At 44.7% G+C, this 144,179-nt stretch overlaps 1 protein-coding gene across 7 annotated transcripts; it reads left to right on the forward strand.

Moving 5' to 3' along the window:
• Positions 1–35,787: 35,787 nt before the first annotated feature.
• On the forward strand, positions 35,788–99,344 carry opa1 (OPA1 mitochondrial dynamin like GTPase). 7 transcript variants are annotated; one of them, XM_045205316.1, is made up of 30 exons: positions 35,788–35,979; positions 36,683–37,010; positions 37,976–38,072; positions 38,611–38,727; positions 40,580–40,627; positions 43,145–43,233; positions 45,096–45,326; positions 48,033–48,086; positions 49,415–49,525; positions 49,699–49,785; positions 50,737–50,850; positions 51,359–51,439; positions 51,603–51,677; positions 51,788–51,859; positions 52,009–52,108; positions 52,315–52,445; positions 52,764–52,836; positions 53,021–53,093; positions 53,265–53,380; positions 60,321–60,385; positions 62,108–62,184; positions 64,086–64,251; positions 66,101–66,253; positions 66,426–66,534; positions 68,587–68,807; positions 69,129–69,245; positions 70,333–70,426; positions 75,514–75,624; positions 95,822–95,894; positions 97,528–99,344. In XM_045205316.1, exons 1-29 carry the CDS (start codon positions 35,951–35,953, stop codon positions 95,884–95,886), a joined length of 3,204 nt encoding a protein of 1,067 aa, XP_045061251.1. In that variant the 5' UTR covers positions 35,788–35,950; the 3' UTR covers positions 95,887–95,894; positions 97,528–99,344. The 7 variants fall into 7 exon arrangements, with proteins under 7 accessions (XP_045061251.1, XP_045061253.1, XP_045061252.1 ...); XM_045205318.1 differs by having other exon boundaries at positions 49,415–49,519; XM_045205317.1 differs by having other exon boundaries at positions 43,148–43,233.
• Positions 99,345–144,179: the final 44,835 nt, after the last annotated feature.

Here is a 144,179-nt window from a genome sequence, read left to right on the forward strand (position 1 = left end):
TTGTCCTCCAAACACGACGAGTTGAGTTTTTACCAAAAAGTTCTATTTTGGTTTCATCTGACCATATGACATTCTCCCAATCCTCTTCTGGATCATCCAAATGCACTCTAGCAAACTTCTGACGGGCCTGGACATGTACTGGCTTAAGCAGGGGGGACACGTCTGGCACTGCAGGATTTGAGTCCCTGGCGGCGTAGTGTGTTACTGATGGTAGGCTTTGTTACTTTGGTCCCAGCTCTCTGCAGGTCATTCACTAGGTCCCCCCGTGTGGTTCTGGGATTTTTGCTCACCGTTCTTGTGATCATTTTGACCCCACGGGGTGAGATCTTGTGTGGAGCCCCAGATCGAGGGAGATTATCAGTGGTCTTGTATGTCTTCCATTTCCTAATAATTGCTCCCACAGTTGATTTCTTCAAACCAAGCTGCTTACCTATTGCAGATTCAGTCTTCCCAGCCTGGTGCAGGTCTACAATTTTGTTTCTGGTGTCCTTTGACAGCTCTTTGGTCTTGGCCATAGTGGAGTTTGGAGTGTGACTGTTTGAGGTTGTGGACAGGTGTCTTTTATACTGATAACAAGTTCAAACAGGTGCCATTAATACAGGTAACGAGTGGAGGACAGAGGAGCCTCTTAAAGAAGAAGTTACAGGTCTGAGAGAGCCAGAAATCTTGCTTGTTTGTAGGTGACCAAATACTTATTTTCCACCATAATTTGCAAATAAATTCATTAAAAATCCTACAATGTGATTTTCTGGATTTTTTTTTCTCAATTTGTCTGTCATAGTTGACGTGTACCTATGATGTAAATTACAGGCCTCTCTCATCTTTTTAAGTGGGAGAACTTGCACAATTGGTGGCTGACTAAATACTTTTTTCCCCACTGTATATTTCACCGTAAAATGGCTGATTTGGCAAGTATACAAAACTGTCCAAAACGATCTTTCAACAGATATGGCTTTGTAATATTTGGTGGCATAGACAGCTTCTCAAGAAAGGTAACCAATTGATCTCCCATTGTATTTGAAGTTGGTAATGTTTGTCTGACTCAATCTGGATAATCCAATGCTGTCTATTCAAAATGGTTTTGAATTGTACAACAGCCCAGCTGTTTTTGTATACATGTGTTATTGTTATGTATTACACAATCAGTTTTATAATGATATCCTATAGATCATGTACCTCAGTGCAGCAACCAACAACAAAGCATCAACTGCCCTTGGTTTCTTCCTGGAGTCTGTAGAGAAGCATGGCTTTCCATTAAGGTAACAGCATCATTCCCTCAGTAGTGCTGTGTGGAATCAGGCATTTGTTTGTATATGGACACCATTGGTTACTTTGTATATGGTCTCGAATCAGACCATATGCCAGGTCTGCCTGAGGCCTTGTCTATCAAGATGAAAATATATTTATGTTAAACAAGTTTCATACAGAGTGATTGAATTACACTTTGAATTATGATGAACAGTTGTCTTGATTATAATTCTAGTGTCTGTGTCTGTCTGTATGTCAACATCTAGGGTGAGAGCAGACCAAGGCGTGGAGAATGTGGACATCGCAAGATGCATGTTTCATGTCCTTGGTTGTGGCAGGGGAAGCTTTATCTCTGGTAAAAGTGTCCACAATCAACAGTCATTTCCACCACTATTTGTGTGTGTGCTGAATACATAGATTATGACCACATATCATTCAAATTTGACTGGTACTATACTTTCTAGAGTATAATTAGGCAGGTGGCCTACACCTAAATTATAATCCCTCCCCTGAGTAGAGAAGACAAGCTGTGCTGTTTCATGCATAACTGGTATTTATTCAAACAATGAGTGCCTTCTAGACCACGTTTCCATTCACAGGTTTTAGGCAAGTGAAGTCATACCGTTAAAAAAAAAAATAATGACAGCTGAGATGGAAACAGGAAGTTTCGGTACAATTAGATAAATGCCGACAGTTGTATCTGCAAGTTGTTGGCTATAGCGCACGTGCCAAGACCAGTGGGCACATTTGCTATTTAACGCAACAGTGACAAAACTATCAGTAGAGTTGAATGCGATGGATTTTGTGTACACTACGTCATCACGCACTGATTTTGTATCTTCAACAAGTCCGTTTGGTGGAAACACCTCTGATGGAAATATTTGCATATTTTCTTAATGCAGACTTCAGAATATTCATATGAAAATCTGTCGCCAATTGGATGGAAACCTAGCTATATAATCCAATGTCAAGTCAATCTCTTACATGCATTGAAGAAAACTATCTTTAGAAACAGTTAAATTCAACAGGAGATGTGAAGTAGAAATGCAAAGTGCCTTATAATACTTTGACCAATTACATCTCCTTATACTCAGAAAGGTTAAAATAATAGTAATGAGTTGTGTAGGACAGAGTACTGGGTATGATGTTGAATGTTTCATTATGTTGCTTCAAATGTTCTATCTCGCTTTCAGGGTTGAACGGTTATGGCAGGACGTGTGGATGAACATGTCACATCTTTTACAATGTCCTACACAGTTTGGAAGATGAGGGCTCCCTTGACACGTCAAACAGCCTTCACCTATTCTGTGCGCACTATGTATTCCTCCCATGCCTCCAAGCAGAGCTAGACACTTTTACCAATGGATGGGATAACCATTCCCTGCACACCGAGCAAAATCTGACCCCCAACTAGCTATGGGAAATGGGACAAGCACAGAGTCCTGTCACCTTTTCTGGCAATATGGAGGTATAAATGTAAAGGAGCCACTATGAAAATGTAATTAGTCTTATCTGAAAAAAGGTGGTTGTTTGTAAATTAACATGAATTTCTATGTTTAGTATTTAAACAACTTGGAGGGGGACGATGCCTTCCTCCCGGAGGAGCATGGCCAGGTAATTGTGGTCCCACCAGTGCAGTGGCCACTGACAGAGCAGGATATGACACTGCTCAGAGCAGCCATCGACCCAACCTCACTATCTCAAGACTATGGACAAGATATTTATGCATCTGTTTTGAACTATGTGTAGCTACTTACTGAATTATCCTTATGGCTGAATGATCCTTATACCTCTGCTTGATACTGTCGCAAGGAATATCTGTCTAGGCCAGTAATTTTTAATTGCTGCAATGTTATGAAATGTGGTTGCAGCAAAATTAGACCAATTTGATGATTTTGATTGGTTACTAATGTTATGGAAAATGAGATACAAAGATTAAGGCAGACTATTTAATTGTATAATAGAACAATCTTTAATCAAACAGCTGCAGGGGGGATCTATCTCTGATTTCACAGGGAAAAACTTGAAGAGTAAATGGTTACACGTCCCTTATATAGTGGGAGGTGATAATACAATTATATTGTTTACACAACAGTTATTTTATACAGGCAACAGTTCCAGAACACAATGGCCTTGTGTTAGGGTGCAGACATAACAGGAGTCTATGAAAGGCATAACATCACAGTCTAACACAGAACATATCCCTTCAAGTTACAACAGCTCACCCCAAATTCTGCCACCACACTATGGACAACTGAATCAATGTTTATTTACATGACTAAAATGTAGTCTAAAATGGAAGTGTTTGAATACAAAAGAGCTGCAGTCATCATTCATTAAATGTGAAAACTTTTCACTTTCCTTCTCAATTAATTTTTTTACTATATGGGAAAAGGTTATCCTTTTGACAGAAAATAAACCTTCAAATAGAAAAGATTGACACAGAATGTCATGTGATACAATATGTAATGTAGAAACAAAACAAAAGTGATGCAATTAAGCACGTGGAGTAATGAGTAGGATTCTGTCTTGTATCATTATGTTTTTAAAATCTTCATAAGACGTCAGGTGTGCTGTGGGGAATGTGATTGTGTTTGAGCAAGCAAGCACTAACTCTAGGGTGTGCGCTGGCATTCGAACTCGACACTCATGGTCAAATTTGAAGACAATTTTAAAGGATGCTGTTCAGACAGCAGTAGTGACCTGTACCCATGATCCGTCAGCCATTGCATAACTTTAGGGACAGTGGGAACTGTTAGTCTGGATGGCTCCACTTCTTGGCCATCTTCTTCCTCTCCTACTTGTTTACCGTGCACTGCTGCTTCCTTTTCCTCCATTTCTCCTGAAACATACAGTTACTGGTGTGTTTGTGATAGTGACAATGTGAGAATGTGAAAAACAATGCTGTGTTCATAGTATGTTCTATGGCTTTTGAATGCAAAGTCAAAAGTAACAAAGTAATTGTTATAGTCCTGTTATTATTATTATTATATTATATTATTATATTATTATAATTGGACTATATTACTGAGTGAGTAATCCAATAGATTTGACCATTATAAACAGGTAATCAGCAACTGAACACATCGTTATTTTCCCAATAATTTCAACAACAAACAAATACAAGGCTGAGGCTCACCTGCAGTTTCCACATCTTGAACAAAGTCCTGAAAGTAGTTTATTATCTGACTCTCTATGTCAGCCCTGGATGGAGGTTCCTCTCCCGCTCATTTCAGGAGCGATGAGGCTGACTACGTAGTCAGCATCAGGCTGAAAAAGGATACATTAAATCTTACTGTGTCGTACAACATAACTAGTAATAAAACAAATTCACTAACTGTGCAATCTTACCCAGGGACAAATAGACTCTTGCAGAGATTTGGCTGCTTCTGAAGGACGTCCAGGAAGCCGTACAATTTATTTAGGAAGTATACACTGAAAATAAAAGGTTTCCAGGCCTTTGTAGTCTTGCCTGTTCTGGAAGAAGGGTGTATTCTTTTTTTTTTTCCAGAGGCAGCCTGCCTCCGGAAGAGGTTTGGAAAGTAAAAGGGAGAAAATTCACATTGATAAGTCTACGTTTCAGTTTATTTCATCTCAAAATTGTAATGAGAAACAGTGTAGGTTAGTGGGAAAGAGGTATACAAGAGTTTGAAGTGTGCATCACTATGTACCAGAGAGAGCATATCTATTAATCATGTCTGCAAATGTGTCAAATACTAAAATAAGAACTACCAACTTTGGATGCATAACAGTTTCAAAGTGTGTGTGTGTGTGTGTGTGTGTGTGTGTGTGTGTGTGTGTGTGTGTGTGTGTGTGTGTGAGTGAGTGAGTGAGTGAGTGAGTGAGTGAGTGAGTGAGTGAGTGAGTGAGTGAGTGACGTGAGTGAGTGACGTGAGTGAGTGAGTGAGTGAATGAATGAGTGAGTGAGAGAGTGAGCGAGCGAGAGAGAGAGAGTGAGAGAGATATGATAATGAGAAAAGTAACATAATTGACTTAATTGATGATTGACTTAATTGATAAAACAGTGGGTAGACCCTATGATGGGTTGGGTATAGACAGCAAAATGACATTTCCTGTATTCTGGGACCATTAATATGCACCTGTCCATCTCTTGGTTACTGGAGGAATGCAGCGGTCTCTGGGTCTGTCACTGCACCTCTGTCTGCTGATGATGCCCCTGACCATGCAATTGATACACCTGAGCTTGCTGATGCGGTGGCACTGGACTCTGACCCTGATTAATAGTCTGGGTCAGCACAGAGATGAGGTCGAAACAACCTCTGAATACTCTCTCTGCTGAACACAAAGTGAACATTACCTGGATATAGGGACAAGGGAAAAGCATTAACCGACTTGACCAAATTTGAATGTCTCTAGTTTAAATAGCCAGCTAGTCCAGAACATTTTGCTAAGAGTAATTCAGATACAATCAGATATGTATGACTAGTTTGAACGTATGCTTTCCGTAGACCAAGTAGTTGTCCATAAAGTGTGAAATGTGATTTCAATCTCATGATGTAAGAGTGTTGTCGAGTCATGGTGGATACATGTAACGTTACCTAGCTAGCTAACTGGAGACATTCGTGATGGGACTAAAATCACCAATGGCCTATTTCGACTTGGTCTAATAAAAAACCGTCTGGCAGTGGCTATCTACAGGCTGGCAGCGACTAGTTACAGGCATGTAGTGTCTTGCGATTCATTCAATTTGGCTAGCTGTCAAGGTGACGTGTATGCGGGAAGCGAAGTCAAGCGCAGGACACCGAACTACTGGCAGAACGTACTTTACTTAACACAGTTAAGAAAGTACAAAACAAACCTCCAAACAGGGAGGAACAAATAACGCATACAACCAGCACTGCCGACCTAACGGAAAACAATCACACACAATAACCAATGAGAGACAGGGGTTTATAAAGGGAATACAATATAACATAATGGGAAACAGGTGCAAACAATCAGGACAAACTAGACACACACAGAAACATAGATCGGTGGCAGCTAGTACTCCGGGGACGACGAACACCGAAGCCTGCCTGAGCAAGGAGGAGGGGCAGCCTCGGCTGATTCCGTGACACTAGCTAGTCAGACAACTTAAGCCAGCCGACTAAACTGTTGTTAAGTAACGTACTTCAAAATTGTCACGGGTCAATTTCACTGAACAAAAATATAAATGCAACATGTAAAGTGTTGGTCCCATGTTTCATGAGCTGAAATAAAAGATCCCAGAAATTTTCCAGATGCACAAAAAGCTTGTGCACAAATTGGTTTACATCCCTGTTAGTGAGCATTTCTCCTTTGCCAAGATTATCCACCCACCTGGCAGGTGTGGCATACCAAGAAACTGATTAAACATCATGGTCATTACACAGGTGCACCTTGTGATGGGGACAATAAAAGGGCACTAAAATGTATAGTTTTGTCACACAACATAATGCCACAGATGTCTCATGTTTTGAGAGCGCGTGCATATGGCATGTTGACTGCAGGAATGTCCACCAGAGCTGTTGAATGTTCATTTCTCTACCATAAGCCGCCTCTAACGTCATTTTAGAGAATTTGGCAGTATGTCCAACCGTCCTCACAACCGCAGACAACGTGTATGGCATTGTGTGGGTGAGCGGTTTGCTGATGTCAACGTTGTGAACAGAGTGACCCATGGTGGTGATGGGGTTATGGTATGGGCAGGCATAAGCTACAGACAACGAACGCAATTGCATTTTATCTATGGCAATTTGAATGCACAAAATACTGTGACGAGATCCTGAGGCCCATTTTTTTTAAGGTATCTGTGACCAACAGATGTATATCTGTATTCCCAGTCATGTGAAATCCAAAGATTAGGGCCTAATTAATTTATTTAACTTGACTGATTTACTCTTGAACTGTAACTCAGTAGAATCAATGACATTGTTGCATGTTGTGTTGATATTTTTGTTCAGTGTATTAAGTGTATCTTTATACAATACATTTCATGGTATCAGGCAAGATTGGGTCTAGGCTTCAGGTATTGTTATGGGAATAGCTAGCTATTTAGGGTTGACACTGTTTTACACGCTGTCACTCACTCACTCACTTACTCTGGGCAAACATAATGATGGATTCTGTTAAAATGTAAAATGTTTCAAGTTAAACTGTAGTTTGTTTGTTTCCTGTTTAGTGAATGATTACTGTGAGTATTAATGGAGTGTAGGCAATTAAACTGTGTTTATGCTAATTTGGAAAGGATGACCTAATCAGATAAGAGGACATTTCCTCGGATCAGGGAGTAGGGTCAGGCCCAGGACAATGAAGATGGACGGGGTGTGATTCTGACATCTAGCTAACCAAAGAGAGGACCATGGACATTCCACAGGGGAGATAAGGGAAACTCATTGGGGTCATAAAATGTATAGCTGGGGAGGTGACACCTACAAGAGGGTGGTGACCAAAAGGAGGGAAGAGTATAAGATGTGTTGTGAACTTTCTAAATGTATGCACTCAGCTGACGGCATCCTTGGTAATAAACACTTGAAACTTCTCTTGAGCTTATTGCAATGAGGTTGCAATAGCATTTGTCTTTTTAACAATGGGGACAAACCTTTCACTACAGCTGGCAATGGCTAGCTGTAACATTACAGGCACTGTTGATCAGTCAGCAGATATTTGAATTATAAGAATGACAAGACAGCAGGAGTAAGAGTTTATGCTGGAGCTGGAATTTATTCTACAATGCTGTCAGTCGAGTCTGGTAAATTGATGCTAGGGTGCACAACTGAGATTCTGTTTACATGTGCGTTTGGAGTTCAACCTTTACTATATGCGGTTCATAACTAGCTTACTGTTTCTTAACAAAACAATTTGTTTTCTCGGCTATGGTTTGTGTGGTCTTGGTTGTTCTTCGAGGAAATGTAACGTAGCTAACTGCAGTGTTTGTTCTGTCTGAAATCTGGCTACCTTATCTTACCGTAGCTTGGTCTGTGCAATGCAAATGAACGTGAGTAGTGTGGCAGTTTCCCAAAGTTTGGTGGTTTAAACTTAACTAACTAGTTATGTTTTGTGTAAGAAAGTATGATCTATTGTTGTGCATGAACTGGCCATACACGTTAGCTAACGTTACAATCTTATGTTGGCTACGGTTACTTAGCTAGCTAAAGTTAATTGGCTAACTTAGTTTATTTGTGCATAGTTGTTTGTGCTCCGATTACACGTAAGTGTCTAGATCAGCATTTTACACAACGACTTCAGCCTTATGTGAAAAACCTTACTTGGAAAAATATAGCTACCTAACTAGCTTGCTTTTCTCGCTTGTTGGTTAGCTACCTAGCCAACGTTAGCTCTCATCTGACTTGTATAACGTTAGCTAGCTACCTAGCTAATCAAATCAAAACCACATTCATTGGCTAGCTACCTTGCCTGTTCGTTAGCTAGCTAGCTTTCAGCTGACTGTTGTTAGCTAGCTACAGAGGCTAGATGCTGGACTTTGTACAAGCAAGCTAAATTGAGCTATGTAACGTTAGCTACCTAGCTAATCAAAATATCTGTTTGAATTTATTGATTCACCTCAGCTTCAATACCACCATATAGCTAACTATATACAGTAGCCTAGGTTTGTTCGCATACACTTCTTATGACTGGCAGTGGCAGCATGGTGCGAGCAGCTGTGTTGTTGCCGAGCAACCAATGCGGTGTTAGAACTGAGTTTCGGCTAAAAAAGATGTTAGCATTGTCAGAAATGCTACAAAAATGTAGCACATCAATTGGTTCTTAACGGACATAAATGAGCACCTACAAACTTAGTCAATCCCACATTTTTTAAGTCCAATGGTCACTTTATGGAGGCTATTGTCACTTTTTAACCCGACGTCTAGAATTTGAGCTACATCACTGTACATGGAGTATAAAACCTCAGCCATGTAGCAGTGTTCACTGGACTTGGTGACTGCGAAATGCAGCCTAAGCTCCTCCCACTGGTCCAAAATGCGTGAAACCACGGGTTCAATGGAGAGCCAACATGTGGCACACACCTTGGTTATCTGTAAAGGTTTCTCCCCACAGTTGATGGTCTCATATATGGCCTTGTAGGCCTCCCTGCGCTTTGGAGACACTGAAAACCAGTTGTAAGTCTCTCGTACCAAGTACTCCACACTACGGGGGATGGTGTCATTGGAAGTATGACTTACAGCAAGCTGCAGAGAGTGGCACACACATCGAATAAGAACCAGATATTTGAGGCCATACTCCTCCTTCAGCACTTTATGGACCCCATTGTTAATCCTCGTCATAACAGAGGCATTGTCAGTCCCTATCCCCAGGAGTTTCTCTTTTTTAAGACAACACTTCTCGAGGAAAGCCACAACAGCACGGGCTATAGATTTGGCATCTCCTCCCTACAACTCAACAAGCCCCAGAAATGTTGATACAATTGTCTGCTTGGTGTCACTAAAGTACCGTATCACAACCCCCAGGTACTTAGAAACACTTACATCCATGGACTCATCGAGGAGGAGGCTGAAATGCTGGTCACCCACATCTGTGACCAACTTTTTCAGAAAGTATGGTGCTAGAACACCAATAATCATTTCTGTGCACTTTGTCCTGTGCATTTTGAAGTGGGTAGCAGCAGTGGAGTCTGAGAAAGCAGCTCTACATGCTTCTCCAATGTGATCACATGCCAGCATGGAACAGTGTTCAGCGATAGCTAATGCCATGTCCCCTGTAGCTCAGTTGGTAGAGCATGGCGCTTGCAACGCCAGGGTTGTGGGTTCGTTTCCCATGGGGGGCCAATATGAAAAATGTATGCACTCACTAACTGTAAGTCGCTCTGGATAAGAGTGTCTGCTAAATGACTAAAATGTAAATTTAATGGTGGCCGGACAGTTCATGACGAGAGGCGGGGAGTGTGTTGTGTACCTCCAATCAAGTTGATTTGTGAATCTTCATTGAGATTGGTGTCATATTGGCTTAGATATGACGGTAGGGAGATTTTAATTTAACATTGAGCTTCAATCAAGCTATCGCCCCCACAATAATAATTAACAACTCTTTAAAAAATAAAGTACAAAGACTTAACTTTTGATTGTCTTTATTAAGACATAATCTATATCACATTTCAGCCAACCCGAGACGCCTGCACACTCAACCACTACCAGTCTAGTCAATAGCTCAACTCTCTCCCCAACACAATTTCCTTCTCAACTTTAAAAATATATAAAATCCAAAGGGAAAGGTTTGGAAACACCTACACATACATTAACACACAGAAACAGCACATCCTCCATATAATTAATCTGATATGGCCTAATAGGACTGTAGAACTATTTTTACTTGCACATAATATAGCTGGGTCGCTCCGTCCTGTCACTATGGGTCCACCGCCCTGCAGCGCCCCAACCCAGCACACCTCACTCAGCTTTAGGATCTTAGTGAAACATTTATTATTGGTTTCAGGTGTGTTAGGCCAAGGCCAGAGTGACAACCCACAGGACGTCAGATCCACAGGGAAGGACTGAGCAGCCAAGCAGCTGTATTCCATATAAGGCATCCAGACCTTATAACAGTTGCCCAGCATACCTTTAATCTAGAAATAAATAAAATAAGTGATAAATAACTTGACATTTCTGACATCCATTGTAACATTGTGGGAGGATAACCAACCTTCCAATTAATAGCAATGCATTTCTTAGCCGCTATAAATACTAGGTAACACCATTTCTTCTTATTACACTGTCCAGCATCAACATTTTCAAGCAAACAACAGGGAGAAGGGATAATCTGTAGACATGCTGAGATAAAAGCAAATACTCTTTGCCAGAATTCAGACAGCCTTCAACTCTAGCAGAGGAATGACATTTCTGAGTGCATGTTATTCAGTTTCACTGGCATATAGTACGATCTGTGGGTGGTCTTAAACTGCAGTAATTTATGCATGAGATTATATGAACATGACTGGGCATTCAAACATATTTTTATCCATTCATCATCATGAATAGCTTCTCCCAGGTCTTCCTCACATTTTTGTTTTACATGTTTTGTGTCATCGGGAAAAGCCTCTATCAACCCTTGAAACAGTTTGGAAATCAACTTTGGAGGTTTGTCAGACTGCCTTAAAATAGTTTCAATCTTTGAAGCTTCGGGCTTGTCCAGTGTTTGCTACACAAAGAGAATAAAGTGTTGTATCTTCAAAAATTCACCTCAGCTCCATCACAGACTGGTCTTCCCTGGCAGCCTGACCCTACTGAGACCGCTGTCACCATCTGATCCTGCTAAAATGAGGCATGACAAAGAATCACCTTGGTGTACATTTATACAACTTACAGGAGCAATTAGGGTTCAGTGCCTTGCTCAAGGGCACATCGACAGATTTTTCACCTAGTCAGCTCAGGGATTAGAACCAGCAACCTTTCAGTTACTGGCACAACGCTCTTAACCACTAAGCTATCCAATGATAAAATTAATGGTTCAATAATTGAAATGGCCATTATTCCCAGATCCAAGACTGTAGCTTTAACCTGCTGTTGTGTAGCTACTGTACTTTGTATCCATTCACTGATATTGTTATAATATACTGCAAAATTCACCTGAGCTTCGTGGACTGGTCTTCCCTGGCTGTCTGACCCTGCTGGGACACCTGTCACCATCTGATCCTGCTAAGACATGAGCATTGTATTGTGTACTGACTGTGCACCATGACAGTGAAGCCTGAGCTTTTTATTACTGTGTCAGTGTGAAAAGTAGGGAATTAGCTAGGGAAAGTGACAGATCAACCACGTGACATTGCTATACTGACTCATAAAATCTCACATTATGCTGAAAAAAACGTTTGGCCACTTGTTTAATCGTTTGACTCAGGTCTAGTGTGATTGAGGCAAAAATAATAGCTAACATTAGCCAACTTTTGGCTAGCTCTCTCTCTAACGGTACATCACACTGGCAAAAACTAGCCAAGTTCATTTACTTCCGTTGAAACGGGACAAAACAAAGGCCACAAAACATTTCCATACACACAACAGCTGTTAGATAGCAATATGAGGTGGCTATTATTATAGCACTATCTGACAGATAGCTAGAGGCTAGAGCTGAACTGGCTGTGGTAGCTACTACTAGCTAGCAAATTTATTCACCTTGAATGAGAGGAGATGAAACATTACTAACGTTACATGTCAGTTACACTACTAGTTTAGCACTGGGAATAAACACTCGTTTTTTTTGTTAAGTCAAACAGCAGTTACCTTGGCAGCTACATCAGTCAACTAAAGAGTAGCCAGTTTCTGCTCTTCTTGCTTTTACAACTCAGAGAAAGAACGCAATACATACACACTGACAGCAGCTGCCTCTGTTCAACTCTCCCATGCCGGTCCTAACGCCTCGATTATACCGACAGTGTAATTGCGTTTTGGTACACCAGAAGTACATTAATTTCCAATGGAACGCTGTATTTGCCTTGCAGCATTGCGTTACTCTGGCAGTTGCAGTGCGTTCTGTATGGTGCATACGTTGGATTTATCGAACGTATGCATCAAATTGTATGCGTAGATGGCTTGACAGAAATGGTAGCAGAAGGTGAATGTTGAACTTTTGTTTGAAACCCCCACTTCTCCTTATATGGTTCCTTTCGAAACGCCCACTCCTTTCGATACACCCACTTTTCCTGAGAGATGCACTGCACTGAGAGATGACATCGCAGCTGGACCCAGACAGTTTAACCGCTGAACAGCCTACCCAACCGCTCTGAGGCAACTGCATGGTCCTAAAGGACACCAATGCTGGTTTTTGTATCACAGTGCAATGATAAAACTGGGGGGGGGGACAAAAATGCAATTTCAGAATGTGAGGGGGTCATGACCCCCTGTCCCCAGTGAAAGTTGCACCACTGGCAGTATCCAATCAAGAGCTGCCTAATTCATATTACACAGTGTCATCTTTGGGAGTTCTAAAACTAATACCTTCGCTTTAGGGATTGCAAGTGGGTTAAATGGAAATGTTGCATTTGTGTACGACACCGTACACATACAGTACAGAATGTGTTCGATACAAGTCAGTTTAATGGATATGTATAAAGAATCATGCATAGGTGCATAGTTTATGGAATTGTATGTGTGGGCGTTGTTCTAATGAATTCTAACCCAGTGCTTGTTTTGATCATTCTATCATGACTCCCGAGTGGCGCAGTGGTCTAAGGCACTGCATCGCAGTGCTAGCTGTGCCACTAGAGATCCTGGTTCAAATCCAGGCTCTGTCATAGCCGGCCGTGACCGGGAGACCCATGGGGCGGTGCACAATTCGTCCAGGGTAGGTAGGGAATGGCCGGCAGGGATGTATCTCAGTTGGTAGAGCATGGTGTTTGCAACGGCAGGGTTGTGGGTTCGTTTCCCACGGGGGGGTAGTATGATTTTTAATTTTTTTTTATAATGTATGCACTCACTAACTGTAAGTCGCTCTGGATAAGAGCGTCTGCTAAATGATGTAAATGTAATGATCTGGCAGATAGCAAGGTCACCTCCCAAATAATAAATCAAGGGATCACATTTTACAATCTTAAATTACACCAATAAACCTAATCTATGGTGCAGAAACAAAAACAAGCCATTGAAAGGTAACAATATCAACCTTTATGATCAACTTAGGTATTTTGTATTGTTTCCTTGTGGCCATGTGAGTTAACAGTATAAAAAATAAATACAAGTGCTCCTCTTTCTCCAGCTGAACAGAACCTGCAGTACTTAATTATGAATTAATTAGTTATTAATTACATTTTTTTATTTTTTTTTATTTAATTATGCTTCACTTAAACAGGTAAGTCCTCTTCTCACCCCAACACTGTGTTTCTGTTTTGATCTCTTTTCAGTGAGTTCTTTCCGATTGCTTCTAATATCATTGTCAACTGATTGTTACGTATTATAATCAAAAGTTCGTCATCACCATGGCGATGTTGACCATTTCCCTGCTTCGCTATACTGTGGTAAAGCAGGTAAGACACACAGCAAACTTCACACTTTACAATATTGACACTTTTCACCTGTCAATCTTATGGTATCTGAATTTTTGTTGTTGCTGAGGCCCAACCATCACTGTAACATTGCCTGTTCTGTTCTGTTTTCAGAGCCCCTACTAGAGGAAAACATTGAACAAATCCCTGCTCTTGGTAAGTGTCTATACTGTCTTGTCCACCTTTTAGCATGTTTTGTCCATTCTGCTCATTCAACACCTTTCCTTTTACAGTGCCCTTTCTGGAGACTTATATTGAACAGGTTCCTGCTATGGGTTAGTTGATTATTTATCAGTGAATACAGCTAGTAGAGGTTCCACTCAAATTGTGTTTCCCCATCTCAAATAGTGTCCCTCCTCACTGTGTTTTCCTCTGTTTTTATAGAGGATCTGAATGATGAGGGAAACACCTTTGAACAGAACCCACCTCTTGGTAAGACTGTACCAGGTAGACTCCCCTCAGTAGTAGATGCTTTCTGTTGTCAGAAAAAGAAGTGTGTGGGTAGTCGTGTGTAAACAAGACACTGCGTTAACATTGCTATGACAGGTCTGTCTGAACACCCTGTGTCTGTCCTCCTCCCAGTGACTGAGCGGACAGAGGAGGACATAGAGGAGGATGTGGAGGACGTAGAGGAGGATGTAGAGGACGTAGAGGAGGGGGCAGAGAGCACGCAGCGATGCCCCACAGGCTGGTCCAAATACGGATCAAGCTGCATCACTGAAAAGACTTGGGCTGAGCCTGCAGTAGAGGTATGATTGTTTATGGGTCAGGATTCCTGTACATTGGAACCAACAACAGGACACAGGTTAAAGGGATAATTCCCTATTTTTATGTTTCAGCTTATTTTCGACTTACCTAGGGTGGAAAAACACAGTCACTAGCCCATTCAAGCTTAACATCCTTATCATTTGTCGCCCTCCAGGTTCCCTTGGAGAGTTCATCAATGAGCTTGACGCCTTGATAAGTTCCTTTCCTGAGGATGGCTCACCCCTCACAGTTCTGGGTGACTTTAACCTCCCTACGTCTACCTTTGACTCATTTCTCTCTGCCTCCTTCTTTCCACTCCTCTCCTCTTTTGACCTCACCCTCTCACCGTCCCCCCCTACTCACAAGGCAGGCAATACGCTTGACCTCATCTTTACTAGATGCTGTTCTTCTACTAATCTCACTCCAACTCCCCTCCAAGTCTCCGACCACTACTTTGTATCCTTTTCTCTCTCGCTCTCCTCCAACACTACTCACTCTGCCCCTACTCAGATGGTAATGCGCCGTCGCAACCTTCGCTTTCTCTCTCCCGCTACTCTCTCCTCTTCCATCCTATCATCTCTTCCCTCTGCTCAATCCTTCTCCCTCCAATCTCCTGATTCTGCCTCCTCAACCCTCCTCTCCTCCCTTTCTGCATCCTTTGACTCTCTATGTCCCCTATCCTCCTGGCCGGCTCGGTCCTCCCCTCCTGCTCCGTGGCTTGACAACTCATTGCGAGCTCACAGAACAAGGCTCTGGGCAGCCGAGCGGAAATGGAGGAAAACTAGACTCCCTGTGGACCTGGCATCTTTTCACTCCCTCCTCTCTACATTTCCTTCCTCTGTTTCTGCTGCTAAAGCCACTTTCTACCACTCTAAATTCCAAGCATCTGCCTCTAACCCTAGGAAGCTCTTTGCCACCTTCTCCTCCCTGCTGAATCCTCCTCCCCCTCCCCCCCATCCTCCCTCTCTGTGGATGACTTCGTCAACCATTTTGAAAAGAAGGTTGACGACATCTGATCCTCGTTTGTTAAGTCAAATGACACCGCTGGTCCTGCTCACACTGCCCTACCCTATGCTTTGACTTCTTTCTCCCCTCTCTCTCCAGATGAAATCTTGCGACTTGTGACGGCCGGCCGCCCAACAACCTGCCCGCTTGACCCTTTCCCCTCCTCTCTTCTCTAGACCATTTCCGGAGACCTTCTCCCTTACCTCACCTCGCTCATCAACTCATCCTTGTCCCTTCCGTCTTCAAGAGAGCGAGAGTTGCACCCCTTCTCAAAAAACCTACACTCGATCCCTCCGATGTCAACAACTACAGACCAGTATCCCTTCTTTCTTTTCTCTCCAAAACTCTTGAGCGTGCCGCCTTTAACCAACTCTCTTGCTATCTCTCTCAGAATGACCTTCTTGATCCAAACCAGTCAGGTTTCAAGACTGGTCATTCAACTGAGACTGCTCTTCTCTGTGTCACGGAGGCTCTCCGCACTGCTAAAGCTAACTCTCTCTCCTCTGCTCTCGTCCTTCTAGACCTATCTGCTGCATTTGATACTGTGAACCATCAGATCCTCCTCTCCACCCTCTCCGAGTTGGGCATCTCCGGCGCGGCTCACTCTTGGATTGCGTCCTACCTGACAGGTCGCTCCTACCAGGTGGCGTGGCGAGAATCTGTCTCCGCACCACGTGCTCTCACCACTGGTGTCCCCCAGGGCTCAGTTCTTCTCCTTTCCCCCTTCTGATAACCAGGTGGCGAATCGCATCTCTGCATGTCTGGCAGACATATCAGTGTGGATGACGGATCACCACCTCAAGCTGAACCTTGGCAAGACGGAGCTGCTCTTCCTCCCGGGGAAGGACTGCCCGTTCCATGATCTCGCCATCACGGTTGACAACTCCGTTGTGTCCTCCTCCCAGAGTGCGAAGAGCCTTAGCGTGACCCTGGACAACACCCTGTCGTTCTCCGCTAACATCAAGGCGGTGACCCGATCTGTAGGTTCATGCTCTACAACATTCGCAGAGTATGACCCTGCCTTACACAGGAAGCGGCACAGGTCCTAATCCAGGCACTTGTCATCTCCCGTCTGGATTACTGCAACTTGCTGTTGGCTGGGCTCCCTGCCTGTGCCATTAAACCCCTACAACTCATCCAGAACACCGCAGCCCGTCTGGTGTTCAACCTTCCCAAGTTCTCTCACGTCACCCCGCTCCTCCGCACACTCCACTGGCTTCCAGTTGAAGCTCGCATCTGCTACAAGACCATGGTGATGCCTACGGAGCTGTGAGGGGAACGGCACCTCCGTACCTTCAGGCTCTGATCAGTCCCTACACCCAAACGAGGGCATTGCATTCATCCACCTCTGGCCTGCTGGCCCCCCTACCTCTGCGGAAGCACAGTTCCCGCTCAGCCCAGTCAAAACTGTTCGCTACTCTGGCACCCCAATGGTGGAACGAGCTCCCTCACGACGCCAGGACAGCGGAGTCACTCACCACCTTCCGGAGACACTTGAAACCCCACCTCTTTAAGGAATACCTGGGATAGGATAAAGTAATCCTTCTACCCCCCCCCCCCCTTACCCCACCCCAAAAAAATCTAAAATAATAATATATATATATATATATATATATATATATATATATATATATATATATATATATATATATATATATACAAAATAAAATATATATATATAACATTTTGTAAAGTGGTTGTCCCACTGGCTATCATAAGGTAAATGCACCAATTTGTAAGTCGCTCTGGATAAGAGCGTCTGCTAAATGACGAAAATGTAAATGTAAATGTTATTTAGCAACAGCCAGAATCTTCTGGCTAGTACTGATGGGATGTTCGGCTATTTTCACTGGCTCAGAACGTTTTGACTGGTTCAGTCAAAAGAACAAATCTTTAGACTAATTTAGTTAATTTGAGTCAGTAATGCCCAGAGCACGCAGGATCCCCTACTGGCGAACGATGAACTGAAAACTCTAAAGATTCATGACTCTACAAGCCTCTCGTTCACATGTTTTTCACCATAGGGGACTTATTGGAGCTGTCATTTATGACTGAGACTTGTGAAGGTGTGCTTTAAACAATGTACATTTGTGATTGATAGGCGTACAAATAAGATTATTTCTTGACACATTTCAAACGAGGCCTAGTTGTGGCCACAACCGGACTAGATTGTGAACGACTCTTAGCAATATTGAGTCAATATTGGGTCAATATTTTTCACGAACTGCAGCTCCCCAAACAAATCGTTTTCAAGTTCGAGTTTGCTGAGCAGAGGCGGTGTATGTTTTAGTTCTATAAAGCTGTGTCCATCATAACATTCCATAATCATATTTATCATATTATTTCAAGACATGGCATATGAGGGTGCAATGAGATACCCGATTGGTTGGATGATAATTTTCTCGTCAATCATCTTGAAAAAACGTATACTTAACTGGAAATCAACCAATCCTCCATCATTAACACAATGGAAAGGTCAAATGCTTTATTATCTAAATGTTGAAAGTGTGTGGGTGATGGAGAGAAACAAAAGTGTGCAGTTTATGGCCATGTGGTGGAGAATGATGCGGGCGCTGGAGAAGGGGGGGTGAGCAGTTGGGTCTGTGCAGTGATGATGTGGATGTTTGTGAGCGTCCCTGTGTTGTTGTTTGTATGTGTATGTTTTTTATTGTAAAAAATAAAATAAACATTCTTACAAAAAAGCATTCAATAATCAATTAATTGAATTAATTCTTGCACCATTCGATCAATTATCAGTTCTAAACATGTATTTTTCTTCTTTATGCCTCCTGCGCAGTGACGACCCGTCATTCAGGGCATCCCATAATGACAAAGTGAAATCAGGTTTTTAGAAATGTTTGCAAATGTATTAAAAATACAAAAACAGAAATACCTTATTTACATAAGTATTCAGACCCTTTGCTATGAGACCCGAAATTGAGCTCAGGTGCATCCTGTTTCCATTGATCATCCTTGAGATGTTTCTACAACTTGATTGGAGTCCACCTGTGTTAAATGGAATTGATTGGACATGATTTGGAAAGGCACACACCTGTTTATGTAAGGTCCCACAGTTGACAGTGCATGTCAGAGCAATAACCAAGCCATGAGGTCGAAGGAATTGTCCGTAGAGCTCAGAGACAGGATTGTGTCGAGGCACAGATCTGGGGAAGGGTACCAAAACATTTAAGCAGCATTGATGGTCCCGAAGAACACAGTGGTCTCCATCATTCTTAAATGGAAGACGTTTGGAACCAACAAGACTCTTCCTAGAGCTGGCCGCCCAGCCAAACTGAGCAATCGTGGAAGAAGGGCCTTGGTCAGGGAGGTGACCAAGAACCCAAATGTCACTCTGACAGGTATCTTCCAGAAGGAAAACCATCTCTGCAGCACTCCACCAATCAGGCCTTTATAGTAGAGTGGCCAGACAGAAGCCACTCCTCAGTAAAAGGCACATGACAGCCCGGTTGGAGTATGCCAAAAGGCACCTAAAGGACTCAGACCATGAGAAACAAGATTCTCTGGTCTGATGAAACCAAGATTGAACTCTTTGGCCTGAATGCTAAGCGTCACGTCTGGAGGAAACCTGGCACCATCCCTACCGTGAAGCATGGTGGTGGCAGCATCATGATGTGGGGATGTTTTTCAGTGGCAGGGACTGGGAGACTAGTCAGGATCGAGGGAAAGATGAACGGAGCATAGTACAGAGAGATTCTTGTTGAAAACCTGCTCCAGAGAGCTCAGGACCTCAGACTGGGGCAAAGATTCACCTTCCAACAGGACAACAACCCTAAGCACACAGCCAAGACAATGCAGGAGTGGCTGCGTGACAAGTCTTTGAATGTCCTTGAGTGGCCCAGCCAGAGGCCGTACTTGAACCCGATCGAACATCTCTGGAGAGACCTGAAAATAGCTGTGCAGCAACGATCCCCATCCAACCTGACAGAGCTTGAGAGGATCTGCAGAGAAGAATGGAATAAACTCCCCATATACAGGTGTGCCAAGCTTGTAGCGTCATACACTAGAAGAATCAAGGCTGTAATCGCTGCCAAAGGTGCTTCAACAAAGTACTGAGTAAAAGGTCTGAATACTTATGTAAATGTGATATTTCCGTTTTTTTATTTTAATAAATTTGCAAAAAATTGTACAAACCTGTTTTTGCTTTGTCATTATGGGGTATTATGTGTAGATTCATGAGGAAAAAAACTAATTTGATCAATTTTAGAATAAGGCTGTAACGTAACAAAATGTGGAAAAGGTCAATGGGTCTGAATACTTTCCGAAGGCACTGTACATTAGAAGTGCCCATCCAAGAAGGTTCATGGTCATTTGCCACTGATTAAATGAAGTCAAATCACATTATATCTACCGTAGCTTTGATTGGACTGTTCATGTCAACATCATACTTTCAAAATCTTAGCTAGCAAGCTAGCAGTCATCATCATGAATCAAGTCGACAATCTACTGGCAAATCCTTTTCAATCCTTGTCATATGAAGAGAAATTATGAAGAGATTTGTAGATAAAATGTATCGGTGCTCATTGGCCATTGGACATAAAACATTACACAGCAAATTGGAAATCGCAAATTCAACAATGAGTGGTTTGGAAGGAATCAGTGGCTTACTGCAAGCATTTTAAAGCAATCACTAGCCTACTATTCAGTGGAATGGGTGTGTGTTATGAAAAAAAAAAAATGTATGCACTCACTAACTGTAAGTCACTCTGGATAAGAGCGTCTGCTAAATGACTAAAATGTAAATGGTCCACGTCTGGGTTTAAGGGTCTCTTTTCCAAGCTTAAAAGGATAAATATTTAACATGGCCATGCTGTCAATCCAGCATGACTTCTGCCACATTCATAACAACTGGAAACTCGGAACTGGGAAATCTCTGACTTCAGTGAGTTCAAGACAACTGGGAACTCTGAATAAAACGAACTCCGACAAGGAATTCCAAGTCTTTCTAGCGCTCCGACCTGAAGATCACCGACGTCATGATTCGACCTTGTTTTTTTAAGAGTTCCCAGTTGTCTTGAAAGCACCGGACTAGAATGCCAGACTTTGATGACAAAGTTTGATGACAAAATTTGCCCACGAAGGACTGCCGCGCCACCTTCCTGTTCAAGTGAGCACAGTACAACAAGGTGAGTCAAACAATGTATTGTATGCTATTGCATAAATGATGTAATATGCCAGGGAGATATGTATACTGTAGCTATGAAAGTAATACTAAGTGTATGTTGTATAGTAAGCTGTTAGTAGCCCATGTGCCTCACCCTCATAATTTAGCCTACTGTTCTGACTTGGTGGTGCACATGTAGCCTATAGCCGATTAGTTACCGGAGTGTAACTCCAGTTCTATGAGTGGAGCGGAGCCCCATAGGGGAGCTCTGCTCCTAATGGTTTACCCTCTGCCCTAAGGCAGCAGCAGCCTGAGACAAAATTATGCACACACCTACAGCCAATAGGAGTACAGGTGTCCCTATAAGAGGGGGTGCCTCCCCTCAATCAGCCTCCCGAGATATTTTTCTTCAGCGAGACTAGAGAGGGTCGGCAGGGCCTTAAGTCCTATGGGGCTCCGCTCCACTCATAGAACTGGAGTTACACTCCGGTAACTAATCGTTCTATATCGTGGAGCTCCGCCCCATAGGGGAGCTCTGCTCCTAATGGTTTAAGGCGGAGCGTAGCGCTCCAAAATGTACTCCCTGCCGAGCCTAACACTTCCCATCGAAACGAGAAAGTCAAGCCTAGCAATGGCTGCAACCGAGTCCCGCAGTACTGCAACTAAAAACCCCTACGGGCGTCACAATATACCGCGTCATCGGTTAAAAGACCCGCCCCACCTAGTCCAATGGCAATGCCAATGACTAGTGGGCAGATCACCAGAATAGAAGCCATACTAATCTGTACTAGCAGATAGATGTGCCTCAATATCCTGTGAAAACACTACCGACCACTAATGGAATGACATCAAGTGTCACTCTACATTATGAACGCGGTAGACCGCCTCACTCACTCAATGGAATCCCAGAGATTAGTGGGCAGGAACAAAAACATGAGTCATACTAACTGAACAAGCAGATAGATGACCTCATACTCTGTTAATCAACGCATGCCTCTACTGTACTGACCCTGTCAGTCAGGATTCATGCCACAAAATATGTTTTCTTATCCAAAGCGGACCTGATGGAAACCCAGTCCATAGTCCTGCTTTTCCCTCTCTTCCTAGCTCCAGATCTCCCTTCAGCTATGCTGAGTACAGACCGAGCCAAAGAGTTAGAAAACACATCTGTCAAAAACACGTCTTCCTAACCAAAGCGGACCTGATGGAAACCTGTGTCCACAGTCCTGCTTCTCCTCTCTTTCTTGCTCAAGATCTCCCTTCAGCCACGCTGAGTACAGATCGAGCCAGAGAATTAGAAGACATATCTAAGAGATAGAAACGGATAAATGGAGACGGCGTCGACCAGGATGCTGCTCTACAGATATCCTCTACTCCTGTTCCTCTAAAAAGGGCAGTAGAAGCCGCTACTCCACGAGTGGAGTGAGCTCTGATACCCTGAGGCAATTGCCGCCCTGCTACCTCATAAGCTGTCTCAATGCCTTCACAGAGCCAGTGAGACAGCCTCTGTTTTGAAAGTGGTCTACCTAGTGCAGCCGCACCGTGACACACAAACAACTGAGGCGATGACCTAATTGCTGCTGTGCGCTCGACGTAACACGCCAAAGCGCGTACCGGGCACAGGCGATGGAGCTTCTCCTCACTCCTCTCTCTATGAGGAGGAGGAGAAAAAGCCCACAGCTCCACGGTCTGTGACCTATATGAACTCTTAATAACCTTCGACACAAATGCCGGGTTAGGACGTAACACTGCTCTGCTCAGGTCACCATTGATGGCCAGGCAGTCAGGTCTCGTCGAAAGAGCACACAAATCACTGACCCGCTTAGCTGTAGTCAAAGCGAGCAACAGTGCTGTCTTGATAGACAGCATCTTGAGGGGTATTTGATTCAATGGCTCGAACGGCGACTTACATAGCGCTCGAGTACCAAAGCCAAATCCCACTGAGGAAGCGTGACTCTAGGTGTTGGCCTAAGTCGCGCGTTCCTAATAGGAAGCGTTTCACTAGAGGGTGACTAAAGACATTGTCTCTGCCAAAACCCTCATGACAAGCTGAAATCGCTGCTGCAAACACTCTAATCGTGGCAGGCGATTTTTGCTTATCAAACATGAGCTGCAGAAAAGAGAGAATACTCTCCACCTGACAGCTCATGGGGTCCACACCTTGTGTGACACACCATCGTGAAAACACGTTCCATCTACTGGCATACATCTTAGAAGTGGAACTGGCACGTGAACCCTGTATGGTCCTGATCACTGCATCAGATAACCCACGGCGCTCTAGCCTGTCCCTCTCAGCATGTCAAGGCTGAGGTGTATGTGGTGTGGGAGTCAGGCGCAGGACACCGAAGCTTAGTCCAACAAAGTTTACTGGTGAAACTACAAGGCAAAGATACAGTAAACGGCCTCAAGAAAACCAGAGAGGAGCTATACGCAAACTATGCGTAAAACAATAAACAATGAAACAGATACAAAACACGCAGCACTACGGACAGGCGAAAAACAACACACAACCTAAACAATACAACACAGGCAACTTATAGAACACGTAATCAGACACAAACGGACACAGGTGTGACAGACAGAAAAAAGCAATCACACATAGAAACATTCAACGGTGGCAGCTAGTACTCCGGGGACGACGAACGCCGAAGCCTGCCCGAACTAGGAGGAGGAGCAGCCTCGGCAGAATCCGTGACAGTACCCCCCCCTTGACGCGCGGCTCCAGCCGTGCGCCGACCCCGGCCTCGGGGACGGCCAGGAGGATGCGGACCCGGGCGCGTGGGATGCCCACGGTGGAACTCCGTCAGGAGGGATGGATCTAGGATGTCCCTCCTAGGCACCCAGCACCGTTCCTCCGGACCGTATCCCTCCCACTCCACGAGATACTGGAGACCACCCATCCGCCGCCTCGAGTCCAAGATGGTCCGGACCCTGTACGCCGGGCCCCCCTCGATGTCCAAAGGGGGCGGAGGGGTCTCTCCTATCTCATGTTCTTGGAGTGGGCCAGCTACCACCGGCCTGAGAAGAGACACATGGAACGAGGGGTTAATATTCTTGTACTCAATAGGCAGTTGTAACCTGTAACACACCTCGTTCAATCTTCTCAGGACTTTAAAGGGCCCCACAAACCGCCGACCCAGCTTCCGGCAGGGCAGGCGGAGGGGCAGGTTTCGAGTCGAGGCCAGACTCGATCTCCCGGTGCGTATACCGGTCCCTCACTGCGGTGGCGATCGGGCGCTCGCCTTTTGTTGACGGATGGCCCGCTGCAGATGGACATGGGCAGCGTCCCACGTCTCCTCCGAGCGCCGAATCCACTCATCCACCGCAGGGGCCTCGATCTGGCTCTCGTGCCATGGTGCCAGGACCGGCTGATAACCTAAAACACACTGGAAAGGTGTTAAATTGGTGGAGGAGTGGCGGAGAGAGTTCTGGGCCATCTCTGCCCAGGGGATATACCTAGACCACTCCTCCGGCCGGTCCTGGCAATAGGACCTCAGAAACCTACCCACATCCTGGTTGACTCGTTCAACCTGCCCATTGCTTTCTGGGTGGTACCCCGAGGTAAGGCTCACCGAGACCCCCAAGGGTTCCATGAACGCCCCCCAGACTCTGGAGGTGAACTGGGGACCTCGGTCAGACACAATATCCTCGGGGACCCCATAGTGCCGGAACACGTGGGTAAATAGGGCCTCAGCGGTCTGTAGGGCAGTAGGGAGACCCGGCATTGGGAGGAGACGACAGGCCTTGGAAAACCGATCCACAACGACCAAAATGGTGGTATTCACCTGGGAGGGGGGTAGGTCGGTCACAAAATCCACCGAGAGGTGGGACCATGGTCGTTGTGGAACGGGCAGGGGATGTAACTTTCCCCTGGGCAAATGTCTAGGCGCCTTACACTGGGCGCACACCGAGCAGGAGGAGACATAAACCCTGCGCGTTCACGTGTGACGCGAATAGGTCCACCTCGGCTCTCCCGAATTGTTCCCAAATCTGGAGAACAATGTCTGGATGCAGACACCACTCGTCGTCTCGAGGACCCCCTCTTGACATGAGGTCTGCTCCTACGTTCAAGTAGCCCGGAATGTGTGCTGCTCTCAATGAGCGAAGGTGCTCGTGAGCCCACAGCCACAATTCCTCTGCCGCCCGATGGAGAGCAGGAGACCTGACTCCACCCTGGCGATTTATGTGGGCTACTGTGGTCCGGTTGTCTGACCAGACCAGCACATCGCGACCCCGAAGGGTAGACGCGAAGTGGGTCAGAACCAGTCGAACCGTTTCCAACTCCAGGAGGTTGATGTGACGACCTGATTGAGGCTACACACCTCCTATCGCTTGTGTCTGACATGTCCCTCCCCATCCCGTCAGGGACGCATCCGTGAATACTGGGATGTGAGAGGACACCTTTCCTATCGGGACTCCGTGCGTGAGAACGCGCGAGTTTCTCCAATAGTTTAGGTCTGCACTGAGCGAGAGGGGGAACCACCACCAACCGATGACGTTGACGCAATGGGTCTAGTCTTAGTTGGGCGAACCATCGCTGCGTCCTGCGCATGTGCAGGAGTCCCAGCGGAACCACAGAGTGGGCTGACGACATGAGACCCAAAAGTGACATGATCGACAGCGCCGTCACCGTGTGATTCGGACGACACTTCCTCAGGGCTAGCAACAAGGCTACCCTTCGGGGGTCCGAAATTCGAGCCCTCATCCTCACAGTGTCTAGCTGTATCCCCAGGTAGACAATCTGATGAGTGGGCCAGGGCGCGCTCTTTTTCCAATTCACAGCGAACCCCAGACTTGTGAGATGCATCACTGTCTGTGTTGTGTGAGTGATCGCCAGCTCTGCTGACGGGGCGAGAACCAGTAGGTCGTCCAGGTAGGCTAGTAGCCGTATTCCCTGACGACGCAACGGTTCCAATGCCGCCTCCACACACTTGGAAAATGTGCGAGGTGCCAGGGCGTACCCAAATGGCATCCTCGTGTATTCGTACGCCACCCCTTGAAAGGCGAACCGCAGAAACTTCCTGTGACGCGGCTGAACCGGCACATGAAAGTACGCGTCCTTTAGGTCTATGCTCGTACAAAAGTCCCCTCTCTGGACACATTCCAGCAGACGTTTTGTCGTTAGCATTCGGAAGGGCCGTTTGGTTATGCTCTCGTTGAGAATGCGTAAATCCAAAATCGGCCTCACTCCCCCGTCTTTTTGGGCACTAGGAAATAAGGCGAATATAGCCCTTTGTTCCTTTGCTCCGGGGGAACTACTGTCACCGCCTCCTTCGCCAAAAGTTCCGTAATCTCTGTCATCAGAGCGGCCACTTTGTCTGGCGTTTTCATCACCGTCTCCACCACTCCCCTGAACGGGGGTGGGGTCCGGTGGAATTGGAGAGCATAACCCTTCTGCAACGTCTGTTCTAGCCAGCGTGAGAGGGTGCAGCTTCTTCGCCACTGCCAGCAATGCAGAGAAAGTGGCTGGGCGCGAAGGTGTGGTGCATCCAGTAGGGAGGACCTGTATTCCTCTATGGCCCTTACCGCCACTGTTCCCCAACATTAAAGTGGTGGAACAGCCCAAGGTGGGCCTCCCGTGAAAGGGAGAGGAAATGCGTTCTGAGAAAGAAAGAGGAGTAGGGACATCGGTTAAACCCGTAACCGTCGTATTCCTGCCCTCCTTGAACGCATCGCGGGTCTGAATTGCGCTGACCGAGGCCACAGCCTGCGGCAGGGCACCATCCCCAGCAAGCGATTGCGTCATCTTAGGTGACTGCAATTCGCTATCAGAGCCCTTCACTACAGTACTCCTAGAAGTCTGTAGTATGAGGTCTCTATGAGGTAAAACAAGGCGGCGCCTTGATACCTTCTTAACTTTCACCTTCTGTGTGTGTTCAACTCTGCACCCCTGGTGGGTTGAGTCACGCTCAGTGTGGTGAGTATTAGCGCGTTCAAAGGAAAGTGGGGGCGCCGATACACTGGGCACCTTTGTGACCGTGGTAATCGGGCCCTCCGTGAACGCAGCATGGGTCTGAATCGCACTAACCGAGACCTTAGTCTGCGATAGTGCGCCATCCCCAACTAGCGGCTGCGTCATCATGTCTCCTGACTGAGACTGCAGCCTGCTATGAGAGGCACTCACTACAGTACTCCTTGGAGTCTGTAATGTGAGGTCTCTTTGAGATAAACCAAGACGGCGTCTAGGTATTATTCCTCCTTTCACCTCCTGTGTGCGTTCAGCTCTGCACCTCTGGTGGGCTGAACTACACTCAGTGTGGTGAGCCTGGGCGCGTTCAGAAAAAGGTGGGGGCACCGATACACTGGGCACCTTCGTGACCGTGGTAATCGGGCCCTTCTTGAACGCAGCATGGGTCTGGGTCGTACTAACAGAGACCTTAGTCTGTGATAGTGCGCCATCCCCAATGTGGTTATTATCAGCGCGTTCTGAGAGAAAACGGGGGCGCCGATACTTTGGTTACGCCCGTAACCGTAGTAATCAGGCCCTCCGTGACGCAGCACGGGTCTGAACTGCACTGACTGAGGCGTTAGCCTGAGACAGAGCGCCGTCCCGAATAGCGGTCGCGTCATCATGCCATTATCTGGCTGAGACTGCAGCCTGCTATGTGAGACACTCACTACAGCACTCCTATGAGTCTGTAAAGTGAGGTCTTTATAAGGTACACTTAATACCTTTTATATACCTGCCTTATGTGTGCATTCAGCAACGCACCATGGTGGGCTGAGCTGCACTCATAGTGGTAAGAGAGAGAGCGAGAGTGAGGAAGGTCGAACGCTCTCGGATGTATTATGGAAAAGGGGCTCTTTTTTGACAGTGTCAAGTAGAGCCAACTCTTTATTACACACATCAACAAAAAACATTCTCCTCCATACACTCAACGGTAGAGTGGGGGGGGACAGTGGGCTCGGTCACAGCAGGCGCTGTGCCGTCTTCCGTTCTCTCCCCCTCGCCTGTCATAAACGGTATCTCTTCTGGCCGCCCTTCGGGTGATGCCAGGATGACGCTTTAATGACCTCTCTCGCCGGCACCTCTGGCGCTGCAGGGGGGGGCGAGGCCTGCTCCCTTGCTGCTGGAGGCCGCCGTCTGACGCCAAGCTGTAGCGAGAGTAACGGCCGCCCTTCCTCATATCCACTTCCGGGTTGGAGGGAATTGGGGGCAGCTTAATCTCCCGCTGTTTAGCAGCCCACTCAATGAGACCTGAGAATTCAGGCACAGAGAGGCTGTGGCGTCATCATCCAGGGATGTAATGACCTCACAATTTCCCGAAGGAAAAGGGGTGTTAAACATCTGGGTCAGTGTAATGAATTGTTCCAATAGAATATTCATTTCTTCCCCAATAGCCCTGTCATCTCCTGAGTCAGCGCCTTCAGATGATGCCTCAGAAGCTGAGACTAACACTGATAGCACATCCTCAAGAGGAATATCCTCCCTAAAAATGCCCAACGCTGCTTCCACTCCTTCAAAAAAGGAGGGCGCAGCTGGCGCATAGTGGGGGATTAATGAAGCTGTCCCTGGCGTGCTGTGTCCCTCAACCCACGAAACATATGTCGGGGGGGTCGACAGCCGCCAAGGGAACAGCGACATTGAGCTCTGAAAAGAGCTTTTGTTAAATACTTACCCTATGGATAAGCTTGGTGTGCTCATTGTAGGACGACGTCGATGATCTGGAAAATCGACTGCGTTTTCTTCGTCCTGAGTCTTCTCTTCGTCTCTTCTTGGCTTCTTCAGTCTAGTCCAGTCGCTGAAGAAAAAGGGAGGCTGATTGAGGGGAGGCACCCCCTCTTATAGGGACACCTGTACTCCTATTGGCTGTAGGTGTGTGCATAATTTTGTCTCAGGCTGCTGCTGCCTTAGGGCAGAGGGTAAACCATTAGGAGCAGAGCTCCCCTATGGGGCGGAGCTCCACGATATAGAACTGTTTTAGAGAAATGTCATCATCAAATATTGTAAGAGCTTTCATTGTCTGCTTATATGCCCCCTTTATTTATCATATGGTTATGACTTGGTGTACAAGGAGAATACTGTAAGAATGGCTCATGTTCTGAATTCTGTTGATGTACATTTCAAAAGTGCTGAACAAATAGTTATATTGACTACATCCGTCCTAGCTCGTTCATTAATGTCTTAATCGAAATTACGGATTGCCTCTTATCCGCTCAAAGTCCTCTTATGCCATAGTTTGTACATCTCAATTGTTTGTAGAAACCACATTTGTTTAAGCAAGTCAGCCATATCAGCTATGTTTTTAAAAAAGGCAGTAAATGAGGCTGAATGAACTGTTTTGCTGCCAGACAAGGCTCAGGTGATAGCCAGGTGTAGCAGTGATAAGGTGTTGGGACTGCTGTTGGGACTCTGCTGTTGGGACAGCTTTATGTAGGCCCTAACAGTTTGTGGGCACCGTTTGTCACCATTATAGTGCAATTAATGTATTGTTTAGTGTTGTGTTGTGTAGTGTCTTTGCTGGCATGCATCTAATTTTTTTGTTGTTGAGTTTGCCCCACCAAGATTTACATGCGAGAATCGCCACTGCTCCTGCAGCATGATCTATGTTCCTGTGCGCATATACAGTTTGACAGACAGTTGTTGGTCGGAGCACATTTCTGGAGTTGCTGAGCTGGAGGAGCGTGTCTCAATCCTGCTGTAGGACTCATTGCGAACGATTAAAATGAACAAGTCACTCAGAAAAACGAGTCAGTAAAAACAGTTGTTCAAAAATAACTGATTTTTCGCGAACTGCATGCACATCACTACTGGTTAGTGTTTCTGTAGTGGAAGCAGATTGTATCAGTTTGCGGGACATTCAAAAGCATGGGGGCGAGGGGTGCAAAGCGGCGCTCTTTCCCTATGCTTTTGAATGCACCACTAATATACAATGCAAATGCTTACTGCAGGATCAATTGACACATTCCATTGTTTCTAATATTATAGGGTGAGTCCGCAACCGACCTCGAGGGAACTGCTCCTCGGAGGGTCTGTCGGAGGCTCTGCCAGACAAGGTGCCAGACCGTCTGCAGACCCAGGACCATAAAAAATGCTTAGCCTTAAGGCGTCCGCATGCTTCCCAGCCGAAGCAGTTCGGTAGAGTTTGTGCATATATTCTGACAACATTTTTTGACGTTTTTGTTCGTTTTGGACTTCCGAAGTTCGGAGCAGAAGTCTTCACCCCTTCGTCGGTGATTGGTCAACAGTACGGACTCTTCAATAAAGTCTTTGTTGTCTTTCAACGATGGGTTTCACATGGGTTTTCTTTTCATTATGGTGCTTATAAAGAGCATAATGAATGCTATCTTATATTATAAACTGGGTGGTTAAAGCCCTGAATGCTGATTGGCTGACAGCCGTGGTATATCAGACCGTATCACGGGTATGACAAAACATTTATTTGTACTGCTCTAATTACGTTGGTAACCAGTTTATAATAACAACAAGGCACCTCAGGGGTTTGTGGTATATGTCCAATATACCACGGCTAAGGGCTGTATCCAGGCACTCCACGTTGCATCCAGGCTCTGTCGTAGCCGGCTGCGACCGGGAGACCCATGGGGCGGCGCACAATTGGCCCAGCGTCGTCCAGGGTAGGGCAGGGAATGGCCGGCAGGGATGTAGCTCAGTTGGTAGAGCATGGCGTTTGCAACGCCAGGGTTGTGGGTTCGTTTCCCACGGGGGACCAGTATAAAAAAATGTATGCACTCACTAACTGTAAGTCGCTCTGGATAAGAGCGTCTGCTAAATGACTAAAATGTATGTAAAATGTGTCTAAGAACAGCCCTTAGCCGTGGTATATTGGCCACACGCCTTATTGCTTGATTATAGCACTTTTCTCATATTTATGTCTATTGTTTTTTGTTATATGCTGAGAAAATCATCATCATTCATTTTCTGTCACATACTTTTTTAAAGTCAGTGGCTTGTTCATAAATGTTGAGAAATTATTTTATTGTTTATTGTCAATAAAAGGAGTGTATACATTTATTTTGTTTCCTTTCATGAGTCATTATTAAACACGAATTATTCTGCAATAATGGTAATAGGCATCACAAAGTAATTTTGAGAGGTTTAGTAATTAAGATTATGAAGCAGAATGCATTTTGATGACATTTTTACTGTTTGAAAAGGCTCTCCTGCATGGTTGGTCGACTTGCTCCCACATTCAGACATTGAGTCACTAATACAATTATATTGGTTCTGCTTCTGTGGACTGTATGTCATTGATGTCTAAGAAAGTATCAGTATATAACACAGCAATGTTATAGATACTTCTGGGTGGGTATAGCCAATAATATTTTTGTTATTTTTTCAAAAATGGCCAAAGGGTTAAATGTTTCTAAAGATGTTTTACTTAGTCTGACACAGTAACAACACAGGCTCACGGCAGTTTCATCACTTTAGTAGCACTTTACACTTGTGCCCATATAGGGGTTGAAAATGGCAGATTTGGGCACTAATAAGCGCCTAAATTGGAATGCAGCGGCGGTACAGTAACACGCTATAAATGACGTCAGAGCTTCACAGCGCTGTATGGGCACAGATAGAACAATTAGTTATTGTATAAAAATCTTTGGTATGGGTTTTGTGTTGAAGCCACCGCTCCATCTTGGCACTCCTAAACCACTGTAAAACATATTTTGGAAGCTATAGAAATGCATTTATTAATGTATATATTCGTTTTTGCCACATGTATTATATTACAGACACCTTAATGCATAATTGTACATTATATTATGTCAGCTAAACATAAAAAAATAAGTATGTTAAAGTATATATTTTTAAATGACTAATGTTACTGTCCCCACTGCAACAAAATATACTTAAATACATGTAATTGTGTCCTTAAAACATTTAATTGAAATACTGTAGAATTCCATTCATCCCTATGGAGGGCTGCTCCTACTGGGGAGTGCCAATAATATTATGGCTGACCGGTGGTTTCAAAGCTTCTCAGTGGCCAATACATAGCGTTTGTAATCCAGGGTTTATATACATCATTGGTTTTGACTGACAGCCATTCTGAATTTGAGCACCACATGCGAAAATAAGTTGTCCCCATCCCTCCCACTAATTGTGCAATTTTTGCAAATTTTTTGTCTTCTGAGTGGGGGATTTTTTGTTGACCCGTGAGTCCAAATGTGCACTTCACATTTCCATATCAAGGTTTATGATGACTATGTTTGATGTATAGTTAGTTACAAGATTATATGGAGCCATATTATGTTTTTCTCTGAACAGAATTAGCTTTTGTTTGTCTATTGTGAAGGAAATTCACTGCGGAACACGCACCTGAATGCATTCATGACTCATTTCTGTGCGCACCATTATAATCTGTTTATGAATTTCTCTGTGAAAGCCTAACACTGTAAAATCGTATTTTATAATTTAGCTAGTCATGTTGGCAATAATCTTGTTTCCCCAGAAGTAAAATTCTCGAAAAATGGTCAATTCCCGTTTATCTGTCCACGATATATTATGTTGGCAATAGAACAAGCTTTCAAATGACGCCCAACTGACCCAGATTGCGATTTATAATGGGCAGTTTTTAGATTGCGTAAACAACAACAGTAATTGTGTGGCCGCGGGGATGCAGGGTTGTGTTAGAAACAAAACAAGCCTGCTCTAGTTCCTCAATGGCACAGCTAGAAGAGCTAAAAAAAAAGCACCTTATAGTTGAAGACTCTGCTTTGAGTCATAAAAGAGCATTTAAATGATTTATGAACTGTGCACACTTTGGAGAGGTGTGTGGCCACTTGGAGACACCAGTTAACCCTCTCACTCAAACCCTTGTTTTTTGTTTTGTCTTATGTTGCACCTACCCCTTCATTTTCCATAAATATTCTTATCATGTTACTAAATGTATCCAGAGTATTTTCAGATTTCGTTATCAACAAATGCCGCGGAATGTACAGTAAATGTAAAATTCATATACAATCAACAGTGTAATGTTTAGATTCAGTGTCAGGTGAACCGTTTTCCCATAATCTCCAAACTGTTCCATTTCAATTGCTACCATGCTTGTGCATATGCTTTTCATATTTATTCTGAAAGGAGGAGGAGAGAGGTAGTGAGACACATTATCCACATGTTGGGGCCTTTATTTAATGGGAGAAGCACTAAATAATTTTTCCAAATGTGTTTGTTGTATTCTGCTCGGTTTTTGGGCTGTGCCCCAAATGTCCCTTTATAATGCACTATTTTTAACCAGGGCCGGAAGGCCTAGGGATAGATCAATTTGGGATGCACACTTTTTCTCTCATATTTATAGAGCTCTCCTGACACCTTGATCTCTTTCCTCTCCCCTCTACAGATGGCGGCGACCATTGACATGAATTTCAAAAGAGACCTGATGGCTATCTTTGAGGATAACTTTTTCTAAATTTATGTGTGTGTGTGTGTTTGTGTCAGTGGCGGTTGGTGCCGTTTATGATTTTTTTCATGAGCATGGCCTTATTTCTATTACAGCATATTGGATGACTGTCATTCATGTTCCATTCACCCAGATCAATGTAACAGCGATGGGTTTAGGCTACTTACTACATGATACTCACATTTTCCCTATACCCATCATGAGGTTGCTACAACCTAGCCTATGAATGAAAGTTTACAACGTAGGTGCACGCAGGTTGAGAGAAAAATTTGAGGTGACAGACAGTGACACATGGACAGACAGTGACACATTCAATACCGCCTTGCACACTCTTGCCTGCATCTAGCTGATCTAGGGTGTACTCATTAGTCCAACAGTTGCAAACAAGAGTTTCTATTGGATAAATTCAGGTATGTTTATCCCTGTTTCATCCCATTTGCTTCCGTTTAAGAAACGTTTTTCCACTCAATCTGAAGAATGAATACACCCCTGAACACACGTAAACACAGTTCACTTTCATAGCAGCCACATTGTATTCCTTCTCGCATCTATGAACAATCCTCCTCTCACCTTTTCCCTTCACTTGTGGACTTCAATGCACAACACATCAGCTGTATGTGAGCAGGCAAAAACAACTTTCCAAGCCAAACCATATCATAACCGCTACACACAGCCTACATCGTTGTCACCATATTAGCTAAAGTAATGTCATAGTCAACATAGGTAATATAACTACTAACACGTTAGTAAACCTGCTACAATCATGCAGTAACGTTACAGTGTACAGTCAGTAAGCAGTTTAGCACTTACACCGGCTGGCCCCAGTGGCAATAAATTAGTAAAACCAAAAGCTTACATTGATTTGGAAGAGTTCCAGTGTTGTGTTGGACAGTCATAGCCAGCTAGCTAACATAGCATCTCTCTGTTTGAGCATGGTGTTTGAGTAGGCTAGCTGCAATAGCTAGCTAAGTAAGTGAAACTGAAAGTGAAAAGAATGACAATCTCTCTCTCTCTCTCTCTCTCTCTCTCTCTCTCTCTCTCTCTCTCTCTCTCTCTCTCTCTCTCTCTCTCTCTCTCTCTCTCTCTCTCTCTCTTGCTTCTCTTTCATTTTGGAAGAAATTTATTTGTTAAAAACTGTTCAACTATTGTCTTTCTCTCTCTTTGAGTCAACTACTCACCACATTTTATGCACTGCAGTGCTAACTCGCTGTAGCTTATGCTTTCAGTACTAGATTAATTCTCTGATCATTTGATTGGGTGGGCAAGAGCTCTGATAGGTTGGAGGACGTCTTCCAGAAGTTGTCATAATTACTGTGTAAGTCTATGGAAGGGGGAGAGAACCATGAGCCTCCTAGGTTTTGTGTTGAAGTCAATGTACCCAGAGGAGGACGGAAGCTAGCTATCCTCCAGCTACACCATTGCTCTACCCTACAGAGTGCTGTTGAGGCTACTGTAGACCTTCATTGCAAAACAGTGTATTTTAATCAATTATTTGGTGACGTGAATATATTTAGTATAGTTTTATCTAAAAAGGATAACTTTTTAAATGTTTTAAACATTTGTATTTTTATGAAATTCACTGAGGAGGATGGTCCTCCCCTTCCTCCTATGATGAGCCTCCACTGGTTTGTGTGTACCAATGTGTGTGTGAGTGTGTGTGTGAGTGTGTGTGTGTGTGTGCTTGCGTGCGTGCATGTGTGTTTGTGTGTGTGTGTGCCATCCACCCCAACCCCAGAATCTCTTATTTTTCATATTGAGCATATTAGGTAGGTAGAATTCGGGTGGTTAATGCGTGCACTCAGAAATGCAGAATTTTCTGATGATAAAGAATCACAGACTGAGCTGTAATAATATTTCAAACAGAAAGTATTTATTGTCTGAAACTTTGACCTTATTTAGTGTTCAACTGATCATTGTAAAAAGCGGAGGACTCAGAGAGTGAATCAATGATCCATCATAATTGTACAACGTTGAGGAGTCATAAAGTTGATATTGTGTATTATTAGACCATCCACACCCCAGAGTATGAGTAGTAGTGGATGTGTGCTACTTTTTTAATGCCCTCAAGCATTGGAGTGGAACAATTACACATTTTTGGAAGGTCCACAGCTTCCATGGAAGAAAAATTCAGACACAATGGTGTTTTTAATCAGATTACAGCGTGGAAATTCTTACTATAATTGTTTTAATTATAATTTATCCAATTGATTAATATGTTGACAAATTAGAGAAAATGTAATATCATATGAGATGTGACTGAGTATGTGTGACTGAGATACTGTGTGGGAACTTAAACCACCATAGACTGTGTTTTGGTAGTGCAGATTTGGAGGTTGGACTCCAGGAAGTAGACCTGTCATTCCGATTTCTTGCCGTGTCCTTGTTAGCTAGCTAGAAAGCTAACCAATGTGTACCATTTGGAAAGATGATTTAAATTGTGCCTAAGCGCGAATTTATTAAACATTTGCATTCACCCCTTGTTGGTAATAGCAATAACTAGCTATGTTACGAGTTGGAAGAGCAGTGGCCTGGTAAGTGGGGTAATAATATTTTCAAAAGCTCAACCTTTAGCGCCAGCTGACTAGTTTAGCTAGCTAGCTAACTGTGCTATATCGAGCTAGTTAGCAATGTTGACCACAATACTAGCTAGACAAGTTAAACAATTATACATAAATACAAGTTTTCAAACAGCAATAGTTAATGACAGTGATGTACAACTCCTAATTAAATGACTGGCTAGCTTAGATAGTTGGCTAGAGCCGGTAGCGGCTGATTACGAAAAGGTTGTTATTCCTCTGTTGATGGTCAAGAAGCTGGTTAGCCAGCCATTAGGTAGTTACGTTAGTTGTAAAACAAATGGCAATCACTGACAAGCGGCCTGCTCCTCCATAGTTTTCCAGCTAGCTACCAGTAGCTAACGTTGGATGGGGTGTGTGCTAGCCATCTGCAAAACAAAAGGCTGACATGCTGGTAGCCAGTTAACGTTAGCCAGTTAACGAAGTCAATTACCTAGCTACTGTAGTGTATTTAGCCAGGCAGGTGTTAAGCTAGCTATCATAATTTCCCCCCTTCGCTTTCGTTCAATCAACACTGTCATGCCATTGTTCATCATCATGTTGTAATGTACAGTATAATCAATCTTTCAACTAATCACACCAAACTGATCTGCAGAAGGTACAGTGTTGAACTTACTTGTGGGTCTTAATTCCTGAGCCGTTTTCTCTGTCCTGTCAGCATGGCCTGCAAGAACCTGGTCTCCACCAACATGGGGGTGAGGTTCAGGATGCCCTTGCAGAAGCTGCACCCGCTGTCCCGTGCCATCCACCACCGGTACAACGCCAGTGCCAACCCCCAACGGCCCCCGCACCGTTCGGCAGCCCGCCACTTCACCTCCATGTCCCGGCTGCCCATGCGGCCTCCCAAGCCTCCCCCGGGTGGCCATGGTGGCTGGCGCCACCAGCAGCACCGCAACTTCTGGATGCTGCGCCTGGCCTCTAGGCTGCTCAAGCTCCGGTACATTGTGCTGGGCTCAGCAGTGGGAGGCGGGTACACCGCTAAAAAGGTACCGCACATTTGAGGTGGAGGAGAGAGGGTTGAACGTTAAGAGCCAGTTTCCCAGACACAGATTTTCCATTGAAAGTGCTTTGTAGTCCAGGACTAGGCTTAATCTGTGGCTGGATTACACCTGCTTGACGCCTGCTTGACTGCCTGCGGGAAATGAGAGCAGCTTGTTCTAATCCAATCGTTGCAGCAGGCTCAACCGATAACCTGCCCGTTTCTTTACAGACAGAACTAGCAAATAGCGCTTCACACTGTTTCAGTGAAAGAGAGATGGGTGCTGGCAGCTGAAAATAAATGTATTCCGATCACAGTTAATTACAAAAAACTGTGTAACCGATGGTTATGGATGAAGACTGTCATGAAAATAAAAGAATCGTTAAAAATTATTTATTTTTTGTGGAACGAACAGATGCTTGAAGATGGGACGGCTGGGTATTCGTGCGGTTGAGTCCGTTTCTGCCGTAACATGGACTCTTAACAACGTGATGAAACTTCCTGCTTTGCTCCTATGCGTAAACTCGCAATGGCCGCCAGTCCACCCATTATGTCATAATTGGCTTGAATGGGGATGCCCGTTGTATTCATTGTATTTCAATGGCAGCACATGCATTGTTTTGCTATTCTAATAGTTACGGTGACCGCGGTCATTTGGTTGGCCAATTACCGTCATCCACAATTCCATGACCGTCACAGCCATAGTTAAATTATAGTCGTGGTATAAGCTGGATAATCAACTCTGGGCTCTATGCATTCTCTGGAAAATAATGCAATTCCGTGGATGGTTAGTGCCACTCTGCAAGAGTGCATAGCCCCTTATTGATTATCCCTTACTTATTGTCTCCTAGCCCATCCCTTGAAGTATTGTTCTTGTTAGTCTTTAACTGAGGTATTTTTCTGGCCCATTATCACATCTAGAATTGTAAGTTGACCATATGATTGCATGCCACTTATGTTCTGTTCTTCCAGACCTATGAGGAGTGGAAGGATATGCTGCCTGATATGAGTGCATACAATTGGGTAATACCTGATTTTGTCTGGGAGCTGAGTGATCAAATTGACCTAGGTAGGTGTGTCCCCTTTTTGCTATGAAATGCCTCATTAGAAGTCTGTGAACTTGAAACTCTGATCAAGATTTACCGCTGTTAAATACCTTGTCATGTTTGTTTATTCCCTGTCAATCAATGCAGTGTGTGGTTAATCAGATGTGAATTGTATATATTATTTTTTTATCAGACTGAGCCATTGCTATCTTTCTCTTAAAGCTGGAATCCTTAATGGTGAAACTGCCACGTCCGTTTTGCGATAATCCAACAACTAAGTTGCTGCAATAATGAACATTGTCCCCCCAACCCCCCCACATCATTGCATGAGCGATAGAACAGCAGCATATGTACTGCAATTTCAATGCACAACGCTCCCCAGCTCTTTTGTCAACAAAACAATATCAATGGCCGTGGGGCAGACAGTGGCAATGTTTCCCCTACTGCGGATTCCATCTTTCAGGCTGCTTAGTTAGTTTGGTTAATTTGAGTCTCGTGCAAGGAGCGCAACATTTGTTCAAATGGTAAACTCCACTAACCGTATCTCACTTTTCTACACAGATAAACTAACCAAAATTCTGCCTGAGTTAGAGGAGATTGCCAAGCTGCTACCCGAATTACCTGACTTTGATAAGATAGGAGAGAACTTCACCTTCCTCAAGAGCATCCTCTCCACCGGTGAGTACACAATCTTGTCAGATAAAAATAGATGGGCATACTGAAGCATAAAATGGCAATGTCGGACAAAGCAGTTAATCAACTCTTTTTGGCCAGGATATTTTTTTTTTTATACATCTTAGGTGAAGTGGCAAAAGTGCTAAACGTTTTGAGCTTTATGAATCCACAATAGCTATAGCACCTGCTCCAAGTGGTAGAAAATTACAGTTCACGTCATTGGTAATCTGAACTTGAAGTGGGCTTCTTTTGTCAATCCTTATCTAATCACACCTGCATTACCTACTGTAGCAATCTAATCACACCTGCATCACCTACTGTAGTAATCTACTTTCCAGCAAGAAAAGGGTTAAATGTTTTATTTTAGCTAACAACCACTTTTCACTTTCCAGCCTCCTACATGGGCTTTTGCATCATTGATGTTCTTGTAAATTGTATCTAAAACCACAATTGGGCTGCTTTGTGTTGAAATAGTGCGGCTTCCAATGTTTTGGCTGAGTTGTGTGAGCTAGAGTTCCATTGGCGCTAGTGTCCTCAATATGCTGCATGCAGGAAGTCCAGAGGAAGTGAGGAGAGAGGTGACCTAGGGTGTATTCACTAGGAAGCAAATGGGCTGAAATGGGGAGGGACCTACCTGAATTTGTCCAATAAGAAACTATTGTCTTCGTTGCTAAATGTTTTCCCTTGAAAAACATTTTGCTACTGTGTGCACTAATGAATACACCTCAAGAGATCTATGGCGCAATTTCCACCCACCTTTACGATTGACATTTTTCAAAGGATACTATAATTATGTACTGACAGTGGACGTTTTATAGGCAAAGTCAGAGAATTAGGAATTAGAATACTAGAATGGACATTAACCTTCTTATGATGGGATCAAGCTCAGCCATTTTGGTAAGGGAGTTGGTCATCCATGGTTTGCCAGTGCTGTGATAAGATATTGTGTAAAATAATGCATTTTCTATTTATCTGCACTGTATGTTTGTTAGCTAGCTAGCCAGGCAGTTTTAGAGGAATGATTCCAGAAATGTTTCAAATGAACTGCCAATATGCCAACATTCCATTCAAACAATGCAGTCAGTCCACAGCCATACACTGGTTGGAATCAGTTGATGATAGGACTTAGATAAGTTGTAAATGCAACATATAATATGGAGACATTTATGGTCTGTTTACATAAATTTTAGAGGCTATTTATGCAACAAATTTGTATAAAACCCATATAGATTGTATTTATAATTAATTATATGACAATATTTTAGGTCGACAAGAATTGTATTACGCAATTTTTGATATCACATGCCTTTTATTGTCCTGCAAAAGTAAAAGCAGGATTTGGCCTCTCCTGCCATTCATTCCAATTATTAGACTAGTTTGAATTTCTCCCTGACCAATATGGCTGCCATTTTCACCCCATTCTGGAACTTTTAGGGTTAATGACATTGCCCCTCTAGTAATTTAATAGGATCGCTATGGGCTAAGTATAATTTCCAAAGTAACTAGGTCTAATTTGGGTCAATATTAGTAATTTGACAATGTTACTATTGTATGCATGTGATGAGCATAAGTGAACGGTCCCAATCCATTGATTTCCCACAGTCAAATTAGGCCAATCGATTAATTATCCTGCATTATGAGTAGTGTCACAATTACGTGCCCAGATTGCACAAGTAGTCAATGATAACCCCTCTGGACTTGCAGGATGCAGCCACAACAACAAGCTCACAGTCTGTCAGCAGGGCCTTGACACATGTCTAGCAGTGACCCTGCTCTGACCCCTTTTGCTTCATTCTTTTGATTTTTGTATTTTTCCTTTCTCCTCCCCCCCCCTCCCCCTCCGCAATCTTCACAGGTGTGAGTGTGGGTAGTGAAGGAACTTCTGGTCTGCATCTGTTGTTAGGTGTGTACACCCCACACTCAGCCCCCCCCACTCTCCGCCCTGGCGCAGTTTGAATACCCAACATTGGTGTGTGTGCAGCAGCACCCATGCAGACGTGGTTAACAGTGGTTTGGAGCCAAAGACGATGTCAAGTGTTCCTGGATTGGCACCTCCTAACTCAACACGATTGGCTTCCAGACTACCAACTGATTGTCTTTGTCCAATAGAGCCTCACAGTGGAGGTGTCATTATACCCATAAAACCTAGCGGTCAAACAGGGAAATGGTTCCAATTGTTTTTACACCATTCATTTTTCTCATAGGGGATTTAAAAACACTTAAAAATAAGGGCTGTGTTTCATGTAGGCTTACCCTGGCGTGATGTTTTGATAACCATGTAAATCTCTCTCGGACAAGGTGACTTTTATTAATATATTCGAAAATGCTAATTAGCATAAAAGTAGACGACATGCAAGGCTACAAATCCCTGCTAGCTCCTGCACATCATCTCTAGCTGAAACCTTTGCTAAACCGGTATTGTGTCAATTTAAAACCTCCACAGAATTGTCAATTTAAAATGTTTTATCCAATTTATTCATTACTACATTTAGCTAACATTTGATAGTTAATCCAGAGATTCTTACCTTTGCCTCGATTCGGCAATCTCGTCCAGATCACCATGGTATTTGTAGGTCTTTATGATTTTTTTGAGGGTAAATACAAGTGAATATATTGATAAAGGTCACCTTGTCCTAGAGAGATTTACACGGTTATCAAAACGTCACACCAGGGTAAGCCTACAAGAAACAACCCTTATTTTAAGTGTTTCTAAAATCCCCAATGGGAAAAATTTAAAGGTGGAAAAACATTTGGAACCATTTCCCTGTTTGACTGCTAGGTTTTATGGGTATTATGACTCATACTGTGCTACACTATGCTGCTGTTTGAGACACCAATGACAAATTAATAATGGAAGGATTTGTCTTTTGGGTGGCAATAGTACCAGAGTGTGCTTTGATTGACACAAAGGCTTTAATTGATGCAGAGGATTTATCCTTATGTCATACTGATATCAAAAGGGTGCAGAGATGGGCATTTTGTTTACTGTCTCATTATGTAATTGAATTCCTCTAAAAACACAATTCCTCTGAAAACAAAATTGACCACTGAATTGGACATACTTCGATTGGATTGAATTTAATTGGATGTGATAATGACAATCTTTATCCTTCTGGTCTACAGTGCTCTTAACAACAGATACAGTGTGTGTTTTTGCATTATCTACTCTTCTCCCATGTCGTGTAGTTTAATCTGACTGTGCCTTTTGTCTGTCCTGCTTGTGTGTTTCTGTATTTTTTTTACTTTCAAGTTCCTCCTCCTCTCTCCCTGGCTTCCCTGGGCTCTCCCCACCTGTACTTACATAATGGGATCCCTAATCCTTGGCTTAGAGGGCTCTCCTTGTCTACTGGTAGCTGATGCTTCTCAAATGTTTGGAAAAAACATTGTCTTTGGATTGTGGAAACACCTCGAACCCCATCCATCCCTCTTCTTTGACTTGCTAAAACAATAGGTTTATTCCTAGCGATGTCCCAAGTGGTACCCTATTTCCTATGTAGTGCACTACTTTTGACATGGGCCCATAGGGCTCTGATCAAAAGTAGGGCACTATATAGGGAATAGGGTTCCATTTGGGACGGCTTGTTATTGACAGGTCTTTCATTGGCTGGATGAGAGATTGTTGTTCCATGATGCTCTCAAGGGCAGTATTTAAGCAATAAGGCCCGAGGGGTTGTGGTTTATGGCCAATACACCACGGCTAAGTGCTGTTCCAACGCACGACACAACGTGGAGTGCCTGGATACAGCCCTTAGCCGTGGTATATTTGCAATGTACCACAAACACCCAAGGTGCCTTATTGCTATTATAAACTGGTTACCAAAGTAATTAGAGCAGTACAATAAATGTTTTGTCATACACATGGTATACGGTCTGATATACCACGGCTTTCAGACAATCAGCATTCAGGGATCAAACCACCCAGTTTATAAATAAATATATTCACAGATTTTTTGCTATGGCTCCAGCTGGCTCTGTGTAGCACATACCAATACTTAACTAACGCCACGCTGGCCTATAAAGCCTGCTACTGTACATAGGCCAATGAAGGACAGTGTTGTAGAGCAACAAGCCTTTCATTACTGCTGTATAAGCTTTGCCAATTTGACGGCAATTAATTCATAAATTCATTACGTCATTATTTCATCGTACCATATCAGATATAACTGATCGGAGATCCACTGAGAAGCACAAATTCTACTGCGAGCAATATTCTCCAAACATTTGAGATTCTGTCACGTGGGACCGGGTGCTGCTTCTGATCTGGGGCATAGATTGATGAAGGCCTCTCTAATGTTGGGCATGCCAATACTTTTGACTCATTATTGCTAATAAACTATTAAAGATAATGTATTATCATGTGTGGGTAATCTTATGTTTGTCAAGTGTTATAATTGACTGTTTTTGTTGTTGTGTCTCCTAGCAGAAGCCCCTGGGGATACTCCAGTGAAAGCAGCCACAGAGGTCCCGGTCACCGCCACACCAGAGGCCAGCGAAAAACAGTTCAAGAAGGCAAGTCTGCTCTGCACCGCCTTACTAGCTCAGCCTCCCTCCCTGTGACATAGCTGGGTCTCATTGTAGAAAGAAACTGCAGCTTGTTGGAGTTCGCAGTTTGGGTCAATTCCATTTCAGCTCCAGGCTATTTGGGAAATGAAGTGAGATTCAGTTCTTGAGTTGAAAACTACTAGAGATAAAGGGCAGTATTCAGGTTATTAACTGAATTTCAGTTAATGTTTACTGGGCTGAGTATGGACTTGACCCCTATTATAGCTGCCTGTTTATGGATAAGTGGTTTTTCATAAATGTTGTTGACCATGAAAATAGCAGAGATTTGTACTCTTTACGACAGGTTCGTATACCAGCTATTATTTTGTCTCATGTACAATAATATATTTTTCTTGCTAGGGAATGCAGGTATGTTTTTTGTTACCATTTGTGACATGGAGGTGATCGTTCAGTCCTCAATCTTACAGAGTAATTACATCATCATGGCTAGAAAATCATATAGGCTATACTTACTTATGCTGATATTTGCCCTTGCTTTTTCCCCCCTCATGCTCCTCAATGTGTGTTGTTTTTCCGGAAGTCTCATGCTGCATTCAGGAGATAATACTCTTTAGCTTCTGAACAGCGCTTTTGTATCTACCTCTGTTCCATTCCCATTGTCTTCTCATACTGTCCATTTTGTATTGTTCCTCTGCTCTCAAGGGCTCTTCCACTGTTGTCCTCACGTTCAATGGAATAGTCCTGCTACACTGTTCAACCCTAGTGACTTTCATATGTTAAAAATAGGGAACTATTGTAGAACAATAGCCTGAATATTAGACAATCTATGGCATCCATATCCTCTACCCGGCTTTTAGTCTAAAGCAGTGGTCCCCAATGTGATTTAAAAAATATATACATCATCATAGACCAACTTGGGGACCATTGGGCTGAGGCTTAGCTCATCTTCCACAGGCCTGCAGCAAGCTTTCTGCTCCATCCTTGACAGATCGCTCCATCCTTGACAGATCACTCATTCCAAGCTAGGGTTGCAAAATTTCCCAGGTTTTCCAGAAATCCTGGTGAGAGGATTCACAGATGTCCTGCTTATTCCCTCCTGATTCCATCAATCTTCCAAATGGGATTTCTGGAAAACCTGAGAATTTTGCAAACCTATTCCCAGTGCAGCTTGCTTCGCTAATCATCAGGTTGATTTTGAGCAAATAATATCATTTTATGATTCGGACCAAAATCCCCTCTTTTTTTGTGTTGAATATCAGGAACACGTTAAATAGTTTATCCACTTTCAATAATGTATCCAGTACATCTACACATTGACGTTTTTTCTTCAAGACCTCAATCCATCATAATCTTGAGTGTTCATGTGTCATATTTACATTGCCTCGTAGAGCATGATCATTCTTTAAGTTGCAGGGTATCAGTTGTGTTTTAGTATGACTATAAAAGGCATAGTGATGGAAGACTGCTAAGAAACCATTACTGTACAGAATCCTTTCCCATGTGCCACTGGCTGAGAGACACTGGTTGTGGTATCAGTTGCCTCGTCCGCTTTCAGATCTCCGGACTGGCAAAGTCTGTTCTGGAGTCTCAGTTTGTGACAGAGAAAGACTGACTTTGTTGAGTACCAATGATGGTGGCAAGATCTAGGAGCTAGACGTTGATTCAGTTTACCCACAAGCTTTGACAGATTGGTGACCGTCGAGATGATGATGATGATGATGATGGGCATAGGCTGGGCATAGATCAACATGGGGTCAGCCCTGGCCCCAGCTCCAGTTGGTTGGTCAGTGGGTTGCTGGACTGACAGGTACAGTAGGTTGTGTTGACGGCTATGTTGCTCCTGCCTCTCTCACTGTGACGTCCCTCAGGGTCTGCTCGGCGAGCTCATTCTCATTCAGCAGCAGATCCAGCAGGCCGAGGAGGAGGTCCGGCGGGCTGCCGCAGCCAAAAACGCACGGCCAAGCCCAGAGCCTGCCCCCAGCCCACCCCCACGCCCGCCTCTACCGCCGCCTCCGAGCCCGCCCCCGCGCCAGATACCCGAGCCAATGCCAACCACCGCCCCGAATCCCAGCCCCAGCCCCCCTCAGCAGAAACGCAAGGTGAAGGTCCTACCCCCCACCTCCCGCCACCACCAAGCCCTCATCTGTAGAAGCCCCCTTCAGAACGTAAACAGTAGAACTTCCCCCAAACCCACCCACCCACCCTCCTCAGGAAGGACAAACCCCTTTGCCGTTTAAATTCACACTAACAGAGATTTTCTGAGAAATTTTATAAGGAATACTGCTTATGAGATTATTGTAATTTTTTATTTTTTTATTTCACCTTTATTTAACCAGGTAAGCCAGTTGAGAACAAGTTCTCATTTACAACTGCGACCTGGCCAAGATAAAGCAAAGCAGTGCGATAAAAACAACAACACAGAGTTACATATGGGGTAAAACAAAACAATGTTTAAAAAAATACAACATAAATATATATATACAGTGTGTGCAAATGTAGCAAGTTATGGAGGTAAGGCAATAAATAGGCCATAGTGCAAAATAATTACAATTAGTATTAACACTGGAATGATTGATGTGCAAATAGATATACTGGGGTGCAAATTAGCAAAATAAATAACAATATGGGGATGAGGTAGTTGGGTGGGCTAATTTCAGATGGGCTGTGTACAGGTGCAGTGATCGGTAAGGTGCCCTGACAACTGATGCTTAAAGTTAGTGAGGGAGATAAGTGTCTCCAGCTTCAGAGATTTTTGCAGTTCGTTCCAGTCATTGGCAGCAAAGAACTGGAAGGAATTGCGGCCAAAGGAGGTGTTGGCTTTGGGGATGACCAGTGAGATATACCTGCTGGAGCGCATACTACGGGTAGGTGTTGCTATGGTGACCAATGAGCTAAGATAAGGCGGGGATTTGCGTAGCAGTGATTTATAGATGGCCTGGAGCCAGTGGGTTTGGCGACGAATAGTGAGGACCAGCCAACAAGAGCGTACAGGTCACAGTGGTGGGTAGTATATGGGGCTTTGGTGACAAAATGGATGGCACTGTGATAGACTACATCCAATTTGCTGAGTAGAGTGTTGGAGGCTATTTTGTAAATGACATCGCCGAAGTCAAGGATCGGTAGGATAATCAGTTTTACGAGAGCATGTTTGGCAGCATGAGTGAAGGAGGCTTTGTTGCGAAACAGGAAGCCGATTCTAGATTTAACTTTGGATTGGAGATGCTTAATGTGAGTCTGGAAGGAGAGTTTACAGTCTAACCAGACACCTATGTATTTGTAGTTGTCCACATACTCTAGGTCAGACCTGTCGAGAGTAGTGATTCTAGTCGGGTGGGCGGGTGCCAGCAGCGTTCGATTGAAGAGCATGCATTTAGTTTGGTGGATTGGTGGATGATATTCCTATGGTCCTATGCTGTTTGGATTTGTCTCATTGAGCAAGCCTAGAGCTCCTTCCTAGCTCACCATATGTAAAGTGGACAAGGCACTGTAGTGTACTTTATTGACTCTAGTCATTGTTGATTTATACCGCAGTCTTTTTATAGCCTAGGCTGTATGCTACAAGCAACAAATTGTATTGTGCAGTGTTACTTTCCGATCTCTGAATATAATGCAATGATAATTGGCAAATATTTCATTAACAACATTTTTATCACTTTGCACATTTCTGGTCAGTTTAATTCATTCTGGTCTAGCTGCTTTTGTCTTACTAAGTCTGCATATGCTAGTTAGCCTACATATGCTGCATTACAGTTGCACACATTGCTTTATTCAACCCACCCAAACATAGTACCCTGTCATCCCCCTCAAACTTCCCATTAGTGTGAACGAGACATTGGAAAACATCATCCATCCACATGGTGTCCCTCAGGGCAGTGTGTTGTGCCACTGGTGGAATGGCATGTCTGATGCCTGGAAATCTCAGAATCACCTGTCGCCAGTTTAGTACCGCAGTAACATACCCTAGGCTCCCTCTCTCATGCGAACTGCTGGACTACGGCCAACGCTCCTCCCGTAACACTCCACTAACGTACAGACAACCTACACTGCATGGAGTGGAGGGACACCCCGCTGCATGGTGTGCTGTGCACTTCTGGAATGAACCTAAATGTCAGTTATACAGTGAAATCTATCTAATTGGGTATAGGCCTATGTCAGGACTATATCAGGATATAGGAATCAATACTAGATCTTTCTTCTTAGTCCACTAATCAGATTAACTGCTGTAGGCTATTATCACGACATTGCAATTTGCACGTAGTTAGCACAATCATCTTTGCTACAGCCCCTGTCAGTGTGTGTACTGTACATGTTTGTGTGTTAGTGTGTGTGTGTGTTTAATCTGTTGTCCCTTGTTGCTGTCCCTATCCATCCGCTCACTGGTGCTCTGTCTCCCTCTCTCTGTGCTTTGTGATCTCCCCCTGTAAAAAATGCATTGCAGGAGTGGAACTGTTAATCATGCTGTAATGATCTTGATAATGATCTCTTGATTGATGATTGCTGTAATTCAACTCTTTTCCAGGGCCTGATTTGACTTGTGCCTGTGATTTTGCACTGTGATTTACTGTATTACATATTAAGACCAAACAAATGACTACAACCTGGAATTGAATCAGTTTTCCCCCTTTTTTCTATAAACTTGACTTTCGTTCACTGTGGTGCCCACTGGTCTGTGTAATGTAACGTGCACGTTAGATGTCTGTGATGTGGGTTTAGAGTGGCTCACAGAGGGTGATGGGTTAAAAATGTCCCAGATGTGAGAGAGAGAGGGTTAATAAACCTGCTCTGTGACTGCTCTCTGTCTCCAGTCTTCAGACAAGGAGAAGGTGGACCAGCTTCAAGAGGAACTGCTCCGAACTCAGGTAGAGCACAATATGGTCCATATCCTTCCTTGTTCAATAGACCCCAAGTTTTATACCACATAGTAAAAATCCTGTTTACTGGTTGCAAAATAGCTGGGAAGAGATTTTCGATAACGATTCCATGGCACATTGTGTATGAACTGATACACAAAACAACCCTTGATTCAACACTTTTTCAGTTTAAATTATTATACAAAATTCTTGCCATCAACAGAATGTTATATACACTCACCGGCCAGTTTATTAGGTACACCACCCCGTTCACAAAAATGGAGTCACGTGGCCATGGCTTGCCATACAAAGCTGCCAGATAGGCATCGAGGCGTTCAGTTACTGTTCGATTGAACGTTAGAATGGGCAAAACAAGTGACCTAAGCAACTTTTAGTGTTGTATAATTGTCGGTGCCAGGCGCGCCGGATTCAGTATTTCAGAAACCGACGCCCTCGTGGGCTTTTCACGCACGACAGTGTCGGGTTTACTGAGAATGGTGCGACAAACAAACATCCAGTCAGCAGCAATCCTTTGGGCGAAAGCAGCTTGTTAATGAGAGAGGTCGAAGGAGAATGGCAAGAATCATGCAAGCTAACAGGTGGGCCACAAACAGACAAATAACGGTGCAGTACAACAGTGGTGTGCAGAATGGCATCTCGGAACACACAACTCGTCGATCCTTGTCACGGATGGGTTATTGCAGCAGATGACCACACCGGGTTCCGCTCCTATCAGCTAAAAACAAGAAGAACCGGCTCCAGTGGGCACATGATCACCAACACTGGACAATTGAGGAGTGGAAAAACATCGCCTGGAACATGACGGCGAGTTCAGTTTACTTGAGTGGTCTGCGCAGTCCCTAGACCTCAACCCAATAGGGCATCTTTGGGATGAGATGGAACGGGCTGTTCGCCGCATGAATGTACCGCCGTCCAACTGCAGCAACTGCGTGATGCCATCGCATCAGCATTGACCAACATCCCTGTGGAATGTTTCCGACACATTGTAGAATTCCCCGAATAATTCAGGCTGTTCTGGAGGCAAACATTATCCCTACAAATAGCGGTGTTAGGCGATTTTGGAAAGCCATAGTAAAACAGTTAGTTTTGTCGTCTGAAGAGCAGGGTGGATGGGCCAATTAAAATAAATAATTCCAGTTTACTTTGGTAAATGGACTGAATGGTCCATATCTTTCCTTAAATAGGCTCCACTTGTAAGGTACCACATTGACGTTGTAATGTCAGGTTTACAAAAATCCAGTTTACTTTGATAAATGGACTGAGTGAAAGAGAGGATTTGTTTTTAAAGCTGGAATGTCTTTCTCTCTTTTACATAGATGAAGTACCAGCGCATGCTGGAGAGACTGGAGAAGGAGAACAAGGAGCTGAGGAAAGTGGTGCTGCAGAAAGACGAGAAGGGCATCCACCAGAGGAAGATCAAGGTGTGTGTGAGTCACGCACACCACACACACACAGTCATGCACACACACACACCAGTGTTCTGCATGGTAGTAAAAGTTAATCAATGAGTTTGTTTCAAAACATTGTCTCCTGAAGAAATGGACTCATTCTCCCATCAGGCGTTGCTCTAAGTATTTTTCCATCTGTATTCCTTCTACAGAAGTCTCTGATTGACATGTACTCTGAGGTCCTGGACATCCTCTCAGATTTCGACTCCAACTACAACACCCAGGACCACCTACCCAGGGTAAGGATAACCCAAAGGGTCATGGCTGTCTGGAAATGCAGTCAAAATAGGGAGACATTATTTTTTATGAACATGCAAACCTTTTCTTTAGTAGATACCAGAAATATTAGGGCCATACTTGCCAACAGAAGTAACCATTTAAATTTAAACAGTTTCCTTCGGCTCAAAATGTGTATCAGCCAATTAAAATCATAGATTTATGACAGAACGCTAAATTGGAGCTGGTCCCATTAGATAAGATGGCACACATTAGCCCTATGCTAACCTCACCAGGTGGTGGTGATTATATCCTGGAACAAATTCTTCATCAGCCTATCAAAGATCGTAGACTTTATATCCACCAACCAATGGCATTTCTTAAAATAGGTCAACCCTGACCACTGAAGGATATTTTAAAACTACAAATTCAAGGTTTACTTTTGTTCCTTGGTCTGTAACAAAATGTTGTGTCAATATTGCATTTAAATTTTATTAGGATTCCCGTTAGCTGACGACATAACGTCAGCTAATCTTCCTAGGGTCCAACACAGAACTAAAAAGACATTACAAACAATTACAATTAACATTAAGACATTACAAACATTTAAAGGAACATTTCACCCAAAAACTATCTTTTGGTATTTGTTTCATTAGTCCATTGTTGAAATAGTCCCAAAATGTTTTGCTGTCAGCAATCAAGTTTTCAAGATATGTAACTTTCAAAATACAGAAATCATCCCCGTACAGAGATGATTTCTGGATTTTGAAAGTATTTGATGGCCTGAATGTGCCTGTCTGGTTTGGTGGTTAGGACCCAGAGAAACTATTTACATTTAAATAGTTGCTTATGTTCGCAAGTATGGCCCTATTATTTCCTCTTGTAAAGGCATTGCTATGAGATGGTAGGTCTCTACTATCTATCACACCCATTTCATCTTCCTCCTTCCCTCCCTCCTTTGTGCTATACTATAGGTGGTGGTGGTGGGAGACCAGAGTGCAGGGAAGACCAGTGTGTTGGAGATGATCGCCCAGGCTAGGATCTTCCCCCGGGGCTCTGGAGAAATGATGACCCGCTCTCCTGTCAAGGTAGAGGAACTCATTTACTAGACTACCTTAACCCCCTCAAGACCCCTACCTTCCTATACTGTAGCTGTAAAGATATCAAAGATATATAGGAGCCAACTTTTACTTGACACAGTAGTGTTGATTTATGTTCTTATTTTAAAGGGGCAATCTGGGATTTGTTACATCCATTTTGGACTTGATGTATAGCCATTGAGTCTTGAAGAATATAACTTATTAAGTGGCGGGGTGACCGCTTTGTTGTTTGAATCCCAGATTGCCTCTTTTTAAGGCAACATGTCCAAACCTTTCCTACTGCTGTGGCTACACCTTGATGGATCTCCTCTTAGGCTCTGTAGGTCTACACGGTTCCATATGGGACGTTCTAGTCCTCAGTTTGAGTGGTTGAATGAGGCCTGTGTGGTCTGGATGGATGGGCAGCATTACCAGACTAGTGTTGTGGTTTTGGCCTGGGGACTTTGAAAGTGGTCAATTACATGTTGCCGCCTGCTGTTCTCTCCCCCTCCACTAGGTGACGCTAAGCGAGGGTCCGCACCACGTAGCCATTTTCAAGGACAGCAGCCGAGAGTTCGACCTGGGCAAAGAGGAGGACGTAAGTTTTATACAGCATAGATATGTGTGGAAGGGATGACTGGATCTGCCTCTTTCAATCTGTCGCATTCTCTTTATCTTTTTCTCTCCTTCTACCATCATGTCCATTCACTTGTTTATTTATTCATTCATTCATTAATCCTTTCATTCTTTCGTCCCTGAAGCTGGCTGCCCTGAGACATGAGATCGAGCTGAGGATGAGGAAGAGTGTCAAGGAGGGACAGACAGTCAGCCCTGAGGTGAGAACAGAACCTCCATAGCTGTCAGCTTGCAAATGTGTACTTCAGTTTGTGCCTAATGTCTGACCTAAATGTCTCTGACTAAATGTTTGTTTATTTCCATATGACAGACGATCTCTCTGAGTGTCAAAGGACCAGGCATCCAGAGGATGGTACTAGTGGACCTACCAGGAGTCATTAGTGTGAGTGTATATTCACACACACACACACCCACACACACACAGAGGCGCGTACAGAAACACACTCACACACGCTTGTGTACGAAAACAGTGACCATACAGTGGTAGGTGCAGTGATTCTAAGGTGATGTGATTCTGTGTATTCCTCTCAGACTGTGACAGCAGGCATGGCAGCCGACACCAAGGAGACCATCTTCAGCATCAGCAAGAACTACATGCAGAACCCCAATGCCATCATCCTCTGCATCCAGGGTGAGTCAACACTGGAGTCACCTTTTCATGATCAAATATGAACAGATCATCCTTGAGCTCCTTTCCTTCTCTTCATCCTCACCTCCCCTTTGCTCCTCTGTTCCCTTCTCTTCTGTCTCAGCTCTCCTTTCTGCTGCTGCCTCCTCCTCTCTTCCTTTACCTCACATGCTCTTCCCTAACCCTCCATCTCTCTTTCTCGTCCTCAGATGGGTCAGTGGATGCAGAGCGCAGCATCGTCACAGACCTGGTCAGTCAGATGGACCCGCAGGGGAAGAGGACCATCTTTGTCCTGACCAAAGTAGACCTGGCAGAGAAGAACCTGGCCAGCCCTAACCGGGTGAGATTTGCGCACACACACACGTTCAAAACGTTTGATTTGAAACTTTTGCAACGTGAAGCAGAAATGACAGTTGGACAAGTCCAGGTAGTCCCGAAACACAGAGGGTCAATGAGCATGGACGAAATGCATTTGACAAGTTCAAATGGTCTGAAAACAATTATAATCCTCTTTAGCCAAAAGGGGGCGCCCTTTCATTAGTTTTAAAAGCTGGAGGCACACTAAAATAGTCACGAGGTACAGACTGGAAGAAATCCAATGACACATGATTGCAATTTGCCCTCTCATCTTGGATTTGATGTATTTCTCTCCCTACAGATTCAACAGATTGTTGAAGGAAAACTGTTCCCTATGAAGGCCTTGGGCTACTTTGCTGTGGTGACGGGGAAAGGTAAGCTGCATTACAATTAGGGTTGCAAAATTCCAGTAACATGCCACCAGGATTTCAGCGAATTTTGGGAAAGTTACTGGAATTTTGCCACCCTCATTACAATAATGTAAAGTAGTTGAATCTGTCCAGAGTTAGTCAGGTCTTTAATCACTGACATGTGAATCTATTGTCCCCTCTTCCCTAGGCAGTGCCGGTGAAAGCATTGACTCCATCAAAGACTACGAAGAGGACTTCTTCCAGAACTCTAGACTTCTTAGGTGGGTGTCCTGACTCCCTATCATTGCACATTCGGTTTAGAAAATGAATTTCCAGTAAATTCATTAATTTGGTGAAAGGCCATGGTTTTCAATGATCATTTTTTAAATCCAGCTGAAATGGAACTGACCTGTAACACATTATCCTTACCTGTGTCCCCCTCTCCTTCAAAGAGATGGCATGCTGAAAGCCCATCAGGTGACCACTAAGAACCTCAGTCTGGCCGTGTCCGACTGCTTCTGGAAGATGGTCAGGGAGTCAGTGGAGCAGCAGGCCGACGCCTTCAAAGGTAACCAGGCGGGTTAGGAGCCCAAAATACACCTCAATATGAGGCTGGGTCACCAAAGGCTTAAATGGCCTTCTTCCTTTACTTCCTGATAGGCCATCTAGGCATCTACCTTCTAGCCTACATGTGTCAAACTCATTCCACGGAGGGCCGAATGTCTGCTGTTTTTCACTCCTCCCTTGTACTTGATTGATGAATTTACCCTTATAGGGTCACTTTTCCCCTTAATCATATCACAATCAACTTTTACCAGTTGAATGTACACAGAAATATAATACTTTTTATTTTATTACAATCTTTCAGAAATATTTTATTGACATATGCAAAGGAGGCAACATCTCATTATGTTTTTCTGGACATTGGATGAAGTCAGCATAAATATTTCAGTTCCATTTTGTTAAGACACTCCAGGACCGGACTTGTCCAGAGCAGGTTGTGGATGAATATTTTTTAATCTGTAAAATACGTATCTAGATTTTAAAAATGTGATTAAACAGTAATCGTGTTTTAATATGATTTCTGAATGACTACCTCCTCTCTGTACCCCACACATACAATTATCTGTATGGTCCCTCAGTTGAGCAGTGAATTTCTAATTCAACCACAAAAACCAGGAAGGTTTTCCAATGCCTCGCAAATAAGGGCACCTATTGGTAGATGAAAAACAAAAACAAAAAAACATTGAATATCCCTTTGAGCATGGTGAAGTTATTAATTACACTTCGGATGGTGTATCAATACACCCAGTCACTACAAAGATACAGGCGTCCTTCCTAAATCAGTTGCCAGAGAGGAAGGAAACCACTCAGGGATTTCACCATGAGGCCAATTGTGACTTAAAAACAGTTACAGAGTTTAATGGCTGTGATAGGAGAAAACTGAGGATGGATCAACAACATTGTAGTTACTCCACAATACTAACCTAAATGACAGAGTGAAAAGAAGGAAGCCTGTACAGAATAAAAATATTCCAAAACATGCATCCTGTTTTCAATAAAGCACTAAAGAAAAACTGCAAAAATATGTCAAAGAAATGTACTATATGTCCTGAATACAAAGTGTTATGTTTGGGGTAAATCCAACACAACACATCACTGAGTACCACTCTCCATATTTTCAAGCATGGTGGTGGCTGCAGCATGTTATGGGTATGCTTGTCATCGGCAAGGACTAAGGAGTTTTTTAGGATAAAAAGAAACGGACTAGAGCTAAGCACAGGCAAAATCCTAGAGGAAAACCTGGTTTCCAACAGACACTGGGAGACATTCACCTGTCAGCAGGACAATAACCTAAAGTACACACTGGAGTTGTCTTACCAAGACGACATTGAATGTTCCTGAGTGGCCTAGTTACAGTTTTGACTTAAATCAGCTTGATAATCTATGGCAAGATTTGAAAATTGCTGTCTAGCAATGATCAACAACCAACTTGACAGAGCTTGACATTTAAAAAAAAGAATAATGTGCAAAAATTATACAATCCAGGTGTGCAAAGCTTTTAATGACTAACTGTATGTCCAAAGTGGTTAAAATGAATTGCAATGTTGATGACGGTAGTATGATAAACTAAATAAAATATACATTTCCATGATGTTTTGTTTACATTTTGTTAACTTTTTGAAAACACTAATTAATGGACCAAAATACAAAAAAATCTCAATTGATAGGTAGTTGCAAAAATGTCATTTCAGCCTGTGGTGCCTGGCCTTAAGGTCATCGATTAGTTAGGAACTCCCCTCACCTGGTTGTGTAGGTCTTAATTGGACACCAAAAAGATACAGCAGACACTCTGCCCTCCATGGAATGAGTTAGATACTCCTGTCCTGGACTCTTACAGCCATGGCTGACCACCACCACCCACCTTTGTTAGCGAGCGATGCACACTTTTCCTCTCTACTCGCTCCCCCCTCCTGCTCTCGACCACCCTGCCACACTTCTCCCCTCGACTGGCACTGCTTCCCAGCTGCAATTATCCCAGACAGCCGGTGGTCCTCACTAACAGTAGCAGCAGGGACTAGATTTATTGCCCTGTGGCTGTGGTGTGGCTCTCCTTCCCATTGTGTGGCGTATTGATCTGCTGCACGTCAAAAACCATCCTCACAGGCCCAGAGTCTGGCGCCACTCTGGCCCAATATCCCACCCACTGGCAATTAGCGTCATCTTCATTGTGTAGGAGAGGGACAATGGGGAGTGTGTATGTCGGGGAGTGTGTGTGTGTCAGGGTTTCCTACAGGAATATTTGCCGCTGGACAACGTGACCGGGAAGATTTTAATTTACAGGACATTTGATAAATTTACCGGACATCCATATGCATTTAGATCCGAAAGTATACTGAACAAAAATATAAAATGCAACAGGTAATGGGTTTGTCCCATTTTTCATGAGCTGTAAAATAAAAGATCCCAGAAATTGTCCATACTCACAAAAAGCTTATTTCTCTCAAATTTTGTGCACAAATTTGCTTACATTCTTGTTTGCCAATATAATCCATCCACCTGACAGGTGTGGCATATCAAGAAGCTGATTAAACCGCTTGATCATTACACAGGTGCACCTTGCACTGGGGACAATTAAAAGCCCCTAAAATGTGCAGTTTTGTCACACAACACAATGCCACAGATGTCTCAAGTTTTGAGGGAGCATGCAATTGGCATGCTGACTGCAGGAATCTCTACCAGATATGTTGTCAGAGAATTTGTTTGTTTCTCTACCATAAATCTCCTCCAATGTCGTTTTAGAGAATTTTGTAGTATGTCCAACCGGCCTTATAACTGCAGACCACGTGTAACCACGCCAGCCCAGGACCTCCACATCTGGCTTCTTCACCTGTGGGATCATCTGAGGGGGTGCTAAGGCGTATTTCTGTCTGTAGTAAAGCCCTTTTGTGGGAAAAAACTCATTCTGATTGGCTGGGCCTGGCTCCCCAGTGGGTGGGCTGGGCTCCACCCATGGTTGTGCCCTTGCCCAGTCATGTGAAATCCCCATAGATTAGGGCCTAATTTAATTTATTTAAATTGACTGACTTCCTTATATGAACTGTAACTCAGTAAAATCTTTGAAATTGTTTCATGTTGGGTTTATTTTTGTTCAGTGTAAATACGGAGCACACAATTTAGAAAGACATACAAACTTAATTTAGCCAACGGAAATATCTCTACTGAATGAAACAAAACACGTGTTGCATATTTAAAGAACTGGTTTAGATTAATAAGTATGCCTACAATAATAATGATATGCAATAATAATAATGATGATAAAACTAATGATTATAAATAAATAAAAGTTCCAAAATTGCATCATAACTGAATAGCACACAGTAGCCTGCATTTGGCCACGCCACGTTCTTCTCATATTGGTCTACTACAATATTAAAACTTGTCCACATGGAGGACATTCCACTTGTAGGCTTTTCACTTTAGGCATAGTCTTTTTTCTTTAACTTTAGTTTTAATGCAATGAAAAACACCTCCATCTTCGCAATCAACAGTAGCCTAGGCCAAACTTCTCGTTTTCTGTTGTACCTGATAATTAATTGCATCCACCTGGTGTCCCAGATCTAAATCAGTCCTTGATTAGAGAGGAGATTTGTCCTCTGTCCTTTGTCTTCTGTAGCTCAGTTGGTAGAGAATGGCGCTTGCAACACCAGGATAGTGGGTTCAATTCCCGGGACCACCATACGTAAAAAACTGATTCACGTTTGACAGTAAGTCGCTTTGGATAAAAGCATCTGCTATATGCATGTTGTAGGGCTGCCCCATTTAGTCAACTGGGCGATTGTTTGGTCGATAGGCTGTTGGTCGACCAAGATTTTTATTTTGTCAAGCAGTGGCAAATATATTGTAAAGAATTATGGCACACGAGACACATGTCTGATTCACGCCTGTCTGAGTGGATTACGTAATCTATTGCGGAGGCCGCGGGTATGGCACACCAGTAGTACATTTACCGTTAATTACCATAATTTCTAACCTACAATGTTTGTTTGGTTACGGTAATTTCTGTTAATGCATTCAATATATTATTATTATTATTATTACAGTCTTACCGTTGTCATTGTAGGAGTGGACACATTGTTTACAGAGCGCACAACCTAGGCTACACTTGTGAGAAAAGTTTTGGTTTATTTCATTCCATTTACGAGTTGGCAATTTATTCATTGTCTTTTGTTTGGAGCGCTCCTGGCAATCTTTGGTAAGGACACGCACCTGATTACACATAGAGGTTGTCCTAGGCTACCTGGCCTCCACACAAATGTAGGCTTATAAATGTGCCCATTTGCGGATCTGATACTATTTCTGATTGTCTTAACTCACCATCACTTTGTAGCTTCTCAAAGTAATTTTGTCTTCGCCTCAAACAGCAAGTAAACAAAGTCTGTTTTTACATCCATTGAGAATGACAATAGTTCCTCAACGTAGCCTATTTGAAAGATCTTTCCATCTCTCCCTTTCGATAACCACTCAGCATGAAAGGGGAATAACATGCTCTGATCCGGTGGAAACGTCATAAAAAAGGTGTACCTGATTATCCCTTGCGCAAATAGCCTACAGATGTGTCTGTTTGTCCGGAGCTCACTGGCTCAGGAAACTCTTGAGGGCCCAGAATATGTTATTCAATGTTGCAAGTTTGCTAGAACTAGTTTAGGTCTGACCAAGTTAATAGTTGATACAATGTTTAAAGTTCCTTGCAGACAGGCCATGCATACAGTGAGGGGAAAAAAGTATTTAATCCCCTGCTGATTTTGTACGTTTGCCCACTGACAAAGAAATGATCAGTCTATAATTTTAATGGTAGGTTTATTTGAACAGTGAGAGACAGAATAACAACAAAAAAATCCAGAAAAACACATGTCAAAAATTTTATGAATTGATTTGCATTTTAATGAGGGAATTAAGTATTTCACACCTCTGCAAAACCCTTGTTGGCAATCACAGAGGTCAGACGTTTCTTGTAGTTGGCCACAAGGTTTGCACACATCTCAGGAGGGATTTTGTCCCACTCCTCTTTGCAGATCTTCTCCAAGTCATTAAGGTTTCGAGGCTGACGTTTGGCAACTCGAACCTTCAGCTCCCTCCACAGATTTTCTATGGGATTAAGGTCTGGAGACTGGCTAGGCCACTCCAGGACCTTAATGTGCTCCTTCTTGAGCCACTCCTTTGTTGCCTTGGCCGTGTGTTTTGGGTCATTGTCATGCTGGAATACCCATCCACGACCCATTTTCAATGCCCTGGTTGAGGGAAGGTGGTTCTCACCCAAGATTTGACGGTACATGGCCCCGTCCATCGTCCCTTTGATGCGGTGAAGTTGTCCTGTCCACCCCCAAAGCATAATGTTTCCACCTCCCTGTTTGACGGTGGGAATGGTGTTCTTGGGGTCATAGGCAGCATTCCTCCTCCTCCAAACACGGCGAGTTGAGTTGATGCCAAAGAGTTCTTCTCTGAATCATTCAGATGTTCATTGGCAAACTTCAGACGGGCCTGTATATGTGCTTTCTTGAGCAGGGGGAGCTTGCGGGCGCTGCAGGATTTTAGTCCTTCACGGTGTAGTGTGTTACCAATTGTTTTCTTGGTGTTTATGGTCCCAGCTGCCTTGAGATCATTGACAAGATCCTCCCGTGTAGTTTTTGGCTGATTCCTCAGCGTTCTCATGATCATTGCAACTCCACAAGGTGAGATCTTGCATGGAGCCCTAGGCCGAGGGAGATTGACAGTTCATGTGTGTCTTCCATTTGCAAATAATCGCACCAACTGTTGTCACCTTCTCACCAAGCTGCTTGGCGATGGTCTTGTAGCCCATTCCAGCCTTGTGTAGGTCTACAATCTTGTCCCTTGACATCCTTGGAGAGCTCTTTGGTCTTGGCCATGGTGGAGCGTTTGGAATCTGATTGATTGATTGCTTCTGTGGACAGGTGTCTTTTATACAGGTAACAAGCTGAGATTAGGAGCACTCCCTTTAAGAGTGTGCTCCTAATCTCAGCTCGTTACCTGTATAAAAGACACCTCGGAGCCAGAAATCTTTCTGATTGAGAGGGGGTTAAATACTTATTTCCCTCATTAAAATGCAAATCAATTTATAACATTTTTCACATGCGTTTTTCTGGATTTTTTTGTTATTCTGTCTCTCACTGTTCAAATAAACCTACCATTAAAATTATAGACTGATCATTTCTTTGTCAGTGGGCAAACTTACAAAATCAGCAGGGGATCAAATACTGTTTTCCCTCACTGTAGCCTACGTGATTTATAGGATATTTATTTTTATCAGGATATTTTCTACCTACGGGCTGCAATGTTTTTATTTGTTGGCTTTATGTAGGCTATTTTTACATATTGGCAATAAAAGTTACTTTTAGATTTGTATCATTTTCATTTAGATATAAATTTGATTAACCACATGATATTTATTTTCAGATTTGATGAATTTATTATGAATTAAATGAAACTGTTCCACGAAAATGTGCATAGGAAAATCATCAGTAGATTAATCATCAGCACGCAGAACAGTAGAAATGGTACGATAACTTGGCACGCGAAATGGAAAGCGTTGCCGACCGCTGGTATAGCCTATTACTGGCAACGGCAGAATCTGTGAAGGCCAGCAGCAGCGGGAGGAGGGGGTCGGGAACAGTTTTTTGGGGGGTTAGGCTATATTGATCTCTGACTCCCTCTATAGTAATTTGTGTGTCTTCATTTTTAATCGCAGTGCTTAAAGTATCAGACAAGCTCATTATCCTACATATAGTTGATTTTATTCAAACATGGAGTGTGTCTATATATGGAAAAAATACCTGTTTTAAAATTTTAATCAATCGATTGGTCGAAAGAACAGACGACTCTCCGTTGACGAATATCTTTTTTTGTCAGGGACAGCCCTAGCATGGTATTATTATTATTATTTGAATTGCCTGTACTATGACAGAGCTGTCTGTCCTCTCCTCCCTCAGCGTCCCGCTTCAACCTGGAGACAGAGTGGAAGAACAACTACCCCCGTCTGAGAGAGCTGGACAGGGTAAGGACCATCGAGATCCATATACAGTACCAGTCAAAAGTTTGGACACACCTACTCATTCAAGGGTTTTTCTTTATTTTTACTATTTTCTACATTGTAGAACTATGAAATAACACATATGGAATCATGTAATAACCAAAAAAGTGTTAAACAAATCTAGGCATTCTCTCAACCAGCTTCACCTGGAATGCTTTTCCAACAGTCTTGAAGGAGTTCCCACATGAGCACTTGTTGGCTGCTTTTCCTTCACTTTATGGTCCGACTCATCCCAAACCATCTCAATTGGGTTTAGGTCGGGGGATTGTGGAGGCCAGGTCATCTGATGCGGCACTCCATCACTCTCCTTCTTGGTAAAATAGCCCTTACACAGCCTGGAGGTGTGTTGGGTCATTGTCCGGTTCAAAAACAAATGATAGTCCCACTAAGCCCAAACCAGATGGGATGGCGTATCACTGCAGAATGCTGTGGTAGCCGTGCTGGTTAAGTGTGCCTTGAATTCTAAATAAATCACAGACAGTGTAACCAGCAAAGCACCCCCACACCATAACACCACCTCCTCCATGCTTTACGGTGGGAAATACACATGCGGAGATCATCCGTTCACCCACACCGCGTCTCACAAAGCCACGGCGGTTGGAACCAAATATCTCCAATTTGGACTCTGACCAAAGGACACATTTCCACCGGTCTAATGTCCATTGCTCGTGTTTCTTGGCCCAAGCAAGTCTCTTCTTCATATTGGTGTCCTTTGGTTGTGGTTTCTTTGCAGCAATTCGATCATTAATTCGAGGCCTGATTCACACAGTCTCCTCTGAACAGTTGATGTTGAGATGTGTCTGTTACTTGAACTCTGTGAAGCATTTATTTGGGCTGCAATTTCTGAGGCTGGTAATGCTAATGAACTTATCCTCTGCAGCAGAGGTAACTCTGGGTCTTCCTTTCCTGTGGCGGTCCTCATGAGTCAGTTTCATCATAGCGCTTGATGGTTTTTGCGACTCACCTTCATGTCTTAAAGTAATGATGGACTGTAATTTCTCTTTGCTTATTTGAGCTGTTCTTGCCATTAACATGGACTTGGGTCTTTTACCAAATAGGGCTATCTTATGTATACCCCCCCTAACTTGTCACAACACAACTGATTGGCTGAAAAGCATTAAGAAGGAAATACATTCCACAAATTATATTTTAAGAAGGCACACCTGTTAATTGAAATGCATTCCAGGTGACTACCTCATGAAGCTTGTTGAGAGAATGCCAAGAGTGTGCAAAGCTGTCATCAAGGCAAAGGGTGGCTATTTGAAGAATCTCAAAAATAAAATATATTTTGATTTGTTTAACACTTTTCTGGTTACTACATGATTCCATATGTGTTATTTCATAGTTTTGATGTCTTCACTATTATTCTACAATGTAGAAAATAGTAAAAATAAAGAAAAACCCTTGAATGAGTAGGAGTGTCCAAACTTTCGACTGGTAGTGTATATCTATATCTATATATATCTTGTGTTCCATTATAATTCTATAGGCCTATATATTGTTTTACTTAATTATAGTTAACTCTAGTCTAGTTAGGACTCTGTCTGCTTCTGTCCACAATAATATCCTTCACCAGTCCAGTGTTCATGTCTGTCTATTGGGCTTTTTCTGAAATTTTGAGAGAATGGTCAACAGTGCCAGATTCCACCCGCTAATCATTCGTTTTCTGTTCATCTTATCCTCCAGAATGAACTCTTCGAAAAAGCCAAGAACGAAATCTTGGATGAAGTTATTAGCTTGAGTCAAGTGACACCGAAACACTGGTTAGTGTTTGCACTCATGTTTCCCTTGATGAACATGTTCCCCTTCAAATTATGTTGTATCACCTGCAGCTTTATGTACATGATTAGTGACTATTATTTAGTTTTTTAAAGATGTTATGATTTTATTATGGCCAACATATTCAAAGATCATTAAATTAATTCAGAAATTCCCCGGCAGTTAGCCGGCTTTGCTGTAGAAGCTCTGAATGGTGCAGGTGGCTAGCGTGTGTGCCTGTCTGTGTGCATACGTGTATTGGTCTCAGCCCCCCCCCAGAGGTTAGCAGTAGGCTAAATGAGATGGATGTCCAGTGGTTGGTGAGAGGCTGAGAGCCCCTCCGAGCCCCATCTGTAGCACTGGATCAATGGCCTGATGAATGGGCTACGGTGTGACTGGGGGTGGTGGGGGAGCCAAGATGGCCCTGTTAACCAGCAACGCAATCGAAGCATCTGAGAAGTGTGTTGTATTGATATGAGTGGTGCTGGGAGCAAAAACAAAGGGTTGTGGATGAAATATGAGTGTGTGTTTTGTGATAAATGAGTTTTCACCAGCAGCCCAGGGGGATTGAGTAGGGGTTTGTCCCATTGTCGTACAGCCCTGGTCAGATAAAGAGCCTAGCTTTAGTTAACAAGCTGCTGGGCTTTCATGGGGATTTGTCCCAAAAGTAGTGCATTATATCAGGAATAGGGTGTCATTTTGGGATTCACCCACATAGTGTTGTCTCCAAAGCGATGTCCAACCACAAATACCTAGGTGTCGGGTTAGACCGTAAACTCTCCTTCCAGACTCACATTAAGCAACTCCAATCCAAAGTTAAATCTAGAATCGGCTTCCTGTTTCGCAACAAAGCTTCCTTCACTCATGCTGCTAAACATGCCCTCGTAAAACTGACTATCCTACCGATCCTTGACTTCGGTGATGTCATTTACAAAATAGCCTCCAACACTCTACTCAGCAAATTGGATGTAGTCTATCACAGTGCCATCCGTTTTGTCACCAAAGCCCCATATACTACCCACCATTGTGACCTGTACGCTCTTGTTGGCTGGCCCTCACTACATATTCGTCGCTAAACCCACTGGCTCCAGGTCATCTCTAAATCACTTCTAGGGAAATCCCTGCCTTATCTTAGCTCATTGGTCACCATAGCAACACCCACCCGTAGTATGCACTCCAGCATGTATATCTCACTGGTCATCCCCAAAGCCAACACCTCCTTTGGCCGCCATTCCTTCCAGTTCTCTGCTGCAAATGACTGGAACTAACTACAAAAATCTCTGAAGCTGGAGACACTTATCTCCCTCATTAACTGTAAGCATCAGTTGTCAGAGCAGCTTATCGATCACTGTACCTGTACACAGCCCATCTGTAATTAGCCCACCCAACTACCTCATCCCCATATTGTTATTTACATTATTTATTTTGCTAATTTGCACCCCAGTATCTCTATCTGCACATCTATCACTCCAGTGTTAATACTAAATTAACAGGGGCGGCAGGTAGCTTAGTGGGTAAGAGCGTTGTGCCAGTAACCGAAAGGTCGCTGGTTCTAATCCCCGAGCCGACTAGGTGAAAAATCTGTCGATGTGCCCTTGAGCAAGGCACTTAACCCTAATTGCTCCTGTAAGTCGCTCTGGATAAGAGCGTCTGCTAAATGACCAAAAATAAAATAAATAAATAAATTGTAATTATTTTGCACTATGGCCTATTTATTGCCTTACCTCCATAACTTACTACATTTGCACATAATGTAAATACATTTTCTATTTTCTATTGTGTTATTGACTGTACAGGTCGCAGTTGTAAATGAGAACTTGTTCTCAACTGGCTTACCTGGTTAAATAAAGGTGTAAAAAAAAACTCACTTGGTTGTATTTCCCCTATCTGCCCTTTGCCCCTGCAGGGAGGCCATCCTACAGAAGAAGCTGTGGGAGCGGGTGTCCACACACGTCATCGAGAACATCTACCTGCCGGCAGCCCAGACCATGAACTCTGGCACCTTCAACACCACCGTGGACATCAAGCTCAAACAGTGGACAGACAAGCAGCTGCCTCACAAAGCATTAGAGGTGGAGTTACACTATTACTGCTGCCTCAATCTCTTTAAATCTCTTCATGGCTAACTGTGGAGCTACAGTGCTTTCGGAAAGTATTCACACCCCTTCCCTTTTTTCACCCTCATCAATCTACACCCCATAATGACAAAGTAAAAACAGGTTTTTAGAATGTTTTGCAAATGTATAAAAAAAAATATTTAAAAAAATACCTTATTTACATAAGTATTCAGCCCCTTTGCTATGAGACTCGAAATTGAGCTCAGGTGCGTCCTGTTTCAATTGATCATCCTTGTGATGTTTCTACAACTTGATTGGAGTCCACCTGTGTTAAATTCAATTGATTGGACATGATTTGGAAAGGCACACACCTGTCTATATAAGGTCCCACAGTTGACAGTGTATTTCAGAGCAATAACCAAGCCATGAGGTCGAAGGAATTGGCCATAGAGCTCCGAGACAGGATTGAGTCGAGACAGATCTGGGGAAGGGTAGCAACACATTTCTGCAGCATTGACGGTCCCCAAGAACACAGTGGCCTCCATCATTCTTAAATGGAAGAAGTTTGGAACCACCAAGACTCTTCCTAGAGCTGGCCGCCTGGCCAAACTGAACAATCGGGGGAGAAGGGCCTTGGTCAGGGAGGTGACCAAGAACCCAATGGTCACTCTGACAGAGCTCTAGAGTTCCTCTGTGGAGATGGGAGAACCTTCCAGAAGGACAACCATCTCTGCAGCACTCCACCAATCAGGTCTTTATGGTAGAGTGGCTAGACGGAAGCCACTCCTAAGTAAAAGGCACATGACAGCCCAATTGGAGTTTGCCAAATGGCACCTAAAGGACTCTCAGACCATGAGAAAAAAGAATCTCTGGTTTGATGAAACCAAGATTGAACTCTTTGGCCTGAATGCCAAGCGTCACGTCTGGAGGAAACCTGGCACCATCCCTACGGTGAAGCATAGTGGTGGCAGCATCATGCTGTGGGGATGTTTTTCAGTGGCAGGGACTGGGAGACTAGTTAGGATCGAGGGAAAGATGAACAGAGCAAGTACAGAGAGATCCTGGTTGAAAACCTGCTCCAGAGTGCTCATGACCTCAGACTTGTGCGAAGTTTCACCTTCCAACAGGACAATGACCCTAAGCACACAACCAAGACAACATAGGAGTGGCTTTGGGACAAGTCTCTGAATGTCCTTGAGTGGCCCAGCCAGAGCCCAGACTTGAACCTGATCAAACAACTCTTGAGAGACCTGAAAATAGCTGTGCAGCGATGCTCCCCATCCAACCTGACAGAGCTTGAAAGGATCTTCAGAGAAGAATGGGAGAAACTCTCCAAATACAGCTGTGCCAAGCTTGTAGCGTCATACCCAAGAAGACTCGAGGCTGTAATCGCTGCCAAAGGTGCTTCAACAAAGTACTGAGTAAAGGGTCTGAATACGTATGTAAATGTGATATATTTGCAAAAATGAATAAAAACCTGTTTTTACTTTGTCAGTATGTGGTATTTTGTGTAGATTCATGAGGGGGGAAAAACTGTTTAAACCATTTTGGAATAAGGCTGTAACATAACAAAATGTGGGAAAAGTCAAGTGGTCTGAATTCTTTCCGAATGCACTGTAAATGTCTTAAGGAAATGTTCATGTCAGGACTCTGTTTTGATTATTTCAATAATTATTATTGGAGATGAATGGTTTTACTGTTGTAGTCAATTATGTCCTTTTGTTCGACATTTGCGTTTTCCTCGCAATCACTAATTGGTATGACAGTAATGGTATGCAGATATTGTAGCGTTGTCACTGTAGTCTGTAGCCGGCCATTGTGCTGTGTTGACACAAGGCCCCATCTTCTTCTCTGTTCCCCACAGGTTGCCTGGGAGACGCTGCAGGAGGAGTTTGCCCGCTTCATGGCCGAGTATAAAGGGAAGGACCAGGACGACATCTTTGACAAGCTCAAGGAGGCAGTGAAGGACGAGAGCATCAAGAGGCACAAGTGGAACGAGAGGGCCATGGACAGCCTGGTAATTAAACATGGGCACACACACAGTAAAAAGACACTGACATTGCGATACTCTTTACTCTTTCTCATATTCAACCACATATACAGCAGGCAAACATTGTTATACATTCAGGTTTCCTGTCTCCCCTTGCCTTGTGCGTAATGTCATTTCTCCTGTCTGTGTGTGTTGTCAGAGGGTGATCCAGCACAATGCTCTGGAGGACCGCTCCATCACAGACAAGCCCCAGTGGGATGCAGCCATCCAGTTCATGGAGGAGACCCTGCAGGCGCGCCTCAAAGACAGTACGTTACACACCCACCTTCAACATGGCTTACCCCCTTTAGTATCAACCACTTTCTTGAACTTTCACTTACTGAGTTGCTGATGTACAGTTGAAGTCGGAAGTTTACATACACCTTAGCCAAATACATTTAAACTCAGTTTTTCACAATTCCTGACATTTAATCCCAGTAAAAATTCCCTGTTTTAGGTCTGTTAGGATCACCACTTTATTTTAAGAATGTTAAATGTCAGAATAATAGTAGAGAGAATGATTTATTTCAGCTTTTATTTATTTCATCACATTCCCAGAGGGTCAGAAGTTTACATACACTCAATTAGTATTTGGTAGCATTGCCTTTAAATTGTTTAACTTGGGTCAAACGTTTCGGGTAGCCTTCCACAAACTTCCCACAATAAGTTGGGTGAATTTTGGCCCATTGGTCCTGATCGAGCTGGTGTAACTGAGTCAGGTTTGTAGGCCTCCTTGCTCGCACACGCTTTTTCAGTTCTGCCCACAAATGTTCTATAGGACTGAGGTCAGGGCTTTGTCATGGCAACTCCAATACCATGACATTGTTGTCCTTAAGCTGTTTTGCCACAACTTTGGAAGTATGCTTGGGGTCATTGTCCATTTGGAAGACCCATTTGCGACCAAGCTTTAACTTCCTGACTGATGTCTTGAGACGTTGCTTCAATATATCCACATACTTTTCCTTCCTCATGATGCCATCTATTTTGTGAGGGGCACCAGTCCCTCCTGCAGCAAAGCACCCCCACAGCATGATGCTGCCACCCCCGTGCTTCACGGTTGGGATGGTGTTCTTCGGCTTGCAAGCCACCCCCTTTTTCCTCCAAACATAACGATGGTCATTATGGCCAAACAGTTCTATTTTTGTTTAATCAGACCAGAGGACATTTCTCCTAAAAGTAAGATCTTTGTCCCCATGTGCAGTTGCAAACTGTAGTCTGGCTTTTTTATGGCGGTTTTGGAGCAGTGACTTCTTCCTTGCTGAGCGGCCTTTCAGGTTATGTCGATATAGGACTCGTTTTTCTGTGGATATAGATACTTTTGTGCCTGTTTCTTCCAGCATCTTCACAAGGTCCTTTGCTGTTGTTCTGGGATTGATTTGCACTTTCCGCACCAAAGTACGTTCATCTTTAGGAGACAGAACGCGTCTCCTTCCTGAGCGGTATGATGGCTGCGTGGTCCCATGATGTTTATACTTGCGTACTATTGTTTGTACAGATGAACGTGGTAGCTTCAGGCGTTTGGAAATTGCTCCCAAGGATGAACCAGACTTGTGGAGGTCTTCAATTTTCTTTCTGAGGTCTTGGCTGATTTGTTTTTATTTTCCCATGATGTCAAGCAAAGAGGCACTGAGTTTGAAGGTAGGACTTGAAATACATCCACAGGTATACCTCCAATTGACTCAAATGATTAGCCTATCAGAAGCTTCTAAAGCCAGAAACATAATTTTCTGGAATTTTCCAAGCCGTTTAAAGGCACAGTCAACTTTTTGTGATACAGTGAATTATAAGTGAAATAATCTGTCTGTAAACAAAGTCGATGTCCTATCCGACTTGACAAAACTATAGTTTGTTAACAAGACATTTGTGGAGTGGTTGAAAAACACGTTTTAATGACTCCAACCTAAGTGTATGTAAACTTCCGACTTCAACTGTATATTTGTCTCCTTCTCTCTGCACCTGTCTATCTCTGTTAGGGTTGTCACGATACCAGTGTTGCTATACTACGATACCAGATTTTCCATGGCAAAAAAGAAAACCGGAATTAGTTTGAACTCTATGGTCCTATAAAAACCTACTTTACGTAAAATTGTGTGTGCTATAGCTTGCAAATTAGACATGTGACTCTAGGTCACAACATAATGCTGTTTGTTTCTAACATTAGGACTGTTTTCCTCAAGAAATGAAATCCGCTTCATGTTTTGTTTTCTTGCCACGATACTTCCCAGGATCGCGATACAGGTATCGTGACAACCCTAATCCCCCCCCCCTTGCACCTGTCTATCTCTATTACTACAATCTTACTACCTCTGTGTGTCTCCTAGCTGAATCAGTGATAAATGACATGGTGGGTCCTGACTGGAAGCAGCGCTGGATGAGCTGGAAGAACCGCTCGCCCGAGCAGCACACCCGCAACGAAACCAAAAACGAGCTGGAGCGCCTGCTGAAGCTCCACGAGGACCACACAGCCTACCTGGCAAACGACGAGGTCACCACTGTCCGCAAGAATCTGGAGGGCCGAGGGGTGGAGGTGGACCCTGCCCTGGTGAGGGAGACCAACTCTGGTCACATTTTCTGGTCACAAGTCTTAGGAACTCCAATGGAGTAACACATGTAATAACTTTGCAATAAGTATGTATGCATTTATTGAAGAACTGGGCAGGTGGAAGTATCTCTCCAGTAGGTACCCACCATATTGTGTTTTCAGATCATTTCTCGATAGAGGAGATGAGTACTCAAAGACACAAGTATTTAGATGCACGCACGCAGGCGCACATACAAACGCACACACACTACCCCAGACACCATGAAGCAGAGCCTGCCCCTCTCTCATTCTGTCCCTCCTCTACTACTTCCTGTGTTCCAGATCAAGGACACGTGGCACCAACTGTATAGACGTCACTTCCTGCAGAAGGCCCTGCAGCACTGTAACCTGTGTAGACGAGGCTTCTACTACTACCAGAGACACTTTGTTGACTCAGAGGTAAGTGACCTAGGCTCCGATGTAAGCTGCCAGTGATAGCTGTTCTCAACTAAGGTTTTAGTGACACATTATGATTTGAGTTCAACAAGGCTTCCGTTTTGGCGAACATGTTACCACAATTTCAGTTGAATGATTTAAATGAACATTCCAAAATGTTATGGTGAAGCCACAAATAGCTAATTTTTGTAAGGATTATTCATTCTCACTAGATGAAATAGAAAGCCTAAATCGCCACATGATTATTTGTAGTGGCAGTTAATAATTTACATTTTAGTCATTTAGCAGAAGCTCTTATCCAGAGCGACTTACAGTTAGTGAGTGCATACATTATTTATATTTTTTCATACTGGCCCCCCCGTGGGAATCTAACCCACAACCCTGGCGTTGCAAACGCCATGCTCTACCAACTGAGCTACATCCCTGCCGGCCATTCCCTCCCCTACCCTGGGCCAATTGTGCGCCGCCCCATGGGTCTCCCGGTCACGGCCGGCTACGACAGAGCCTGGATTCGAACCAGGATCTCTAGTGGCACAGCTAGCACTGTAATGCAGTGCCTTAGACCACAGCGCCACTCGGGAATACCTGCAACATACACTTAAGTTTGCCTACCTTCTCAGATGTTATGCCTCGATCAGACCGACAGCCCCATTTGCGTTTCGGTACACCAGAAGTGTATTTCCAGTGGAAGCTGCGTTTGCCTTGCAGCGTTGCAGAGGCAGTCGCAATGCGTTCTGTGTGGTGCATATGTTGGATATATCCAACATATGCATCAAATTTACGTTTGGCTGCAGAATTTATTACGCAGCATTGATGCATTGACGCTGTGGTTAACACAAAATAAATGGAATGTGTTATTTCCCTTGTTGAACACACGTTTGGACTGTAGTACGTTGTCCATCCATCTACACTACCCTTTCCCCTGCCTGCAGGAAAAACCATGGAAAAATACTTTACATTTTTTAAATACAATTCACCTGTCATTTTTTGGATTTCATCTACACTACCCCCCCAATTATCTCTGACTAATACTGCATGTAACTTTGACCCTATCTCAGTTTAAAAGTATCTTGTTTATCTTTCTTTGTAGCTGGAGTGCAATGACGTAGTGCTGTTCTGGAGGATCCAGAGGATGCTGCTTATCACAGCCAACACACTCAGACAGCAGCTAACCAACACAGAGGGTATGCTGGGACTAGGGTATAGGGCTGGGGCTGGGACTGGGGTATAGGGCTGGGACTGAGACTGGGGAATAGGGCTGGGTTACAGGGCTGGGACTGGGGTATGGGACTGGGGTATGGGGCTGGGACTGGGGTATGGGGCTGGGACTGGGGTATGGGGCTGGGACTGGGGTATGGGGCTGGGACTGGTGTATAGGGCTGGGACTGGGGTATAGGGCTGGGACTGGGGTGTAGGGCTGAGACTGGGGTATAGGAATTGGGCTGGGGTATGGGGCTGGGGTATAGGGCTGGGACTGGGGTATAGGGCTGGGACTGAGGTATGGGACTGGGATTGGGGTATGGGATTGGGGTATAGGAATGGGGCTGGGACTGAGGTATAGGGCTGGGGCTGGGACTGAGTTATAGGGCTGGGACTGGGGTATAGGGCTGGGACTGAGGTGTAGGGCTGGGACTGGGGTATAGGGTTGGGTATGGGGCTGAGGTATAGGGCTGGGACTGAGACTGGGGTATAGGGCTGGGACTGGGACTGGGGTATAGGGCTGGGGCTGAGACTGGGGTATAGGACTGGGGTATAGGGTTGGGCTATAGGGCTGGGGCTGAGACTGGGCTATAGGGCTGGGACTGAGACTGGGGTATAGGGTTGGGGCTGAGACTGGGTATAGGGTATGGCCTGGTAATGGAGTATAGAGCTGGTAATGGGGTTTTCAGCCATTACAAAATGTGGAAATCAAACCGGAAACCAGTGGAACAGACTTCCTGTTGTGTTCGTCGTTGCAGAGATTGCGTTCCCCTGAAATTCATACTAGCTATACTAGCATAGGCTTCATGGTTAGCTTGATTATCATGAGTTAGCTAATGTTGGGGCTAGGCAGAACTGGGCGGAGTCATATAAGACTGAGCTACACTGAACTGGGGCTTAGCTGGTATGAACCCACGTCTGTACCATCTCAGTCTGCCAACTGCCAAGCCCTCACCAGAGCATACAGGCAGGCAGCTGCATACCAGCCCCACCGGCCTGAAATTGAAGGCTTTATAGCTCTTAACTGGTTTAAATGAGAGGGGCGGTAAACAGTCCGTTGAGTCATAGAGTTTGAGCGGAGAACGTCTGCCCTCAGTCTGACCCTGAGTGAGCTACTGTGTCCTGGGGAGCTAGGCAGCAGAATTATTGGTTGTGCCCCAAATGGTACCCTATTCCGTACATAGTGCACTACTTTTGACCTAGTGCATTATTGTTTTTAACCGTGCCCATAGTGAATAGGGTGCCATTTGGGACACTAGCTGAGCTACAGGGTGGAACCAGGTGTGCTGTATCTAGGGCTAGGCGATATGGCCTAAAAGTCATATCTAAAAGAACATCTGACTTCACAATATATCTAAAGTGTTTTCATGTTTTCTCTAAATAAGCTTTGTTGTACAATTAAAGGTCAAATACACTGCACTTCAAACAGACAGCAATAATCTAATGAATTCAGGGCGTGTGAAATTATACCTAGGCTAAATTTACAGTGCATTCAGAAGTATTCAGACCCCTTGACCTTTTCCACATTTTGTTATGTTACGGCCTTATTCTAAAATTGATGAAATTGTTAGTTTTCTCTCATCAATCTACACACAAAACCCCATAATGACAAAGCAAAAACAGGTTTGTATTTTTTTTAGTACTCAGTACTTTGTTGAAGCACCTTTTGGCAGCGATTACAGCCTCAAGTCTTCTTGGGTATGACGCTAGAAGGTTTCCTCCAGACGTGACACTTGGCATTCAGGCCAAAGAGTTAAATCTTGGTTTCATCAGACCAGAAAATCTTGTTTCTCATGGTCTGAGAGTCCTTTTATAGGTGCCTTTTGGCAAACTCCAAGTGGGCTGTCATGTGCCTAGGAGTCACATCCATCTGGCCACTCTACCATAAAGGCCTGATTGGTGGAGTGCTGCAGAGATGGTTGTCCTTCTGGAAGGTTCTCCCATCTCCACAGAGGAACTCTGGAGCTCTGTCAGAGTGACCATCAGGTTCTTGGTCACCTCCCTGACCAAGGCCCTTCTCCACTGATTGCTCAGCCAGTCTTGGTGGTTCCAAACTTCTTCCATTTAAGAATGATCGAGGTCACTGTGTTCTTGGGGACCTTCAATGCTGCAGATTTTTTTGGGATAAGAGCGTCTGCTAAATGACTAAAATGTAATAATATAATTATATAATGGCTTTCAAGTCGGTCTATGAAAATGCCCTTTTTGTTACAAATTTAATCAGAACCATGCATAATACATTCACTACTAATGAATAACTTCTTGTAGCAGGCATTTAGAAAATTAACACAGGTCTCATGAACGATCTCTCTAGCACAAGCCCACGTGCTAGTGAGTAGACAGCTAATCTTTATATTTCAAGTTTAGCCAACTTGGATCTACAGTGGGGAAAAAAATATTTAGTCAGCCACCAATTGTGCAAGTTCTCCCACTTAAAAAGATGAGGCCTGTAATTTTCATCATAGGTACACGTCAACTATGACAGACAAAATTAGGAAAAAAAATCCAGAAAATCACATTGTAGGATTTTTAATGAATTTATTTGCAAATTATGGTGGAAAATAAGTATTTGGTCAATAACAAAAGTTTCTCAATACTTTGTTATATACCCTTTGTTGGCAATGGCACAGGTCAAACGGTTTTCACACACTGTTGCTGGTATTTTGGCCCATTCCTCCATGCAGATCTCCTCTAGAGCAGTGATGTTTTGGGGCCGTCGCTGGGCAACACGGACTTTCAACTCCCTCCAAAGATTTTCTATGGGGTTGAGATCTCGAGACTGGCTAGGCCACTCCAGGACCTTGAAATGCTTCTTACAAAGCCACTCCTTCGTTGCCCGGGCGGTGTGTTTGGGATCATTGTCATGCTGAAAGACCCAGCCACGTTTCATCTTCAATGCCCTTGCTGATGGAAGGAGGTTTTCACTCAAAATCTCACGATACATGGCCCCATTCATTCTTTTCCTTTACACGGATCAGTCGTCCTGGTCCCTTTGCAGAAAAACAGCCCCAAAGCATGATGTTTCTACCCCCATGCTTCACAGTAGGTATGGTGTTCTTTGGATGCAACTCAGCATTCTTTGTCCTCCAAACACGACGAGTTGAGTTTTTACCAAAAAGTTCTATTTTGGTTTCATCTGACCATATGACATTCTCCCAATCCTCTTCTGGATCATCCAAATGCACTCTAGCAAACTTCAGACGGGCCTGGACATGTACTGGCTTAAGCAGGGGGGACACGTCTGGCACTGCAGGATTTGAGTCCCCTGGCGGCGTAGTGTGTTACTGATGGTAGGCTTTGTTACTTTGGTCCCAGCTCTCTGCAGGTCATTCACTAGGTCCCCGTGTGGTTCTGGGATTTTTGCTCACCGTTCTTGTGATCATTTTGATTCCCACGGGTGAGATCTTGCATGGAGCCCCAGATCGGGGAGATTATCAGTGGTCTTGTATGTCTTCCATTTCCTAATAATTGCTCCCACAGTTGATTTCTTCAAACCAAGCTGCTTACCTATTGCAGATTCAGTCTTCCCAGCCTGGTGCAGGTCTACAATTTTGTTTCTGGTGTCCTTTGATAGCTCTTTGGTCTTGGCCACTAGTGGAGTTTGGAGTGTGACTGTTTGAGGTTGTGGACAGGTGTCTTTTATACTGATAAGAGCAAGTTCAAACAGGTGCCATTAATACAGGTAACGAGTGGAGGACAGAGGAGCCTCTTAAAGAAGAAGTTACAGGTCTGTGAGAGCCAGAAATCTAGCTTGTTTGTAGGTGACCAAATACTTATTTTCCACCATAATTTGCAAATAAATTCATTAAAAATCCTACAATGTGATTTTCTGGATATTTTTTTCTCATTTTGTCTGTCATATTTGACGTGTACCTATGATGAAAATTACAGGCCTCTCTCATCTTAAGTGGGACAACTTGCACAATTGGTGGCTGACTAAATCCTTTTTTCCCCACTGTATTTGCTAGCTAACAAGGCAGAACAGTTGAATTGTTATGAGATCACCCTGTCCATCTCCAACTGTTTGAACAGCATGCTAACCTGTCCACTTTGTTCAGATGTTGAAATCAAGTGGCCTACCTTATTTCTCAGAATGAAAACGACTTGCCAATTCCTTATACAAATGTTCTTTATGCTTATTGCACATTTATAAAAGACTAGACAGCTAGTGTAACAGTCTTTGGCTAAAATGCTGCTGGCGGTACATGGTACTGCAATGCCGTGCTCGACAAACTGAGTATTTTCAAGAATCATTGTTCATTGATACTCCCGCTTTAGTAGTGTCTGGCTCAGCTTGCAATTTGAAGAGTTGAGACATAAAAAGGGTATTGTTAGAAAGGTTTAACTTCTCCTCTATTACAGTAAAATAATGTCTCTGTGTTTCGGTGTCCATATGACCGATTCTGTTGGAACAAATCTCAAATGCAAATAGTGAGTTGAAACCGCTTGTCAGAGAGTAAGAAGTGATCTCTCATCTTTGTTGATGTGAGTGGCAGGGGTAGGGACTTGGTGTGTAAACAGAGGAAGAGGCGACGGGCGAGGTTTCACTCTCGTCTAAAATAAGACAATGCGTTTCTATGGACTTATTTTGGACCTCAGCTTGTCGTCTTCCTTCCCGCCTTTGGGACAACGACTCCCGTTGTTAGGGCGGAGACATGAGCATCTCATCATTATATAGATATCTGGTGTAAATGGTTAGGTGCACACAGCACAGAAGAAACGAAGGAGACTAGACCAAAAAGACAACATTAGAACAAGCGGACATAAACGCTCATAAAAACAAAACGGGCATTTGGAATGTCACGCAAAAATATAGATTTGAATTAATACAGTGAATTAGATATATCACGCAGCCCTATTGTAGCTCAACTGTCTTGTTCAAAGAGCACTTGCACCATATTTCTAGGCATATCTATATACATTGAGTATACCAAACATTAGGAACACCTTTGTAAGATTGTTGCTCGGTGTTGGTTTATGTTCCCTGTATCTTTGATCTCTGACATTTTGTGGTGTGTGTATTTGTGCCCCTGTGTGTGTGCCTGTGTGTGTGTGTGTTTTGCATATTCAGTGCGGCGCCTGGAGAAGAACGTGAAGGAGGTACTAGAGGACTTTGGTGAGGACAACGAGAGGAAGGTCCACCTCATCACCGGACGCAGAGTACAGCTGGCAGAGGACCTCAGTGAGTCACCACACACACACACACACTTGTTACACACACACACCAGCTACATACACACACTTTGGTTTAACCAGAATGGTACAGTCACATTTGTGGTCCCTCCTGTTTATGCCTTACTAGTGAATAGATCACTTATATTATGGTATCTAGAGGAAGAACAAATATTTTTATGTAGAAAATATTGTTTTGAATATGATGGATTTGCTGTGGGTTTCCCTTTCGCTGATTTGAAGACACTGTGTGGTTTTGCAATATACCAGACGCCACTAGATGGCAGTGGTGGTAAAGGAAAGGTGAAGTCTTCTCATTCACTATATTTCAGTGCATTGGAAAAGGTTGAGTCTCCTGTGTCTGTTACTGCTACAGATTGACAGCTAACAATGGGATGTCTGCTTCGTAGCAGTGACGTCTTAGACACAGTCTGACCACTGTGTAGCTTAAGTTACTGTATACCTCCACATGCATGTGCCTTCCATTGGGCTAGACACACATTTACATTACATTTTAGTAACTTAGCAGACACACACTCTCTACTTCAGGATACGTGAATGCATACACACAGACACACTCTCGCATGCTCTCTCTTACTCTCTTTATCTCTCCATGGGGCTTGAGACTTTAATTGCTCCTCTCAGGAGAGGAGGAGGAAAGCAAAAGAGCGGGAAAGAGAGAGTGTCTGGCAGCAGCAATAGCTACAGTGTGCTGCCCGCCGCCTGTCATGTCCACCAGCCCTGCTCTCTGGTAAGAGGCGCCGCTGATTAAACACAGCAATATGTGGAGTGCCGACAAGTCCAGACTAGCTCTCTCTCACACTCACGAGCCACACACACACCACCCGTCCTCTCACACACTGATAACAGAGGAAGCAAAGTGACAGTGCTGCTACCTCAATAAGTGCGTGTGCGTCTATAACTTTCAATGTGGTCGTATCATTTTACTATGGTCAAAAGTAGTGCACTATATAACCCATCTGAATATATATGACTATATGAAGTGATCTGATATTGTATACCATGGAATGTACACTGAACAAAAACATAAACGCAACATGTGTTGGTCCCATGTTTCATGAGCTAAAATAAAAGATCCCAGAAATGTTCCATACACACAAAAAGCATATTTCTCTTAAATTTTGTGCACACATTTTTTTACATTCCTGTTGGTGAGCATTTCTCTTTTGCCAAGATAATCCATCCACCTGACAGGTGTGGCATATTAAGAAGCTGATTAAACAGAATGATCATTACACGGGTGCACCTTGTGCTGGGGGACAATAAAACGCCACTCTAAAATGTGCAGTTTGGTCACAACACAGATGTCTCAAGTTTTGAGTGAGCATGCTGACTGCAGGAATGTCCAGCAGATAATTGTTTTAAAGAATTTGGCAGTACGTCCAACCAGCCTCACAACTGCAGACCACTTGTATGGCGTCGTGTTGGCGAGCGGTTTGCAGATGTCAATGTTGTGAACAGAGTGCCCCATGTGGTGGTGGGGTTATGGTATGGGCAGGCATAAGCTATGGACAACGAACACAATGTCATTTTATCAATGGAAATTTGAATGCATAGAGATATGGTGACGAGATCCTGAGTCCCATTGTCATGCCATTCATCCGCCGCCATCACCACAATTGTACACAATTCCTGGAAGCTGAAAATGTCCCAGTTCTTCCATGGCCTGCGTACTCACCAGACATGTCACCCATTGAGCGAGCAGGTTTGGGGTGCTCTGGATTGACGTTTACGACAGCGTGTTCCAGTTCCCGCCAATATCTATGCAAAGGAGATGTCACGCTGCATGAGGCAAATGGTGGTCACACCAGATACTGACTGGTTTTCCATGCCCCTACCCAGTCACGTGAAATTCATAGATTAAGGCCCATTATATTTGTGAAATATGAAAACTGAATATATATATATATATATATATATATATATATATATATATATATATATATATATATATATATATATATATATATATATATATATATACAGTGGGGAAAAAAAGTATTTAGTCAGCCACCAATTGTGCAAGTTCTCCCACTTAAAAAGATGAGAGAGGCCTGTAATTTTCATCATAGGTACACGTCAACTATGACAGACAAAATGAGATTTTTTTTCTCCAGAAAATCACATTGTAGGATTTTTAATGAATTTATTTGCAAATTATGGTGGAAAATAATTATTTGGTCAATAACAAAAGTTTCTCAATACTTTGTTATATATGGCAATGACACAGGTCAAACGTTTTCTGTAAGTCTTCACAAGGTTTTCACACACTGTTGCTGGTATTTTGGCCCATTCCTCCATGCAGATCTCCTCTAGAGCAGTGATGTTTTGGGGCTGTCGCTGGGCAACACGGACTTTCAACTCCCTCCAAAGATTTTCTATGGGGTTGAGATCTGGAGACTGGCTAGGCCACTCCAGGACCTTGAAATGCTTCTTACGAAGCCACTCCTTCGTTGCCCGGGCGGTGTGTTTGGGATCATTGTCATGCTGAAAGACCCAGCCACGTTTCATCTTCAATGCCCTTGCTGATGGAAGGAGGTTTTCAATCAAAAAAGGTTCTATTTTGGTTTCATCTGACCATATGACATTCTCCCAATCCTCTTCTGGATCATCCAAATGCACTCTAGCAAACTTCAGACGGGCCTGGACATGTACTGGCTTAAGCAGGGGGACACGTCTTGCACTGCAGGATTTGAGTCCCTGGCGGCGTAGTGTGTTATTGATGGTAGGCTTTGTTACTTTGGTCCCAGCTCTCTGCAGGTCATTCACTAGGTCCCCCGTGTGGTTCTGTGATTTTTGCTCACCGTTCTTGTGATCATTTTGACCCACGGGGTGAGATCTTCGTGGAGCCCCAGATCGAGGGAGATTATCAGTGGTCTTGTATGTCTTCCATTTCCTAATAATTGCTCCCACAGTTGATTTCTTCAAACCAAGCTGCTTACCTATTGCAGATTCAGTCTTCCCAGCCTGGTGCAGGTCTACAATTTTGTTTCTGGTGTCCTTTGTCAGCTCTTTGGTCTTGGCCATAGTGGAGTTTGGAGTGTGACTGTTTGAGGTTGTGGACAGGTGTCTTTTATACTGATAACAAGTTCAAACAGGTGCCATTAATACAGGTAACGAGTGGAGGACAGAGGAGCCTCTTAAAGAAGAAGTTACAGGTCTGTGAGAGCCAGAAATCTTGCTTTTTTGTAGGACAAATAAATTCATTAAAAATCCTACAATGTGATTTTCTGGAGAAAAAAAATCTCAATTTGTCTGTCATAGTTGACGTGTACCTATAATGAAAATTGCAGGCCTCTCTCATCTTTTTAAGTGGGAGAACTTGCACAATTGGTGGCTGACTAAATACTTTTTCCCCCACTGTGTGTGTGTATATATATATATATATATATATATATATATATATATATATATATATATATATATATATATATATATATATATATATACACACACACACTACCAGTCAAAAGGTTGGACACACCTACTCATTCAAGGTATTTTCTTTATTTTTACTATTTTTTACATTGTAGAATAATAGTGAGGACATCAAAACTATGAAATAACACAAAAAAGTGTTAAACAAATCGAAATATATTTTATATTTGATTCTTCAAATAGCAACCCTTTGCCTTGATGACAACTTTGCACACTCTTGGCATTCTCTCAACCAGCTTCACCTGGAATGCTTTTCCAACAGTCTTGAAGGAGTTCCCACATATGCTGAGCACTTGTTGGCTGCTTTTACTTCACTCTGCGGTCCGACTCCTCCCAAACCATCTCAATTGGGTTGAGGTCAGGGGATTGTGGAGGCCAGGCCATCTGATGCAGCACTCCATCACTCTCCTTCTTGGTAAAATAGCCCCTACACAGCCTGGAGGTGTGTTGGGGCATTGTCCTGTTGAAAAACAAATGACAGTCCCACTAAGCCCAAACCAGATGGGATGGCGTATCGCTGCAGAATGCTGTGGTAGCCATGCTGGTTAATTGTGCCTTGAATTCTAAATATATCACCAACAGTCTCACCAGCAATGCACCCCCACACCATAAACAACCTCCTCCATGCTTTACATTTGGAAATACACATGCGGAGATCATCCGTTCACCCATACCACATTTCAGAAAGACACAGCGGTTGGAACAAAAAATCTCTAATTTGGACTCCAGACCAAAGGACACATTTCCACCGGTCTAATGTCCATTGCTCGTGTTTCTTGGCCCAAGCAGGTCTCTTCTTCTTATAGGTGTCCTTTAGTAGTGGTTTCTTTGCAGCAATTCGACCATGAAGGCCTGATTCACACAGTCCCCTCTGAGCAGTTGATGTTGAGATGTTACTTGAACTCTGTGAAGCATTTATTTGGGCTGCAATTTGTGGTGCAGTTAACTCTACTGAACTTATCCTCTGCAGCAGAAGTAACGCTGCGTCTTCCTTTCCTGTGGCGGCTCTCAGAGCCAGTTTCATCATAGCGCTTGATGGTTTTTGCAACTGCACTTGAAGAAACTTTCAAAGTTCTTGAAATTATCTGGATTTACTGACCTTCATGTCTTAAAGTAATGATGGACTGTCATTTCTCTTTGCTTATTTGAGCTGTTCTTGCCATAATATGGACTTGGTCTTTTACCAAATAGGGCTATCTCCTGTATACCACCTCAGCACTATAGCTCCTCAGCTCGTTTCTGCTGGAGTGAAGCATGTGCTTTTATAAGCCCAGTCATTGCGCAACTATTCTAAATGCAGTCACGTGTTTACAACAGTTTTGACGGCCACGATTAAAAAATTGCTATTTTTTTTCTCAACTGGTCATTGAAACACGCCTCCCATTCGCCTTTCAAGTGCATAGGCAACGGTAGGCAGGCTATCAGCGCGTCACGCACCACTTTGCAATAAGAGCTGGAGGCAGTATGTATTTTGAAAATGGATACTTAATTGTTTGAACCCTGAACGTTTTACTTCATATTATGAGGCATGTCTTACCTTGCTTCAAAGTAGCCCAGGCAACCCTGATTGGGTGCCATTTGGGACGCAGACCTAGGAGTGAAATGAAAGAGATTAGAGGATGCGGCGTTTGTGAATTCAAGAACACCTCCTTGGGTGGGTGTGTGCGCGTTGGTGTGTGATATAGCTTAGTTCCCCGTTTGTATCTGTTTATGCCTTCATGCATATTCAGAGGTGTGTGTTTCGTGGTCGACACAATACCTGTCTGTTTGCACCGTATGTGTTTCTGTGCGTATTCGCATGTACTTCTGTCTCGACTCGTGGTCAATACAATACCTACCCTTGAGGAGCAGGCATAGTCACAGTCGTGTGCCTGTGTGTGTGTTTCCTGTTTACCAGTGGGACTGCAATGCGTCGCTAGGCCTTGTTGCTATCTGTTTGTGCCTGCCTGCCACCGTGTTAACGGGAGATCCTGGGAGATAATTAATGTGCTGTTGGCCGTAACACATACACACTGTGACCCCCCAGGAACTGACCGTTAGTCATACAGAAGACTATACCATTTAAGACAAGTCCAGGCCTGCTGACAGTGTGTGTGTTGGGGTTGTTGCTAACTTGCATTAAAGTTTGTGTTCATTTACAGTAGCCTATATATTTCTGTGTGTGTACTTGTATTCACTTGGGTGTGTTTGGGTCGTTGCTAACTGGCTCAGTGTTGGTAATTCTTTGTTGGTAGGCAGAGAGAGAGGTCCATAATAAGAGGCTATTGTGTAGTGACAGACTGAGGCGTCCACACTACAGTAGCCTGCTTATTTAGTGAATCCCTGCTAAGTGCATTAGTAGAGCAGCACGAGAGAGGCGGGCTGCCAGCCTCCCAGGGCCTTGTCTCGGTTTCGTGCATGCGTATGCGTACACAAATACACACCATTTACCATGACGCACACATGCACACAGTTTGAAAATGAGTCAGGGCGCACCCTTATACATCACGAGTCAGTGTTTAGGCTAATCCACCCCCCACACACACACACACGCGCTATCCTATTGTTAGTTCCTCCTTTAGTTTGTTAAAGGTGTGTGCATTGATAAAGCTTTCCACATGCAGCAATGATATGGTTGTTGCTGTGTCTGGCTCCTATCGTTGTGCCAGCTAGACTGGCATTCAGGTGTTGCCTTGAACACACATACACACCTCTCTTTGACTGTATGACCCTTCAACACACACAGCAAACTCTCACAAACACACACTGTGTTTCCCCTATAGCCCCGTGGCTGCTAAATCATTGCCGCCACTCTACAATGTTTTTATATATTTCTGCTTTTAAAGGGATATTGCGAGATTTTGTCAATTAAGCCCTTTTTCTACATACCCAGAGTCAGATGAACGCATGGATACCATTTTTGTCACAGCGTGCAGTTTTGAAGGAATTTTCGAACAGGCGTTAGCCCAATTGCTAACTTGCCTTAGCGCAATGACTGGAGGTCTATGGTAACATTTAATAATAATAATAATAATAATAAGATGCCATTTAGCAGACGCTTTTATCCAAAGCGACTTACAGTCATGCGTGCATACATTATTATTATTTTTGTGTATGGGTGGTCCCGGGGATCGAACCCACTACCTTGGCGTTACAAGCGCCGTGCTCTACCAGCTGAGCTACAGAGGACCGCATGCTAGCTGCAAACTAGCATTAAAGCAATGACTGAAGTCTAGCATGCTAGCTGTTCCCAGAGTTCCTTTCATTGTGCTAATGCTAGTTAGCAATAGCTCGCAAAACTGCCTTCAACTCCCTTCAAACTGCACAAAAAGACATACAAATGGTATCTGTTAAAAAATAATTGAAATCTCGCACTATCCCTTTAAGATAAGTTACAATGTTTATTTGTAGCAAACAGGGTGAACAGTGGCACAAATGAGCCACCACTTGCTCATCTCCCTACAGTGCATGGGTGTGCATCACTTCTATTTCAGATGGTGTCAACCTAATTCAATTTTCATGCATTTTGGAGTAGAATGTCTTTTTAAAAAGTCAGCAGAAGTGACCTCGCGGTTGTTCTACAATCTCCCCCACCCACCCACTACCTTTGCCACTGCTGCTGAAAAAAATCCTAGGGGAAGCACTGACACATGTACTCTCTCTCTCACACACACATATACATCATTTGTTAGGTTGAGTTTAAAAGGGGATGACTTCACTTCCTCCTATGGGGGTCATATTCTCTCACCAAACCACCAGAGGGGAAACAGAGAGGGATAGATAAAACAAAACTCCTCTCTTCATCCTCTGCTTCTCGGTAGAGGAATTACTAGACCTTTATAGGGAATAGGCTGCCATTTGGGATGCAGCCATCCTCCTCCTTTTCCTTCCCATAGTGTCTGATGTGGGATGAGGGAGCGTGGTGGGGCTGGGAACACAATGGTTACACACCACGTTGACTCTGCCCATGGCTGCGGGTGCTGCACACTTCCAGAGAGGGAAGGGAGGGTACCTGCAAACCAGACACCCCACAGAGATTATCCCTGCCTGGGCTTGTCCTCCTCCAACACCCCCTTGGCACTCAGAGGAACCAGAGAGGAGTGAAGCTTCAGAAGTAGAGGCTGATTTCAGAGTAGTTTTATAAAAACGTGTTTGCTAACACAAGCTGTTTAGCAGAAGGGTTGAGATTTTGAAGCGATGTAGGATACACTATCAAGGGGGTGTAGGCTACACTACCTTGTGTAACAAGGCTTCGAGGCATGGTGCTCCTGAACTCAAAGGTTCAATTAATGTTCATTTGAACTTTCCGACGCTTCCGCGCTCCAACCTAGCAGTTTACGAAGCACTTTTAAGACCCTAGCTACATTAGGTCAAATGGGTTCAATGCATTCATGTAAGGTTGTCAGTCAGCTAGATGTAGTGAGAGATGAGGATCGTGCTGGTTAGCCCTGTGACAGTGCGGAGGTGGTTGTCTGTCTATGTATTGTAGACCTAGACGTGTGCAGGGGGCTAAAGGGCTGCGTCCCAAATAGCATTCTATTCCCTACATAGTGAACTACTTTTGACCAGAGCCCTATGGGCCCTGTTCAAAAGTAGTGCACTATATAGGGAATAGGGTACCATTTGGGATTCAGCCTGGAGGTCTCAGAAGGGCAGTGGAGCCCATCACTCTAAATGACCAGACAGACTCTACTGGGCTCCGAGATACACCTCAAAGCACAGCCACGAGACTAAGTGTTTGGAGTTCTCTATAAAGGAAGTTTGGAGTTCTCTATAAAGTTAGGCTGTTTTGCCATTTTTCCCCTCAATTATGCTTGGGCGGTATACCATATATACTGGGGTATTTTTAAATACTGAGGGTATGATTTTCAATAGTTTCTTTTTTTAAATATGTATTTATTTTGGTTTTGGGGCGGCGTAAACCATATTAAGTTAACTATCTGAGATATGCCAAAAAAACATTTTCCTGGTAGATACACTACCGTTCAAAAGTTTGGGGTCACTTAGAAATGTCCTTGTTTTCGAAAGAAAAGCGATTTTTTTTTTTGTCCATTTAACAATTTAACACCAGTCTCAACGTCAACAGTGAAGAGGCGACTCCGAGATGCTGACCTTCTAGGCAGAGTTGGAAAGAAAAATACATATCTCAGACTGCCCATCTTAATCTTTTCTTTTTATTGGCCAGTCTGAGATATGGCTTTTTATTTGCAACTCTGCCTAGAAGGTCAGCATCCCGGAGTCGCCTCTTCACTGTTGACGTTGAGACTGGGTTTTTGCGGGTACTATTTAATGAAGCTGCCAGTTGAGGACCTGTGAGGCGTCTGTTTCTCAAACTAGACACTGATGTATTTGTCCACTTGCTCAGTTGTCCACTCCTCTTTCTATTCTGGTTAGAGCCAGTTTGCGCTGTTCTGTGAAGGGAGTAGTATACAGCGTTGTACGAGATCTTCAGTTTCTTGGAAATTTCTCGCATGGAATAGCCTTCATTTCTCAGAACAAGAATAGACTGACGAGTTTCAGAAGAAAGTTATTTGTTTCTGGCCATTTTGAGCCTGTAATCGAACCCACAATTGCTGATGCTCCAGATACTCAACTAGTCTCAAGAAGGCCAGTTTTATTGCTTCTTTAATCAGCACAACAGTTTTCAGCTGTGCTAACATAATTTAAAAAGGGTTTTCTAATGATCAATTAGCCTTTTTAAAATGATAAACTTGGATTAGCAAACACAACGTGCCATTGGAACACAGGACTGATGGTTGCTGATAATGGGCCTCTGTACGCCTATGTAGATATTCCATAAAAAATCAGCCGTTTCTAGCTACAATAGCCATTTACAACATTAACAATGTCTACACTGTATTTCCGATCAATTTGATGTTATTTTAATGGACAAAAAAATTGCTTTTCTTTCGAAACTTTTGAACTTTTGAACGGTAGTGTAGATAATGTCAAGTTAATGTTTTTAATGGCTGTATTAGACATGATACAAGTGAACGTCTTGTGATGTTTGGCTAAACTGCGACGTAAGCCTCTCCTCTCACACACCTGTGTGCTGTTTGGCCCTCCCCCTGCAAGACTCGACAGGAGGAGATTCCACCAGTTTAGCTGGGTGGGGAGGTGTGTGAGAGAAACTGAACACGGTGGCTCTCGAAATCCCCTCCAGGCTGTTGTTACACACTCCTCATCTGAAGGCTGGGAGGCGGGAGATGACTGCCCCTCATAAAGATATTAGGTTAGACCAGTGGTCATCTCGTTAATGGATGGCAGGGAAACTTTATTTCAATGCTCTCGCTCTCGCACTCTCTCTCGCTCAAAGTGACCTGAGCCTCACCTGGCTGCCTGCTTTATGGTGGAGATGGGGATAAGGAGGGGGAGAGAGAGAGGAGGGAGAGACACACTTCTCTTAACAAAGGCAGAAATGTGCTCCCTGTTAAGAGCGATTTGCCCCTACTCGCAGAAGACGGGCAGAGCCCAGCACCACTCAGGTTTCACACGGGGGAGGTGTGTGTGTGTAGGAGGCAGATTGTAGGAGTGTTAACGGGTGGTGCAGGGTGTGTGGAGGTGAAGCAACGTGTGTTTGTATATGTAAGGGGGGGGGCACGTGCATGCGTTTGTGTGTGGGTGAGGGGGGAGAGAAGAGGAGCGTACCACAGGCCAGAGCAGCTGCATGGCAGGATGCCTCTTCTCTCCCTGGAAAGGAGCCCAGTGCTAATATGGAACTGCAAGCCCGTCAGGAGACTACTGACGATGTGGGCTGCTGCCTTAATTCCAGTAATACACAACTCAATTACAACATCCCAAGAATATACTCTCTCTCCCTCTGTCTACGTGCCTCTCTTTTAACCCTGGCTGTTTTTTCCATCTCTCTCTTTCCCCATCTCTCTCTCTGTGTCTCTCTCTCTCTCTGTTCCTCTCGCTCTCACTTTTTCTATTCCTCTCTCTCCCTCTTCCCCATCTCTCTCTCTTGCCGCCATCTCTTGCCTTGTGACAGACTGACACCCCTTTGACTCCACATGATGGGAGAAAATTGCTGTGTAAACGCCATCAGTCTTCCTCCTCTCTGAAAGCATAAATCTTTGCTTTTCAGATGTCATGAAGTTGTGGACCTGAAAGGGAAGTTGTGGGTGTTTATACAGCTTGTCTTACAGTACACACAGGCAGGCGGAGGAGTCCGTTTTTTATACACTGCTTCTTACACACACCACACCACACGTGCACACACACACCATACACACTTCTCTTCACCTTTTTTCCCAGGTCTTCTCTAGCTCTCCCTGTGAGCTTAGCACTGGTATTGTGTGTGTGTGTGTGTGTGTGTGTGTGTGTGCAATAGCACTCTTGGTTGTCTGGACCTGCTCTGTGGAATGCCCTCACACAAACCTCAATCTCACATCTTCTCCCTCTATCCCTTTTATCTCTCGTTCCCCCCCTCCCCTCCTCTCCTCTCCTTTGAGCAGCTCTTCCTCTAGAGTGATTAGTGAGGCTCAGTGAGAAGTGCTCCTCTGTTTCCTCCTGCTGTAGTGGATGACGTATAGGAGTCTTAGGTGTGTGTGTGTGTGCTCAAGGTTTTACTGTGTTTACTGTGTTTGCTCTGGACGGCAGGTCACAGCGGAAATGGCTCTAGTAGCCTGCACAGGCACTCCTACCAACCCCCACACACACACACATACACACACTTTATATGTTTGCTCTCTCCTCTTAGAGAAAGCCTAAGCATCTGCCATAGGACAAGATGGCACTTGTCTGTTGCTTGTATATGGAGCAATGTACTGTAGCATGTCCATTAGATGTATGTGCTGTACTGTTGGCTGTTTGTGGGAATAATAGAGGTTTGGATAACATTTAATCACACTGTTGCGTTTTACATGGGAGGACGTTTGGGCTATATGTTTGCTTTGGAGCTACAGTGGTGGGATGACCACTGTCTTGTTTTTCGGATCTCGGATTGTCCCTTTAATCACTTAGGGGCCATTTGTTGCTGCTCTCGCTCTCTCAAGGGCCCTGTTGCATTTGAATGAGTTGGTAAATGAATTGGCTGACCCTTTAGGTTAAACTTTTATTCTCTTCACTATCTCTCTACATCTATTTTGGTGTTTTTTAAAAGCATTTAGTTGGCTTTCCCCTCTCATGGTCTCACATAGACAAATAGATGGTGAAATAAGTGCTTTTATTATAAATGGACGTTAGAGGCTATATTTTCAAAGCTGAGGTATTTTTCTTGAGTGTATATACTCCGGCTGTGCCCCAAATGGCACCCTATTTCCTATTTAGTGCACTACTTTTAACCAGAGCCCTATGGGAAACCCTATGGGCCCTGGTCAAAAGTAGTGCACTACATAGGGAATAGGGTGTTATTTGGGATGCAGACTCTGGCTTTAAATGTAGTGCTAGTTTAGAAGTTTTCTCATGAAGAGGAAACATCAAGGATTGACTCTGGGCCAACTTGTCCATTTTCTCCGGGGCTGAGAGTAGACAAACACTACATTTAGAGTTGTCATAACGCCGCTTTAAAACAAACTGCTCTGTCTTTTCTTTCATCTGCAGCCAGCTCTCTTCCTGTCTTAACTCTCTCACACACACCAACTCCCAACATGGTTGGGCTCTTGCACACACACACCCAACATGCACAAGCTCACACGCAACACATGCGTACACATATTTGTGTGTGTGTGTTTTTACATAGAAGGAACGGGGAGCATGGCTGATGTTAAAAGCACCTGTGGGTCTGGCCCCCAACCAATCCCCTCCTCTCTGACAGAGGACTGTTTATACCCCTTCCTGACAGCCAGTGGAGGAAACGACTTCCATCTTCCCAACAGCTGGATCAGAGGCCCTCCTTCCCTCCCTACATCTCTCCTCCTCCCCTCCCCACACCCGGCCAGCCAGCCAGCCGCTCCCAGTCCCACTCACGACCCCCTACACTCCTCCCTCATCCCTCTCTCCTTTCCTCCCCCCGTCCCCTCCTTCCTCGCTGAGGCTGGGAGCCAGTGGGGGCTGTCCACGCTCCCTCCGACACATCTCTGGTGTTTTGGTGACCCCCCTGCGCCCTCTCCATATCCCCTATTCCCCTGCATCTGTTTCACAGCCCCGCAACAGCAGTCCCCGGATGGTTGTAAATCTCTCCTCGCTCTGCCTGAGTGTGTGGAGGAAAGAGGTGCAGGGGACGTTTTGGGAGACTGACCACACTGTCAGAGACCCAGCCAGAAAGAGAAGGGGTGTACGCTAGGGCTAGGCTGTTGGATATGCCTTTCCCAGGCCCTGTCTCAATACTCCTCTTCTAGCCTCCTCTCCTTGTCTCCTCCAAGACCGCTAAAGGCAACAGGTGAAAGCACTCATCTGTGTGAAAGAAGTAATGGGCAACGGAAGCTGTTTCAGGCCATTGGGGGAAACGTTTACGCAACCTTACCTGTCACCTATCAGTGATCATCAAGAAAAGGTTACGAGGAATGGAAGCCGCTGAGAAGTATTGAGACACGTCTCCGGTGCTCCTGAGAGAGTGATCCATCAGTGGGAAAAGAGGAAGTGGAGAAAGTCATGTGATGTGGGACAGAGGAGCGACCAGTGAGGCTTCCGTCCGTCTGTTTCCATCCCAGCAGGGCCCCCTGGGGCCCATTCCTGCAGATCCTCTTGTCACTCAGACACCATCTGTCTCCCAAATGGCACCCTATTCCCTATGTAGTGCACTACTTTTGACCATGGCCCCATAGAGCTCTGGTCAAAAGTTGTGCGCTATATAGAGAATATAATGCCATTTGGGATGCATCCACAGTCTCAGACAGCACTGTTACTGTTCACACACTAGGCCCCTGTTAGCTGTCCACTGCTCGGATAAGATGATGAGGTAATAGGAAAACCATACACTTCCTCCCTCACATGGTAAAAATAGAGCAGGCTGTTTTAAGAGTTCTCTCTTGTTTTAGTGTTTTGAACAGATGAAATGGGGGATTTTCTCAATGTCTTCCCTACACATGGGCTACCAGGGGTTAGATTCATAGCTAAGATTTTGATTAAGTTTAGTGCTTAATGTTTAAAGTTGGCAGGTCTTCTAGTTTTGTGTATTAGATATTTTATCAGACTTTTTCCCGTCGCCCACAGATAATAGCTAGGTTTCCATCCAATTGGCGACCGATTTTCATGCAAATTCTAAAATCTGCATAAAAACATTTTCCTACCAGAGATGTTTCCATCAAACTGACTTTTTGCGGATAAAAGGCTTTTTGTGATGACGTAGTGCACATAACTACTTTTGCGATTTTAAATCTACCGAATAAAAAATACAAGTTAAATGGGTTTCCAGACGTATTTTCAACTCTACCAATGGTTTTGTCACAAAACCTGTTGCGTTATATGGAAAATGTGCCCACTTTGGTCTTGGCACATGTGCTCTAGCCAACAGCTCGCAGATACAGTTCGGGTAGGCTAGGCTTATAAGATTATTATGGGTTAGAACAAGATTATTTTTTATTTGTCAAATAGCAGCCATGCATCGATCATCATGTCACCAGAATAAGACCCTCAATATTTATTGGAAAGGAGCATCAACCTCATCACCATGTCATCTGTAGCCTAATAAATTGCATGCTTTCCCGAGTCGTAGTGGGAGGATCACAGAACAAATCATCCCGCGTGACTCCAAGTTTACTTCGAAAATGATGGTTATTGTATCAATATTTGTGCATAAATGCGTTTCCACCGCCATTTATTGCATAATTAATTGTACAAACATAAAAAAAAATCCCACCATGTCGAACTAATAAATTGTCTGTCGACTTTTATGAAGATTTCCTGTTTCCATCAGGCCGGTTATGACTTTTTTCATGCATCAGGTAATTCCTCGCATTAAATGATTGGATGGAAACCTGGTTATAGATAAAGAAACTTGATGTACGTTTTCAGAGATCGAGTTTTTATGTGCTTGCAATGACATATTTCACTCTAGTGGTGGCATTAAGGAATTCAGTGTGTTTGCTGTTCCTGCTGTACTATGTGTCAATGGGACAGGTTTGTGGGCTCTAGACCAGCTGGAGACCTGTATTTACCTGATGGAGTTGGAGTGTTGGGTGTTCTTATTGGGGGGCTGATGTGCAGACTATGACGTGTCGGGTGTCATCAGCCGTCTCTGTGGTTCGTTTGGGATCAGCGCTGTGCCTTCATGGTACTTACCTTCATGGGACTGACTGACATGCGTTCTTTAGGGTATGTCATGAGTCGGACCTCCAGATTCATCTGTGTGTGATAGAAGTCATGGAGACAGACAGGGGCTCTTCCAAGGTGGGACCCTGGTATGGATGTGCTGTGTGCCACAATCAGACTATGCCTTGGAATTGAACACATTACAGTTGATTCTGTTCAGTGTGTCTGTTTGCCTGCTTATGTGCGCGTGGCGTGGTGTGCATGCCCGACCAGAGTTCAGCAGCTGGCAGTCCACACACACACCTGTGGCTCTGAAGGATTATGACAGTGATTTAACATAAACACTCTGTCACCCTGAGATTATCAGGCCGACGTTACCCCGTAAGATTGATTGTCCAGGCTACTTAGCTGCAGTACAGACCATCTGAGTGCAAAAGGTTGGCTTTAGAAGCCTGGGAACTCTGGCTCTCTGTGATTTTACCATGATTTACAACCCCCCAAAACAACTCACAAATTGCATAGACGTTTTCTGAATTTACAGCTTGAGTGTCTTGCACAGCTTTTACGGTATAAAGACTTGTCATTACTCTGCGCTTGTAAAGTGAAATACAGTCTCAATCTTGTACAGGTAAAGTAAGACCAGTGATGTTATGATTTTGTTGGAAGGCTTAAGAAATATGGGATGTGTATGGGTTCCTTTTTTCTTAAAACCCTCTCAGATTCATCGTGCTCTGTGTTTGATCATACTGCTGTTTTCCAACATGAAACCTCTTGAATGCAAAAGTGCGCCACTAGCTACGATAAATCCACTTAGGAAATTAAATCTCCAGATTTTGCTCGTTAACCCAATTTTACAATCCCCTGCATGCACAAAGTTGTTGACATCTCACCATTTAAAGGTGTGGCAATGTCTGTCAATAAAACTGCCCAGGAAACTACACAACACATCTTCACCTGGCGTTTTCACACTTTGTTTTCCCCGCTTTGCTTTTTTGTTTAGTCTGGCCCCCTTGGTGACCCCAGGTTGAAATTGTTCCGTCCCAGGGCTCGACTCCTTAGTTCTGCTCTTCTCAAGCATCTGGTTCCTAGATGAGCCCTCCAGAGCCAGCCCTGATTCATGGCTTTGCCACTGACGGGGCGTTTTGCCGACGACGTTCTGCTTTCTGCGTCCACCTCCTACAGTCCTTATGTTTTTATAGCGTGTTACAATACAGATTTAGAGACAAGTCAAGTGACATGGCGGCGGCCTCTTCTTCTGTTTGTTGCATTAAGAGATCGGCTTTCAGTCAGGACAGGATCGCGCATGCAGACGTTCAAAGAGTCGGATTCCCCCCGACTGTAACCTTGCTTGTGACAAGAGAAGTTAAATTGTTTTTTTTTTTTAATGATGACAGTTTGGGACGGGAGCCTCCTGACCAGGCAGTGAACTCGGTCCTGTCTTGAGTTGGCTGGTGCTGGACTGGAGCACCATGCAAAAACAACAGGGGCTGGTCTTGGCACTGAACGTTACCCACAGAAAGCCTTCCGTTGACACTTTTTAATACAGTCTGCCTTTTCTGACGGCTGCCTTTCTCCTTTCACGTCAAACTCTAGAGAGGGGCATCCCCCATATTAAAGAGATTAAGGTCTCTCTGTCCTCTCTACTCTTCTCTCCATCTGTATGGAGCGGTTGTTCGGCCGGGGCCACACTGTTTCACAGTCTAATTACAGGTCAATTAAAGGCTTTTCCCTCAGTCCCTTCTGCTGCTCCTGCTCCGGCAACCGAAGGCTTACAGCCTTTACAGCTCAGCAGAGTGGGAGTGAAAGAGATATCATTTCATGTGGAGATCAGCCGAGAGAGGGACCTGAAAGAGGGGATTGGGAAATGCCCGGAGTTCCCCCACAGCCCACCACCTGAAAAGGGGCCTCTGGGATAGAGGCCAAAGGATTATGGGAATATTCATGACCAGATAAAGGGGAGGGCGGCTGAATAGCATTGTCTCAGGGCTCATCTCTTAGGTAAACATGCGCCTATATTGATTATTTTAGATTCCTCCGAGGCTCTGAGGCAACAGGCAAGGAACGGCGACTCTGTCCACTTCGTGTGTTGCATTTCCGCGCGCCTCTAAAGGAAAGCTGCCTTGTGGCCTTTTCTTTCCCTTGTCGTCTTGTAGGACAAACAGATGGCGGAAGAGAAATAAATATGTTTCTCACTGTTGCTGCCCAGAATATTGGCTTTTTCTGAAAGCTGCCATTCAGAGCTGTGCGTGCCCTCGCTTTTCTCCCACAAGATGGCAGGGGCTTCATTTTAACACCATTATAAATGAATTTGCATAAGTGAATTGCGAACCGTTTTGCCTATCAAATTCTGGTTAAAAAAATATTGAGACCTCCTGCAGCCATAAGGTATGAGAACTGCTATAAAACTGTAAAATGAACTTCAGGTAAGGTTATCCTCTGTGGTTGACCTGTTGCAGTAAGTGGTCCACATCGAGCAATTAACTCTACACAGTAGCTCCCTGATCAGTATCACATCTAGACTCCGCTCAACAGTGACGCTTCGAAGGTGAGCCAGGGGTATTCCCTGGCTTGTTTTGATGTGACAGAGATGTCCCCCCTCCTCCTCCTCTTTTCTCTTCTCCTCCATGGGTCTGGGTCAGACAGATGTTGCTAGTAATCCTGATCCGATTGGCTCCGATTGAGTTATGATGTTTTGCGGCCGGAGCCCGGCCCATACCCCTCCTCCCGGTATGTGTGCTCCTTAACTTTATTTGAGCGGTGTGGTTCTAGAGTGGGGCTACAGCCGGGTTAGGTTTCAGCCTCGCCACACCTGCCGTGGTAGTGGAGCCGTGGAACCGTGTCAGCGTGCCCTCGCTCTCCCAGCCCTAATGCCTCCATTAGGTGTTGTAATCTCCCCTTACCGCCTCCCTATTGTGCCCTGACGTGTTAACTGAGTATCAAAGGCTGGGGAATTTCTTTTTGCCACCTGCCAGGAGTGTGTGTGTGGGGACGGAGAGAGGAGGGGATAGGTGTTTTTCTACCACGGCTTGTGCTGTTTTTCACGGCGTAGGGGTGTGTGTGTGCAAGGTCAGTGTTTTCTCAGCACTTTTAGTGTTATATTTCAGGACTCCAAGGTGTGTGCGCACGTCCTCAAAGGCTGCCGTGTGCCTTTCATCCGTCAGAAAGGGATACCTCTACACCCGTTCCCCCATCAAAGGGTCTCGCACGAGCCCCTCACTCTAGGATAAGGTTACCCTCTAAAGCACGCATGCAGCTCCCACCTTTGTGTTGACCTGAAATGGACACTTAAGACACTGTTGTTCCCAGGTCTAAACCGCTATGATTTATTGTCCCGTGGAAATCAAGGAGTCTTACGGTTTTGAAGCTTTCAGACCTTTGTGTCTTTAAGTTTCTTGAGTCAAAAGCATTTGAAGATACTCTTCTGATTGTATCTCGTGAGGCTGATTGAAAGTAGTTGAGTTGCAGTTAGTGCCTCAGAGTTTTGTTTGAGTTTGTGCTTGGGGCAGCTCCAGTCGGATTAGTCTACTGGAATAGAGAGCGACGGAGAGACGGGGCCAAGGATGGGTGCAACTGGCACTGCTATTCCCCTATAGGCCTCCTTTTCTTTCTCGCTGGCCCATAGACTTACACTTGCCATTGTTAAATCAGTGATTAAAGAGTCTCTGTTACTGCAGCCCATCGTGTGACAGTACATGTTGTCATACGGACGGAATTCTCCTCAAAAGGACCCCAACGGCGGGACGTGGTGACTCGACATTTCTCCAGTATATTTCCCTTTCATGTGGAATGTTGTTATGGTATCTCCCGTCCATTAGCTAGACGTGTGCCTGGAGGGACATAACATGTCATCGGTTCTGAGGGCGGGATCTTTGATGTGGTGTCTGTGAGCTTACTGGAAATGGCCCACAACTCTCCTCTTCATCAGAATATTTCACTGAAGTGGTCCTTTTTTTATGTTTGAGTGCTGTCAGTGGGGACCATCTGCTGTTGGGCTGAAATAAGAGGTGACAGTGGAGGCACAATGGCCTGTGACAAGTCTTATTCTGCTAGTAAAAACATACAGAATTTCAGGGCATTGGTTTCACAATTCACACTCGTACTGTGAAGGTATGCCATGGGCTATTATGTATACTGAACAAAAATATAAACGCAACATGTAGAGTGTTGGTCCCATGTTTCATGAGCTGAAATAAAAGATCCCAGAAATTTTCCATATGCACAAAAGCGTATTTCGCTCCAATTTTGTGCACAAATTTGTTTACATCCCTGTTAGTGTGCTTTTCTACTTTGCCTGACAGGTGTGGCATATCAAGAAGCTGATTAAACAGCATGATCAATACACAGGTGCAACTTGTGCTGGGGACAATAAAATGCCACTCTAAAATGTGCAGTTTTGTCACACAACACAATGCCACAGATGTCTCAAGTTTTGAGGGAGCGTTTTTTTTAAATGTTCATTTCTCTACCATAAGTAGGCTCCAATTATGTTTTAGAGAATTTGTCATTACATCCAACCGGCCTCACAACCGCATACCATGTGTAACCACGCCAGCTCAGGACTTCTACATCCGGCTTCTTCACCTGCGGGATCGTCTTAGACCAGCTACCCAGACAGCTGATGAAACTGTGGGTTCGCACAACCAAATAATTTCTACATAAACTGTCAGAAACTGTCTCAGGGAAGTTCATCTCCGTGCTCGTCGTCCTCACCAGGGTCTTGACCTGACTGCAGTTTGGCGTCGTAACCCACTTCATTGGGCAAATGCTCACCTTCCATGGCCACTGGAACGCTGTAGAAGTGTGCTCTTCACGGATTAATCCTGGTTTCAACTGTACTGGGCAGATGTTGTCGTGTGGGTGATGTCAACGCTGTGAACAGCGTGCCCACTGGTGGGTTATGGTATGGGCAGGCATAAGTTACGGACAACGAACACAATTGCATTTTATCGATGGCAGTTTGAATGCACAGAGATATCGTTACGAGATCCTGAGGCCCATTGTCATGGCGGCCCGATGTCGCCAACAGATGCATATCTGTATTCCCAGTCGTAAAATCCATAGATTAGGCCCGAATGAATTTATTTCAATTGACTGATTTCCTTATACTGTAACTCAGTAAAATTGTAGGAATTGTTGCATGTTGCGTTTTTTAGATTTTTGTTCAGTATATATCTGTAACTGGTGTTACTGGTAGTTGGAAGCACTGGAGGCCACGGGTCTGAGAAACATCTCAAGTCTCCTTGGGTCCTCTCGCATATAGAAACACAATGGAATAGGCCTCTTTTAGCAGACTCAACCATTCACATGATAAGTGGTTTTCTGTGTTGTACTGTATGAAATTAGGCATCTTGGATGCTGCGTATCAGGGTAGATGTCAATTCGAAGTCCGTCAACTCAGGAAGTGATTTGAATTTAAAATTCTAAAAAAATCAAAATAAATAGGTTCTCCTTTTCAATTTATTGAGAAGTCATTGAAAATAGATGACATTTTTACAACCATGAAGTCGGAATTTTAGTTTGAATTGACTGTCTTCAATTTTTTGGAATTGACCCCAACCCTGCTCCATATCCACTGTTTGTTTTGGTTTTGCAAATACTAATCTAACCCACTCTCTTTTGTCTTTCCTCCTCTGCAGAGAAAGTCCGTGAGATTCAGGAGAAACTTGAAGCCTTCATAGAAGCTCTTCACAAGGAGAAGTAGAGCATCAGGTATCTGACTCAATGATCTCATTGTAGATATCACACGTGCTACAGTACATTGACTATTAGTGGCCAGCATTGTACAGACATTTATCTAATATACCTTCTGTATTATGTAAATACATACACTACCGTTCAAAAGTTTGGGGTCACTTAGAAATGTCCTTGTTTTCGAAAGAAAAGCAATTTTTTTGTCCATTTAAAATAACATCAAATTGATCAGAAATACAGTGTAGACATTTTTTATGTTGTAAATGGCTATTGTAGCTGGAAACGGCTGATTTTTAATGGAATATCTACATAGGCATACAGAGGCCCATTATCAGAAACCATCAGTCCTGTGTTTCAATGGCACGTTGTGTTTGCTAATCCAAGTTTATCATTTTAAAAGGCTAATTGATCATTAGAAAACCCTTTTGCAATTATGTTAGCACAGCTGAAAACTGTTGTGCTGATTAAAGAAGCAATAAAATTGGCCTTCTTGAGACTAGTTGAGTATCTGGAGCATCAGCAATTGTGGGTTCCATTACAGGCTCAAAATGGCCAGAAACAAAGAACTTTCTTCCGAAACTCGTCAGTCTATCCTTGTTCTGAGAAATGAAGGCTATTCGATGCGAGAAATTGCCAAGAAACTGAAGATCTCGTACAACGCTGTGTACTACTCCCTTCACAGAACAGCGCAAACTGGCTCTAACCAGAATTGAAAGAGGAGTGGGAGGCCCCGGTGCACAACTGCGCAAGAGGACAAATACATTAGTGTCTAGTTTGAGAAACAGACGCCTCACAGGTCCTCAACTGGCAGCTTCATTAAATAGTACCCGCAAAACACCAGTCTCAACGTCAACAGTGAAGAGGCGACTCTGGGATGCTGACCTTCTAGGCAGAGTTGCAAAAAGAAAAGCCATATCTCAGACTGGCCAATAAAAAGAAAAGATTAAGATGGGCAGTCTGAGATATGGCTTTTTCTTTGCAACTCTGCCTAGAAGGTCAGCATCCCGGAGTCACCTCTTCACTGTTTAAGATGCGACTGTATCGGTCCGCGGGAGCCCAAATCGATCTAAATGAAGCAGGCATTTGTAAGAAAACCGATTCAAACGTTACGAATTGCTGCTTCACTAACGTTTTTACTCATAATTTTTTTTTGCCTTATTCTGAAAATAGCTCTAATCTGTTGTGGCTGAATTGATGCGTCTTCTCCTTCAGCCTATCAAACCTTTATGCATGTAACTACGTATGACATTGATCTACAAGTCAGATAACAGCTGTTCACGGCAACGAGAGGTAGGCCTACCCTATCCCTGTTCTAATATTAGTAGGCTACATCTGCACGCCACCTTCAGCATTCAGGTATTTGTGAAATAGCTTTTGCAATATTAGGCTTTATTAATTGAGAGACAACCAATGTAATTTGCTGGGTCATTGTTACCAAATGTGCTGTTGATCGTTCGATCGAATCGTGCTGGTAAGGAGATATGCACATCCCTAATATTTTATTATATTTTTGCTGCTTTGCTTCTATTCAAATGATGCAGCTCAGCGCTGGTTCATAGTGTCACTGTCCCACCAGTAAAGAGTTATGTTGAATACTTTTAACTGTATTAGAAAATATACACTAACCCATCTCACCCTTTCCTCTTTGCAGAAACCATTGGAAGCAAACCTGCGGATCACAGAAGCAATGCACTGATCAAAGAAAACGAATTCCCCCCTCTGTAAATGACTGCTCACCCACCCCCCATGATGCCCACCAACCCACCCCCACATCTGATTTTAATGTCTATGGCTTAGCTTACCCGCCCCCCTTACACACCTCACCGAAATGAAAGGAAAGAAGGAACTGCAGCCCAGGGAAGAGAAGCCGCCCAGGGAAGAGAAGTGGAGTGTGTCAGACGGAGCCCTTTGACTGAGCTGGGTCCGTTTATCAGCGTGGCAGAGCATAGAGCACTTCCTCAGATCCGAGTGGGCTCCCTATCACAGCCACATGCCTTCTCCATAGGGCTTTAAAGGCCCTGGATGTGTTCACCAGATGTGTCCTCCTCACACAGGAATCCAACAACTGTCTCCGGCTTTTTTGCTCGTCTTTCCACGTTTTCGGCACGGAAGACTAAGAGATGGGAAAAGACAAGCTTGACGTTACACACCACCTGACTGACCGAGCGATGTCACATGTCGTCCTCTCTCTCTCTCTCCTTGCTCCCTCGTTTCTTATAAATGAGGATGTTGTACAGGTTCTCTCTCTCTCTTCCCACTTCCTTTCCTTTGGTTGGGAATGTGTTTAATCGGCTTCAGCACTTGTCAGAGGGTTGCTTCCCAAATGGCACCCTATTCCCTATGTAGTGCACTATTTTGCATGCACTATTCTCCTGCCTATTGTTAGCCCTCGCCATACCCATAGCCCTAGCCCCAATTAGGACTTCTTAATGCTAATGCACTTTAGGTAGCTCTAGCCCAACTCTACACTTGCAGCTTATCGACATTCACTTAACCCTATAGCTACAGAACTCTCTTAACCCACACTGTCACAACAGTCAACCTCCATCCTCCCAAAACTAGAGTATATTAACAGTGGGTCATCTATACCACACAATATAATATAGATTTTTATTTTGTAGAAGCAGACTTGATTTGAGAGTTATGTCTGCTATTGATAGGAAGTGTGCACGAGCCCACTATGTACCTCTCTCTGTGACCTACTGTGTGTGCACCTCATCATCACAAGGGTTTATATGATAGCATTTAGTTTCACAATGGGACTAAGCAACCTCTATATGATGTTAGTTCTGGCAAAGATCCAGCTTTGGTTTCTATTGGACTATAATCGAGTTCAACCTGCAGTGGATGGAACCACATTGTCCAATCACGGTGGGGGAAAGATGCTAGTGACCTCGCTCGATTCAAAAGTGGTGATACAGCATGGTTTGGGTTCCTGGTACTGGACTCAACCACACTATTCTCCCCTTCTTTGACTTGTCCTTTCACTATTTCTGCCTCTGCTTCTCCATGATCTTCTGCCTCTTTATTCTCGCTCCTCTGTCAAGCCCTCTCTCTTCTCTTCTCTGTCCACCTCATCCTCTCTCTCTTTCACCTCTCTCTTTCACTCTTTACTCCCGGCTCTAAAGCGTATCTCATGATAAGATGGACTGAAGGGGTTTGTGGCATACTATAAACCTGGTCATTCATATTGTGTATATGGGTATGTATACCGTACATTGTGTACATGTAAAGTTAATACAAATCATGGATCTGTTATTGCTTATGGGAGGAATATCAGAGTTCAATGTGCTTGTAACAGTATATCCATCGGTTGGTTCAACACGTATAGTTCTCTTTTATGTTGTAGAATGAGGTGTTTGCATGTTATACCCCTTCAGATGTGCTTTATTTATTACAGATTTGATTGTGTTTAAGAAAATAAGTGAAAATCAAATTGACGTTAATAAAAATGGCATTTTCCATGAAGTTATTTCCACTTTGTTCTGTTGACTACATCCGTCTACCTTCTACCACAGTGTTGTAGAAATGTTGAGGACAAGACAAACTAACACAAACCTAGGCCATGTGCAGCGGGGTGGCCGTCCGATCGCCTCTGACCCCAGAACATCGGTCGTCATTTTCTGTTAATTTCCCAACGATTCTACATGTTGAACTTCCACCGTTTGTTAATACCCAGCAGGCGATCTTCTGCGCACGGCCGACGTTCTTGTGGTCCTCTGTAGCTCAATTGGTAGAGCATGGCGCTTGTAACGCCAGGGTAGTGGGTTCGATCCCCGGGACCACCCATACGTAAAAATGTATGCACACATGACTGTAAGTCGCTTTGGATAAAAGCGTCTGCTAAATATTTTATTATTATTATTATTATTTATCTGACCTTTCTAAAAACGTTGCAGACATAGTATGCATCCTCCTCACCTATAGAAACCCCCATACAGTTGGGGTAATCCCTCCTTCAGGTCTTCATTCTTAGACATTGAATAATGTAGAACTTGAATGGAAATGAAAAATAAAACAAAGTGACTAGTGCTTGTTGGAGAGTCACTTAAATGTCCACATTTGTATACAGTACTGTCTTTTCTTTAGACTGCGGGGTTCAGTGTGTGTTTTTGTTGCTCAAGCCTATCTTTAAGCTACAGTACTGTAGTGTATCTCGGTGCTGGTGACCTGTGTAGTCGAGCCCTCGCTGCTCCTGGTCTGGCCCGACAGCCTGCATGTCCAGGTCTCTCTTGACTCCTGGATGCGGCCTACCCCGAGGTAGTGTGGGCGAGGGAGATGTGGGGAGGCAGGGAGCTGAGGTGTAAGGCTGATTAATAACTAAGGGGCTAGAGTTCCTCCACTCCTGGGCATCCTCTCCTCTTTCACAAGGACCTGATTGTTACTGCATCTCCACGTCGCCAGGGGGCAAAAGGGGGGCGGTGGTGGTGGGACGTTAGGGGCCTGCTCGCTGCCAACACCTGAGGGGGGCATACACACACATCTGCGTTAACTGCCTTTTTTAAAAGTATTTTTTATTCGTGGGCGGCTATATACCCTGTTTGTAAAGAAGAAGAAAAAAAGCTTTAACCTAATGACTCTGTACAAGGTCTCAAAAGAATGGGGAAAAAGTCAACCTCCAGACGAAAATGCCTTTGTGCTATCAGATAACCATGTTCAGAGAAGGAGGGAGGACACACTATACAACCATTAGCATCTCCAAAGGCTGTCACGTTGACTAATAGTCGGCCACACAACGGCACAGTGACTCAGTTTGTTCCCCCCCACCCCCCTCCATTATGCGCCTGACACAAAGGGGATGGAAGACTGGTAAAGACCTGTCAAATGTGCTACTGCAGCAGACGCTCACAAAGCTTAATTTCTCCTCTTCCCAAAAGAGTACTCTTGTTCTTTTTTTTAATCCTCCCCTCACTCGCACCCCTCCCTCCCCTGCCTTTTGGCGGGATATGGAGGTCAGGGTGAGGGGTGGGTATGGACAGCACTACTGTGAATGAGTCCTGGGGAGAAAGAGATAAATTTCAGAGGTTGGGTGGTTTCTGGCAGTTTGGGTCATGTTAGCATTTGTTTGCCGGCTTGTTGGAGAGGATTGCTTTGTTCCTCCTCTCTCTGTGTCCTGGGTTAGAGAGCGAAGGATGGAGATGGAGAGGCTGAGGGACAGGGTGGGAGAGAGCTTGTACTGAGAAGCCCACACTCACACTGGGCCACCAATGGACGGGAGATCAGGGAAGAGGTGTTGAGCAAACTGCCATCTGCTTTTAAGGGGTCCATTCAAGAATTCAAATCCCCAAAACTATTTTTGAAAATGTTTAGTGTTTGGCCTCAGATCCTAATTTTTAATTATATCTGCTATTAGAGGTTTATCTAATGTTTAAAAAAAAACTGATTTCTTGTAATAAAAACCTTAGCACATGTATGTGTCACTTTCAATTGGACAGTAAGTATTTAATTTCTTTGCACCCTTCCAGGCAAACTGACACAGTCTGTATCTAATCAGACAGAGGGCTGAAGAGAAGCAACAGCCTTTATTCTCAATTTTCAGCAACAAACTCTTTACTGTCCCCAGGGCCCAGTGCTTTCTGTGCAGCGGAGAAAAGATGTCACAATTGGCTATTGTGCTTATGTCCCAGGCATCTTCCCATTGCGCTGTGGGGTCTATTCCAATGCTGAATTGGGCCCATGGGGATTTCGGCCAAGTCACAGAGGTCAGCGACCCTCCAAACACACAGTATCCTATCACCCCTGTCCTCAGATTCTGGGTAAGCTATAAAATACGCTAAGTGCCTAGAGTTTATATTTTACCATCTGATGGCTGCATTGCAAAAACAGTGAACACGTGTGAATCCTGTGGTTGTGTGTGTGTGTCCGACACTGATAGCACAAGGGTGGCAGTGTATAACGGAGGGAGTATCTCTGCCACATTTTTTTCTCACCATTCATCCCTATGGGCCGGATGAAAAGAATGGGAAAAAATCCATAAAATGACCTCACCGTCTCGCAGCAGGGAAAGCCATAAATGAATTAGCGCTTTGTGAGGGAAATAGGTCCGTTTAATGGATTCCCAATGGCTGATCTATATTTCTGCCTTAATCTCTCCCCAGACCGCTGTTGTCCACTCTCACGCACAGGGTCGCCCCAACGCACAAAACACAGGCCTTGTTCACCCTTTCAATAGCCACGCTAACACACTGTTAGAATTCAATTAACAAGACACCCGCCGTCTACCAGGATAGAGGGTAAACAGTAATATAGAAACAGACCCAATGAAACACATTGAAACAGCAGAGATGGAGAGGGAGGGAGAAAGACTGCTCATGACAGGGACCAGGGACTTTCATGTGTTGATAAGGAGTTGCCATGGAAAAACACATCGCCACACAAAGTGTTTCTTAAAGCGAGAGGAGGAAGAGAGGGCTGGCCTGAGCTTTTTAGTGCATGGGGTAACGGGTTTGCATGGACTTAGAGGGATTATGACCGGCATTCATGGAAACCCGGGGGCCAGCAGGTGAGGTCTAGGCTCAGCTAGCTCATCCTTTAGGTAAACAGCTCTGGTGGTGCTGGCGTTGCCAGGTTTGGAGGATGGGGTGGGTTGCCATGTCCAGGCTGCGTTGCCAGGATGAAAGTGTTTCTGTGTCCACAGTGGCGGGAGGGAGGCAGAAGGCTGATCCCTCCTGGTAGAGTTGCTCTGACAGGGGGCCAACACTTGTCCTGGAATGGGGACACTGAGGACCCACTTTCACTGTCTAAGTGGCATAGTGTGGCCACAGCAAAAAGGGTCTGGCGACATTACTTGACTGGCCAGAATGGTATCTTAGCAGGCTCTAAAACCTTATGCAAACAGGGGGACTCGGAGTCAATACACAGGCTCAATGCTAGGGTTTTCTGACTGGCTTCTATAGCATGGCAGCGTTGACATTGGGTAAAGTTGAGTAGAGTTCTTCTATAGCATGGTAGGGTTGACATGGGGTAAAGTCGAGTAGAGGTGACAGCTCGGCTGGTAAAGTGAATTTCCTTTTAGGAAATGCTGAGCTGATTTAGATGGAGCTGATACTCTTAATTGGCTTTGCATTCCTGAAAGGACTGGTGTGTTATGTGTTTTTACAGGAACTGTCAAGCATAAAATAGACAACCTTTCATTGAGAAAATGGGAAGCTTTTTTCCCTCAGACTAGGATAAATCAGAGCCATGTGGCCGAAATCTGGCTTGCCTACTACTTACTAAAACTGCATACTGTGTACTAATCGTACTACGTGCTATTTAGAACGTACAGTTTAGTGAAAACAAATGCAGTACACAACAAATATCAGCATACTAGGCTCATCCTGCTGAGAATGCTTAATCTAATGCGTGATTGTGTTGATACCCACCATTCATAAATTTTCGTACAGCGCTTTGTCAGCTGTTGTCAGACGCACGTGGGTCTCGAAAGACGATTCTCTTCCTCAATAGTGTGCAGCGAATTCTACTAGATGGAAAGCCGAAATGAGTATGACATCCTGGCATTATTTCACATACTATAAACTTTAGTTTTTCGCATATCCAAAATGCTTACTATTTAGAACGCAAGTACGAGTATTCAGATATGGCCATTATGTGTCTTGAGAATCGTGTTTCCTTTTTTGTGAATGTCTTTTGTACATTTACAATTTCTTTCCCTTGGTTACAGTGAATTTGTAAATATGACTTTTGTGCATTTTCTCGTATAAGAATCTGTTTTTATACATTAGTACATTATTCACGGCACCGGAAACTGCACCGCTCGCAACCACAGGGCTCTCCAAAGGGTGGTGCGGTCTGCCGAACGCATTACCATGGCAAACTACCCGCCCTCCAAGACACATACAGCACCCGATGTCACAGGAAGGCCAAAAAGATCATCAAGGACATCAACCACCCGAGCCATTGCCTGTTCACCCCGCTATCATCCAGAAGGCGAGGTCAGTACAGGTGCATCAAAGCTGGGACCGAGAGAATGAAAAACAGCTATCTCAAGGCCATCAGACTGTTAAATAGCCATCAATAGCACATTAGAGGCTGCTGCTGCCTATTGAAATCACTGGCCACTTTAAGAAATGGAACACTAGTCACTTTAATAATGTTTACATATCTTGCACTACTCATCTCATATGTATATACTGCATTCTATTCTATAATATTCTACTGTGTCTTAGTCCATGCCGCTCTGTCATTGCTTGTCCATATATGTATATATTCTTAAATCCCATTCCTTACTAGTTTTGTGTGTATTGGGTATATGTTGTGAAATTGTTAGATATACTTGTTAGATATTACTGCACTGTCGGAGCTAGAAGCACAAGCGTTTCGCTACACCCGCTATAACATCTGCTAAACACGTGTATGTGACAAATAAAATTTGATTTGATTTGTCTATTTGGTGAATACATATCACTGACTGAATAATGCGGTCCGTTATTTTTATCAGTCTTAGGCCTTGAGTACTGAACCAGAGTGTCTGGACATACTTGGTCGAGCATACAGCAACAGCAAGAAATAAATCAACCACAAACACATAGGCATCTCTCAGACTGACCCTTTACTGCGAATCAATGGGTCATATACACTGAGTATACAAAACATTCGGAACACCTGCTCTTTCCATGACATAGACTGACCAGGTGAAAGCTATGTACCATTTTTACATTTCTGTAATTTAGCAGATGCTCTTATCCAGAATGACTTACAGTAATGAGTGCATACCTTTTTTGTACTTTTTCATACTGGTCCCCCGTGGGAATCAAACCCACAACCCAGGCGTTGCAAGTGCCATGCTCTACCAACTGAGCCACACGGGACCCCATTAATACATAATTCATGTCTGTTGATCCCTTATTGATGTCACCTTTTAAATCTATTTCAATCAGTGTAGATTAAGAGGAAGAGACAGGTTAAAGAAGGATTTTTAAGCCTTGAGACAATTGAAACATGGATTGTGTATGTGTGCCATTCAGAGGCTGAATGGGCAAGACTAAACATTTAAGTGCCTTTGAACGGTGTATGGTAGTAGGTGCCATTGTGTCAAGAACTGCAATGCTGCTGGGTTTTTCACGCTGAACAGTTTCCCGTTTGTATCAAAAATGTCCACCACCCGGGCCTCCTGAGTGGCGCAGCATCACATCGCAGTGCTGAGGCGCCACTACATCCTTGGGTTTGATCCCAGGCTGTGTCGCAGCCGGGAGCCCCATAGAGCAGTGTACAATTGGCCCAGCATCGTCCGGGTTAAGGGAGGGTTTGGCCAGGGAGATTCAGGGTTAAGTAGCTGAACGGCTTGGCGGATCATGTTTCAGAGGACGCATGACTCGACCTTCGGCTCTCCTGAGCCCGTTGGGGAGTTGCAGCGATGTGACAAGATTGTAACTACCAATTGGGGAGAAAAAAGGGGGAAATTTCACACAAAAAAGAATGGTCCACCACCCAAAGGACATCCAGCCAACTTGACATAACTGGGAACAGAATTGGGGTCAACATGGGCCAGCATCCCTGTGGAACGCTTTCGACACCTTGTAGAGTCCATGCCCTGACGAATTGAGGCTGTTCTGAGTGCAACTCAATATTAGATGGTTTGTACACACAATCTGGTACTTTTTTCCAGAAATCCTGGTTGGAAGATTCACGGAATCAGGAGGAAATCCTCCAACCAAGATTTCTGGGAACCTGGGGATTTTATTTTTAAGTTACTGGAATTCCGCATTCCTAAATCTTATCTGATCCAATGCAGGATTCAGACAGTCTTCAGGACACAATAAGGTACTATCTCTCACACAGAGAAAGATGTGTGTAGAAATGCTGCATCACATTCAATCTGGTCCCCTATGTCACCTTTCTTTCTATCTCTATCTCTTCCATCTCTCCCTATAATCCTCACATTATCTCTCTCTCTCTCTCTCTCTCTCTCTCTCTCTCTCTCTCTCTCTCTCTCTCTCTCTCTCTCTCTCTCTCTCTCTCTCTCTCTCTCTCTCTCTCTCTCTCTCTCTCTCTCTCTCTCTCTCTCTCTCTCGTCTTGGGCCTGCTTGCTCACCTGCCTTTCAGCTCTGGCCTGCATGTGTTCTCTCTGAAAGGTCCAATGCCTGCCCTCTCTGGCCTCCACACGCCCATTCTTAGACCAGGGTATCCCTTAGCTTCCTCAAATATTGGGTCAGTGTCTTGGGGCAGGCTGTTATACTGCCTGTTGTGGTTGACAGTTGCTGGCTAACAGCTTTGTCCCTATTGTCCAGCATGGCCCCTTGGCCTCTCCAAGCCAGGACCTGCCCTCAGAAACCAGGGGAGAGAATGTGTGTGTGCATACACCTGTGTGTGTGTGTGTACACAAATCTGTGTGTGTGCATGGTTGTGTGTTTGTGTTCACTAGTGTGTTTGTGCACGTGCGTGTGTGTTTACTGCGTGTGTGTGTTGTCACAATGTCTCTGTCACTGTGATCCAGCGCTCAGGAATGTTTGCTCAGACACTACAGAGCAACTGTAGTCCCGTCTCCCTGCCGCTCCCCTCTCCAGCCTCAAGTCAAACAGACACTGGCTTGGCGAGAGCCGAGAGGAGGCCCCTTTATCTCCCAGACGTGGCTCTTCCTTTAAGAAGAGGAAGGTAAATAATGACGGGGCTTTAATAGGTGGATAATGTGGTCTCAGGGTGCAGAGGCTGACAGGGACTGACTGGGACTGTGCAAACAGGCCCATCCTCTGACCAGGGGGATATAGCACGTTCCCTCTACACTGACCAAAGAGATCTGACTGCGGGGAGATTTAAAGATCTGAAACACACACATTCTGGGCTTTCATCTGAAACACACACACACATAATGAAAGATGGGGAGTTTGGTCTTTGTATTGGTTTTGTTGATTGAGGCAAGTCTGTGTGACTGGCACAGTGGGATTCTATTGCTCAAAGAGGGCTTGTGATGAATTCATACTCAAATAAAGACAAAAATTAATTGCAGTTCAGTTTATTCATTCAAACTTTATCCATTTTGTGCATTATAGTTCGTTAAATTCAGCAAAACAAGCAAGATAACTTTTATATCTTAACCAAAATTGTTCTGAAGTAGACCAATTCGGCCCAGTTTACCTGCCACAGATTAAGCCTAGTCCTATACTAAAATGGATGTTCAAAGGAGATTCTCCATTGAAAGTGCTTCTTAGTCCAAGACTAGTCTTAATCTGAGTCCAGGAAACTGGCCTTAAAGTTTTACTATCTCCCATGCTAGCAGACAGGATGGGACCCCATCATAGACCTACAGCATTTTGTAACCTGGTGGCTCCTCACATGCTGAACACTTGGCTTGGGGACATTGACCTGGTTGGCTAACTGCCCATAGCCTCTGGGTAAAGGCATTGTCAGTGGTGAACTGTTGCCTTGTCTTTGTCAGAGTGTATTTTCAGGACTATCTTATCATGTTGATGCTGTTGAAAGATTGTCATGAAGTAAAATGATCCTTCAATCAATCAGTCAATTGGCGCCTTGGAGTTAAATATCTTTCTTGCTCTCATGCATTCTGTCACGTATACACACACACACACCTCTAGGCTGGACACATTCATCATGGCTTGACTGTCTCCAGATAAGCTGTCTTCTTTTGAGAACGTTTCCACTAGTTCCACCTCTACACACCCTGACCTCCAGCGTAGTGTCGAGGTGGAGACGGATGCAGAGTTTCCCTGCAGGCCTCTTTTCCCCTGTTAAAATGTTGACCTCTTGACAATCCTACTCCACTCGCCCCCTAACCATTCCCTCTCCCAACACACAAACACACACACACACACACATCTTTACTCTCCCTAGTCTGCTCCATGTCCGTCAAGATGACCCCCCCTCACAAACACACACACCCGACAGGCACAAAATTCTTCTGAGGTCTCCAGGGACCAATTAAGAGGGTGTCTACCTGCCTGAGGCCATTTACCCCTCCCCCTCCACCTAACACACATGCACGCACACACACACCAGCCACCCAGACAGAGAGAGGTGAGGGGTTAGTGAGGGCCATAGGTCAATACAGTCTAAATTGGGCGGTCAGGACTCAGGACAGCTGCAGACTGGGGGAGACAGCGGCTCAGGAACATACAGCAGCCATGATACACTGCAGCCCACAGGTCATGAGGATGGGGGACAAGATTATGGGAGCCCTAAAATAGGACATTATTAAAGGGCGCATACACTTACAGTGCCTAGTGAAAGTCTACACACCCCTTGCACAGTCTTCACAAAAATCTAATTTAATCAATTTTTTAATTACATTTTAAGGCATGTAATGTAGTGTCCACAACTAAATAATCATTGTGGAATCTGAAAAGACACGTATCCCGAAAGCGTGATGGTGTACTTACTACGTGCACATGCTAAAAGAAAGGAACGAGGTGGGTAGATAACTACTGTAAATGTGTCATTGTAGCAAAGTATTTATACATTAAAAATCAGATCTCTTAAACGTTTCGTTTATTTTTGTTCTATTATCTATACAATAGGCCATGATTGATTTTGGCCCAATAGGCCTGGCATTTTCCCACGTTCAAGGAGCTTTCCGTTTTGATTGGGTTATTTTGCCTAAAAACCTTTAGGCCTACCTATAGAAAAATTAAAAAACAACTCTGCATCTCTGCCCAGCCTGGCAAGAGTGGCCAAAAGGGTGTTTAGCATCCCCAGTGGCTCTGCAAGTGTGGAGAGGATATTCTCCGCTGCTGGCCTGCTCTCCAGGCACCATCGCATGAGCCTGAAGCCACAGACTGGTTTCTAAAAATTAATTCTAAAAATGAATTCAAAGGCACTAATACGTCACTTTACGTTTAATTTGTATTTCATTCTAAGTAAGTCATAGCCTATATGCACAATTTATAGACTATAATGATTTACTACAACATTAAATGCTGAGCCCTTTATGTCCCTACCAGCCTATTGTATCGCTCTCACAAATGCTTCACGATGTATTTCTTTGTAGGCTACAGTGTTTAAATACTTGAAGTAATATAGCCTAAATAATTCATTTTCGGTCCTTGCTTGCTGTCTGGCTCCCTCTATTTAGAGTGTTTATATGCTGTTTAATATGACATGTAGCCTATTTGAAATTATGTTATTTTCTTACATTCACCTTTTCATGTCTATTCAAATACTTTTCATTCAGATCCATATGGTTTGGTTTCAATACTTCAAAACCAAATGGTAGGTCCTGGTAGTCACAAAAATAGATGGGTTGGTTAAATTGTGATTTTAATGAATGGAGCAAATTTTCTTCCTGTGAGCGTGGAGCGGTTTTTAGCGGAGCGGTTGGAAAGGACATGTGCACCGCTCATGAGCGGGATTTCCAACCACTCAACTCTGCTCACATGCTCTGCTGGATACCATTCCATCACTGGTAAATTCCATCACTGGTAAATATGTATTGTAGCTTTCTGTTCAATCCCACCCTGTTGGTCAGTGTATCAGGACATCAAAGCTCCCAGCTCAGTGGTGAAGACATAGGAAGGAGGATAAGACTACTGAGGCTAGACAACAAAACTAAGTCAAACCTGAAAGAGCAGTGAAGGACAGAGAGGGCCCAGTAATATGGGATCATCCCTGCTGTAATACCGTCCTACCGCCTCCCCTACCGCCCCCACAAAGAAAGCCAGTCAGACCGGAGATGGTGGTCATTCTCTGACCACGTATCCATGCCAACCCTGCTCAAACCCTTTCCCTCCTTCTCTCCTCCCCACATCACCACCGAGGGTCCGGAGCCCTCTGCCCTCTTTCATCCCCCACATATTATAATCTGCTGGATTAGGGCCAGTGCTGCTTTGTCTCCGGACGTGTCCAAACATGGTAGGAGGTCAGAGGTCGCTTTAGCCGCTGGCCTTGGCGGCCCCCGGGTGAGAGGGCGTCCTGGGAGCGTCAGGGCGTAGTAGGGATCTAGCGAGGGCAGGGGGCCTCATAGCTGGGTCCTCTCTCCGTGGCAGGTCCAGTCTGTAATGTGCTCAGAGGCTGGTCTAGGCCCGGCTGGCTTTGTCTAGCTGCCCTCTCAAAGGCCTGGCGCTGAATGGGAGGGCAGGGAAAGGTCAGACTGGCCGCAGCGCTCCACTGCCTTTGAAATGCCATCGATACCCCCTCCTCGGCCCTCACGCTCCTTACCCACCGCCCTGCCCTGCTCCGGTCTGCTCTGCAACGACAGTATCCATGGACACTAGTTGTTACAAACACTATGGACAATAGTTACTTCACATATAGTTACATTGATGTGTATCCATCAGCAAAATATAATTATATAACTAAAACATATCATTCTTATGACAGAAGGTAAATCAAAATGGGTTTATATTGGATTCACAGTCTGTACAGGACATAAAGATACCTCCAAATACCAGAAGTCCATCAGTATCCTTATACAGGTTTTTAGAGGTGTCCTAATTGAGTGCAGCCCTAGCTAGGTAAGGAGTCCCCAATCCCTCCACACTCCAGATATGTGCTCCATCTGTTGACACAGAACTCAATTAGGGCTGATAAACGCACAGGGCTAAGTCGGTTGAACACAGCCGCTAATGTCTTTAGCCTCCCCTCAGAGAGCTAGCCTAGAAAAGCTAATTCTGTTAGAGCTGTCTGCTCCACAGCGTCTGGTAATTCCATCAAGTGTCCCGTGTTAACTTACACATACTAATCACATTTCAGTAGAACTAATAGTAATCAATGGAGCTGCCCAGAGAGATAAAGTAGTCAGGGAGAAGTCAGGCAGCAGGCGGGCAGCTAAAGGGACTGACTGTTTTTACACACATTCCACAGGGAGAGGGAACATTAGGTTGAACCACAACATTCTATGTTTGGAGGTTTGATTTGTGGCAGATATTTGTGGAGCACAGTTTGGGGGATTAAGATATTTGGATCTGAAGGTCAATTAGTGTAGTGCAACAGTGTTGCTTCCGTCCCTCTCCTTGCCCCAACTGGGCTCAAACCAGGGACCCACTGAACACGTCAACAAAAGTCACCCTCGAAGAATCATTACCTATCGCTCCACAAAAGTCACGGTCCTTGCAGATCAAGGTCTCGAAGCAAGCGACATCAGCAATTGAAATGCTACTAGCGCGCACCACTAACTAGCAACAGTGGGGGAGAAAAGAATTTAGTCAGCCACCAATTGTGCAAGTTCTCCCACTTAAAAAGATGAGAGAGGCCTGTAATTTTCATCATAGGTACACGTCAACTATGACAGACAAAATGAGAAAAAAAATTCCAGAAAATCACATTGTAGGATTTTTAATGAATTTATTAGCAAATTATGGTGGAAAATGAGTATTTGGTCAATAACAAAAGTTTCTCAATACTTTGTTATATAACCTTTGTTGGCAATGACACAGGTCAAACGTTTTCTGTAAGTCTTCACAAGATTTTCACACACTGTTGCTGGTATTTTGGCCCATTCCTCCATGCAGATCTCCTCTAGAGCAGTGATGTTTTGGGGCTGTCGCTGGGCAACACGGACTTTCAACTCCCTCCAAAGATTTTCTATGGGGTTGAGATCTGGAGACTGGCTAGGCCACTCCCGGACCTTGAAATGCTACTCCTTCGTTGCCCGGGCGGTGTGTTTGGGATCATTGTCATGCTGAAAGACCCAGCCACGTTTCATCTTCAATGCCCTTGCTGATGGACGGAGGTTTTCACTCAAAATCTCACAATACATGTCTGGCACTGCAGGATTTGAGTCCCTGGCGGCGTAGTGTGTTACTGATGGTAGGCTTTGTTACTTTGGTCCCAGCTCTCTTCAGGTCATTCACTAGGTCCCCCCGTGTGGTTCTGGGATTTTTGCTCACCGTTCTTGTGATCATTTTGACCCCACAGGGTGAGATCTTGCGTGGAGCCCCAGATTGAGGGAGGTTATCAGTGGTCTTGTATGTCTTCCATTTCCTAATAATTGCTCCCACAGTTGATTTCTTCAAACCAAGCTGCTTACCTATTGCAGATTCAGTCTTCCCAGCCTGGTGCAGGTCTACAATTTTGTTTCTGGTGTCCTTTGACAGCTCTTTGGTCTTGGCCATAGTGGAGTTTGGAGTGTGACTGTTTGAGGTTGTGGACAGGTGTCTTTTATACTGATAACAAGTTCAAACAGGTGCCATTAATACAGGTAACGAGTGGAGGACAGAGGAGCCTCTTAAAGAAGAAGTTACAGGTCTGTGAGAGCCAGAAATCTTGCTTGTTTGTAGGTGACCAAATACTTATTTTCCACCATATTTTGCAAATAAATTCATTAAAAATCCTACAATGTGATTTTCTGGATAATTTTTTCTCAATTTGTCTGTCATAGTTGACGTGTACCTATGATGAAAATTACAGGCCTCTCTCATCTTTTTAAGTGGGAGAACTTGCACAATTGGTGGCTGACTAAATACTTTTTTCCCCCACTGTATCCATTTCACACCGATTACACTCACCCCCCTTTGGCCTCCTCCTTCTCCGCAGCAACCAGTGATCCGGGTCAACAGCATCAATGTAACAGTGTTGCTTCCTTCCTTCCATCCCTCCCCTCACCCAACCCTGGGCTTGAACCAGGGACCCTCTGAACACATCAACAACTGCCTCCCACGAAGCATCATTACCTACTGCTCCACAAAAGCTGCAGTCCTTGCAGAGCAAGGGAAACAACTACTTTAAGGTCTCAGAGTGAGTGACGTCACCGATTGAAACGCTACTAGCGCGCACCACTAACTAGCTAGCCATTGCACACTGGTTACAGTAGCTTATTGTCTGTCAGTAGTCCTTACTACAGAGGATTGCAATTTTTGTGGCTCTGTCATATGAACTGATGATGGTTGAATGACTATAGGCTGCAAGTTAAAATTATCATATTTTCAAATTGATCTGATGTCTCAATCAACAACCTCTCCCCTAAATAGATGCTTTCCTGGAATTCACACACACCAAGGTTCCCAGTAACACTCTTCATTACCCTAATGAGATGGCATCCTCCCTGCTTTCTAAACGCCAACAGAAACCCATCCCCAGTCAGACGCAAAATGGCTGACATTGCAGCCACCCCGAGGAGGAAGAGCCCTACTGTACTTCAGTGTTTCTCCTCTAATGAAGTGCACAATGATGGGCCTCTCGGCTCTACAGAGGATGTGCGAGAGCCCGGACAGGCTAATAGGATCTGCCAATGGAAGGCTTTTCTCTCCTTTTCTCTCCACTCACACAACCAAGAGGAGCAATTAAATCCAATTGGAGCCTATTGCTTGGGACTATGGGCCCCTGGAGGCCTCGGGGCCCAACGTTTAATCATGAGGTGACCTAGTTGCCTGATAAATGGGCCTGGGGAGGGAAACTGTTCGCCGGTCATTAATCTACAGTCAGATCAGGACAACAGCACACGGCCATCTTGGCGTTAATTGGCAACTTTTGGAGGGAAAGGCTAGATGGAGATGGATGTTGCTTGGGAGATCCATATTTCGGCCAACTGAGGTTCTGATGAAGGGAAATAAACAGAGAGGGAGATGAGCGGGAGGATGAGGAAGAGGAGAGGGCGCCTCTCCAGGAATCCGAGGGTTTCCGCACCTCATGGTTGTGAAAATATGTTCCAGGGCAGCATGTAAGGAACAGACACCAGGTTGCCTCGGAAGAAAAATAAAATAAAATGTTATTCGTCACATGCTTCGTAAACGACAGGTGTAGACTAACAGTGAAATGCTTACTTACAGGCCCTTCACAACAATGCAGAGAGATAGAAAATAGAGAAATAATAGAAAAGTAATAACCCGTCATAATAAATACACAATGAGCAACGATAACTTGGCTATATACACGGGGTAGCAGTACTGAGTCGATATGCAGGGGTACGAGGTAATTGAGGTAGATACAGCAAGCTCCAAAAGTATTGGGACAGTGATATATCTTAATTTTTTTACTCTGTCTTTAATTTGGTTAGCTCTGATATGATTGTCATGGGTCTCGGGTATGTGTAATTTTAATTTTAACTGACAGTTTCAGATCCGAATGCGACAGCTGCAGCCGAGAGAGAGAGAGAAATGTTATCATTTATGTTGCTGCTCTTGCTTTTCACATGGCGGGTGTAGCTTGTTGTTGGCCAATCATAAGTCATCAAAGCGGCAATAGGCTACAGTCAAAGAGCCTCCGTGTGGGGCAAAAGTTAGGAGATATCTAATCAATGGAAAATTGAAATATACTGAACAGAAATATAAATGCAACATGCATCAATTTCTACGATTTTAGGGGTGCAGCCATGGATGGGCCTTGGAGGGCATAGGCCCAACCACTTGACAGCCAGGCCCACCCACTGGGGAGCCAGACCCAGCCGATCAGAATTATTTTCTTCCCACAAAAGGGCTTTATTATAGACAGAAATACTCCTCAGCACCCCCCTCCACCCCCTTCAGACAATACCGCAGGTGAAGAAACCAGATGTGGAGATCAAGGGCTGGTGTGGTTACAGTACACGTGGTCTGCGGTTGTGAGGCCGGTTGGACGCACTGCCAAATTCTCTAAAACGACGTTGGAGGCAGCTTATGGTAGTGAAATAAACATTACATTCTCTGGCAACAGCTCTGATAAACATTCCTGCAGTCAGCATGCCAATTGCACGCTACCTCAAAACTTGAGACATCTGTGGCATTGTGTTGTGTGACAAAAATGCACATTTTAAAGTGGCCTTTTATTGTCCCCAGCACAAGGTGCACCTGTGTAATGATCATACTGTTTAAGCAGCTTCTTGATGTGCCACACCTGTCAGGTGGATGGACTATCTTGGCCAAGGAGAAAGGCTCACTAACAGAGATGTGCACAAAATTTGAGAGAAATAGGCTTTTTGTGCGTATGGAACATTTCAGGGATCTTTTATTTCAGCTCATGAAACATGGGACCAACACGTTACATGTTGCGTATTTTTGTCAGTGTAAAATGACATAATTAAAAGTTGAAGGAGAAGGATAGGCTACAACAACCAAGAGCCAACAGGTAGGTTGCTACTTAATATTCTGAATGGAGTTGTTGTTATTTGTAACTGTAGGATGAGAAAGTGCATGCGCTGGAGCCTAATTAGCCTAGCTAGCTAACATTAGCGAGCTTAACTAGCTTCTCCTGGTTTGATGCAGTCAAGACATAATCACAGAACGGCCCCTCCCCCACCTGCTAGAGCGTCACCTCTCTCCCGCTTCTCGCGCTTTATCAGATCCGGTTAATAAAGTAGCTTCAAAAAATAATTTTCTGCTGCTTCCCTCACTTGGATCGGCCCGGGTCTGGATCTGATTAGGTCTATACGGAATGGGTCTTGTTGTGCTCGGGTACGTTCGGAACGGGTCTCTATATTTAGAAATGTTATTTATGCATATTGGGTTTGGGTGTGAAAGCCACAGGTTAATTTCAGAACAGGTCCAACTTTCTGGACCCGTGAAGACCTCTAGTGTGGAGTTGTCACACCCTGGCTCTGGGACTCTATATGTTGAGCCAGGGTTTGTTCATTCTATGTGTTCTGTTTCTTTGTTGGGGGTTCTGGTTAGTCTGTTTCTATGTTTGCCTGAGTGACTCCCAATCAGAGGCAACGAGTGTCAGCTGTTTGGCTGGTTGTCTCTGATTGGGAGCCATATTTAACTGTCTGTGTTTCACTTTGTGTTTGTGGGTTTTTGTTCCTTGTCGGTCTTTGTCACCGTGGACTTCACGAGTCGTTTATTGTTTTGTTTAGTGTGCTTATTATCACTGACGGTAATAAAGTATCATGTTCACTCAACACGCTGCGTATTGGTCTACTTCTCGTCAAGACGATCGTGACAGAAAAACCCACCATACCAGGACCAAGCAGCGTGTCCAGGAGCAGGCAGCCTGGTCATGGGAGGAGATATTAGACGGGAAAGGGTCCTGGACCTGGGAGGAGATCCTGGCCGGGATGGATCGCCGGCCATGGATTGAGACGGTGGAGAGGCGACGGAGAGAGGAGCAGCGGCGTCAGCAGGGTCACGTCGGACAGGCGAGAGGCAACCCCCAAAATTTTTTTAGGGGGGCACACGGCAGGGACGACGAGGGAGCAGGAGGTAGTGTTGCAGAGGATGGAGCATTTGGAGGCGATAAGGGAAAGGGTGAGAAATGAGGCACGGCGAGAGGAACTCGGTAGGCAGCTGAGGGAGCGGGGGGTTATGACGAAACCCAGTCCCGCTCCTCACACCAAGCAAGTGGTGTGCATCACCAGTCCGGTCCGGCCCGTTCCTGCTTCCCGCACTAAGTGTAAGGTGCACGCCGCCAGCCCAGCCCGGCATGTTCCTGCCCCTCGCACCAAGCCTACGGTGTGCGTCGCCAGCCCGGCCCGGCCTGTTCCTGCCACTCGCACCAAGCCTACGGTGTGCGCCGCCAGCCCAGTTCCGGCCAGTTGCTGCTCCACGCACCAAGCCTACGGTGTGCGTCGCCAGCCCAGCCCGGCCTGTCCCTGCTCCACGCACCAAGCCTACGGTGTGCGTCGCCAGCCCAGCCCGGCCTGTTCCTGCTCCACGCACCAAGCCTACGGTGTTTGTCGCCAGCCCAGTCCGGCCAGTTGCTGCTCCACGCACCAAGCCTACGGTGTGCGTCGCCAGCCCAGCCCGGCCTGTCCCTGCTCCACGCACCAAGCCTACGGTGTGCGTCGCCAGCCCAGCCCGGCCTGTTCCTGCTCCACGCACCAAGCCTCACGGTGTGCGTCGCCAGCCCAGTCCGGCCAGTTGCTGCTCCACGCACAAGCCTACGGTGTGCGTCGCCAGCCCAGTCCGGCCAGTTGCTGCTCCACGCACCAAGCCTACGGTGTGCGTCGCCAGCCCAGCCCGGCCTGTCCCTGCTCCACGCACCAAGCCTACGGTGTGCGTCGCCAGCCCAGCCCGGCCTGTTCCTGCTCCACGCACCAAGCCTACGGTGTGCGTCGCCAGCCCAGTCCGGCCAGTTGCTGCTCCACGCACCAAGCCTACGGTGTGCGTCGCCAGCCCAGCCCGGCCTGTCCCTGCTCCACGCACCAAGCCTACGGTGTGCGTCGCCAGCCCAGCCCGGCCTGTCCCTGCTCCACGCACCAAGCCTACGGTGCGCGTCGCCAGCCCAGCCCGGCCTGTCCCTGCTCCACGCACCAAGCCTACGGGGTGCGTCCGCCAGCCCGGCCCGGCCTGTCCCTGCTCCACGCACCAAGTCTCACGGTGCGCTCGCCAGCCCGGTCCGGCCTGTTCCTGCCACTCGCACCAAGTCTACGGGTCGCGCGTCGCCAGCCCGGCCCGGCCCGTTCCTGCCACTCGCACCAGCCAGGGGTGCGAGTCGTCAGTCCGGCACAACCCGTGCCTGGGTCATCGGTGCCAATTCAGGTACCGCTCAACTGCTCCACTAAGGAGCTGGAAGCCTACCGCTCCTGCTACGTCCAGTCCAGCTCCAGCCAGCGGGGCCAGACCGGACCAGGGGCGCTATGGGGGTTTGTTGAGGGTGGTGGGCAAGCCCGGGCCGGAGCCGCCGCCGAGGAGGATGCCCACCCAGCCCTCCCCTGTTTTTGCTCGTATTTAGGCGCGGTCGCAGTCCGCGCCTTTAGGGGGGGGTACTGTCACACCCTGGCTCTGGGACTCTATATGTTGAGCCAGGGTGTGTTCATTCTATGTGTTCTGTTTCTTTGTTGGGGGTTCTGGTTAGTCTGTTTCTATGTTTGCCTGAGTGACTCCCAATCAGAGGCAACGAGTGTCAGCTGTTTGGCTGGTTGTCTCTGATTGGGAGCCATATTTAACTGTCTGTGTTTCACTTTGTGTTTGTGGGTTTTTGTTCCTTGTCGGTCTTTGTCACCGTGGACTTCACGAGTCGTTTATTGTTTTGTTTAGTGTGCTTATTATCACTGACGGTAATAAAGTATCATGTTCACTCAACACGCTGCGTATTGGTCTACTTCTCGTCAAGACGATCGTGACAGGAGTACAATAGAGATTCCATCATCTGTGGATCTGTTGGGGCGGTATGCAAATTGGAGTGGGTCCAGGATGTCTGGGATGATGGTGTTGATGTGAGCCATGACCAGCCTTTCAAAGCATTTCATGGCTACAGATGTGAGTGCTACGGTGCAGTAGTCATTTAGACGGGTTACCTTGGTGTTCTTGGGCACAGGGACTATAATGGTCTACTTGAAACATGTGGGTATTACATACTGGGTCAGGAAGAGGTTGTAAAGGGAAAACCAGCTACATCACAGACACCGATGCCTTGCTCCCAGACAAGCTAAACCCCTTCTTCGACCGCATCGATGAAAACACACTGTGAGCTCTCATTCTCCGTGGCTGACATGAGTAAGACTTTTAAGTGTGTGAACCATCGCAAGGCTGACGGCCCAGACAGCATGCCTAGCAGAGTCCTTAAAGCATGTGCAGACCAGCTGGCTGGAGTGTTTACGGACATATTTAAACTCTCCCTATCCCAGTCTGTTGTCCCCGCTTGCTTCAAGATGTCCATCATTGTTCCTGTACCCAAGAAAGCGAAGGTAACTGAATTAAATGACTATCGCCCCTTAGCACTCACTTCTGTCATCATGAAGTGCTTTGAGAGGCTAGTTAAGGATCATATCACCTCCACCTTACCTGACACCCACTACAATTTGCATACCGCCCCAACAGATCCACGGATGACGCAGTCACCATCGCACTGCACACTGTCCTATCCAATCTTGACAAGAGGAATACCTACTGTATGTAAGAATGCTGTTTGTTGACGACAGCTCAGCCTTCAACACTATAGTGCCTTCCAAGCTCATCACTAAGCTCGGGACCTTGAGTCTGAATCACACCCTGTGCAACTGGGTCCTGGACATCCTGACGGGCTGACCCCAGTTGGTGAAAGTAGGCAAAAACACCTCCGCTACACTGATTCTCAACACGGGGGCCCCACAAGGGTCAGTGCTCAGACACCTCCGGTACTCCCTGTTCACCCATGACTGCGTGGCCACGCAAGTCTCCAACTCAATCATCAAGTTTGCAGATGACACAACAGTGGTAGGCCTGATTACCAACAACAACGAGACAGTCTACAGTGAGGAGGTTGAGGGCCCTGGAGGAGTGGTGCCAGGAAAATAACCTCTCCCTCAACGTCAACAAAACGAAGGAGCTGATTGTAGAGACAGCAGAGGGAGCATGCCCCCATCCACATCGACAAGGCCGCAGTGGAGAGGGCGAAAAGCTTCAAGTTCCTCGGCATGCACATCACTGACAACCTGAAATGGTCCATCCACACAGACAGTGTGGTGAAGAAGTCACAACAGCGCCTCTTCAACCTCACGAGGCTGAAGAAATTTGTCTTGGCCCCTAAGACCCTCATGAACTTCTACAGATGCACCAATGAGAGCATCCTGTCGGGCTGTATCACTGCCTGGTACGGCAACTGCACCGTCTGCAACCGCAGGGCTCTCCAGAGGGGTGTGTGGTCAGCCCAACGCATCACCGGGGGCACACTGCCTGCAGCACCCGCTGTCACAGGAAGGACTTCAGCCATCTTAGCCACGGCCTGTTCACCTCGCTACCATCTAGAAGATGGAGACAGTACAGGTGCATCAAAGCTGGGACAAGAGACTGAAAAACAGCTTCTATCTCCAGGCCATCAGACTGTTAAACAGTCTCCAATAGCCGGCCTCCGCCCAGTACCCTGCCCTGAACTTTAGTCACTGTTGCTAGCCGGCTACCACCCGGTACTCTACTCTGCACCTTAGAGACTGCTGCCCTATGTACAGTGGCTTGTGAAAGTATTCACCCCCCTTGGCATTTTTCCTATTTTGTTGCCTTACAACCTGGAATTAAAATAGATTTTTGGGGGGTTTGTATAATTTGAGTTACACAACATCCCTACCACTTGGAATATGCAAAATATTTTTTTGGGTGAAACAAACAAGAAATAAGACAAAAAAACAGAACTTGAGTGTGCATAACTATTCACCCCCCCAAAGTCAATACTTTGTAGAGCCACCTTTTGCAGCAATTACAGCTGCAAGTCTCTTGGGGTATGTCTCTATAAACTTGGCACATCTAGCCACTGGGATTTTTGCCCATTCTTCAAGGCAAAACTGCTCCAGCTCCTTCAAGTTGGATGGGTTCCGCTGGTGTACAGCAATCTTTAAGTCATACCACAGATTCTCAATTGGATTGAGGTCTGGGCTTTGACTAGGCCATTCCAAGACATTTCAATGTTTCCCCTTAAACCACTGCTTTAGCAGTATGCTTAGGGCCATTGTCCTGCTGGAAGGTGAACCTCCGTCCCAGTCTCAAATCTCTGGAAGACTGAAACAGGTTTCCCTCAAGAATTTCCCTGTATTTAGCGCCATCCATCATTCCTTCAATTCTGACCAGTTTCCCAGTCCCTGACGATGAAAAACATCCCCACAGCATGATGCTGCCACCACCATGCTTCACTGTGGGGATGGTGTTCTCTGGGGTAATGAGAGGTGTTGGGTTTGCGCCAGACATAGTGTTTTCCTTGATGGCCAAAAAGCTCATCTGACCAGAGTACCTTCTTCCATATGTTTGGAGAGTCTCCCACATGCCTTTTGGCGAACACCAAACGTGTTTGCTTATTTTTTTCTTTAAGCAATGGCTTTTTTTCTGGCCACTCTTCCGTAAAGCCCAGCTCTGTGGAGTGTACGGCTTAAAGTGGTCCTATGGACAGATACTCCAATCTCCGCTGTGGAGCTCTGCAGCTTCTTCAGGGTTATCTTTGGTGTCTTTGTTGCCTCTCTGATTAATGCCCTCCTTGCCTGGTCCTTGAGTTTTGGTGGGCGGCCCTCTCTTGGCAGGTTTGTTGTGGTGCCATATTCTTTCCATTTTTTAATAATGGATTTAATGGTGTTCCGTGGGATGTTCAACGTTTTTGATATTTTTTTATAACCCAACCTTGATCTGTACTTCTCCACAACTTTGTCCCTGACCTGTTTGGAGAGCTCCTTGGTCGTCACGGTGCCGCTTGGTTGGTGGTGCCCCTTGCTTAGTGGTGTTGCAGACTCTGGGGCCTTTCAGAACTGGTTTATACAGTGGGGCAAAAAAGTATTTAGTCAGCCACCAATTGTGCAAGTTCTCCCACTTAAAAAGATGAGAGAGGCCTGTAATTTTCATCATAGGTACACGTCAACTATGACAGACAAATTGAGAAAAGAAAATCCAGAAAATCACATTGTAGGATTTTTAATGAATTTATTTGCAAATTATGGTGGAAAATAAGTATTTGGTCACCTACAAACAAGCAAGATTTCTGGCTCTCACAGACCTGTAACTTCTTCTTTAAGAGGCTCCTCTGTCCTCCACTCGTTACCTGTATTAATGGCACCTGTTTGAACTTGTTATCAGTATAAAAGACACCTGTCCACAACCTCAAACAGTCACACTCCAAACTCCACTATGGCCAATACCAAAGAGCTGTCAAAGGACACCAGAAACAAAAGTGTAGACCTGCACCAGGCTGGGAAGACTGAATCTGCAATAGGTAAGCAGCTTGGTTTGAAGAAATCAACTGTGGGAGCAATTATTAGGAAATGGAAGACATACAAGACCACTGATAATCTCCCTCGATCTGGGGCTCCACGCAAGATCTCACCCCGTGGGGTCAAAATGATCACAAGAACGGTGAGCAAAAATCCCAGAACCACACGGGGGACCTAGTGAATGACCTGCAGAGAGCTGGGACCAAAGTAACAAAGCCTACCATCAGTAACACACTGCGCACGCCAGGGACTCAAATCCTGCAGTGCTAGACGTGTCCCCCTGCTTAAGCCAGTACATGTCCAGGCCCGTCTGAAGTTTGCTAGAGTGCATCCAGAAGAGGATTGGGAGAATGTCATATGGTCAGATGAAACCAAAATATTACTTTTTGGTAAAAACTCAACTCGTTGTGTTTGGAGGACAAAGAATGCTGAGTTGCATCCAAAGAACACCATACCTACTGTGAAGCATGGGAGTGAAAACATCATACTTTGGGGCTGTTTTTCTGCAAAGGGACCAGGACGACTGATCCGTGTAAAGGAAAGAATGAATGGGGCCATGTATCGTGAGATTTTGAGTGAAAACCTCCTTCCATCAGCAAGGGCATTGAAGATGAAACGTGGCTGGGTCTTTCAGCATGACAATGATCCCAAACACACCGCCCGGGCAACGAAGGAGTGGCTTCGTAAGAAGCATTTCAAGGTCCTGGAGTCTCCAGATCTCAACCCCATAGAAAATCTTTGGAGGGAGTTGAAAGTCCGTGTTGCCCAGCGACAGCCCCAAAACATCACTGCTCTAGAGGAGATCTGCATGGAGGAATGGGCCAAAATACCAGCAACAGTGTGTGAAAACCTTGTGAAGACTTACAGAAAACGTTTGACCTGTGTCATTGCCAACAAAGGGTATATAACAAAGTATTGAGAAACTTTTGTTATTGACCAAATACTTATTTTCCACCATAATTTGCAAATAAATTCATTAAAAATCCTACAATGTGATTTTCTGGATTTTTTTTCCTCATTTTGTCTGTCATAGTTGACGTGTACCTATGATGAAAATTACAGGCCTCTCTCATCTTTTTAAGTGGGAGAACTTGCACAATTGGTGGCTGACTAAATACTTTTTTTCCCCACTGTATACACTGAGATCATGTGACAGATCATGTGACACTTAGATTGCACACAGGTGGACTTTATTTATCTAATTAGGTGACTTCTGAAGGTAATTGGTTGCACCAGATCTTATTTAGGGACTTCATAGCAAAGGGGGTGAATACATATGCACTCACCACTTTTCCGTTATTAATTTTGTAGAATTTCTTGAAACGCTGTCGAATTGCTGCAAAGAAACCACTACTAAAGGACACCAAGAAGAAGAAGAGACTTGCTTGGGCCAAGAAACACAATCAATGGACATTAGACCGGTGGAAATCTGTCCTTTGGTCTGATGAGTCCAAATTTGAGATTTTTGGTTCCAACCGTCGTGTCTTTGTGAGACGCAGAGTAGGTGAACGGATGATCTCTGCATGTGTGGTTCCCACCATGAAGCATGGAGGTGTGATGGTGTGTGGGTGCTTTGCTGGTGACACTGTCAGTGATTTATTTAGTATTCAAGGCACACTTAACCAGCATGGCTACCACAGCATTCTGCAGCGATATGCCATTCCATCTGGTTTGGGCTTAGTGGGACTATCATTTGTTTTTCAATAGTACAATGACCCAACACAACTCCAGGCTGTGTAAGGGCTATTTGACCAAGAAGGAGAGTGATGGAGTGCTGCATTAGATGACCTGGCCTCCACAATCACCCGACCTCAACCCAATTGAGATGGTTTGGGATGAGTTGGACCGCAGAGTGAAGGAAAAGCAGCCAACAAGTGCTCAGCACATGTGGGAACTCCTTCAAGACCGTTGGAAAAGCATTCCAGGTGAAGCTGGTTGAGAGAATGCCAAGAGTGTGCAAAGCTGTCATCAAGGCAAAGGGTGGCTACTTTGAAGAATCTCAAATAGAAAATATATTTTGATTTGTTTAACACTTTTTTGTTTACTACCTGATTCCATATGTGTTATTTCATAGTTTTGATGTCTTCACTATTATTCTACAATGTATAAAATAAAGAAAAACCCTTGAATGAGTAGGTGTGTCCAAACTTTTGACTGGTACTGTACATGTATATTTTTAGAACTCAATCGGGCTTTGACCCCTAGTATCATATGAACACACATAAGACATCGTAACGTGTAGAATTGCAGGAAATCTGCTTTAAAGTGGCAAATGTTCTCTCCGCCCCATGGCAAAAATGTGTAGAATACAGGAAAGGGCTTTAAAACTGTAAAATGTTCTCTCCGCCAACAAGAGGGTTGTGAACCGTTTGAACAGTTTGGGGTTGCATCGGTTGCGTGGTGGGGGTTTGATTCTATGCAGAGAAATGACAATATCCATTCAGACCTTTGCCACCTAGGTAATTTGTGTGACTGGACCTTCTCAAATAGTACTTGAGTACCCCTGGCCTATTGTTTATGTGGCTGTACAGATTTTGTTGAGTATATTGTATATTGTATATCTAATGATTATTGTGTAGGTTGTGTGTGTATCTCCATCTACAGTGAGCTCCAAAAGTACTGGGACAGTGACAAATGTTGTGTTGTTTTGGCTCTGTACTTCAGCACTTTGGATTTGAAATGATACAATGACTATGAGGTTAAAGTGCAGACTGTCAGCTTTAATTTGTGGGTATTTTCATCCATAACGGGTTAAACCGTTTAGAAATTAAAGCACTTTTTGTATATTGTCCCCCCATTTTATGGGACCAAAAGTATTGTGACAAAATTATTACATATATGTATTAAAGTTTAGTATATGGTCCCATATTCCTAGCACGCAATGATTACACCAAGCTTGTGACTCTACAAACTTGTTGGATGCATTTGCTGTTTATTTTGTGTCCAATAGAAATGAATGGTAAATAATGTATTGTGTCATTTCAGAGTCACTTCTACATTAAACACTTCTACATTAATGTGGATGCTACCATGATTACAGATAGTCCTGAATGAATGGTGAATAATGATGAGTGAGAAAGTTACAGACGCACAAATATCATACCCCTAAGACATGCTAACCTCTCACCATTACAATAACAGGAGAAGTTAGCATTTTTTGGGGGGTATGATATTGGTGCGTCTGTAGCTTTCTCACTACTAGAGTCACAAGCTTGATGTAATCATTGCGTGCTAGGAATATGGGACCAAATACTAAACTTAGAATTTGTCCCAATACTTTTGGTCCCTTAAAATGGGGGGACTATGTACAGTGGGGAAAAAAAGTATTTAGTCAGCCACCAATTGTGCAAGTTCTCCCACTTAAAAAGATGAGAGAGGCCTGTAATTTTCATCATAGGTACACGTCAACTATGACAGACAAAATGAGGGAAAAAAAATCCAGAAATCACATTGTAAGATTTTTAATGAATTTATTTGCAAATTATGGTGGAAAATAAGTATTTGGTCAATAACAAAAGTTTCTCAATACTTTGTTATATACCCTTTGTTGGCAATGACACAGGTCAAACGTTTTCTGTAAGTCTTCACAAGGTTTTCACACACTGTTGCTGGTATTTTGGCCCATTCCTCCATGCAGATCTCCTCTAGAGCAGTGATGTTTTGGGGCTGTCGCTGGGCAACACGGACTTTCAACTCCCTCCAAAGATTTTCTATGGGATTGATATCTGGATAGTGCCTAGGCCACTCCAGGACCTTGAAATGCTTCTTACGAAGCCTCTCCTTCGTTGCCCGGGCGGTGTGTTTGGGATCATTGTCATGCTGAAAGACCCAGCCATGTTTCATCTTCAATGCCCTTGCTGATGGAAGGAGGTTTTCACTCAAAATCTCACGATACATGGCCCCATTCATTCTTTCCTTTACACGGATCAGTCGTCCTGGTCCCTTTGCAGAAAAACAGCCCCAAAGCATGATGTTTCCACCCCCATGCTTCACAGTAGGTATGGTGTTCTTTGGATGCAACTCAGCATTCTTTGTCCTCCAAACAAGACGAGTTGAGTTTTTACCAAAAACGTTCTATTTTGGTTTCATCTGACCATATGACATTCTCACAATCCTCTTCTGGATCATCCAAATGCACTCTAGCAAACTTCAGACGGGCCTGGACATGTACTGGCTTAAGCAGGGGGACACGTCTGGCACTGCAGGATTTGAGTCCCTGGCGGCGTAGTGTGTTACTGATGGTAGGCTTTGTTACTTTGGTCTCCCAGCTCTCTGCAGGTCATTCACTAGGTCCCCCCGTGTGGTTCTGGGATTTTTTTTGACCCCACGGGGTGAGATCTTGCGTGGAGCCCCAGATCGAGGGAGATTATCATGTATGTCTTCCATTTGCTCCCACAGTTGATTTCTTCAAACCAAGCTGCTTACCTATTGCAGATTCAGTCTTCCCAGCCTGGTGCAGGTCTACAATTTTGTTTCTGGTGTCCTTTGACAGCTCTTTGGTCTTGGCCATAGTGGAGTTTGGAGTGTGACTGTTTGAGGTTGTGGTGTCTTTTATACTGATAACAAGTTCAAACAGGTGCCATTAATACAGGTAACGAGTGGAGGACAGAGGAGCCTCTTAAAGAAGAAGTTACAGGTCTGTGAGAGCCAGAAATCTTGCTTGTTTGTAGGTGACCAAATACTTATTTTCCACCATAATTTGCAAATAAATTCATTAAAAATCCTACAATGTGATTTTCTGGATTTCTTTTTCTCATTTTGTCTGTCATAGTTGACGTGTACCTTTGATGAAAATTACAGGCCTCTCTCATCTTTTTAAGTGGGAGAACTTGCACAATTGGTGGCTGACTAAATACTTTTTTTCCCCACTGTACAAAAAGTGCTGTAATATTTATACTAAATAAACTAAAGTAAAAATTAAAGAACAATAATGAGGCTATATACAGGGGGTACCGGTACCGAGTCAATGTGCGGGGGTACAGGTTAGTTTAACCTCATCGTCATTGTATCATTTCAAATCCAAAGTGCTGGAGTACAGTCAAAACATCAAAAAATGTGTCACTGTCCCAATACTTTTGGAGCTCACTGTATGTATTCGTATATACATGTATAATGCCTACCAGACCTGCACTTCTCTCTTTTCCCCCATGTCTCTCTCTGTGATATGGGTAGTCCAATCAAGGTTGAGCCTTTCTAAGGTGAGGTGAGATGCACTCAGTCTTCCTGGCGGCTTTCTGGCTGATGGATGGAGGCAGGGAGCTAGGTAGGCAGCAAGGCCCAGTACTGATAACAGCCATATATCGACAGCAGCTTCCTCCCAATGTTTGAGCCCAGTCAAACACTGTCTGTCGGCAGGGATAGATGGATGTATAGGAGGGGGGTTGAAGAGGGGGCCGAGGGGGCAAGGTGAAACCCGTCCTAGTCATACTCTTATCAGGCAGGCCTCTTCCATCCTCTCCCTCTCTATTCTCTACCAGGGTCATCCTCAGCCAGCAGTGCATGACCATAGCCCACACCACAGCCTCATAACTATAGTAAGCCAAGGGTTGCATTGGCATTTTCTGTTCACCATTACAATTGTCTAATGAACAAATTCCACAATCACTATGTTTCCCTTCATCCAAAGATGGAACTTCTCTTCTATTTACACCAAAGGCCCAGTTCATAGCCCCATTAGGGCAGCCTAATCAGCCTGCTCTTCACTCTGTAGGCCATAACTTCATACCAAACAACCCCACACACAACCATGTTGTAATACCTTCTAATTGGGACTTTTATATGGATCAATGTGATCAATCCCGATGAACACAATGAATAAGAGGCCATATTGGGACCACTGAGGCCATATTCTCACTTGATACATAATTGCACCTAATTGGGACTTTTCACACATATTTCCAGTCTGGACGCGGCTACAAATGACTGTGATTCCTTTCACGTCCAGAGCTCTGGACAGCAGCTGGAGAATTGCCCGAATGACCCGTCGAGTCCCCATCCATCAGCACTCATCCGTCCAGGGCTCTAGTTAGCCTATGTTGAATACGACCTGATCCCTCTGCTCGCCACAGGAGAGACCGGCCTGGAGCACCAGGCCTGACCCGCACGCAGGGGGGGAGGCCAGGGTCAGGCCCCAGTGTCAACAACCCAGGAACGGGCTCCACACCAGCCCGCGCCCCCCGTGTTCTCCTCCCAGCCCTCTGCATGCCTGGCTGGCACCCTGCTGTGAGGGGGCCCACTAGGGCTCATGGAGGATCATTGTAGCTGGTTAGCTGCCGCTGACCACTGACAAAAGCCCTCGGGGGCCAGTGGTCAAGACGAGGGGGCCAAGTGGGCCAGAGTGAGTGAAAGCGAGGGGATCGGGGCACCCCTGTGGCTTGGGCCTAATTTGGCAGGATGCCGGCCTGGCGTCCACAGAGGCAGGGCCCAACAATGGCCGGGCACACAGGCACACAATAATGTTTGTGCAGGGGCCTTTCTGGGGGCCGATCCAGCACTCTCAGGGCCCATCTGGACTGAATGAGCTATTCTGAGATGCTATTGAGAACATCAGTCTTCATTTAATGCGTCTTTTGATACAAGGCCCTCTGTGTGTTCGTACATTCCTTCCAGATGACTGTCGGAATCTGCATGAGTGACAGATGCTTCAGATTGGAGATCGTCAGAATGTGATGATGTATCCCTGTGGCATCCTTTGTTCATGGTTGTTTCAGTGAGTCTCTCAGTCTTGAGGAGTGCGGTAACTGTCATCTATGGAAATACCACATACTGTGTAAACCACATACTGTATATCCCATATAACAGTAACAGACTAATGAATCAGTCATCAGTATGACATGAACTAGACTCTTTGGAACGTACATAAACTATTTATCTGCATAATACTGCAAAATATAAGACTTTGAAGGGCTGTAAGAAATATTTTCACCACTGTGCACTCATAAGCATTTATTATAGCAACTACCCACAAGTCATAGGTTGCATTTTTGCAACTCATATAGAACCACGCTTTCGACATATCCAGGAAACCCAGTGAACTCTAGTCTAGTGACGTTTCTATTGTATACACACTGACCACAAGTTATTCTGGGTAGGAGAGCATCTACTAAAATAATTTATTGTAAGTTCATAAAGGAACCACAGTCTCCTGTATAAGACCTCTCATAGTGGCTGGAGAAGCGTGACTCACCTCCCTGGTGGTGGGTGAATAATCAACCATTTGCGACAGGCCCTCAGTCTGTTACCAGTGCCGGACTGGACTAGGGTGAATGAATGGGCGCTTAATGAATGAAAGAGAGAGAGAGAGGGAGAGCGTGTGAGAGCAGGGGAAGTGAGCACAGCAAGCAGCGGTAGAGAAGGTAGCAGCAGGCCCCGGCCCCAGCAGCAACCCAGGGACAGGATGTGGGATTGTTCTGTGACAGGGGCCCGTGTGTGTTCCATGGCCCAGCATGCCGTGCTGCATGCGGGACGTCAGGCAGGAAGCGGCCAGGCATGGGCTGTGACCCCTGGGTAATGAGTACCAGCCTCAGGGGGATTCCTGGCCTACTGGCCGGCACGCTCCCAGCACGCAGCCGTCCCCGACCGCCCCCTTGCTCGCTACGCATAGCGTCCACGGTTCAACCTCCTCCTCCCTGATTACCCCAATGGTCCCCTGCTGATTTATGGTTTATGTCCCCCCAGTCCAACCACCACACCCAGGTATGTTAACCTGTGGGAACCTTGGAACCTGAGGGCAGTGAAACAGAGAAACAAGCCTCATTGTGTTGTCCACATTCCAGCTGGATCTATCAGGGCCTCAGCTGTCACCCCTGGAGAATGACCCTGGGGTTATTTATACAAACACTGAACACACTGAAATGTTTTATGAAAGATGTTATAACATGAATAGGCATCATAGAAGTAGATAGTATATATAGTTTGTTTTATTGTCTATTATATCTTTCTAGTCCAAACGGTTTGAGCTACAAACTATTTGGACCCCACTATTGAAAGATGAGAATCTGCAGATGTGGGCTGTTTTGCTCTTCGACCTCCACAAGTTGTCTGAAGGTAACCTGGTTCTGGGTGGTAAAAATTAACAAAAATGAATGGTGTGTAGAATGTGCCAAAAACAAAGGGGTTAATAATAATAATAATTCTTATTATCTATTTTTTTGCTTTCTTATATCTCTCAGATATAGGACAGACACTTCAAAACATACTTCCTTTTCTGTTTTGTGATGTATGAATGTATTATTCAAAGACCAAATTCAATATTTCATCAAATCTTTTTTTACAAAAACAATTATAGCAACATGGGTCCTAAAATTCAAAATTAAAGAGCTAAATATATGTGATATATATTTAGCTATTTGTTGTTATATACAGTACCAGTCAAAAGTTTGGACACACTTACTCATTCAAGGGTTTTTCTTTATTTTTACTATTTTCTACATTGTAGAATAATGAAGACATCAGAGCTATGAAATAACACATATGGAATCATGTAGCAACCAAAAAAGTGTTAAACATATCAAAATATATTTTATATTTGAGATTCTTCAAATAGCCACCCTTTGTCTTGATGACAGCTTTGCACACTCTTAGCATTCTCTCAACCAGCTTCACCTGGAATGCTTTGAGGTCGTCGTCGGGTGAGGTTGTGTCTCTCTCTGGCGGGAGGTAAGCTTGGCTTATATGGCTTATATGGTGTCGAGTAAAGCTTAAACTATGTAGTTAGATTGTAGTTAGGTATTGTAGGTAGTTATCGTAGGTAGTTATCGTGGGTTATTGTATGTAATTATTTTAGGTATTGTATTACACGAGGCTAGCTAACCCAGTACCTGGACTAGCTAGCGGGTAGCTACTGGTAACTATTAGCAAATGTGGATAGTTGTTTCACGCTTGAGAGTACCTGTATTTACGCCAGCTAGCTGCCTACAATAATTACATACAATAATGCCTACCATTCAACTGTTTTTCTAACCTCATGTCTGAAGCGTTAACGTTAGGTAGTAAGTAGCTACTGTGCTCTAAATGTAGCTAGCTTGTTGCTACCTAGATAGCTACTAAACAATAGCTGGAACGACCTAGCGAACAGACGCGAACTGGCTGAATCGATTCAGTGGCTAGCTTTGCAATTGGCTAGCTAACAGTAGCTGCTAGGGGTAAGTTATAACCTACATTTGTGTTTTGTTTTTACATACTGGTAGCCAGAGTTGTTCAAGGGAATTCGGGACATGGGTGACTAGTTAACGTTAGCTTGGCTCTCTCTGTGTGTTCGTGCCGTGGGAGGACGGGTTTCTTCGTTGGCAGAAAGCAATGGCTAGCTAGTATGCTAACTATTCTAGCTAACTAACAGCTGAATAAGTTGACGACGGACTCGCTCAAGCTGTCGGGACTAACCCACAACGTTAGACACGGACACGAATGATCTGCTTGGCGTGTTGACACACTAGTGGTTTGTTGTGGCTGAGTATTGGTGCTAAACCGTGTTGTTGGAGCCCGGCATGCTAGTTGGCTGTGGCGTCATATGACTAGGTGCCCTGGACGGTTTTCACGGAAGAATACTGTACCAAGTTAGCTAGCTGAATAAACTAAGTTAGTCTATTCCTAGAAAACATTGAACCGCTGTAGTTTACAACAATTATAGTTTCTGAGGTGGAAGTTGGGAGAGTTATATTTGGGTGTTTCAGTGAAACGTAAGTGAGGTAGGCCCCACTCTCTCGCTTTCCCAGATGTTTAGTTCATTTCATTCCGATATCCTTTGCATTATTGTAGCCATTTTCTGTAGCCTGTCAACTATGCCTCTGTCTATCCCTGTTCTCTCCTCTCCGCACAGGCTATACAAACGCCTCACACCGCGTGGCTGCTGCCTCTCTAACCTGGTGGTCCCTGCACGCACGACCCACGTGGAGTTCCAGGTCTCCGGCAGCCTCTGGAACTGCCGTTCTGCGGCCAACAAGGCAGAGTTCATCTCAGCCTATGCTAAACTCCAGTCCCTCGACTTCTTGGCGCTGACGGAAACATGGATTACCACTGAAAACACTGCTACTCCTACTGCTCTCTCCTCGTCTGACCATGTGTTCTCGCATACCCCGAGAGCATCTGGTCAGCGGGGTGGTGGCACAGGAATCCTCATCTCTCCCAAGTGGACATTCTCTCTTTTTCCCCTGACCCATCTGTCTATCTCCTCATTTGAATTCCATGCTATCACAGTCACTAGCCCATTCAAGCTTAACATCCTTGTCATTTATCACCCTCCAGGTTCCCTTGGAGAGCTTGACGCCTTGATAAGTTCCTTTCCTGAGGATGGCTCACCCCTCACAGTTCTGGGTGACTTCAACCTCCCTATGTCTACCTTTGACTCATTTCTCTCTGCCTCCTTCTTTCCACTCCTCTCCTCTTTTGACCTCACCCTCTCACCGTCCCCCCCTACTCACAAGGCAGGCAATACGCTTGACCTCATCTTTACTAGATGCTGTTCTTCTACTAATCTCACTGCAACTCCCCTCCATGTCTCCGACCACTACTTTGTATCCTTTTCTCTCTCGCTCTCCAACACTACTCACTCTGCCCCTACTCAGATGGTAATGCGCCGTCGCAACCTTCGCTCTCTCTCTCCCGCTACTCTCTCCTCTTCCATCCTATCATCTCTTCCCTCTGCTCAATCCTTCTCCCTCCAATCTCCTGATTCTGCCTCCTCAACCCTCCTCTCCTCCCTTTCTGCATCCTTTGACTCTCTATGTCCCCTATCCTCCCGGCCGGCTCGGTCCTCCCCTCCTGCTCCGTGGCTTGACGACTCATTGCGAGCTCACAGAACAGGGCTCCGGGCAGCCGAGCGGAAATTGAGGAAAACTAGACTCCCTGCGGACCTGGCATCTTTTCACTCCCTCCTCTCTACATTTTCTTCATCTGTTACTGCTGCTAAAGCCACTTTCTACCACTCTAAATTCCAAGCATCTGCCTCTAACCCTAGGAAGCTCTTTGCCACCATCTCCTCCCTGCTGTCATCTGTGGATGACTTCGTCAACCATTTTGAAAAGAAGGTTGACGACATCCGACCCTCGTTTGTTAAGTCAAATGACACTGCTGGTCCTGCTCACACTGCCCTACCCTATGCTTTGACTTCTTTCTCCCCTCTCTCTCCAGATGAAATCTTACGACTTGTGATGGCTGGCCACCCAACAACCTGCACGCTTGACCCTATCCCATCCTCTCTTCTCCAGACCATCTCCCTTACCTCACCTCGCTCATCAACTCATCCTTGACCGATGGCTATGTCCCTTCCGTCTTCAAGAGAGCGAGAGTTGCACCCCTTCTCAAAAAACCAACACTCTATCCCTCCGATGTCAACAACTACAGACCAGTATCCCTTCTTTCTTTCCTCTCCAAAACTCTTGAGCGTGCCGTCTTTAGCCAACTCTCTTGCTATGTCTCTCAGAATGACCTTCTTGATCCAAACCAGTCAGGTTTCAAGACTGGTCATTCAACTGAGACTGCTCTACTCTGTGTCACGGAGGCTCTCCCCACTGCTAAAGCTAACTCTCTCTCCTCTGCTCTTGTCCTTCTAGACCTGTCTGCTGCCTTTGATACTGTGAACCATCAGATCCTCCTCTCCACCCTCTCCGAGTTGGGCATCTCCGGCGTGGCTCACTCTTGGATTGCGTCCTACCTGACCGGTCGCTCCTACCAAGTGGCGTGGCGAGAATCTCCGCACCACGTGCTCTCACCACTGGTGTCCCCCAGGGCTCAGTTCTAGGCCCTCTCCTATTCTCGCTATAAACCAAGTCACTTGGCTCTGTCATATCCTCACATGGCCTCTCCTATCATTGCTACGCAGACGACACACAACTAATCTTCTCCTTTCCCCCTTCTGATAACCAGGTGGCGAATCGCATCTCTGCATGTCTGGCAGACATATCAGTGTGGATGACGGATCACCACCTCAAGCTGAACCTCGGCAAGACGGAGCTGCTCTTCCTCCCGGGGAAGGACTGCCCGTTCCATGATCTTGCCATCACGGTTGACAACTCCATTGTGTCCTCCTCCCAGAGTGCGAAGAGCCTTGGTGTGACCCTGGACAACACCCTGTCGTTCTCCGCTAACATCAAGGCGGTGACCCGATCCTGTAGGTTCATGCTCTACAACAATCGGAGAGTACGACCCTGCCTTACACAGGAAGCGGCACAGGTCCTAATTCAGGCACTTGTCATCTCCCGTCTGGATTACTGCAACTCGCTGTTGGCTGGGCTCCCTGCCTGTGCCATTAAACCCCTACAACTCATCCAGAATGCCGCAGCCCTTCTGGTGTTCAACCTTCCCAAGTTCTCTCATGTCACCCCGCTCCTCCGCACACTCCACTGGCTTCCAGTTGAAGCTTGCATCTGCTACAAGACCATGGTGCTTGCCTACGGAGCTGTGAGGGGAACGGCACCTCCGTACCTTCAGGCTCTGATCAGTCCCTACACCCAAACGAGGGCATTGCGTTCATCCACCTCTGGCCTGCTGGCCCCCCTACCTCTGCGGAAGTACAGTTCCTGCTCAGCCCAGTCAAAACTGTTCGCTGCTCTGGCACCCCAATGGTGGAACAAGCTCCCTCACGACTCCAGGACAGCGGAGTCACTCACCACCTTCCGGAGACACTTGAAACCCCACCTCTTTAAGGAATACCTGGGATAGGATAAAGTAATCCTTCTACCCCCCTTACACCACCCCAAAGAAAAGAAAAAAACATATTGTAAAGTGGTTATCCCACTGGCTATAAGGTGAATGCACCAATTTGTAAGTCGCTCTGGATAAGAGTGTCTGCTAAATGACGTAAATGTAATGTAAAATGTAAGGAGTTCCCACATATGCTGAGCACTTGTTGGCTGCTTTTCCTTCACTCTGCGGTCCAACTCATCCCAAACCATCTCAATTGGGTTGAGGTCGGGTAATTGTGGAAGCCAGGTCATCTGAAGCAGCACTCCATCACTCTCCTTCTTGGTCAAATAGCCCTTACACAGCCTGGAGGTGGGTTGGGTCATTGTCCTGTTGAAAAACAAATGAATCCCACAAACCAGATGGGATGGCGTATCGCTGCAGAATGCTGTGGTAGCCATGCTGGTTAAGTGTGCCTTGAATTTTTAAATAATCACCGACAGTGACCAGCTCTGCATCTCACAAAGACAAGGCCAAAGGACAGATTTCCACCGTATAATGTCCATTACTCGTGTTTCTTGGCCCAAGCAAGTCTCTTCTTCTTATTGGTGCCCTATAGTAGTGGTTTCTTTGCTGCAATTCAACCATGAAGGCCTGATTCACACAGTCTCCTCTGAACAGTTGATGTTGAGATGTGTCTGTTACTTGAACTCTGTGAAGCATTTATTTGGGCTGCAATTTCTGAGGCTGGTAACTCTAATTAACTTATCCTCTGCAGCAGAGGTAACTCTGGGTCTTCCTTTCTTGTGGCAGTCCTCATGAGAGCCAGTTTCATCATAGCGCTTGATGGTTTTTGCGATTGCACTTGAAGAAACTTTCAAAGTTCTTGAAATTGCCCAGACCTTCATGTCTTAAAGTAATGATGGACTGTCATTTCTCTTTGATTATTTGAGCTGTTCTTGCCATAATATGGACTTGGTCTTTTACCAAATAAGTCTATCTTCTGTATACCACCCCTACCCCTACCTAACTGATTGGCTCAAACGCATTAAGAAGGAAAGAAATTCCACAAATAAACAAGGCACATCTGTTAATTGAAATGCATTCCAGGTGACTACCTCATGAAGCTGGTTGAGAGAATGCCAAGAGTCTGCAAAGCTGTCATCAAGGCAAATGGTGGCTACTTTGAAGAATCTCAAATATAAAATATATTTTGATTTGTTTAACACTTTTTTGGGTATTACCCCCTTATTAAAATCCCTATGACATTACACATTAAATAGTGACAGGAAGCATTTTCAACTTCACGCACAGTAAAACATTTGTATGACTTTATAAAACAAAGGATCGATAGAAGTGAGAAAAAATGTGCTTGTGCATTGATAAGCACACCAAACCACACCAAAGACGGCATTAACGATACGTAATAAAATAAAGATGGCACTTTTAATAGCCTATTTTACACCATAGCCTTCTGAATTTGCAAGATAACTTTTCTTTCATGTTGATTTCTGAAAATATGAAAATGTGGCACTCTCGCCCATGGATTAATATTTACGCATTGTCTCAATGAAGAGTTCGGCATTCGACTAGCCACGTCCGACATTTATGCGCAGTTACAAACCTGCTAGATTTAGCGGCAGGCGGACAAGCAGTATCCACCATCATAATATGAATGTAGCCTGAGCTGGAATGTGAAGCTAACTGAAGGTGGCTAGCTTCATAGTATACCACTCAGAGCAGAGGCACTCAGGCTTGAGGGTGTGTGTGGAACTGTGTGTGAGCGGAACTGTGTGTGTGTCTTTCTGTCTGTGTGGGGAGGATGCTCAGTCTCTTGGCAAATTTCTCTCTTCCCATGCCTCCTGACTTCGCTGGCGCTCTACTTGTTAAGTGCTGCCATTGTCAACTGTGTGTGAGTGTGTGGTGTGTGTGCTTCCCTGACAGGCTGCGGTGAGTCGGGGTGTCAGACAGCAGACTAATAAGGGCTAGTTCATGGGGCTGGTCTTTAAAGGGTCCCCCGTCATACAGCGCCATGGGCCAAGGCTGTACCAGTCAGGTTCCCAGGACACATCCAGCCAACCCAGCCCCAGCCAACTCACTCCAGGCACAACACAACAGACAGGAGGGCAAGGGAAAGGGAAGGACGAGACAGTGCCCAAACAACCCAAACAACCCAAACAACCTGTGATGCGTGATTTGAAGGAGTCAGGCGCAGGAGGGTAAATCACAGTATACAGAGTTTATTCCGTAATCCAGCGTAACCAGTCCAGTGCGCAAAACAGGCGCACTGGAACAAACACGCACACGGGGAAAAATACCCCGGCAATACAAAATACTGAGCTCAACCGAGCTACTAATCCTCACAATAAACAATCACCCACAAGGACAAGGGGGCAGAGGGAACACTTAAACACGTACTAATGAGGGGAATATGAACCATGAGTGTGTAATTGACAAGACAAGACAAATGGAATGATGAGATATGGAGCGGCAGTGGCTAGAAGGCCGGTGACGACAAACGCCAAAGCCTGCCCGAACAAGGAGGGGAGGCAGGTTCAGAGGAAGTCGTGACACAACCCAAACAACCCAAAGACAACACAAAACCAATTAGCCACCAAAGTAAACCGTGGACATTCAGATCCCACACAGGTAGCCTCGGCTAAAAGGGCCCTAATTTGTTCTTAGTGACACAAGGGCCATTAAGCCAGGGCAGGATGTCAGCTGCAGGAGTACCTCATCCCCCTCAGCTGTGTATTGTCACCAGAGAGAGGGGGGGAGAGGGTAGGACAGAGTGGGACAGGGACGTGTCTGCCTGGGTGTTGACACAGGGGTAAGAATGACGAGGCGCTGGTTTTGCTGTCTCGAACGCAGCTCTCTGTTTGTCAGATGAATGCACGTTCAGAGAGACAAACTTAATTAGAAAGCATCAAGATTTGAAGGAGGTGTCAAAGGCAACTAAATGTATGCCAGCTATCTCTACCAGCTAATTGTGTGTGCTCTACATATTAGAGACTGAGACAGAGACAGAGACAGTGGGAGAGAGACTGAGACAGAGACAGTGGGAGACAGAGACAGTGGGAGACAGAGACAGAGACAGTGGGAGACAGAGACTGAGACTGAGACAGAGACAGTGGGAGACTGAGACTGAGACTGAGACTGAGACTGAGACTGAGACTGAGACTGAGACTGAGACTGAGACAGAAGATCACAGGCACTTGTGGCCGTCTGGTTCGGTTTGCATTCCTAAGAAATGTAGACCATGTTCAACATAAGCCTCAATGTTGGGTCAGTGTTGGGTTCCCCTTCCAGCTCTGGAGAGAAGATCATTCAAACACCCTGTGTTCTTTCACTATGGATGTTTTTTCCCTATAAGATTTACAGAAACATTATAGCTGTGTGGCAGTGGTAAAGAGGTTTCTCCCATGTCCCAAGGCTGTGTGTGTGTGTGTGTGAATGTGTATGTGTATGTGTATGTGTAAGTGTAAGTGTAAGTGTAAGTGTAAGTGTAAGTGTATGTGTGTGTGTGTGTGTGTGTGTGTGTGTGTGTGTGTGTGTGTGTGTGTGTGTGTGTGTGTGTGTGTGTGTGTGTGTGTGCATGAGAATGTTTTTCTGAGGTTTGGGCATGAGCCGTGCACTGCGGTTGGGTGGCACTCTCCTCCATTCCCCATCTGTGCCCTGTGACTGCTGAAGGGCCTGATGAACAGTGCTTGTGGTTTACGTTGGCACCGTTAAGTTATACTGTAGACCTTCCTCTCCCCAGGCAATAGAACATGAAGCATATTTCACCTTCTCTCACCCCCCTATTAAAGAAACATAGTGCTCTCTTACCCAGTTCATATTTCAAAGTACAGGTGGTGAAAGAAGCTGCTTGGTGGGAGATAGCAGATAGCCAGCCATGTCACACACAAACAATGAATTTATGTCACCCAGATCTGTACAAGGGAAGGGTGATGCGGGGGAGAGGAGGAGGGAGGAGGGGGTAAAAACATCTCCATGACAACAAGAATGAAAACATTCAACTTCCTTGGGTAGAAACCCTATATAGGGGGGTGGGGGGAGGTGTATTTCGGATGAGGGCTGGTTAACAATACCTTTAATGTCATAGCCCAGTGCCCTCTCTTTGTGGCTTGGGCGGCGCACTGCGACCAACACAAAAACTCAAAGGCAAAATGGATTAGAATATGAGTGAAAAGATGACTGAATCAAACCCAGTGGATTGGGGAGATTAGAGGGAGAGAAAGGGCTCACATGAGCAATGACACAGTAATTACTATCTATTGCTTTGGGAGTGGAGTTACATTTATAAGTTACTTTTTCAAGGGCTTTCTCGACCTCTGTGTTTTTAACAACATCACTATGTATTTTGGAGAAATACATTTGTTTTTGTCAAATATTTATTTTTATTTGGATTTAAATAAATGTTTTCTTTCCTATTTTCCAATTAATAGTTGATGTTTGTTTATGTGGTGAAAAATGTACACTGTCTTGGTTATGCAGGCGATACAGCATAAAAGTGATTGAATTTCTCCCACAGATTATAAAAGACTGAAAGCTTTTACATCTGTTTTTTTTTTACAAGATCCTCTTCTGTTCTAGTCCAGTGCTGTATTCAACCTAGTTTGTTGATAATGACATTTAGGAACAAACACTTTAGGAAGCAACACCAACAAATCGTCAGCAAAGCACTTTTGTTGCATCGTCAGAGAAAAACATCTATAATGGCAACCATAGAAATATCCAAACACTCCAGACAAATTTCCAGTCTTTCTTTTTTACTAACCAAAATGGATTTAACCTTTTTCAATACCAAGACAAACACTGCAAACTTTTGAATGAGTTGCTTTTGATACTAATTCCTGATCAATATCTGTTTGGCCACTGTCTCTGTTGTATCACTGAAGAGTCCAAACTCAGGACAAACATTAAGACACAACACCTGTCCACTCCACAGAGGAGCCTTCTGGTCATTCCTGTTGACCAAATGGTTTTCACCTCCTAATTATTTGTCCAAACTCTTGTTGAGAAGATTAGACCAGCACTTCTCCTGAGTTTGCACTGCTCTCCACATCTTCTAATTAGCCTAAAAGGGCAAGAGGAAGAATAGAGGAGAGACAAAGGAGAAGAGAAGAGTCCCAAAGAAAAACAAAACAATAAACAAAACCTCTGCGTCATTGTTATAGAGGAACCCCCCCTCCTCTCATCCTTCCCTCCTCCTCCCCTCTCCTGTCTTCAGAAACGCTGTGGGTTTTTGCTGGGCTATGTCCGTCTCTGTGGAGACCTGGGAGCCCTTCTTTCCACTTTTTCCGCTCTTCCCCCTCTTTCTCATCACTCGGCTCCCGGTTGACGCCCCTTCCCGCCCTCCATTCACGTCTTCCCTTCTACCCTGGGTAAAACAAAGCGGGGTGCTGAAAGGGCTCTGAGGTAGGTAAATGTATTCAGTGACACTGGCCGGATGATTCTATTCTGTGCCAGCCCTGTAACATTTGTTTCCAGGCTTGTCTGAGGGCCGGGACAGCGTGTTGGGCCCATTGTCCCACGTGCCCTCCACACAGCCCCGCAGTTAATGGTGCCCTTGTCCAGGGCCGCTGGAGCAGAAACGCTCACCCGGGCAGGCCCGAGCCACCGGGAGGTGGGGGGAGGAAGAGGGGGGAGGAGGGTCCGGTGCAGTCGGGCCCACCTCAGAGGTTGCTATGGGAAGTTACCCACTCTCGGAAAAGCACTCTCAAAGAAAGCTAAAGCTTGATAGTGAGAGAGAGAACACGGGAGAATGACAACAACGGGAGAGCCCACTCACTGAAGGGGTTAGCAGAACCGCTACTAAACCCCACTCCCTCCCTCCACCCCTATATCCCCATCCCTCCATCCCTCTATCCCTCTACTCGTCCCACATCTGGCCTATCTATCTGCTTCTCTTTCACAAGAGGCCCCTGGAAGTTGTTGTCTTCCTCCCTCATTCTCTACTTGTCACTGTCTGGGGGTAATTCACCCTACCTTTTCCCTGCCCCTCTCCTCTCCTCTCTTCTCCTCTCCTGTGTGATAGAGCAGTGAGGAGGAGGAGGCCTCTGGGAGCACAATATCTCGTCTCCCTTTCTTCAGAGTGTGAGAAGCGGCCTGTATCTGAGGGGCTGAGGGGCCAGGTGCGGCTGGAGAGGGCGAACGTGAGCACTGGGGAGACTCCCATGCCTGAGGGTAGAGTGCGGGGGGCCACAGGGGGCAACGGCGGACCCCTCCACTGCCACTGTCTGGCGAGGGCCCCTGGGCTCTGAGATGGAGACTGGAGAGGCCATCTTCACTGAGAGAGGCTGGCTTTTTGTGTGGTGCTCTCACGGTCCAGGGTGGCTTGGCCTCTTGCTCTCGTCCCTTCTGTTAGAGGGAGAGGAGTCAGTCTGGAGTTCCGAGCAGCTACACTTGACTCCCTGGGATTATCTTCTGGGTACAGACTGGAGTGGTTCTGGAAAGGTTCTTTAAGGGTTCTTTTAGGCATATTTTGGGGTTATTTAACAGCACAGTTGTGGCTCAGACAGCTAGGAGAAAAATCTACATCCAAGATCCAATATATTGTGTCAAATGTAGTGTGTGGTTATTGGTAACAGGGTCAGGTCAATTCGAAGTCAATCAATTCAGGAAGTAAACTGAAATTTCAATTCGGTAATTGAAAAAAGGGTATCTATTTTGAAAAGTAGAAGATATTTATTTCAAAAGTTGCCAATTTTTCTATTTTGAATTCAAATCACTTCCTGAATAATTGACTGCCTTCAATTCGAATTGACCCCAACCCTGATTAAAAAACATTGTTTTTGAATACATCACAACAACTCCCAATATATGCCATGGCTTGGGACTGTAAACTGGGTCATGCAGATATCCAAAGCAGATGAAAAATAATTTGTTTGAATAGGGACTGGAGAACGGCAAAACCCATTAAAATAATTTGTCCACTTATGAGGAGCCGACTTTAATGTCTTACATTTATAGATCTTTGTGAATCTAATATGATTATTGTATGGATAATACAGGTTTTATCTACAGTACAAATGGATATTGTTGAGTTTTAAAAATATTTGTACACACAAGCGGCATTGAAATAAGTTCAAATGCATTGTATGTGTTTCATTAACTTTCATTAATCTTCAGCCATACATTTATAACGAAACGACCACCTCTGCTACAATGGAGCCTGGCCGGCCATTGAACTAAGCCGAAGTGAAAGCGGCCACTTGTTTGAAAACGGTACCCCATCTGTCTGATGCGTTTTCTCTTACATTAATTCACTCATGAAATCCCTGTATAGAAATGTCCCCCAGCTATTATGCTGCCAGTCTCTGGGAGCTGATTCTCACCAGACTCAACTAAACAGGAGTTAAATCCATAGTTTGCCACTGCAGATGTGTGTGTGTGTGTGTGTGTGTGTGTGTTATGTGTGTGTTATATGTGTGTGTTATATATGTGTGTTATGTGTGTGTGTGTGTGTGTACTTTTATGTGTATGTGAGCAGGGTTTCAAAGGCTCACACTTTCAGAGGCTCACACACCCTCTGCACTCACCATCAAAACCAATTCTGGTATGGGGCACCTTACCGAAATGTGTGGGATTACAGGCTCCTTGGCTGATTCTTCAAATCCTCTCAGCATGACCAAGTTGATTATGACACTTAAATATTCCCTAAATGAGGAGGAGATGAAAGGAAGAATAAGGAGGAAGGGGAGGAAGGTTCTCAGTGAGGAATCGACCACGTCTCGCAAAAATGAATCTATAATCTGTAATCCTACAAAGAAAGTGGAAGCCATCACAGGGTGTTGGGCTAGCTTGCTGAGCGTGGCTTTATGTCTCTGTTGCTCCAATTCAGACTGTGAGGTTGAGAGGCACAATAATGATTAAGGACATTAAAGGTTAGATTAAAGTAGGGACAATGGGGCCTTAATCTGTGAGGTAATTTTATGGCAATTGTGTTGGTCTCTTAATGGAAAAATTCCTCAGGGCCCATAGAGAGACACTGGGGAGGTCTCCGTCAAGCTGAGCTTGGGTTTTTATGGATCAAGCCTCTATATTGCATTACTTCAAATAGATATTACATGTGCACACGCGCACGCACACACACACACACACACACACACAGTGTTCGGGGGGTAATGCGTTACAAAATTTAAATTGGGTAATATTATTACAGTTACTTTTTCAAGTGCGTTACTTTCAGAATCATAACTCTACCGGCATGTTATATTAAAAGAAAAGCCTTGTCTCTACAGAATTCATGCTATAACTCGTTTCCTGTTGTCTTATAAATTGATTGCTCTAAGTAGCCTTACTGAAAAGATGGGCCTTATGTTCTAAAACAATGTCTTCACAGTAAGTAAATTCATAGTTGATATGGCCTTCTAATGTTGTTATTTATTTGTATGGTTTATTTCATTTCGAGGCTGCAAGTAACCCTGTATGGTAGCCTTTAGTTCAGGCTATTTTGGAAAGGTTAGAAAACATTTCTTCCCCGCTTTGAAGAACAAAAAGTATCTCATGTGTTGGTGTTTTATTAGCCTACAAGCTGTTGTCACAGTGAGGCCTGATCACACTTTATTTTCATTCTGCTTGGAATTATTCAATCATCATCTCGAAATTAAGCAACCTGGACTCAGGGGTAGACGTAACATAGTAAATGTAAATCCTGGCTACTCAAACTAGTATAATATGTTACGTTTCGTATGGTATGTATTAATTTGTGGATATCATACGAAACCTAACATATCAAGCAAATTGGAGTGTCTCAGATTTACATTTACTATGTTACGTCTACCCCTGAGTACAGGTTGTACTAACATTTGGATGTCCATCATCCATTTCGTATGATATGTTAGGAATTACAATTGGTATGATATGTTACAAATTGCAATTCGTACAATATGTTACGAATCCAATTTGTTGTGGCTAACGTTAGCTAGGCTAGGGATTAGGGGTTATGGTTAGGGTTAAGGTTACAGTTAAGGTTAGGGTTAGGAATAAGGTTAAAGGGTTAAGGTTATGGTTAGGAGAAGTGTTAGCTAACATGTTAAGTATATGCAAAGTAGCTAAAAGGCAGGAAGTAGTTGCAAAGTAGCTAATTAGCTAAAATGCAAAAGTTGTCCGTGATGAGATTTGAACGCACACATATCCACCCTGAACAACCACCGTACTTTCATTTTTGCCTTAAGTAACCTTCTGTGTTATGTAACCATACCAAACATAACATATCATACTAATTTGATTGTCCCGGATTTATGTTTACTATGTTATGTCTAGTCAATGAGACCAGTATGAATTAAGACGTGGCCTCATTATTTAATTTTGATCCCTTTTTCTCCCCAATTGGCAGTTACAGTCTTGTCCCATCGCTGCAGCTCCCGTAAGGACTCGGGAGAGGCGAAGGACGAGAGCCATGCGTCTTCCGAAACACGACCCTGCCAAGCTGCACTGCTTCTTAACACACTGCTCGCTTAACCCGGAAGCCAGCTGCACCAATGTGTCGGAGGAAACACCGTCCAACTAGTGACCATGTCAGCGTGCATGCGGACAGCCCGCCACAGGAGTCGCTAGAGCGCGCCGGCCAAACCGTGCCCTAACCCGGACAATGCTGGGCCAATTGTGCGCCGCCTCATGGGTCTCCCGTTCGCGGCCAGCTGCGACACAGTCAGGGATCGAACCCGGATCTGTAGTGACACCTCTAGCACTGCCTTAGACCGCTGCGCCACTCGGGAGGCCCACATGGCCTTGTTCTGTCTGTGAATCTGTCTGACAATATTATCATATATTATTGTCAAATTGTGAATAAAAAGAGACTGATGATTAATAGCAAAAGGTGGAATTGACACAGAGGCAGGGAAAGGGAGCCCATTCTTTAATAGCATCTTTTTAAAATCCTCCCACAGAGTCACATGCAGGTAAGACGTTTTGATTTCTATGTAGATTCTGATGTTTTCAAAACACCTACTCTTGCTAAACAACTACAAAATAAGCTTCTGTGCTCTATTTCAAAAGATCACTTTTTTGGAAAATAACCAGGAATCCTCAAGTGAGCACTGGCAAGACAAAAGTTTGTGTGGGAAGAATATATTATCTTTTGAATTTATTCTGTTATATTCCATTCTTACTATACACTGAGTGTACAAAACATTAGGAACATCTTCCTAATATTGAGTTGCACCCCCTTTTACCCTCAGAACAGTCTCAATTCGTCGGAGTTCCACAGGGATGCTGGCCCAATGCTTCCCACTGTTGTGTCAAGTTGGCTGGATGTCCTTTGAGTGGTAGACCATTCT

Source organism: Coregonus clupeaformis, chromosome 20, assembly GCF_020615455.1.
Source record: "Coregonus clupeaformis isolate EN_2021a chromosome 20, ASM2061545v1, whole genome shotgun sequence".
Classification (NCBI taxonomy): Eukaryota; Metazoa; Chordata; class Actinopteri; order Salmoniformes; family Salmonidae; genus Coregonus; species Coregonus clupeaformis.

Bases quoted from the DNA above. Each gene is read 5' to 3' on its own strand.
- opa1 (XM_045205316.1), top strand. From the start codon at position 35,951: ATGTTACGAGTTGGAAGAGCAGTGGCCTG. The intron at 35,980-36,682 runs GTAAGTGGGGTA...CTGTCCTGTCAG, and splicing joins GTTGGAAGAGCAGTGGCCTG to CATGGCCTGCAAGAACCTGG. The intron at 64,252-66,100 runs GTGGAGTTACAC...TGTTCCCCACAG, and splicing joins TGCCTCACAAAGCATTAGAG to GTTGCCTGGGAGACGCTGCA.